This window comes from Coturnix japonica, chromosome 1, assembly GCF_001577835.2.
Source record: "Coturnix japonica isolate 7356 chromosome 1, Coturnix japonica 2.1, whole genome shotgun sequence".
NCBI classification, from domain to species: Eukaryota; Metazoa; Chordata; class Aves; order Galliformes; family Phasianidae; genus Coturnix; species Coturnix japonica.
The window spans coordinates 108,329,792-108,473,970 of NC_029516.1; the positions used below are offsets into that span (position 1 = coordinate 108,329,792).

Sequence of the window (144,179 nt, forward strand, 5' to 3'; positions counted from 1 at the left end):
GGCTGTCCTGGTGATCAGTAGGTCGTGGCCATTGAGCCAGCATGTGTCTCTTCAATGGCAAGGAGCGCCAATGGTTATCCTGGGGTGCATGAAAAAAAACATGGCCAGCAGGTCGAAGGAGTGATCTCCCCTCTGCTCTGTTCCGGTGAGATCACATTGGCAGTGCTGTGTCCAGTTCTGGGCTCTTCGGTTCAAGAAACACAGAACTTCTGTAGAGAGCCCAGCAGTGGGACACAGAGATGATGAGGGGCCTGGAGCATCTCCTGTATGAGGGAAGGCTGAGACCTGGGGCTGTCAGCAGCCTGGAGAAGAGAAAGGCTGAGAGGGGCAGATCTTATCTACTACTTACAGGATGGGGTGTCTAGTGGATTGGGCCAGGTTCTTTTTGCTGGCGCCATGAAAGCTGGGTCATGGAATCACGATCAGTGGAGATTTTAAAGAAAATAGGAGGAACTGAAGGATGCATTGTTCCTCAAGCACAGTTGATCTATCCGTGGTCAAGATCATTTCAATGATAAGTGGAAAGATAAAGCATTAGGGGAAGGGTGCGATACACCGAGCTGAGGGAAGAACAAGCTGCAACGGTGGTTTTGCTGCATCAGGAATAGCCGGTGATCTGGGCTTTGTATGAACACAGAATCAGAGAATGATCCGGGTTGAAGGGACCTCAAGGATCAGTGTAAGTTCCAACCCCTGCCTGCAGGGCCACCAAACATACACATTTACTGATCAGGTTGCCAGGCCCCGTCCAACCTGGTCTTGAACTACTCTGCCAAGGAACGGGGCATCCACAGCCTCCCGGTGGAGCCTGTTCAGGGCCTACACTCTCCTAAGTGAAGAACTTCCCCAAAAAAAAAAAAAAAAAACATCCAACCCTTAAAATCTTCCCTCTTTTAACTTAAACCATTTCCCCGTGTCCCTGCATTTCAGCCCTTTCGAAGAGTTAACTCCCCTCCTGGGAGTCAGTTCCCTTCAGGTGTTGAAACACAGGGCACCGCTCAACCCCTCCGAACACAGCCGAGCCGGGCCGCCACTTCAAGTACCAGCAGTAACCCCGTGCAGCGGGCGGTGCGGGGAGGCGGATTGTCCCGCGAGGGGCGGGGAAGGAAAGTGAGGCGTGAGGAGCGGTCCCCCGACGGTGCCGCCTCCCCTCAGTCCCGCTGTGGTGGCGGCGGGACGCGGTGTACAAGGGGCTGTGCCTTGCCCCGGCCGGGAGGGCGGCGCGGAGCTCGGCCATCGTTTCGGCGCCCAAAGGTGCCGCCCGGCCGGGCGCGGCCGGAGTTCGCCCTCGGGCTGGCGATGGGGCGCGGCCCCGCCTGAGCACCTGCCGGCAGCCGCCATGGAGAGCCCCGCGGGCGGCGCGGCGGCGGAGCCCGCGCACCCCGGCCCGGAGCAGGAGTTGCCGACCCCCGGCCCGGCCGAGTGCGGCGGGGAGGTGGTGGAGAGCAGCGCGGCCCCACGGTCACGCTGCCTAAGGGCCGTGTACGTGCTGAACGACCCGCCTAAGGCGGGGGCTGGGGCGCGCAGCCCCGAAGCTGGAGCGAGGCAGTGCCTGCTGCGGGCGTGCGAGGCGGAGGGAGCGCAGCTCGGCACGGTCAACTTCGGGGAGTTGGACTTCGGGGAGACGGCGGTGCTGGATGCATTCTACGATGCGGGTGAGTAGGCGAGGCGGGGGGCTGCGAGGCGGGTGCTGAGGCTCGTATACAGCCTTGGGACGGCGGCACTCTTGCTAGTGTAACTTGATGAGAAGCCTTGTCGGGCTCCGTGGCTGAGAGCAGAGTTGGAGGCAGTCCCTCATGGTTAGTGGGCATGCTGTAATGGGTATGTGGTTGGACAAGGTGATCCTAGTGTTTTGTTTTAACCTTAATCATTCTGTGATTCTAAGGAAGTGTAGAAGCACACCCTGAAGAAGTTGACTGTTGGTGTTGCTTGCTGTCCAGGTTCCAGCTGATTACAGAGATTACATCTCTGTTGATTCTAAAGGATCCCTCTCTCTCTTCTCCAGTCAAACCACTTGAATGATTGGGCAGCATGAGAAAGAGTCATATCCTTCCAAGCAAGCAGAGAGAGGAAGCCCCAAAGTCAATAGATATTATTCAAAGTAATTAAAATTGGCACGTGCACAGCTTCCAGACTGATTTTTCTCATATCCTTATGGGCAGACTTCAGTAAACTGGGCGATCCAATGCCTCTGAAGAGGAAAGTACTACAAAGTCCACATTTATGCTCATCTTGCTCAAGAATATGCTTTGTTTTGCTCTTGGGGATGTGTTAAGGGAGACTTTTTAAGACTTTGTTCTTACTTAAAATGCTTGTATGATGAGTCCATTTCATCCTTCGAGTCATCCACTTATTGAGAAACAACGCATCTTTTGGTTGTTTAATAACTTCTCAGATGGGATTCTGTTACAACTCTTGGCAGGGTTGGAAGGTGCTCTCTATGCATAACAGATGCACTCGCAGTGTCTCTTAGGACAGAAATGGTGCGCTCCTATTGCTCTGTTATGATAGTAGGGCTTCTCTAATAGTTGCTTGCTTGCTTTTTGGTTTGCTGGCTGGAATCCTGACAAGCATGTATCTACTGACACTTAATGACTGAGCAGTGATGTCTTCACATTCTGAATGGTATCAGTGGGATCTTTGATTGAAGCACTATCTGCTACCCAACTTTTCCCACTCTGCCTGAAGTTGTGGCCATTTACTTTAGTCAGAAACATCCTCCTGAAGCAAGTTGATGTATTTTATTTAGAATCTATGATACAGTGATTATTGGAGCTGGAGCCTTTTCGAGGACAAAACCAGAAATCATTAAGGATGGAGTGCAAAGAGAAAGAACAGGAAGCTCTTTTTCCTGTCTGCAGGCAGAATTTCTGGTAGATGATTTCTCAGTAGAACACTGAGAGGAGTGCTCAAAAACACTTCTATTCTGTAATGGGAGTATGGCATCCTTCTTTTCTCCTTGAGTCTACTCATTACCAGCTTCCCAACATCTGAAATCTTATTGTGTGTGTTATGTGTATCTTGTCATGTTATTGCAGACCAGCAGGTAATGCAGAATGACTCTCATCTTCAGAAATCACCGAACTTTCTATGGTGCTTTGATAAAAGAGAGCTTGTAAATTCTACAGCTCCTGTGAGATCAAACTTACAATAGATGGTGAAATTAGGGCTTGTTAACAGGAGGATGAGCTCTCTTTGCTCGGGTTATGTGACACAGAAGTGAGTGGTGGTGTCTACACAACAAAGAAGCCATCAGGTGGAGGCTTGGAGGTTTGGGATATTTCTTGGATCATTCAACCACAGTGTTTTGAAATGATGGCAGCAATTGAAGTCAGCAGCATGAAAGTCTACTGAAAGGAAGACACGGAATCACAGAATGACCTGGGTTGGAAGGGACCTCAAGGATCATGTAGTTCCAACCCCCCTGCCTGGCGGGCACCAAACATACACATTTACTAGATCAGGTTGCCCAGGGCCCCGTCCAACCTGGTCTTGAACACCTCCAAGGACGGGGCATCCACAGCCTCCCTGGGCAGCCTGTTCCAGGGCCTAACCACTCTCCTGGTCAAGACAGACCCGATACTAAGGGTCTGAACTACTAAGGGATAAAGCTAGAATTTGCCCGAGAAAAAGGTTACTCCTGTGACAATCCAGGAAATAGTATGTCAGATCATTTATCAGTGTAATGGGATATTTTGAAGCCCATTTCTGTTGTTTTGCTACATATGAACTTAGCAGCACCCTGCATGGTAAGACAGCCCCAAATGCGCTGTTGGATATCCTGACGCCTGCCCTGTCTTCACTCAGAGCCAGTGTTAGAATGGAGAGGGCTTCCAGACAGGGCCTGAAAGGTGGGTCCTCCTTACTCTCTAACACAGTCAAACCACTCTTAACATAACCCTGATTTCTTGTCCCTGAAACTATTTTTCTTCCCGCCATGAAAGGGAAAGGCAGCCTGTGTGTTCTGGGTCCTGATTTTCACACTGGCAATGACTGAAGCCACATTGTTTCCCATAGCCAGCTACCGCCCTGAAGCCCTCTTCCCTCTGAAGGCTGCCATTCTCACTGCAGAATTGGCAGGAGTGCTTCAGCACCTTCAGCCAGAGCTGAGGATGTCAGGGTAAAGTAAACATTTATCTTCAGGCTAATATACAGCATGGTAACTGCTATTGCTGAGCTGGAGGCACACGTTTGCCTCACTGACTCTGCTGCAAGAATTGCGATGGCTGACAGGAAGCTGAGGATGACTGCTGAGGGCAATCATCTTAAATAAATGTCAACAAACCTTGCCACTGCAGTTTATCTTTGCTCTTGGGTGTGACAGTGAGTGGTGGGAAGGGGTTAAAGGTTGGCTGTCTGATGCTTGCTTCAGGAGGCAGAGGTAGGAGTTTTACTGAGGAATACATAGTATTTCTCTTTTCATTTCAAGGGTGTATTTTCTTTTTAAATCTGAGGAGATGCATGCACAGTGTGATATGGAAATGCGAAGAGAAGCAGTAAAACCATCTTCAGAGCAGGAAGGTGGTAGCTAAGAGGCTGGGGCTGACTAGATTGGATGTTGTGCTGCTTTAATACAACAGCAAAGCTGTCAGGACCTGATCTTTTATCTCTGTGTGATGCAGAACATACAGAACAACTCTGGGAGGCTCCAGCCAAGCACTTCATTGTGCTGTCAAAGTAAAATATTCTGCTAACGCTACAGTAATGTAGTAGCATTACAGCCCTTTTATATCCAAGGACATGAGGTAAATTTTAAATGACAGTGGCAAGCTTGATGCAGTCCATCAAGTCTTTATGTTACTGTGTTCTGATGCATCCTAGGTGCTGTGATGCACCCATTACATTCAAAATGTGTGTTTTGTTTTAATGATATTGGGTTCAATTTCCAGTAGGAAGTCATTTTACAGGAATGCTTACTTGCATTCAGGGATTTGCATGCTTCACTCAGCATTATTTTCACTGTCAACATGAAACATAGCTGTATATCAGCCTTATTGCTCTTTCAACGTGTAGCTTGAAAGGACTTATTTTGGTTCAGCTTGCCTATAGGATTATGAAATAGCTCGCTTCATGTCAGCTGGACAATATTAGAAACGTGTAAGCAAGTAACCATAAATAGGTTATGTTGAGTTCATTCACGTTCCTGTGGTGTAAATATCTATAGGATGGATGTCAGGTGGATAGGGGCCAGGCTCTGTTTAGCAATGCCCAGTGATGGAACAAGGGACTGTGGGTATGAACTGGAACATAGCAAGTTCCATATGAACACAAGGCATGTGAGGGCAACAGAGCCCTGGTGCAGGCTGCCCAGAGAAGTGATGGAGTCTCCTTCTCTGGAGTTATTCAGAACCTGCCTGGATGCTTTCATGTGTAACCTGCTGTAGGGAACCTGCTTCAGCAGGGTTTGGACTAGATGATCTTCAGCAGCTTGTTCCAACCTCACCTATGCTGTGTGTTCTGTCGTGTCCTGCTTTTATTTAAAAAATCTTTTGTTTTATCACAGAATTATACATGGTTATTAAGCAAATCACAGGTGTTCATGTATCCCTAATTAAAAAGTAACTGATGTTCCTGTTTTGCAGATGTAGAAGTTTGAGGTAAGACTCTTCTAATAAGGAGTTGATGCAGAACTGGGTCAAGAACTCCAGATTTTGGGGCTCCTTCTGTACTCTGCTCAAGCAGTGGCTCCAAGTTCTAACTCACTGGCTATCTGTGCTGGCTGCAAATCCATATCCAGCTGACCTGTGGCCTGTGCTGCTGCTCTGGCACAGGCAAAGCAATGCCTGCTTGGGCTGCTGCCTCCTTTCATGCTCCAGTGATATTATTTGCATGGAATTAGGCAGTCAGTGGTGTAAGGTCACTTTTTTAGGAGGACTTCAAGTTGGTTTATAGCTTGCCAATGAAACTCGTGTACGTGGTAGGCTCTTTCCCTCATGCTTCAGTGTGGATGTGAGTTGCTTTAGCCTCGTGTTACCTTTGAACTGCGGTGTGTGTGCTTGAAACTGAGCCAAGAGGGAGCACAGCTGTTGTTTTATCCTGCTCCCAGGCACAGGCTTGCTGTAAACAGCATAACTCCAGTCTCTGCTGAGGTCATTGTGGTTCAGATGGCAGCTGCTGGTGGGCCAAGAATGCACAATTCCTCCAAGCTTGTTGGCTTTCTCTCAGCGGTGCTGCAACTACCTTCGCCTTGGAGGTTGGGGTGGCTATGGAGCTGTGCCAGGAGCAAAAGCTGCATTGCTGTGGTCTATGAGGAGACTCTTAAAATTATTCTGACTCTTAAAATTATTGGATCGCTGTGCCATCATAAACTACACTTGCTTTTCTACCTTTCAGAATAGTTAGCCTCACAGAAGCAAGTAGTTCTGCTGTAGTGTTAATGCTGAAACTTTTCACTGCTACTAAACCCAGTGCTCTCCTTGCTCCATTGCTTAAGCCAAAGGCCTGCAGATCCTTGCAGTCACTTGCTGTTGACTTTTCTCTGCCAGGCTGAAGTTGTAAACTAATTTTCAGAGTAAGTAATACAAATATTAGTGGGGTTTTTTGGTTGGTTGGTTTTGGCTTTTTTTTCTGCCAAGTTTTGGTCTGTGATCTCTACTTTCCTACACTGTGATAACTGTGAATGTGTCCCCACATCTGTAGAAACTAAGGTCCTTTCATAGCATACAAAGGCAAGCATGCTTCTGCAACAAGTGCCACATACTTCACAAAGTCTACTTGGTTGATTTGAAGTGAAAACTTTGATAGAAGATTCGGATGTGTGACAAATAGAACAGCCCAACAAATCATCCTCAAAATGCAGTTCACAATGGTTGAACAATTGGAAAAAAAACATTATGTCTTGGGATTTATTAAATCCTTGGTGCTTTTTTTCTTCTTCTTTTAAGCAGAGTTATTGTCAGCATACACGCTGGGCTTCATCTTCTGACAGTTTATGTGTATATATATTTTGAGGTGAACCATCCTGAAGTCTAATAAAAGATGGAGGCTACGTTTAGAGGCTTGTTATAAAATCACAGTTTCATGTAACTGTGTCTGAATTGCAACATGGAAGTAACTAGTATTCCTCATTCTGTGGAGATCCTGTGATAAGCAGCTTAGAGTTACATTATTTATTTGCTTTTAGTTATGCTCTGTGTTAAAATAGGGAAATTTTGTACGGATGCAGTGTGTTAATTAACAGGCTGTGTTCATGCTTAATGTTCCCCATTTGCAAGCTGGAAGTAATAACTCGTATTGTATTTATAGAATAGTTAAAGTAGATAATGTTGGTAATTTGCTTTGGAAATAGGGCCTTCTACTGAAATCCTAGATTTTATTGATGACTACTCGGTACTTGGAAGTAGAGCTTTCTCATTTATTAATGGATGTTGCACATTCTTGAGATTACAATATTTAGTGGCAGATAAGGATTTTTACAGTAATACATGCAGCATTTAGGCAGGCATATAACCCTTGTGTTGTTTACAGGCAAAGTAAAAATAGCAGATTGGATCCACATCTGCCCAACATCCAGAATACTGAATCAACAACTGCCTGTACGTGAGTGGAAGCTCTTTTGGCTCACAGACAATGCTGTGGTTTTATGTAAACTTCATTTGCATTTCCACTTTAACAATGCCGCCTGTTTTCAATTAACTATTTATCTACACATACTGTACTTCTGTGTGGGCCTTAGATGGAAGTCTGAGGTTATATAAGGAGAAAATCTGTGATATAGTTATAAGACCGATGCCATGGTTTGGTATGGACAAGTACAGATTTCTATTGATGGAGGTGTTTCTTGACCTTTGTTTTTAAACGACTTGGAAGAAAATAGGAGATTTAGATTAGTCTTACCTCAAACATTTCTTTGGCTCGAAGATAAAATGCAGCATAGTTTTGTTTTGTCAGATGTTTTTGATATATGCCTTTGGCCAACATGCAGTATGCTCAGGATGTGCAGATTGGGCAGGATTGTGCTGCTTCCCAGCCAAGGTAATCAACCTTAAATGATGAGTGACTGAAGTCATTTAGGTTGGATAAGTGTTCAAAGGTTTGGAGTTTATCTGAACCTCCATGGCCTAGAAATTGATTAGCTTGCTGTTGGGAAGGAAGGGACAGCCTTTCGTGTTGTATTTTCTTAATTACACTCAGGCCACTTCAAACCCTTTCATTGCCTCTCATGACCCCGTTGCTTTTCATGACTCAGTGTAGGGAGTACCAAGGTGTATGAGGAGTTACATAAAGTTCAACTTTCTTATTTTGCCCTCAAACTACAGGTGAGGTTCAAATTAGGTTCAGGGCTGGGTGCCTTTTGCTGTATGCTCTCCTCAGTGGCAAGCTCTGCTGTAGTAAACACTGCAGTGGAAACAATCTCATGTGACGCTTGGCACACAGCTAGTGTTAGTGTGAAGTGCCTGTTTTTAATCTACTCCACTGTTTGTTAAACAAGCTGGCAAAATGGCTGACTCTGCAGAAGTAGCGGGTTCCTTGCCTTGCTGGGGAAATATGGGAAACAATGTTATCCTCACCTCAGGCACTGTGCAGTTTAGGGCACCACAATGCAAGGAGGACATAAAACTATTAGAGAGCATCCAAAGGAGGGCTATAAAGATGGTGAAGGGTCTGGAGGGCAGGATGTATGAGGAGTGGCTGAAGCCCCTGTGTTTGCTCAGTGCAGAGCAGAGGAGCTGATGGAGGCCTGATGGCGGCTGCAGCTCCTCACAGGGAGCGGAGGGGCAGCGCTGAGCTCTGCTCTGTGTGACAGCGACAGGGCCCGAGGGAACCCATCAAAATAACTGTACGGTTGCTGGGTCCATCTCTGAGACCTGTCTGTTTAGGCTAGTGTCACATAGCAGTTGTGGTATACAGAGAAGCAGGGACGGGATTTGGTTGTGCAGGGAAGCATTTAATTGCTCAAGCCGTAATACTGCCCTGTCTCTTCCTGCAACCCTATCAGCCTTCATCATGGTATGTCTGCTAATCTTCTGCAGCTACTGAGGCAGGAGTGGACTGCTTTTCTTCACCACGTACCTCACAGCTGCATGCCTGCTATGGTTGTATCACATCTGAAGACTGTGCAGTTAGATGCTGGTTATTTTGCTTCTCAGGAAGCTTGGGATCTCTCTCTGCTTGGACTAAGTGATGAGTTCTGCTTCAGATGAATGTTTTGTCCAGCTTTCACTTTCTTAAGAGGGGTTGAGAGGGAGGGAGGAAAAAAAACAAGATAAAAAGTATCCAAAATCTAGGGGGATGATGGGATGGAAAGGGAGGAAAGTAGAGACCATGTGTCACGTGAAAGAGATAGGAGTGACAGGCAGGCGTAAGCATTCATCTGCCTGGGATGTGAAACTGCTCAAATGCTAAGATCCAAGAGATGAGGTCTCTCCCTCAATTTTCAACCCAGAAACCTGAAGGAAATTGTGTAAATAGCGATCTCTTGTGGATGTCACAACTTTCAGAAACCATTTATTAGCAGCATGAATACCTTGTCTGTACTCACCTGATTTGATTGTGGTTGGTAACTAAAGGTCTATGGCTTGGAGTGGGCAAACTTTTCAGCACTTCCTCAAAGAAGGATGAGTGTGCAAAGGGCTGAGTACTGTAAAAGTTTCCAGTGAATGTGTGTGCAGGCTTTTTAACTATGATTTCTCACAACATTGAGTTACCTGATTCAAACTTGAAACCATACTGTTCTTAGGACATTGCAAACTGCAGTATGAAATCATAGAATATTAGAATGACTTGGATTGGACGGGACATCAAGGATCTTCACGTTCCAACCCCATTGCCATAGGCAGGGCCACCCACCTCTAGATCTAGTACTTGACCAGGTTGGCCAGGGCCTCATCCAACCTGGTCTTTAAACACCTACAGAACATCCCCAGCCTCTCTGGGTAAAACATAGTATGGTAAAACTAGCCTTAGTATGAATGCCATTAGCTTTCAAGGAAATGTAACACTTAAATTTGTCTTGAAAGTCTCTCTATAGAGCAACCTCATAGCACAAAACACCTTGCATGCTATTATCTTTGACTTCCTTCACAGGTGGAGAGAAATGGGCACTTCTGCGCTGCTGTTCTTCTCACAGAATCATGGAATCCTTAGAGTTGGAATGGACATCTAAAGGCCATCTAGTCCAGCTCCCCTGCAATGAACAGGGATTACACAGTTAGGACAGGTTGCCCAGGGCCTGATCCAGCCTCGCCTTGAAAATCTCCAGGGATGTGGCATCCACTACAACTCTGGGCAACCTCTGCCAGTGCCTCACCATTCTTGTTCTGTCACCACAGATCCTGAGAAAGAGTCTGTCCCCTTCTTTCTTGTAGCTCCCCTTTAGGTACAGAAAGGCTGCTATCACGTCAGCTAAAGAGGGGCTACAGGAAAGAAGGGGACAGACTAAGGCAGACTTCTGACAGATCAAACAGTATTCCTAAAGTGCTTTATCTCTCTGCATTGACAGTGAGGGGTGTGAAGATGACCTTGTGTGAGATCAAACACCTGTACTGTGACAGACCAAATCACTTCTGAATCTTAGTTGTGGAATGAATAACATTAATTGAGTATTTCCGGTCAGTCTGACTATTCAGACTCTGTTTTGGTACATGAGAGTACTAAGCCTTCTTAATTTGGCATGGGGTGATGTTTAGTACTGCCAAAAGAATAAGTTCCCCAACACAGTCTCATAAATGATTGGATTGTTTTTAATTAAATCTTTTATAAGAAAAAAACAGAAACACACACGAACACACAACCTCAGGCAAATACTGGCAAAGTTGTGGGGGAAAAAAAAGACTGAGAACAAAGCTTTGTGTTGTGGAAAACACTGGGCAGTTTCTGAGCTTAGGCATATACTGTGTCGAGTAAATTACGTATTTTCTGACTGCTGCAGTTCAATAATGCTAGGAAAGTTCATTGAGGATTAGTTCTTTTCATGCAGTTAACATTTTAGGAGAAGGAGAAAAAGAAATTTTTCTACCCCTTCTGAGTGATGGGTTTTTTTGTGTTTCACTGTTCCAATGTTTTCTAGTCAGGCTATGTTTTCATATTGGTGCTTGTGGAGAGCATTAAAAGTGCATTCTTCAGTTGGATTTGCCATGTGTTTTATTAATTATATTAATTTTCTTCATGTACCAGTTCTTGAAGTTGCACAGTTGTATTCTGTCTGGCAGAGTCTGAGAAACACTCTTAGAAGATCAGTTAAATATAAGCACAGACGTTCTTTGGGCACAAGTTTTGCTTTTCTGGATCAGTAGAACTGCTTTCCTATTTTAGAATAGTGCTTTGCCTTTGAAATGTACAGTTTTACTGTGCATTTAGTTCTATCTAGGAAACATCTAATAATGTTTCATAAAACTTTTGCTTTTCATTTCCAAGGACTTCAGAAGAACCTTTCCTTCCATTTAACAACAAAATCCTTAATATGCAATTGAGGGGGGAGTATGGCAAGATTGGGGTGATGTATTTGATAGATAGGAAAGCCCCAGGACATAGAAGTAAATGAGCATTTAGGTTCTATGTCAGTCCCTAGAAGTGACAGTATTGCTTACCTGCTGTCATTTGTTCTGCTGCTTTTAACTGAATTGTAGTTTGTTGTGTGATTTAATTGTTGGAACAGGTGGGTTCTTTCAATAATAATGAGTATGTATCAGTTATAAATGTCATGAATACTCCATCATGGTTTAAAAAAATCAGTAGTTTTAAATACTCTTTTCTCCTGAATTGCAGTAAACACCACTGAAACACTAAAAATATCTCCTATTTCTATTTTTAATGTGTGTCCTCTGTACCAGCGGACAGATGAAAGAGGCTGTGTCTGAGTACAGCTGTAAAGTAACACCACAGAGCTGACATGATTAGTGGCTGTAATGTTTGGGTCTGAATGTAACCCTGTTTTAGATCACTCTGGATGAAAAGGGTGCTCATGCAGAAAGCTCAAGGTGAACTTTGGCCCCTCAATCTGTCCATGACACATTTTGGCTGGTTGTCTGGTGTTCAACCCTTGTATCTCAAGGGACAGTTTTTGCTGGATGAGAGTTAGTGGTGCTGAAGCTGCTATTTGAATTCCAAAGCATAAAAGGTTGCAGGTGAGACCTGAACTCAAGAACAAGAAATTTCTGCTTGTGACTAAACAAGATATTTAAAATAAACACAGCTTTTGTGTTCTCTGCTTCTGTTAAAATGCTTTCAGGCTTTTTGAGTGTGTCACAGAATCACAGAATTATCAAGGTTGGAAAAGACCTAGAAGATCATCTAGTCCAACCATTACCAATACTTCCCAGTTAAATCATATCCCTCAACACAACATCCAAATGTTTCTTGAACACTCCCACTCCACCACCTCCCTTGGGCAGTGCATTCCAATGCCTGACTACCCTTTCCGAGAAGTAAAATTTCCTAATGTCCAGCCTGAATCTCCCCTGCTGCAGCTTAGAACCATTCCCTCTAGTTCTATCACTGTCTACATGAGAGAAGAGGCCAACCCCCAGCTCACTACAACCCCCCTTCAGGAAGTTATAGAGAGCAATAAGGTCTCCCTTGAGCCTCCTTTTCTCCAGGCTGAACAATCCCAGCTCCCTCAGCTGATTCTCATAAGGCCTGTGCTCCAGACCCCTCACCAGCTTTGTAGCGCTCCTCTGAACACGTTCCAGGGCCTCAATGTCTTTCTTGCAGTGAGGGGCCCAAAACTGAACACATTACTCGAGGTGCGGCCTGGTTGATTTCATTACCAGTTTCCCTCCGACTACATGCTGACTTCTACTCTAAACTTCAGCTATTACCACCTACAATCTGGCTATCCAAAAAGTTGGCATTAATTTTTGATTGATACTTGTCTGTGAGGAAGGAAGCTGAACCTAAATGTGGAAGGAGGAGCCTGGAAAGCATTATGTTGAATTGGCTCTCCTGCTGTGGAGACGGGAGTAGAGGATGAAGTGTGACTGACTTGTTTCTGTTCATTAATCATGCTTTGCTAAGCAGGTGCTTGTGCTGTAGTGTTAATTTTATGTATCTCACAGACCTTATAAATACAGAAATTCTTCTTTGTAACCATTCTAAATATGTCCTTGTGCTTCAGGGCCCTTAATTTGTGTTTCAAGAATTGGAGATGAAAGATTTTGGCATCAATTGCAAGCAATGCATAAGACAACTGAAACTGAAGTATTTGTGAATCATTGAGTGTCCAGTGCACTGAGTATGTCCAAGGGTGTTACTTCTTTAATTAGCATTTATTATTCATCATTTGTTCACTTGTATTCATTTCCTGACCTCACCAGACTTAAGATGCTTTATGCACCTGCATAGAGCCGCTATGTAGACAGATCCATACTCTCTCCTTCCTGCTCCCAGCGTACTACTGTTCCTGCTGGAGCAGTTGTGGAGGCCTCCCTGGGAACACAGGGTCTTATCACTGCTCCACTCTGAGGGCACTGGCACTTCTGATGCTCTGCTTCAGACACAGACTTCTGTGGTTATGCCCATTTAATGTGGTTCTGATGTGACTTATGTAGTTACCAAGTAGCAGTCAAAAGAAGGCCAATTTCAGATGTGGGCCACATGTAGCCTTATTGCAATAAACTGTTACGGATCATTGCTCACATGGTATTAGAAAATGCAATATCTGTGTGCTATGTTAACACATTGTCTAAGTTCTCTCACCAGGAAGGAGATTTTGATTCCACAAAATTAGTTTTTACAGGTTTTAAAAGCAGTCCACCCTCTTTGACTTTGTCTTTTTACTTGAGCTAATGTGATTCTAGGTGTGCTTGTTATTTTGTCTAAATGTTTATTTTATAGATCGCTTCTGTTTTCTCAATTGATTTTGTAATGCTGGAGGTGGGGATAATCTGGATTCGGATGTGTGGATGAAGCTGGGGTTTACTGCTTCAAGCCTGCTCAGTTTGTATGACCACTCTGCTGTAGAAAGCTCACTAAGCAGGAACTGGAAAGGCAATCAGTAGGTGGTGCAGGATTTGAGGTTGCTCAGGGATAGGAGAATTCTCTCACTTTACCATGATTTTATTTTATATTAATTATTTTTAAGCTTATTATGTTTTAAATAGCGATACCTTGGTGTTTAGGCAGGTCATTTCTGTGGACTCAACAACCCGTCTTTGTGCTTTAACAGGATAATGAAAAGGTTTGGCTAACCCCAGGGTGTGGTGCTTTAGCACCGCCTTTAAAATACCCAGGTGGAATCATACAGAAATGTACATTCACTTATGGATTTACTAAGAACTTGCATACTGAGTATGGGGCATTGATTCTTCTGGTAGGTAACCTCAGTGAAACCCAGGTGAACTGACAGCTTTGTTTGGATTTCACACACCAGGCCTGGCCTGCTCATGGGTTTCTTGTTTATTAGTAGCTTCATTCTTCTCCATCATTCTCTGTAGATACAGAAGCTGCCTGTTAGCAGCTTCAGAGGTGCGGGATTTACTGCCCTGCTGAATTGGACTCTGGAATCTGTTTTGTACCTCAGACTGCCCTGTGGTTTGAATGCCCAATACTTTGGACGTACATTTAGCCATCTATCCTGCAGCAGTGAAAGCAGACAGTCATGCAGATAAAGACCTTCAAAAAGCTTTAGACCACAGCAAAGTAAACATGGCCTTATGGTTTTCCTTCATTTTCAGCTGCTCAATTCTCCTCAGAGGTTTCATCCGGAGACTCCCCATCTCCCACCTTAGTGGGCATTCAGACCGTCAGGCCTGGCTCGGGGAGAAAATGTAGAACTCCTTCACCTGCAGTATGCCTGATGAAGTGATTTCAAAACTGTGAATTCATAGACCATGCCTCACAGTTATGGTAATACCGTGATCATTTTCTGGATGTAGTGTCTTTCAAGTGCATGGTAATATTTACCTCTACCATGAGAAAATGATCCGTACTTGAGTATGTTGATTTTGCCCTTACAAATGTATGTGCAATTTCAGAATTTATTTAAAATTCTTTGTAATAATAAAATAAGTTTTAAGACTTCTTTTTTTTTAGCACTTTCCCCCCTTCCTCTTTCATTTCAGATGTTGCAGTTGTGGATATGAGTGATATTTCCAAGCAACCATCACTGTTCTACCACCTTGGTGTGCGTGAAAGCTTTGACATGGCAAATAATGTTATACTCTACCACGGCACTGATGCTGATACTGCTCAATCTCTCAAAGTAAGGTTCTCACTTCAAAATCTTGCTTCATTTCAAAAATTCCTTTAGCTACCTGACCCTGCAAACATGTATATATATATATATTTTTTTTCTTGAGTGTGATTTCCTAATGGCTATTCAGCAAAATCTTGTTGAGAATAACAGCTACTACCAAGAATAGCAGTGGTCAGAGTAATGTAAAAGCTCGTTTCTATGAAAAGATACATACTGTAGTACTGGATTTGCTTCAGACGGTTAGACTTGGAAGTGAAAGTGCAGATTTTCTACAATAATGGCGCTCAAAGAAGTAATGTATTGCAACCTACTCTGAACATTCAAGTACTTCTCTCAGCTGAGGTTAGTATCTCCTAGTTTCTGAGAAGCTAAGATTACAGGAATCTTTGTTTCTCTTTGATGAAGATGAGATCCTCATCAAATCATTGTACAGGCCTGCTGTTCACTACTGCAGCAGGGTAACGTGCTGTACACTGAAGTCTTTTAATGCTGTTCTGGCTGCAAATCCTATCGTGAGATAGTGTAGCTTCTCTTTGGTTTGGCTCATGTTTAGAATGCTGTTTTAAACTATCATTTACTGTTTTATACAGTATCATCCTTTTTCTTGCTACCGTCACTGAGAACAGTGTTGTTTATGCTTTGTGAGGTTGTGTTTTTTTTCTTCTTTTTCTTTATTACCCCTTATAGTTTTAATATTTTTTGATGCCACTGATGTCCAAAAATTTGTCTTGGAATTCTCCAACCTCTCCCAGTGTAATAAGAATATTTAGTTGAGTGTTATTTTTGTGTGAGATGCCTTGTCTGTTCCCAGGAGAGCTGGGTCCTGTCACAGCTTCTTTTTCTTTCATTGTCTTCAGTGTTACTCTGAGTGTAGAATCCCATACTCCTTTCTGCAATTGTGGTTTACATATACATTCACATTTTGTGTAATCTGGAGTCACAAGAACTCCCAGATGGAGCCACTCACACCCTTTGCTCAAAGAGATACAACAAATATATGTGTCAAGGCATACTTGCATCCCCTTCATTGCTCTAATAATGTTAGTGGGCAGACATACAACTTTTCATCTTGCCTTCAGGCCTTCAGACAGTTCATTGCCAGAGCTTGCAGATCTTTGCAGTGTCAGTTCTGGGTCTTTTTGTTAAAGAGTGTGAGGTTCGAGTACAAGTCTGGGGGCCTGGCAACACTAGAGTAGGACTGGATCACATAGGGCTAGAAAAACTGTTCTCTCTCTTAATTTTAATTCTTATGAGAGCTCTGACACTAGTGACACTGAGCCCTACTGTATCTCTTATTTCAGAGTTGTTTGTTTAGTCTTTTTGGTCAACAGCTCCCTGGCATATCTTACAATGTGATCAAAATTACTTGATTAATTGATTTGAGTTGTTAGAAACAAGTTGAAGAGATCACCCGGGTTGAACACTAGGGTAGTTTTAGCAGGATATTGGAATATGGTTCTGTCCTACCATGATGTTCTTGATACTTCTTTTGCAATCGAGCACCAGTTCACTGTTTGATACCATTCAAATATACAAATACACTTTTTGTTTTAAGAATACTTCATAAGGTAGATAGGGATTATTCTTGGGATCCTTCAGGGAAGAACATTTCATGATCTCTTGACACATTTCATGTGTTAGATGCTAGATAGTTTTCAGAAGAGTTCATTCTTTTCCTTAGAGAGAAAAGTCTTTATCAACAGAGGATAAAGCTTTATTGGAGATATTTGTTTAGCTAAATGGACATGTTTACTTTTAGCTTTTATTTCAGATGTTTATTTCAGATGACTAAGCCTTCAATCATTTCTTTTTTTTCTGGAGTATTTTATTGCCCTAAAGATTTTGCATTAATCAGTAATTCTATTAGGTATAGATACCTTGATATGATTAGCTGACTATCTATTGGTTGTTTGTTATTTCTGACTAATTTAGCCAGTTTTTTTTTCCCTTTGCTTTTAGGAATATATTACTTCACTTGGATTTGGGTTGCTTTACATACCCATTTAGAGTTGCCAGCCTAGCTGTTATGAAGGCAGTATTCTTACTGTTACTCCTGCTGGAGGAGCTGTGATGTTCAGGCAGCCAGGCTTTATTTAGTTTGTTTCATACAACACATCCTTGAAATTCTCCCAAGAGCCGTATCTTCAGTTTCATTAATGTTCTTTCCAAAATGACCTATTTCCAAGCACATAATAAACAGGTAGGATTTAAAGAAACTCACAGTTGTGGAACTAAACTTCTTAGATTGTTCCTAATATTCATTCTGATGTTGTATATGTGGGCACCATCATTTCTGTGCGAGTTGCTGGGTAAGAATGATCTTAGATTGTCAGAGCACATACTGTTAAATTACTTCAGTAACCTTGCTTAGAAACAAGTCTGTTTCTAACATTTGTAGAGTAGCTTATCTGGAGATCTGTTTACTTCACCAAGCAGTGTTCACTGGACATGCATGCCATCACAAGAAGGAGGAGAAAGTTACTTACCAACAGCTGGAGATCTTTGAGGTTTGGTTTATATTAAGTTATCATCCTCCTCATGGTTTTAGTCTCTCTCTTTGGATTTCAGATTCAGAAGAACTAGGGTGTTTTGGGCTGTGCCCATCCATGTAGGAAAAGAGCCTAGGTGTCTTAAGGATATTCTTTGAGAGTAAAAGTCTCCAGCTTTGAATGCTTTTAATTCACAAGTGTCCAGTAGGCTTATGGAGTGCCCAGCTTGAGAAACTCCATTTACTGGGAAGTATGAGTTTTCTTCTGAACACAAAGAATAAACCTATTTAGAGTCATTACTTCTTTCTGAAACTGAACTATGAAGTTTTTTGTTTGTTTGTTTTTTGACATTGTTCCTTGCTTGGAATTTAGTATGGCAGGAAAAGCAGCTTATGCATTGAAGAACATATTTTTATGTATGCCATTTAGTTTTATTTGATGTAATAATAATTCTCACATTGACCATCTTGATTCTCTTTTTCTTCCAGGATATGGTATCTCAGAAGAATACAGTAAGTATTAAATCTACATTCATTTTAAAACACAGAATGAATACTACAGTCGAAGCAACTCTAACAACAAAGTTACTAAGTGTATATTCTCTTTATGGTATTAGGGAGTCTGTTTTCCCTACATACAATACCGACTAGTGAAATCTTACTGGCTGCCTTTCAAAAGAAAAGATAGATGGAAAAAAATTACTTTTCTTTAGGATTTCCTCTTTAATTTCTAGAGAAGTACCTTTAGGTATGTTATATATGTACGTTCATCGGTAAAAAATGTAGACTTGGAATTTCAAAGTCTGTTCCTACCTCTACCACTTTCACTCACTTGTATAAATATGTATGTGTGTGTGATACCTTATTAAGGCTGTACATCAAGCAGATTTGGCTACTGTGTACCCACACTGTTCAAAAATTCACAGGTTTTGCTGAGGAATGCAAAGCTTGCTTCCCAAATTAAAAACATTTTTAACTTGAATGCAAGGAAAACCAAGGTAGTAAGTAAACCTCAACAAAGATACAATTCAGTGGTTATTATAGGTTTACTTAGTATACCACAATATCTTGCACGGTTATATATTTTTTTATACTTTACATCAGTGGCTATTTTCGTTAAACGCTGTTATACTGAGGGCTATTGAATTCATATAAACCCTGAACTTACACCTTTATACATTTCCCATATATTTTTGTTCTTTTCTGAAGAGTATCAAGCAGGATTAAAACAATACAATGACTTTTGATTTTGCTAAATTGATCATTTAGAAGAGAACTAAAAGAGAGAATGTATTAGTTACAGCTGTTTATTTGGAGTTACAGTCTATACTTGGCTGCAGCACTGTATATAGGCTAAAGATAGATCGTGTTGAGTAAGTCCAAGTCCTTTTCTTGTCTATTGTGGTGATCTCTGATATCTTTGATCTGGTTTTACTGTGCAGTGGGGACTGCATTTCTTAGTCTGCAGCTCTGTGAAAGAGGCCTCAGAACAGCTTGAGCTTTGCTTGTGAATAATGCTATTTCCATCTTCAGGCCACAACTGATGGATGTCACCAAGTGTATGTTTTCCCCTCCAGAGCTAGAGGGAGAACTGTGACAAGAGCAGTTTAGTGGTTACTCCTCAGGTGGTACAAAAGTAGATTTCAACCTTGTGCTATGAGATTAGCAGCCTGCAGTCTTTTCTTTTGGCTGATTCTCTCTCCCTGCAGAGGAAGTTCATGTGCTTCATGTGGAAGAGAAGAAAAAGTGGATTTTGGTAACGTTTCCTGCATCAGACCTGGAAACACCAGGTTAGCAAAAAGGGCAGGGATGGATCTTGAAACTGGCATCCTGATTGCTCCTCTTAAAACGTGGGGGGCGGTTTGTGTAGCCTACTTTCTTCCAAGTGCTTAGATTACAAAGACCATTATTGTGAGTAAAATACAGAAGAAAAAATAATTGACTTAAAATATCAAGTATGGATTCCTGACCTTGCATGTTACTCGAACTTATTTGTATTCTCTTAGATAGTAAATTTACTGTAACGTGCTCCCATGTTGCGTTTTTTATCAGTTCTTTAATCTGAAATAGCAGTAAACTGATTAGCAAGCTAAGTAATTAATAAGTTAAAACTTTATCCTTTTCTAAGTTGGAATTGACTTCAAATAGACAATTCCCCTCCTTACACGCCACATGATGTGTATGGAGAGGCATGTAGTTTGCTGCAGTCCACTGTTGTGCCACTGCTTCAATGCTTTGTAAAATATATCATGTAAAACTGTAGAACTGGGAAGGTAGTTTCCTTCCACTGTCCAGGAATGAGGATTTCCAGAGTAGGAAAACAGGGGGAATGTCATTCAGATCGACTCCTGCAAACAAATGAAAGTTCTGTATCAGTTTTTTTTGGAGGGCTATTGCTGATTAGGGTTGCTGTACTAGATATGTAGTTACAGAATTGACATGAATTTACTACATCCAGTGAGGTAAATAGTCACATAACTGCAGTTTGAGTTCTAACTATTGTATATAGCACTTAATATACTCTGCTATGGGTCTGTATTTTTCTTTCACATTTCCTAGTTGAACTGATCTTTCTATTGGTATGTTTCTGTCATAGCTGTGATGTAGCAGTAGAAGCTTAGGTGCACTCTTCACTGGTGTGTGGAGATACGCTGGAAGAAGGATAGACACTTCATTTGCTATGCCTTCCTTGAGCCCAGAGTAGTCACAGGAATATCATTACTGATTTTGTGAAGAGAAGTCCTCTCTGCTGCTTTGGTACTCTGTGTCTGTGCTCATGTAAGGGAAGAAGGTAACTGAGATTGCTGCCAAACATGTTGCACTATTTTTCCAGCATTAAGAGCGAAACCTTCTGCATTCAGTTCTGCAGTTAGGACCTTTCAGGTTCTCTTGTCCTCACCTTTGCTGCTTATCCTACAAATCTCAAATCACGTACAAAAGTGCAAAAGATAACAGCATAGAATGGATGTGGAACCATGCCAAAGATGCTGAAAAGATGAATGTGTTGTTTGTCCTTATGGTGATTTTTCTTTGAGCATGAAAAAATGTTGATATTTTCTTTGTAAGGAAGACATGCTTACTCTGCATCAGGGAGGAGGCAAAAGCAAGGAAACTGGACATGAAGATGAAAACAATGCATAGAAGAAGTTACATCATTCATTTGAAAGTTGACTTGAGCTGATCTAAAAGTGAAAATTATATAGTGGCATGCTTTGGTGGTGTGTGCTTGAGGTATTTAATAGCTTAGTGTCTGAAAAAAGAGCATAGGAGTAGAAGTGGGATTATACCTTCCTTCCACTGTCCAGGAACAAAGATTTCCAGGATAAAAAAAGGTGAGGGATGTGATACTTAACTCCCACAGACAATTAATGGAAGTTTTGAATGAACAATGTATTGTGTACTTAGATTTTAGATTTATGAAAGAATTATTGACTATGGGAGTTCAGTTCCCAGAACAGGACTGCACTTGTGTGACATTCCAGGTCAATACTGTTAGTGCCCCATCAGTTAGTTTTCCTTCCGTAGAGCTCCCTGGAGGCCTGAGGACAACCTTCTGCTAATTTTACTTGTAGTTTAGGCACAGCTCCCTTTCTTCTGTCAAAATTAGCAGTGATAAAACAAATTGCAGATATCTGTTTGGACAGAACAATGTGTTTCCTGTACTGTTATGGATAAATTAAGGTCTGAGACTGCTACCTGATTGTAGGGTGCAAGAAAATGCATTTCTCTCTGGAAAACTGGCTTGTGCATTGGAGTTTCTTTAGATGTTAAGTTACTATTGATTTACTGGAAGAAATAAAATTCCAAGGATTTTCAAAAACCTGAATTGTTTAAAAAATCTTCCCCCAGTTTAGCATTACACAGAATCCATGGGAAAATTATTATATTTTGGTACAATATGTTGTTGATATCTTTGATTTTTTGTTTTTGTTTTTGATCTCTGTAGAGGGAAACAAAATTTCCCTACTGAATTTTGAGGAATAGTGTGTAAAGTTGTTCAAAATGAAGAGAAGAAAAGATTGCACAAGAAGCGTTTCAAAAACTGCTGGAGTCAGGAGGCAAAATGTTCAGTCCTTCTTACAATACTTATAGCACTGATTGCTTTGATCCATTTAGTTTATTTGAGTATGATACTGAGAATATAAGCCAGAACTGTCCTTGTGGAAAAATTATTAGGTCAAGTTCAGAATATAAAGAGAATTTTACTTTAGTTGATAGTAGACCTGAAGTCGTTTGAATAACTGTTAATCTGAAGGGTGTCAGGGAGGGGGAAGGTATTTAAAGGGAAGTAGGATTGCTATTAAACCAAGAAGGTTATTATTAATTAGATCTGTGTACCTGACTAAATATTTTAAGAGATTTTTTAATTCATTTTTGTTTAGTGAAATTATAGAGGATAGTAATGCCTTGGCTATGGAGGAGCTGTTAGCAAAAGTTCTCGAACTAAAGGAAACAGGAATGAAATTCATCCTTGCCAAAGGAATTTTTGTGTTGAAAAATCACATTCTATTGTGATAGGCTCCAAGTCTCTTCAGAGCTTTGGTAGCTGTGTAAATTACTTTATCTAATTCTTCAAGTCAATGAACATATAAGACTAAATAAAAAGATTTTGACACCTGGACTCATCCTTCACTTTACTAGACCCAAGGATTGAATAAAGTATGATTACCCTATATGAATGTGATAATATGAAGATGTAGTATTATAGAATAGCTTTATATATATATATATTGCTACTTTTATAGTTTATAAAAGATTGTATAGTGGTTGTCTAATAATTTATTACTAAAACGTTGGAGGCAGCAGAAGTAGTAAGTTTCAAAAGGGCGCAGAATGAGAGCAGAGTAGCTTAGAGTCAATTGTCCCTTTTTGAGAAGAAATATTAAAAATATTTTTAATATTTCTGATCACTACATATAACACTGTTAGTATTTGCATTATAAAAACTATGGCTTTTGAAATTAATTTATGACAGTCATTATGGAAATGTTCCTGTCTCAAGGGAGGCACATTTGTAGCAACTGGCTTATAGCTAACTGATCAGGTAATGTATCTGCCACTGTCAAGAAGTTGGCCTTTTAAAACAAGTTAATGGTGACACAAGGAGATGTGTAAAAAATAAAGAAACCTTACATTCTACTTTCTTGCTGACAATGTGTTGTGCTATTTTTCTTGGTTTTGTTAATATGGATTTACTATAGATATCAATATTCCTTCTCCGTTGTTCCTTTCTTTAATCATTTCTCTATTCATGTGTCATGTCTGTTGTTTTGATTCTCATGCTGTTTCGTGGTGGTGTTTTCCTCTTTGTTGTTTTATTTCAATTTGGAGTAGGTTGCCAACTGCAAAACTTTTCTTCGGGTTCAAGTACCTCCTGAATACCACAATGGTAACCTGATAGGCAAAGTATGTATCATTTTAAATCTGTTTTCTCTTAATAAATATCCCATCATGTTACTGTGTTCCTAGCATATTTATGTAAGGGTGCTTTAAAAATTATTATTTCTTTCATACCAGTAGTAATCTCAGAGTACATGTTACGTGCAACATAGATCTTGTGTGTGGATTGTTTGTTTTATGATTATCTTTCTCACATTATTTACATAAGGTCACCACATATGTTAAAATTGTGAACAGGAAGCTTTTTAAAAAGTTGATAATATTTTAGAGTCACTTTTATTGTTAGATAGATAACAATAAAATGTGATGGCGTAGAAATCTACTACTGTGGAAACTTCAATTCTTAAGATATGAGTGGATTCTTATGATGAATTCTTAAGATAAAAGTCAATTAATCTTCCTGAATTCTCAAAGGATGTGACTTCTTTGAGTCATTTTCTGTCATCTGGCATGTTGTTTTTCCAGCTGCTTGGTAAGTGAGGGTGAGCACTCTTAATGCTCATTGAGTGACTGGCAAAAAGGACTACATGGCTGGAGTGGAATAGTCGAGTTGTTAGCTGTGAAGGCAAAATTCCCTCTCTGAAGATGAAGAGATTTTACTGAACATTCAAAATAATAGGCCTTAAATTCTAGTATGGTGTCTCTGTCACAAAGTGGTAGTTTGACCAGAATAACTGTGGCAGGATGATTTAAAAAACAACAACCCACAACTGCTTCCATTATTAAGGTCAAATGTTCACTTTTAACAGCCTTAACAAAATACTTAGAGGAATATTTTAAGAAAAAAGCACTACATTTGGCCCATCATGCCAAGATCTTAAAATGGCTTCTGCAGGCCTAACTACTTCAGCAAAGACCTGACTCTGTCCTTAATTCCTTCCACCCTTTTCCTCTAAGAAGCACATCCCTTTCTCAACTTACTTGCAGGTATTTTCTGTAATTTTTTATATGTTCCTACTTTGGGCTTTTTTCTGGTGGATGAGAGTTGTGATTAAACACAAAAGTGTCACTGCTAGCACATATGTTATATGCTGAGAGTTTTTCCTTTTTCCTTTTTTATTTCTTTATTCAGTCTGTCTTTCTTTTATTTTTAAACTTATACATTTCTTAAACCTAAAAATTTCTCTTAGTAAGATGTTTAAGATAGCTAATAATCCTGAAATCAACCAACCCAATGGGCGGCATGTATAAACCACAAAGATATAAACTTGTCACAGTTGGATTATACATAGGTGGAATGGCCACAAATTGGAAAGTGTGTCTATAGGGGCATACAGTGTTTTGATTCCTTATTTAAAGTTCTAAGTCCTTCCAAATCCAGATCAGCAACAGGCTTTTGCTGTCTGTATTTTCAGTAGCTGAATACTGTGATCTGTTATTTTCTGTGAACAGTTTATTTTTGTCTTGTAGATTCTTAATGCATATTAAAAACATGCCATCCTCATATTCCTTCTTTCAGTCCTCTCACCATTCTCCCAGTGTCCACTGTGGTTTTAAATGGCTGCGGCTTCACTGCAGCTTTAGATTATCTGAAGTAAAATAAAAGTTATGTTTTTTTACACATTTGATGTCTTGGTATCCTCAAGGTGACAATAGATAGTCAGTGGTAGTTGACTGCATTATCCGTGTTATACTGTCCCATGCTTTGGGGCTCATATCTAATGACTCTGAATGCATCGTTTGGCTGAGTTTTTACTTTTCTTTAAACAGTGGACAATGGTTGCAGTTTGAAAGAGGATACCAGTCTTTCTAGTCTTAGTTATCTGCCTTTAGGGTCTTGCTCAGGACCTGAAGAGTTGAATCTGAACTTAACTGTATTTTCTGAAAGGCATTTCCTGTTTCCTCACCCCCTTCAGCATCTTGATCACATTTACACTGTCTATTGCCTAGTAAGGATTTTTTTTTGTGTTAAAAGTCTTAGATATTTCAAGGTGTGGGGTTTTTTAATTAATTAATTAATTATATATGCTTAATGGCAGCATGCAGTAGTGGCTCTTCTGATGATCAGAGGCTTGGAGCACCTGTCCTGCAAAGAAAGGCTGAGACAGTTGGGCTTGTTCAGCATGGAGAAGAGAAAGCTCTGGGGAGACCTCATTGCGGCCTTATGTATGGAGTTTATAAACAGGAAAGGGAGTGAATTTTTACCCAGTTTTATAGTGATAGGGCCAAGGAGAATGTCTTTAAACTATGAGAGTGGAGCTTTAGGAGAGATGTTTGTTAGGAGAAAATTCTTTACTCAGAGGGGAGTGAGGTGCTGGCTTGGATGTCCAGAGAAGCTGTGGTGCCCCATCCTTGGGGTGAACGGTTTTATTGTACTGTTTCTGAATGGATCCAGACTCTTTTTCATTACTTGCTAGTATCTGTAACTCTTCCATACAAAATCCATTGATTCTAATGCTTGCAAATCCTGTGTTAAACACTGAACTAAAACTTCCTTTTGTGCCAACCCAAATCCAGCTTTTTTTTTTCTGACTGTAAATAGTTCCTGTAGTGACACAAATGTATTTCCACTTAAAATTGTTTTCTAAACTGCATTTGTTTTTCTTTTAGGCTTCCAGTGGAAATTATTATTTCATTCCATACGTTGTCACCCCTTGTGCTGACTACTTCTGCTGTGAAAGTGATGCCCAAAGAAGAGCTTCTGAGTATATGCAGCCCAGCTGGGACAATATCCTGGGGCCACTTTGCGTCCCTCTGGTGGACAGGTTTATCAGCCTTCTCAAGGATGTCCATGTTACATCATGGTAACAATGAATTACAATTAATTCACCTCCAGAACCTCTGATATTCCTCAGTCCCCATCACTGTGTTTAAGATGTGTGGCTCCAAGGGGCATGGTTTAGTGATAGGACTTAGTAGGTCAGGTTGGTGGTTGGACTTGGGGATCTTGAAGGTCTTTTTTAACCTAAATGGTTCTGCTTCATAAAAAATATCTAAAAGTCTTTCTGTGTCTGTCTTTTGCTTCTTCAGTGCCTATTATAAGGAAACCCTGCTAAATGATATTAGAAAGGCTAGAGAGAAGTACCAAGGAGATGAACTGGCTAAGGAGCTGGCTAGAATTAAGCTTCGTATGGATAATACTGAAGTGCTGACTTCTGACATTGTCATAAACTTGCTTCTTTCTTACCGAGATATACAGGTATGTTTCTAAAGACTTAAGAAGATGATTTTACTATGGGATTTTGGAACTTGTTTGTTCTCAAGTCTTTGTTTGTTATAGAGTGATTCAAAGCTGACCCTCAATTTCTGCACTAACAGTTTGACTTGTCTACTAAGCTATAAGGGACTGTAGACTCTTATTTCTTTTACTTATGAACAAGAGACACCGATTAGGAGACTTTCTTGTTTATTTTCTGTTATTTTTAACCTCCTTTAAAGTATATGAATAATAAAAGCTCATCCAAGTGGGATGTTTGCTTTTTTCTTCCCTGTCCCTTTTTTCTCTCTCTCCCCAAAGTCAACTGTGGAAACTAATAAAATTGATTTGTTTTGACCACTGTATTGACCAGAAGTGTCCAAGTTGTTAACTATAACTGAGTGAAACACTGATTTCTTTTTAAAAAGTAGGTACACTGTTTTTTCTTGATTTTGTTTAAGCACAGTTTACACACTGGATTTCTGAACTGCAGAGTTCAGAGGGGCAGAATCACTTCCTTTGACCTGCTGGCCCCACTTCTTTGTATGCAGCCAAGGATATAGTTGGCTTTCTGGGATGTGAGGGCAAATTGATGGCTAATACAGCTTTCCATGCAAGGGTGTACTCCATCCTTTTATGCCCCAGCTTGTACTGATAGCAAAGGTTTCCATGACCCCGGTGCAACACCCTGTTCTTGGCTTTATGCAACCTCATAAGGATCTTGTGGGCCTAGGTCTCTCTGAATAGCATCCTGTACCTCAGGTGCACCAACTGCACCACACAGCTTGTTTTCATCTGCAAACTTGCTGAAGGAACACTCAATCCCGCTATCAGTGTCTTTGATGAAGATGTTAAAGAGTACCGGTCCCAGTACCAACCCTTATGGGACACCGTTTGTTACTGTTCTCTAACTGGACATTGAGCCATTGACCACCACTGACTGGACACAAGCTCGCAACCAGTTTCTTGTGGATTGAACAGTCCACCCATCAAATCCGTGTCTTTCCAATTTGGAGAAAAGGATGTAGTAAGGTACCATGTCAAAGGCCTTACTGATGTCCAGATAGATGACATCAGTGGCTTTTCTCTCAACCACTGATGCAGTTACACCATCATAAACAGTGGCAACATTGATCAAGCAACAGATTCCCTTGGTGAAGCCATTTTGGTTCTCCCATTCTCCTCTCTGTCTTTCATGTGCTTTATTGTAGCTTTCATGAAACTCCGTGATCTTCCCCAGCATGAAGGTGAGGCTGACAGGTTGGTACTTCCCTGGCTCATCATTTCCACCTTTCTTAAAACTAAGTGTAACATAGTCTTTTTTACAGTCGGTAGGGACTTCAAATGACTGCCATGACTTCTAAAATATCCTTGACAGTGGCTTGGCAACTGCATCAGCTAATTCCCTCAGGACTCTGGGATGCTTTTCTTTGGGATCCTTAGACTTACAGCTGTTCAGGTTCCTCTGGAGATCATTAATCTGATGTTAGTTTACACCAGGAGGAGTGATGCTCCCCTAGTTTCCACCTTCCAAACCATCCACTCAAGGGCTGTGTGCAAGGGATTTGCTAGTAATGACTTAGGCAGAAATGTTGATGAATATCTAAGCCTTCTCCTTGTTCGTTGTTATGAACCTTCTTGTATCGCACAATGGGGAGGATACACCCTACTTGATTTTCTGGTTGTTTTACCTAGAGAAGCCTTTCTTATCCCTCTTTGTGCCCCTTGCCAAGCCCGGTTCCAGTTAGGCCTTAGTTTTCTGGATCCTGATGTCACCAATCATTTTTCTCAAGTTGGTGAGCAGAAGGTCCAGCATTGCACCTGATGCTAGCAGTCATTATAAGTTTTAGGTTAGTGATACTTTCCTCTGCTGGAGGTGATCTCAAGCTTCTGTCTTTCTGTCTGTCTTCCTTTTTTTTTCCTTTTTTTTTTTTTTTTTCTTTTTCTTTTTTTCATTTTTTATTTTGTTTTATTCCTCCCAGGACTACGATGCTATGGTGAAGCTGGTAGAAACATTAGAAATGCTTCCTACCTGTGACCTGGCTGATCAACACAACATTAAGTTTCATTATGCTTTTGCTTTAAACAGGTAAGGATTGTTTTTTGAGGATGTTTCATTATACTGTTGTTTCAAACAAGGTTATATTTAAATCTGTAGTGCAGATGATAAGGATCCGCTCCAAAGGCCACTGGAGTAACTGTGAAAGATTTCATTGATGCCAGTGTATTTTGATCAGGCTGAGACTGTTCTGAGTCACTGATTCTGAACATCTCACAAAGTTCAGCATAGTAGAGTTGCAAGTGATTACTTGGTTTATGTGTATGTATTCATGAAGTAGCTTCCTTGAAAGGAACAAAGTAGTTCCTGCCTGGAACAAAGTACATTACAGAATCATAGGGTCTGGAAGGGACCTCTGGAGATCATCTAGTCTAACCCCCTGCTTAATCAGTATCTGTACAGCAGATTATGCAGGAAAGTGTCAAATGTGGATTTTGAATATCTCCAGAGAAGGAGATGCCACAACCTCTCTGGGCAGCCTGTTCCAGCGATCTGTCACTCTCACAGTAAAGAAGTTCTTCCTCATGTTCAGATGGAACTTCCTGTGTTCCAGTTTGTGCCTGTTGCCTCTTGTTCTGTTACAGGGCACCATGGTAGAGAGTCTGGCCCTATGTGCTTGACTCCTCATTAAGTACTGATAAGACCCCTTCTCAGTTTGGTCCAAGCTGAACAACCCCAGCTCTCTCAGCCTCTCCTCATGAAAGAGGTGCTCCAGGCCCCTCATTATCTCTGTCAAAGGTTATGCCAATGTTTTTCAAAACGGGGTAGGTTCTGGCTAGTGTAAGGTGAAATTCAGACCAGGCATAAAGTCATTGATGTGAAGATGTCAGTTTCTTTCCCAGGCATTTCATCATAGTATCATAGTATCACAGTCTGGTGCGGGTTGGAAGGGACCTTAGAGATCATCGAGTCCAACCCCCGGGATTCGAGCCTCTGTGTAGCAGAGCGGCACTTCTACCACTTGCGCCACAGGGGATTCGAACCCAGGGCCTCCGGTGTTGCAAAGTGGCGTCCTTAACCACTGCGCCACCGGGGCACACACACCAGGGCATTTATATCTTTAATTGTTAGAGATGAGGACGTTGCAGTCACTGTTATTAAACTCAGCATGCATATTTTAACAAGCAGCGTATGTAATACACACATAAAAAGCAATTAGCAAGTGAAGGGAGTAACAGAGTGCAAATAGAAAATTGTTACTGATTGTGAATAATGGTAGCCAAAGTAAATTATTCCCCTTGAAAAGCACTGAGTTATTTGAAATGTTCTGTTTTCTGATTACCTGTATATAGAAAAACCACAACATGAGGTTCCTCATTTTGTATAAGCAGTTTGCACAAGACATCCAGAGCATAAGTAAGGAAAAAAAGAAGCTAGTTTTTTTCCATTGTCACGACTAACTAGAGGCCTACAAGTGTAGTTCTAGTCTCAGCTCCCAGTTTGGGGCTGTTTCCTCATCCACTATTGTGAATTTTGATGGTTCTTCAGTTGAATTGCATTCTCAATGAAACGGGTCTTTTCTCTCTAATTAATTAGTGTTTTGTTTTTTTTCTTCTTCTTCTTCTTTTTTTTTTTTTTCTCTCTTTTTTAATTCTCTTAATTCCTCTTAATTCCTATCTTTTATTTATGTGTGTCTGGTGGTATTAGTATTTCATTGAATACTGGGATGCTTTCATAGTTATCGTAGTATTTTGAAGTAATTCCAAGTTATTTCCCAACTGGCAGTGGCTCTTGCAGTTATCATGTTTTGAGGAGTTAAAATCAATGACCCCTGTGGGTCCTTTCCAACTTGGAATACTCTGTGTTTCTATAACTTAGCCTGATTATGCTTTATTTATTTTCTGTGCTAGGTTTAGCAAGGCAAAGTTTGTACTGAGAAAACCAAGATGTGCTAATAAAGAAAAAAAAAATAATATTGTTAACAGCTCTCCCATGTTATGTGTTCTGTTTTAAAGTAGTGTCTGAATAAATGGTAGTATTAATCCATTTTCTAACTCATTTATCACTGAACTATGCTTTGGAAGGGCAAACTTTGTTTTGAAAGAATTCTCAGGAAAAGTTATTGTAGGAATTGCTGAACCATCCAAAGCAATCAAGAAGACCAACAGTGTTTTCACTGTATGTACATGAAGAGTTTTTAAAGCTGCATCATATCCCAGCCATGAAAAGGCTAACAAATCTTACATTGAAGACTGCCAATGAAAAGTACCTATTTCAATGACAATGAAAAGTACTTATTTCAAATTAGTATTTATTCTCTAAACTGATTAGAGTGTGTTGTACCATGAAGAATGTACATATTTCAGTGCAAGCTGGCCTGTAACCCAGGAACAGTAAAATGCTGTGAGTCCTGTCTGCAATTCATATTCAGGAGATTTGCTTTATTGAGTGTGACTCATTTGATGAACCAATTTACTGCAATAAAGATAACATTTTCTGCTTTCCTTCCATGACTGCCCATCATAACACACAGTGCTTCAGCTTTCCCTGCTCGAAGAGGCATCCCATCCTTGCAGGTTTTCAGACAAAATTCATTGTTGGGCAGTGGTTCTGCTCATGTCATGAGATTCCAGTGGCTGACCTTCACAGGTCCCTTCCAACTCACCTTTGTGTGATTCGCTCTGCTATGGCTCTAAGTGGGGGCTGGGAACCACGGGGAAGCTCATGTCATTGATAGTGGGTGAGAAAAACAGAAGTCAGTGCCTTGAGGATATATGGTAATCCCTTCTACGGCATTGTACTGCAAGGCCAAATAGGCCTTGATAGTGTCACAGATCTGTTTTTAGGACATGTTAAAACAAATTCTAAACCATCAGACATGCAGATCCTGAAGCGTGGGTGAAAGTGAAGTGAAAATACATCATGGTCCAGTGCACTGGACCATGTACTGTACTGTTCGTTTAGCAAACAGTGTATTTTCATGTTGACAAGTTACTTGCAGCCTGAAGTATGTGTTTTTCCAGTTGCTTGTTTCTTCTCACAGTTAGTCTTCTCTTTTTGGGATTGCTTTAGAAGGTGATAACTTTTCCTAAATTTGCAGATTATTGTAATTGATTTGCTGCTTTATGTTGCAGAATCATCAAGTTATGCTACTGTGAGAAATAGCATTTATACAAATGGATATAATCTGATTTTGTTTAATAATAACTTGTGTTGAGTTACTGTATAGTTGTTTAAGAAAATTTTAGCACTGAACAATATATTTTTAATGGAGAATCGATTCTTACCTTCTATGAACTGAATAAATCACATGTTTCCTGCTAGGAGACAGAAACATTTAATTTTGTTTTGAGTACTTTAATGTGCTGTTTGTTTAGTTCGTGTTTTTTTGAAATGCTCCTACGATTTTCTTCCATGAGTTTAGGTTCATGCTTTGAAATCCAGAAGATTTAACCTTTGCACTTTTCTATTTAGGCAGTCTTGCTTTACACATTGCATTTTTTTCTTTAAAGTAAGTCTGTTTCAATCAATATATAACACATGTTAATGTTATTATGTCATTAATATTTAACCTGTTTTCGCACAAGACATAGGTGAGTCTGTTTGTCTTGGAAGCGGTCTTTTTTTTCTTGCTATTTCAGCATAAGATTGAGCACATGCTGAATTCTATGGCTATGTTAGACATTTGCTTACTGGGAGCTGTTGGACTTATAGTGTAAGGCCTGGTTTAGTTCTGTTTACCCAACTTTCTTCTTTCACTGCTGTTTTTTGTCTTCTTTTTTGTCATTCTTTTTTAATACGCACAAGGTGTTGTCTCTTTCTTTGTCCTCTGTCTGTGTTACTTCTAAAATAGCCAAGTTTAAGATCCCTACAAAATATAGCTTGATAGAAATATTATTAACTAAATGAGTACAGTCACTTTACGTAGCCTCCACTTAAGGAGTTGGTTTTGGTATATCTGAGGAAACAAGACTCATACCATCACTGGATATGGTCTTTTGGTACCTGTTCTCCAGAAACTTTTGAATGTAATTTAAAACCTCTACAACTCTTCAGAGGAGGTTGTGGCAAGGTGGAGTTCTGCCTCTTCTCCCAGGTAACAGTGATAGAATGAGAGGGAATGGCATCAAGTTGCACCAGGGTAGGTTCAAATTGGATATTAGGGAAATTTTCTTCTCCAGTAGAATGGTGGGTCATTGGCACAGGCTGCCCAGGAGTCACCATCTTTGGAGGTGTTCGAGAACTGTGTGGATGCAGCACTGAGAGACGTGGTTAGTGGACATGGTTGTGATGATGGGTTGGTGGTTGGACTAGATGGTCTTAGAGGTCTTTTCCAACCTTAACGATTCTGTGATTCTCTTTGTTCATATTAACAATAGTGAAACTTGTCTCAGAGACTCTGGTAGGTTCAGAACAGGTTTGGTTAAAGCATGTTGACCAGTACTATAGATATACCCCCACACTTTTAATTTCTTCTTATTTCCTGTGAAACTGTATAAAGATATAAATTTTCTCCTTGAATGCTCATTAGAGATGACCAGTGTTACTTTCAGAGCAACTCTCAATCTGAAGAAAAAAATGTGTTAAAAATATACAAGCACTTGATTTGAAAGTTTACTGTATGCCACTGGCATTAGAGTTAGCATAACTCCTGCAAAGACAGCTACAAATTTGTTATTAAATATTCTCCATCACCTAAGGTCCCTTCCAACCCACATGAGACTATGATACTATGATGATATGATACCTAATGTGCATAGAGTCCTGAGGGATTTTTTATTTGGTTGTTGTTTTTGCTGCAGTGTGTTTTTATTGGTTTTAATGCATTAGCAAGCTACCTAAGGAGCCACTTTACGATAAAAATTAATCCTTCTAGGACATGCAAATACTAAATTTACCAGAAATTGTTATCTGTGATATTTTGACAAAGTATGTCACAGTACCTGTAAACCTGTTCTTAGATATCTGGGTAAGGATCAGGAAGTTGGAAACAGTTCTGAAAAGAGACGGGTAAATTTTTTAAGACTCTTGAATGATTAAACAACTTCTTGAAGAGGCTATTAAATTTGGAAGCTGTATGCTTTGTTCTTGCAGATAAATATTTTTGGTTTATGACAACTGTTGTTTTCCAGATTTTTCTCCAATATGAAGAATATAAAGAGAGAAATACAGGTCATTTTTAAACTTCTATTTTTCTTGTAGTTCAAAGTCACCATATTGAGCTCTATCACTCTTTTGGCTGAAGTAGAATTGACCTGATTTCTCCTGTACTCAGTATTGTCAAGTACTGGCTCTGGAGCCTCTGGATTCAAGAATAAAAATGACAACAGCTGAATGAGATGGTCAACTTATATGAGTATTTTCAGGAATGATCACCAAACATGCATTTGTTTGTCACTGGAGTATCTGCAGAATCTGTCTGCTTACATGAGGAGGAATTGTGTGGAATTACAGATTTTCTTCCATTGAGGAATTATGGGCTTAAATCAGTACTTAGATGAGCTAGAAGTAGGGGTCCAATTATATGAGAATACTTTAGTTTTTTTTTTATCAACCAACCAACATGCAAGCACAATTGTAAATGAAGTCTGTATGTAGTAATGATGGGTGAGTTACAGGATAGGGAGAGGAAAGCACTATTCCACCATCTTGCAGTTACTGTTTGAGATTTGAAGTTGTTAATTTTATTCTTTGTCTTTGATTTCAGAAGAAATAATGCAGGTGACAGGGAGAAGGCACTACAAGTTATGCTTCAGGTCCTGCAGACGTGTGATCACCCTGCTCCAGATATGTTTTGCTTGTGTGGAAGGATCTACAAGGATATGTTTCTTGACTCTGACTGTAAAGATATCAACAGTCGAGATCGTGCCATTGAATGGTAACCAAAGAAAGCCCAAAATCTTTCTTTAAAAATGTCTCCAGGCTTTTACAGTTATGAAAAACAGAGCTGTTCAATATAGAAATTCAAAAGTTCTTCATTTCCACTTTTTTAATGGTTTGATTTGAGTAAGTGATTTACTGAGTGCTAGGTATTTGGAGACATTTCCTTGCTTCTGTATAGAGTGAATACAATGAATATAGGATGATTCACCTAACTCTATTCAAAGAAAATCTGCTTCAGGGCCAAAACAAAAAGCAAGTGAGTTTGTGGGGAATATGTTGGTGCTTTGTGCAAGGATGGTGCCTACCTTGCAGCTCTAGGACATAGAAAAGTCCACTGTATTTAAGGAACAATAATATAACTGCACTCTCTCAGTATCTCAGTGACCTCTAATGAGTGTGAAGCATTAAAAAAAAGCACTTGGAGCCTATTTGTAAAACTTGCACTGAAGACTAATACTTCCATTGCTTTTCTCATATGAATAATACCATACATGTTCTATTGCATGTAAGATTATAGCAGAAACCAGTTTAAGTTTTATTTTCACAAAATTACAGAAAGTAGCAGGACATATAACTGAACAAGTTTTTCTTTCTCATTATAAGACATAGAATTTCTTTGTTCCAAGTGTTCTTTGCAGTGCATCAGAGGCATGAACTAGCCCTATAGTCCTTCCAGTAAATTAATAGCTTAAAATGGCTACCCAAACTTTGCAGTATTTATTATTCAGTGAGATGTGAGCTTTTAACTCTTCTCTGCAGGTACCGCAAAGGATTTGAACTTCAGTCAACACTGTATTCAGGAATTAACCTTGCAGTTTTACTACTTGTTGAAGGACAGCAGTTCGAAAGCTCAATGGAACTGAGAAAAATAGGTAAGCATCCACTCATAGAGCCTTGGATGTGTTTTTTGCCCCTGTCCCTGTGAAGAAAACAGAATGTTTATTGAGGTGGGCTGTGTGGATAGAAACATGGTTCAAGCTTTTTAGTGACAGGTCCCCACTGGCAGCCTAAAACACAGGGATCTTGAAGGACCACTTAATATCTTGCTGACTTGGTGCAACTTGCTAGTAATGAGGTGCACCTAAAGGGCTCCAGCTGTAGGAGGAGAACAAGAACTGTCTTCAGCACTATCCATAAACTGCCTCTCCTGCACCACAGAGATTATCCCTTTGTATAGCTGGCTAAGTAACATAGTATGTTTCATCTTTCCTTGGGGATATCGTGGAAGAATCTGCAGGATTTTGTTGTCTGAGAGATCACGTGGAAAGATCTATCAGGACAGTAACTACTTCTACACATATCTTTCATGTAGACAATAGCTAAAACCCACCAATATAAGTTTATTTAAAAAACTGTATGATAGAAACAGATACACATTTCTTAGAAGCATAATAGCATAATTTCAAAGCTATATTTGAAATCAGATCCTGTTTGAAATCCATACTCTAACCACAAAGGTGAGGAATGCAGAAGTGGTTTTTAACCATTCCCATTTCTTTCCTTTGGGGTGGATTTGCATAAACCTGTAGCCAGTGATCTCTTTCAGTCAGTGAACAGCTCGAGAGAACAGGTACACAGCTTACACTAAGAATCAGGTGGCAAATAGCATGAGATTTTTTTCAGCATCATATGTGATAGGAGTTCTGTCTGTTTCAGTTACGCTGGGGATGTTATTTGCAGACCCAGCCTCTGTGTTAAACAGTATTTATATTTTTTCTGGAGAACATTTGCTTTTCTTTATTTTTATCACTCATGCTGAATCAAATCTTGTTAGACTTTTATTGATAGACTTATTAGTATATTAGTGTTTTATTGCTAGAAAAATGTTTCAATTGAAATTTTTCAGGTGTACGGTTAAACAGTTTATTGGGAAGAAAAGGGAGCCTAGAAAAAATGAACAATTACTGGGACGTGGGACAGTTCTTCAGTGTGAGCATGTTGGCTAATGATGTCAGTAAAGCAGTTCAAGCAGCAGAGAAACTATTTACGCTGAAACCTCCAGTATGGTATGTAGTAGAAGGCTGTAGTTCTGGGAAATAAATGAAGTAAAACAATCCTGTTGACTCTTCGTTAATTTAACTGGATTTTTCCATTGTAGATTGTTTGTAACACTAATGTTATACTCTGTTCTTTCACTCTGGAAAAGAAAGGGAAATGGTAAGAAAGTAACTTATCCATTATTGTTGGCTGTACGCCCCATTGCAGCAAGGTTTGTAGGAAGGAACTTAGCAATCAGTGACAATTCCTTGTGAAACAATGATTTTCAGATTTTAAATTTCCGCTGATCTTGCCCCTGCCATCTTCTGCCTCATAATATCATGTACAACTGTTACATAACTATTCATGTGACTGCACCCTTTTGTAGTAAGATGTTTATGAATGTCTAAGTGAGTCTGTGACTTAAGGTTTATGCTAAGTTAGCTGTTCTTTCAGAAATGTGTAAAAATCAGCCTTTCCTTCATGGTAGTTTTTAAGGTACATTTGATTTTGCTTCACGTTATACTTGGAGTTACTTTTTTTGATGTCTAAGTGAAGTGCTTTTAGAATCTGGTTAAATTCTGTTATCTCTCTGTTAACTCACTAATTCAATACATTCTAGGTACTTGAAATCATTAGTTCAGAATCTGATGTTAATTCAGCGTTTCAAGAAATTCACCATAGAACATTCTCCTAAACAAGAAAGATTGAATTTCTGGCTAGATATAATTTTTGAGGCAACGAAAGAAACAACTAATGGACTGAGATTTCCAGTAAGATGTTATGTCCAAACAAGTTTTGTTTGTCTTATGTTTCCGGATATCACCAGAATTAGATAACTCTAAGTACAATACTTAAATGTTTAACTGCCTGTTATTTCATTGCATGAACCAAACCCCTGTATTCTGTAAACCTGTACTTTTAAAAAAACATTCTACCCATTGAACTAAAATGATTGTAAAGAAATATTTCTAAGTCTTCTAGTAGAAACTATTATCATACCATTTGGTTGGCCACGGGAACGCAACATCTTCCTACCTTGTTTTGCCCTCCTCTCTTCCCTGGAAACTTTTTAGGCCTTACTTTGTGGTTACTTACTGCCTGTTCCAGAGCATTAGCATTTACTGAAGATGTTGTCATGTGCTACCTGCTGTTTTATTAAGGAAAAATATTCTCTCTCTTAGGTTTTGGTGATAGAACCAACTAAAATCTACCAGCCTGCATATGTTTCAATCAACAATGAAGAAGATGAGAGATCTCTTTCTTTGTGGCATGTCTCTCCAACTGAAATGGTAAAACTGTCAGCAGATGCATCTCACGTATTCTGATTCATAACGCTTAGGTTCACTTTTTTATGTGTAGATTTGGATGTGAAGATGTGAAAATGGACTTTATACAAGGAAAACTACTAGATAAGATACTGGAGATTAGGAAAGAAATATGGATGGATAAAGTTCAAGAGATTAATGAAGGAATATAGACAGTATAATCTTTTGAGAAAGAAATAACTTTGATTTCACACTGGGATGTGTTTGACCAGCACTTCCTGTCAGGATGGTGTAGGTGGAGACTAAAACTGTGGAGAGGTGAAGTGCAGAAAAGATGCATGTTAGAGTGAGACTACATAGTTACCTGGATCTGTGAACCTTTTTTTTTCAGTATGCTGTGCTCCTTCACTACTTGGAGTGAATGTGCCTGGTGCACCTCTCCTTTAAGGAACAAATTCTTGGTGTATATTTAGTGATGCTAAATACAATTCAGCTACTAAAGGGAGATCTCTGGGGGGGCTACATTCCAAGGCGCAGATTGTCCTTCTTTTGTTTTGCTTCCAGTGTGCTCTCCCTGTTCTATCTTTATTGGCTCAATACTTCTCTAAGAAGAAACATGAAGTATTCTTTCCCTTCTAGCTTTGCTAAAACTAGGGCATAGTTTGCTTTAATTTTTTATATGAAAAATTGATTAAGTCAAAACATAGTGTAAATTGTAATTGAAGTGGTTTGGGTTTTTTTTGGTTGTTGTTGTTTTTGTTGTTGTTCTTCCTTGTTTTAATTTTATTTGAGAAAATATTTCCTTTTTTTCCATCCTGTAATGTTTACATTTGTTTTTCCTCAAGTGAGTAAAACAGCAACAATTCTTATGAGAAAGTTGGAGGATAAGAAAAAAATAAAAATAAAAAAGGAAGGAGGAAATAATTGAAGATAGATGTTAGAAAAACTTTTTGTTTACTATGCTGTAACTTTGTTTCTGATAGTAAAGTTAAATAGTGTCTGTATTAATCTGATATAGTTCTGTTTTTCACAGAAACAGATTCATGAATGGAACTTTACAGCTCCTTCCATAAGGGGAATAAGGTTGGTGATTCTGAAAAAGTGTTTTTTTTTAATGAGTGCTTCGTGTTTCTTTTGAGTGGGAAGTCTGGATTCTGTTTCAAGTCTCTTCAGTGCATTGTCTGTCATAAAAGCTGCTTCTGTCCAGCTTGGCTTGAAATGTCAAATGGGAAGAATTTTCCTTTCCACCCATGGGCAGAGCTGTATATTTCACATAGAAATACACCTTTAGAACTTGTTTATGTATTCTCTTGTAGATTTCCCTGTTTTCAATTGTATGGCTGCTTTTCTAAACTTGGGCTAAACTTCTATGTATTTTCCAAGTTGGGATATTTTGCTGCTAGAAATGCAAGAGATGAGGAACCAGGAGAGAAAGCAAAATGAAGTCTATGTGTCATAAAGCCTTCATCTGTGTTTATATCCTGACGTGTCTATGGCATTCTTGCTCTCTGCTTGTGTTTTGCAGACTGTAGTTTAGGACTGGAGCAACCATAAGCACAGAGTAAAGATGTGAGATGAGTCTTTATTTATCCGAGCTTGTGAGTTACTACATTGGTAGATTGGGCCTTTTTAGAGACATAAGTGGCTCTTTGCTGGAGCCACTTTTACAAAGGCATAAGCTTAAGAGCTTGACAAACTTTACTTACCTAAGGTGTTCTGTAGTTCTCAGTGCAGGGGCTTTCAGGGCCACAGTTATCACTATAAGCATTTGAATTTTAAGTCCCAGGTTTGTCATCTGTGAACTTGAATAATTTTTAAGCTAATAAGCTCAGTGAAATAGAAATAAAATTCTGAGTAAGGTGAATGGTAGTTGCTATGAAAGCCTGTAATTTTGAGTGTGGACTTAGATCCTCCCATGTCTTTTGTATTTGCTTCCAAGAGCAGTTTGTAGTTTTAATGAATCCGATGTGTTTTTTTCTGTTACTCCAATGCAGTGTAAGTGGATGTGAAGTTATCGTTACAGAAGCAAGCCTGAGGAGCTGACTGAGCATAACTAAGCAAACCATTTCTAAAACACATTAATCACCTCTGGTCAACACATCGCACAAATCAGTCATGACTGAGAAAGTTAACTTCTGATTAAAGGGAGGCAAGCTATTCATTTGCCATGATTCTTAATCACTCTGGGGATTACAAAGCTCAAGGAAGGAATCCATTTATATTTAGAGGAATTGCATGTTTGCTAGTTAAATGACAGCTTGAAATTGTAATACTTTTGAAATTACTTTTATGTCACAGGTATAACACTATTTATAATACCGTGTTTAGTTACTCTGTTGTCTGTCTTACATTTGCTTGTGGAAGGATCATCTTGCTTTGTCATTTTGTTCTTGAGCCGGGTATATGTTTGCCTTCTTTGCGAGAGTTGCTATATCAGAACCAAGTTACAGAATGACAAAGCATATTTTCAAATATTTCTGAAAAAAAATCTTCTGGCACAATTTTAATCTTTTGGAGCATCTGTCAGTACAGCCCTAAATGATGCTACAGAAAGTTGGTCTTATAATGTCCTGCTCCATTACTATAATATACTGTCATGTATTTTAACTAACAGCCTCAGCAGTGACCAAGTATGATCTGGAAGAGTTTGATTAAGGCAACCAGACAAGAATAAAAATGCTTTTATTCATTTAATGCATAAAAATAATGTCTGTTCCTTAACCATCATAGCTTGGCACTTATGTGGAATGATACTGAAGTGTTTGAAATGATAAGAGATTCATTCCTGGGTTTACTTTTGTATTTCAGTTGTGTTTTATGGCCTCTGCTTTTAGCTTCAATGCATTTAGATGAGCTATTTGTAACACTGGAAAGGCACAATATGCAATAAATAATCACTTTTTTAGAATTACTACTGCAGTTTAGAGTAAATATTGGTCATCCTAGAACTTGTTTATTAGTATTAAAGCCATAAAAATATATACTGTGAAGGATCTCCCTGCTCAGTTTTATTGTGAGTGTAATGGACGTATAAAAATATGAAATATTGGTCAAGTTTAAATAAAAAAATTTCATATCTAGATTGTTGTCAAAACAATTCACTTTCTATAGAGGTATCAACAGATACCCTGAAATCTGATAGAAATATGTGAAGATGGAAGGGAAGAAGAGCAACAGACCTTAAAGCACTTGATATAAGTCAGCATTTTACCTAAATAAACAGTAGCTTAGACATTCATCAAACTGGGGTAGGGTTTTAGTCCCTAGGATATAAATAAATGCAAAGCTTCTAGGTATAGTGAAGATTAATATAATTGCATATAGCTTTTTAAAAAAAATGTATTTGTTAGAGATTTCAATTAAATTAAAAATTACCACCGCTTTTTTTCTGCTTCTTCTAATAGTTATGTCCAAAACAGTCTTTTCTTGGTGTTTCTTTTTACAGTATTTCCAAGTTTGATGAACGATGTTGTTTTCTTTACGTGCATGATAACTCGGATGATTTTCAAATCTACTTTTCTACAGAAAACCAGTGCAGTAGGTGAGTTCATTTTCTGTGGATATTACAAGAAAAATCTGTCCCAAATGTAATTAATTTAGTAAACATTGAAAGCTGACAATTTTGCCTGACTATTTTTTATCTTACTTTCTTCATTTCTTTTTACTTGATTGAGAAGCATCGAGCTAAATCCTGTAGTTTTTAAGGTGATAAGAGCAAAGTCTCATCAGACATGTTGACTTATTCTGGTCAGTTAAAGTAGCTTCTTTTCATGTATTCAGATATTTTGTGATAACAATTATGTTGTCTCTTAGCAGAAGTCTGAAACTTACTAAGTTTCAGACCTAAATATAGACCATATTCTTTCTGTGGACAGATACTGACATGTAGGTCTTCTGAATGAAGTAGGAGTAATTTGTTAATATACAGTATTTGGGGACAAACTGTATATTTTCTTGCAGTAATTATTAATTTATGTGTTATGTAGAGTAAGCTCATGCTAAAGAGAATTATTAGCTCTATGGAGTGCAAAGCTTAGAAGAAAGGAAGCATCAAAATTGTTACCTTTTTTAATAAATGTTTTTTTTTTTAATGCACAACTGGAGTCTGTTCCAGAAGAGAGTCCCTGGTAGTCAATGAAAGAGATGTTGTAAATATTTTATAATCATTTTTAATAATTTGTAACCATTTATTATGGAATTTTGAGGAGGAAAAAGAAAATGTGGCTCACACAGGAGCCTACAGGAAAACTTGGTGTTCTGCTCAATGTTCTCCATTCCAGAGGACTAAATGAAATCAGTTAAAATCCTTTTTTTTCTAAAATGTGTTACCTAATCTATTTTGTTGTCTTTCTGGATGCCCAACCAGAAATGACAAAATTGGATTTTCAGAAATAGTGGGGAATGACATTTGCAGCCAAAGTCTGTGGGAACATTTAGCTTAAACTGAAAATAATAGAGTTCTTGTCACTGCACACCAAATATGAGGTTACAAATCTTTTGCCACAGGACTGAACCTTTGAAAATCAACACATAATTTTTGAATATCTCAATTTCTTCTGTAATTACATTTGTAAATATTAGGACATAGTGAGCACCTCACATCAAACTGTGCAGCAAAAATATTTGTGTTGGATCTACCAATACTTTAATGTGCAATTACGGACAAGTATTTAGTTTAGTTTTGCAGGAGCAAATAAAATAATTTTATAAATTGTTAGGTTTTCGAAGTGTGTTTATGTTCTTTCTCCTTCAGAGTAGGATTAGTATGGCAGAAGTAAATAATGAAGGAAACCTGTGTCTGAATGTGCTATTCCATTTGTTTGCTTGCAAGCAAAGCCCATCCTGGGAAGAATTTATTTAATCTCTTTCTGAAGGGCTGTTTTTCTTTGATCTTCTGCTATTTGTTGCTCTCTTAGATTCTGTGGGTTGGTGAAAGAAATTTTGTCTGATGCAGTTGGCACTTTGGAACTAGAAGGAGAAATAGATGGAGAAACATTGGAGGTATGTCAGTGATAAAAGATCAAAGAACTGTGAATCATTTTCTCCATTTTCCTTGCACTTTCCTATCGGTACACTGGAAAGACAATCAATAAAATTTTTAATTTCTTAATTATATATGAAGCTTCAACTCTTACACAGTTCTGTGACCAGAACTACATTCATTTGAAAGAAGAAAAAAAACAACTATTTTAAAATGAAATGATCCTGCTAGTGCCGTAAACTGTATAAATCTCTAAAGAAGTGTTACTGATTTTATATTTACACTGCAAACAATCTATAGATAAGAGTCATCTGATACCACCTGGCTCAAGAGGGTAAGAAAAAGATCCTGTTGATGTAACTGATGAGTGTGAAAACCCAGATGTGGTCTGTTTGATTTGGATGTCTTTCTTCTTCTTTCCCATTCTACCAATTCCATTATACAATTAAAAGCCGTTACTACAGTGAGCCTTTGTAGTAATTGAGGCATCAGAAGAGGACGAAGAGAATAGATGACTCTTTACTGTGCTGTTGCAAGAAATTTCATACTGTGTGGAGGAAGAATTTTTTGCACTAAAATTTGCATGTGTTGATTACAGGATTTTTTCCTCAAGTGAAATGGACAAGATAAGAACGCCTGTTAGGCCCACCTTAATACATGCATATGTAGTCTTGGCATTTATTATAGGATTGGGGTCTGCTTTGGCAAAGAAAGTGTATAATCTATAGCTGCAGATTTTACATTGCATATTTATGAACTTAGCTCATGGCAGGAAAATCTCAAAACATCACAGTCTATTCAGATGTGTAATAATCTCCCACAGGAAGTGATTTCACCACAGCTTAAGTCTTTTAAAAACAGAATTGGTAAAAGCCCTTGAGAATGCACAGTGGGAAACAATCCTGCATCAGTCAACAAAGTATAGAAAAATGACCACATAAATTACTGTTAGATCTTTAAGCTACATCATTCTCTGAGTGTATATCCCAATGTTTCAGAATTATCACCTTGTACTTACTATTTTAGGTAAGAAAATTAAATAAGAATTCGAGATACTAAGGGGAGGATAAATTTGCTTAGCTAAAGTAAAAGGCTTAATGCCTTCCTGCAGTCTGAGATCTTTTTAAATGAGACCACGTGGAAAAAGCACCTTTGTATCTCCTTGATGGACTTGACAAGCATAGAGAAATCAGAAATTCTAACTATTAATAAAACAAATATTAACACATGGGGAAGGGGAAAAATAACTTTGAGCATATTTTGGGGAAAAAATGATCATTTCATAAGAGAATGATAATGTTATTCTGAGATGATGTATATTTTGAATTGCAGTGTTGCTTGAGAGCAGCTACAGTTTAGGTCTCTGCAACAGACTTAAAAGGTGTGTTTGGCAGTTCTCTCTGCCTTAGAATATTTGTTTCTGCGTATTGATATTGAAGAAGTTCCTATCATTTTTTTAAGTTCCTACTGTGCTTCACCTAGGATATATTGGAGATCAGACATCTCCAACCCACATTAGTACATAAGGTCTGCTGTAAGCGCTTGTTTACTCCTACCTCCTGGCTGAATTGCACATGCAGGGGGTCACATATTCAGACCTTTGGCAATGATCAGTGATGGATGCAATCTTTCTTTGTGCCTGTTGGAAAGCAGCATTAAACATGTCTGGTCTCTTAAAATGTCTACCAACTAGCAGTGAACTATAAATCTCGTCAGTTTTCATGTTTCATGGGACACAGACTGGAGAAGAGTGATTATAGAGCTGCCTTCAGAGTAGACTGTTGCAGATGGGATTGCTGTCAATCTTAAATTCTGTAATGTGACTGCTGAATTCTTTCTGCAGTTTGATGTCATATGATAGCTGTGAAAGTTGGATGTGTTACTAGCAAAGAACTTGACAAATTTTACATATGGCATTTTAGGTCAGTTGTGCCTATCATATAACAAGATTATGTTATAATTGTAAAGTGCTGAAACATGGAAAATGAAACTATGCTAAAGCTAGGCTAGCTCAAGTTTAGCTCCACTGAACAGAATATGCTGTTAAGATAAACGAGACAGTTTTTCTTTAGCACTTTTCATATAGTGACAGAAAACATGTCATCTTTTCTGAGAGGAGGAAGGGAGTTTCAGCAACACATGGACAGTGTGATACCAGAACTGCAAAGAAAAGTCAGAAGACACTTCACAGGATGGCTGATGCTGGCAGGAACCTCTGTGTCCATCAGGCCCAGCCCCTGTCCCAGCAGCACACCCAGAGTAGGGTGCCAGGCCCATGGCCAGGTGGCTCTTGGAGATCTCCAAGGAGGAGACTGCACAGTCTCTGGGTGGCCTGTGCCAGTGCCCCATCACCTACACAATAAAAGGGTTCTTCCTTCATTTCAAGGTAATAGATCTCAAGTCTATATTCTGCATGAGATAGTAGATGAAACAGAGGTAGTAATTATGGATAGAAACATCAATAGTTGTGGCTATTTGAAAAAAAACAACAAAAGCAAAAACACAAAAATTGAGTAGAAAACTCATGAAGCTGCAGAGGATATTATGCTGTTTTCCTATATGGGAAATCTGTGTAGATTTGGAAAGATGCAGAGGGAGGTCTATGCAAATCCTGATTATATCTGAGGCTATCAAATTTCCCTGTTCCTTTCTTACGTATTTGCAAAAGTGCTTTTTTAATACCCTTTATCAACCTTTTTTTTTTTTTTTTGTAAAAATTGGAATTGGAATCAAATATTCTCTGTTTAACCCAGTCCCCATAAGAAACTTGGGTTAATTTAGTACCTGGGGTGTTTTTTGATTAGGAGTCACTCATCAATACACTTTCCACTCACCTTTTTGTAGGAGATCTCTGATACCACAAGGGATAAGGCAAAAAGGCAGTGTAAATTAGTGTAGTTTTGCTGAAGTTTGCACCAGCAGTGACTTACACAGGTGGAAGAATGGCCCACCATCTTTCAATAGCAGCAAATACAACCATTTTTTAGGTATTTAATAATCCTTGCAGAACAGTCTTTTGATAGCACCGTTTCACTGAGCTTAATTTACCATTGTGTTCCTTTTTTGGGTGAATGCGTTTGGAAGTTGGTTAGGGAAGATGTTTTGTAAAGCAAATAATGTGGACATTTTGAAAGTTGTATAATGCATGAGGCTGGTGGGTAGGTACCATCTGCTCTGCAGTAGCTACTCTGCACTGACTAATTCAGTGTAGTGCAAAACTTCTGCTAAACCTCTCTGTAATCTCAAATGCTATTGATCACAATTAATGTACTGCTTTGTTTGTCTTATCTGCTTGCAGTATGAATATGATTATGATGAGAAAGGTGACAGAGTAGTTCTAGGAAAAGGTACTTATGGGGTAGTATATGCTGGAAGAGACCTTAGCAACCAGGTCCGAATAGCCATCAAAGAAATACCCGAGAGAGACAGCAGGTAAGAGTGAGCTTATTGTTGTATGTACACATTGCTACCAGAACTGTAGTTGTTTGCTGAAAACTTGGCTGTTCTTAACAAGTATTTCTATGTGGTTGGTTTATAATGTTGCAGTATACTCACATTCAATTATCGTGTCCTCCTAGTATTCCTCAGCAGCCTTTGGAGAACAAGGACTTCTAATTGTTTGGGAAAGAGTTCATATACATATGTATAGTTATGTGTACAAATATATATATGTGTGTGTGTGTGTATGTATATGTGCGTGTTTATATGCATAGATATGTGTGTATGTGTACATTTCATGAAAATGATACCATTTGACAATATATGTATATCTTAAATCCTAGAAAAATTAATTTGTTTTTAAAGTTGCAGTTGTATCTCATCTGTATTCCTTTCAAGGAGGAAAGAAAGGATAAAAAGAGTTTCTAAATTGAAGGTACCATGCAGAACAAAGCAGATTGTAAATATGTTAGCTGAGGGCATGTTTCTCCTCCTCAGTTGCTCTGTGTTCTACCTCTTCTTTTTTTCAGGAGGCAGCAAGTCACTCTGCATTTTGAAGGTTGTGGGCAAGATATTTACTGAGAGTTGGATCAATATCACTATAATCCGTTCTGTTTGCAAAATATCATTTAAACATAGCCTAAAGGCCTTTCCCCCATCATGAGATACTCCTTGTTGGGTTTTTTTTCTGTTTGTTTTTAATAGATATTCTCAACCTCTTCATGAAGAGATAGCACTGCATAAATATTTAAAACATCGGAATGTTGTCCAATATCTTGGATCCGTTTCAGAGGATGGATACATTAAGATTTTTATGGAGCAGGTGCCAGGAGGTTTGTATTATTCTGAGCTTAATCTCTCAAAGAAACCAAAAGCAGTTGGGACCCTGAACTTAGTGAAAGCCAATGGATGTGCACTTAATGTGTTTGTGCACAGTATTTGGCTTTTATGTTGAGCCATTCATTACCAGTGGCATTCTTTGCATGTGAAGAATGATTTGAAATATACAACTCCCAGTCTTTTCTCCCCCCGTTCCTGTAATAATGATGGAGAAAATTTACTAGGAAAAAACTATGTAATGTTTGGTGTCAAATCCTCACACGTTATAGATCCATAGAAATAGAACTCTGATTTCCTTTTAGCCTGATCAGCTAAATAACTGGAGCTTTTAAGATAGCTTCTGTCGAGTTTGGAGAGAGGTTGAGCAAACCGAATATGAATTGGTACCTGCTACATTCAAACATCCTTGGCAGATCAAAGACGGAAGGGGTCTGCTTCTGTTGCTCATAAATCACACTTTTGTTCTTTCAACCTTCTCTATATCTAAGTCCCTCTTCACCTACTCTAGGTTTCACTCCCACCTCCCTTTTGTATATGTCAATATAAGTCAGGATGAATGTAGTCAGTTTTGTAATTTGCAAAACTAAAAGAGAAAGAGGAAAAAGCAGTTTTTCCATAGATGACCCACACACAGACATTCACAGAATAAATAAATGTATCTGGGGCATTCAAGATTGGATAGATTTTTATTTTCAATTCTTGAGACCTCCTGACCTAAAAACCTTCATTTTCATTTTGACTTTTTTTTTTTGTTGTTCTGTTTTAAGCTGAGGCACTGACGTGTGTGATATGCTGATATAATTAACTTAAATCAACACGTCTACTTGTTCTCCTACACTTGTTAAAAGTGTCAGCTGCTGCTGTTTACCTGCCTTTTTTCCTCTATTCATATTTACACAGTGGAGTGTGCTGTGATTAGTTGTTAATGCCGGGGTGTTATTGAACCTGTTAATTCTGTTAATTTTAACTCTGCAGCCAGCGTTTAAGAGAAATCAGCTATTTAGATTATGCAAGATTCTTTGACCAAACTTCGTTTTAGAAAGCTGTTGGCAAAGGCTACGATTCCCTTTAACTGAATTTGTCTGGCATTAAATAGAATGACTGCATGCTGTTTATTATGAACAGAAAAAGAAAGATTGTCTTTATTTTGGCTTGTGATTAGAGTATTTGTGTAATTAAAAAAAGAATTAGATCTACTGAAGGCAGGTGACTTATAGATGACTTACCTCTTTCTCTGTACATCCATTAGTTTGTTTCTTTAAGATCATTCCTTTGTCTTTTCCTCTTTACCTTTGGAATTTCTAGGACATAATCTCATATTTGCAAGGAAATTGGTTTTTGTTTCCCCCTCCCCCCTCTTCCCCCCCCTTTTTTTCTTTTTCTTTTCTTTTTTTCTCTGAAGTAAACCAGCTTGTTTGCTCATGCATCTGGTTCACAAAGTGTAGTATATTACGTTATACAGTGTCATCTGTTATGGTCTTTATTTCATTGAGAGCTGAATGGTTGCTCATCCTTATCTTAACAGCTGTTAGACTGAAGTGAGTGAGATGCATATAGCCCTGTTGTAACATTTCTTCTTGTCATGGAGATGAAAAAAGAGCTGGTAAAAAAGAAACAGCCAGTCAGGAGCAGTGGGAAATGATCTCCTTTCACTGAACTAGGAATAATTTGGCTTGATTATAAGTGCTGTATTTCTCCCATGTTAGGATATTGTGCAAAAGGTTGATCTGGCCTTAAATGTTTAATATTAAACTTGGGATTTTGTAATCTTGATATTCTTTCTTCTTAAATTACCTAGGCAGCCTCTCGGCTCTCCTGAGGTCTAAGTGGGGGCCAATGAAAGAACCCACAATTAAATTTTACACCAAGCAGATTCTGGAAGGCCTTAAGTATCTCCATGAGAACCAGATTGTACACAGAGATATAAAGGTAAATTTTTCCTCTGGTGTGTCTTGTGTCATTTGCTTTTCATTTTATTTACTTCAGTTAGTTTTACTCTAACCTGATGTAGAATTTTTGATAGAATTTCATGGAAGCTTAAAAGGAAGGAATACAACAATCCCTTGATGCTTCTGGAAAATTCCTTTCTAGAAAGGTATATTAAAAAGATAACCACAAATCTGTAAGAGTATCAAGGCTGGGATTTAGAATCTGCACTTACCTGTTTTCCCCCCTCCATCCCACACCTTCTCTCTTTCATCAAAACTGCAGGGCGATAATGTGTTGGTGAACACCTACAGTGGTGTGGTAAAGATATCTGATTTTGGTACTTCCAAACGGCTGGCTGGAATCAATCCATGCACTGAAACATTTACAGGTAAGACCGGTTGAACAGAGATTTTGTGAGTATTGTTAATATGGGTTCTTCTTCATTGCCATCTAGGGCTAGGCCTATGATAGGTTTAGATGTAGAGCCAAGAAGCTCTTTGGATTGGTGTTGAAAGCAGAATAAGATCTCTTTTATTCTATGCTATACAGTGCTTTAAGTTCCCTTGTAGAACAAAGTAGTGAAAAATAGCAGCTTTCAGGGAAAACGAGGCTTAATGAATAACAGCTGAAAGTTCAGACTGTAAAATGACAATATGGTCACATAATTACTCAATTATTTTATCAATGGAAAAAAAAGGCATGTTTTCACTTGTAGTATGACCACATGCATAGGCTGACAGCACAAATCACTAGTCTTGCATTGGCCTGCAATTTAAGTATGGAAAAGGGTCCATAGTCATCAGTCATGTGGAACGTGGAAGACACAACCTATGTTTAAAGGCTTCCCATGACCTGGTGATGACTGCATTTCCTCCTTTCTTAGAAAGGAAGCCGTGAACATAAGATCATGAAGATTCTGAAGTGTTAAGTAAAAAATACTGTTCAGAAAAGTAAGTTATAAGGAAAGCTTGTGAATTAGAAACTTGACCTCAAATTACCATCCAGATCTGAACAGAGTGCATGTTGTTTGCCTCTTGAGATCAACATCCCAGCAGGTGCAGGCATTTGAAATGAATGTTTTCTGCAAATCTTTAACGATTTTAATTAGAATCCAGTTATTTCAGGAGTCTTTTAAAGAGAACAAAATAAGTGCTATTAGTGCAACTTGGAATCATAAATGCAACATTTGAATGCTTAGAATGATGCACTGCAAGAAACAATCTCTTTGGTTGCAGCAGATAAGCATGTACATGAAGGTATGTCTGAACAGTTGGTTGCATGCTGCCTTCTGAAGCATTCCTTTAATGAGTTTCACTGTGTTTTCCAAGGTATTCAACAAATAAATTATAATGAGTTGTCTTCCTTAAGTAGCTGGATGAATGATCCTCAAATACATACAGATATCCAGAAAAGAATATTTTCAGTTTTTGCCATCAACATCTGTCCTTGTCATTGTTGTTAGATGAGTTGTTATTAGAGATGGTTTATGGAGAAATAGTATCTGAAGAAATGTCCCCGTACAGTAATAAAAAGGTAAATTTTTCCTTGTGCTCTTCTTCTTTGTTCTCTTGTATATTTGCTGTCCCACTCGTGCCTTAGAGGTATAATTTACCGCGACTAGAAATGTTTTACTTAAATTCTCAGTTTGGATTTAAAATCAGTAGGCAGGGAGCTATTGCCTGGGAGGGCTTTAACAATTCTCCTGCTATTTGTTTTGCTTCTTAACTCGGTACATAAACTGCAGATTTTAAGCATTATGCAATACAATCAGGTGATTCAAGGGTCAGGCTTCTAGTGGTTTAAACATTACATCCATCCATTCAAGACACTCCGCCTGAGGGCAAAGCTATGGCTTGAACTGTAGTTCCACAGTAGTTTAATGAACATACAAATATCCAATGCCTTTATCTTTGCCAGATGTCCTCTATTTTATTCTTCATAGTTTTACCACGCTGTAATTTCATTGTGTTCTTAAGAAGAAAAATGATTTAAAGATACTGTAAAAGACCTAGTAGAAATTTGTGTGGAAAAAAAGTACTGTAGTGGTTGAAACACAGAGAATGTTTATAGATTTTCTTTGCTGATGTGGACTGACTTCTTGTAAAGCCCTCTTGTCTGTTTTCTGAATATACTATTAAAGACCAGAGATTCCAGGTTGACTATTCTTATTTCATTTTTGTACTGCTTTTTTTCTTTCTCAGTTTTATAGCTAGTTGTTGCACTCAGACTGTCTGCAAACGAACTTCAGGGGCATCCAGTTTTATCTGTTAACAGCCAGCTGCTGGATCTTATTTTGTCTAACTTCAGAAGTTTCAGCAGGTTTTTCTTTTCATCTTTTTAGTAACTTTGGTTGTCAGCAATTCCAAACACATCAAGAAAACTTCACTGAATTGCAACTTATGAAGAGTTCCTTGATTTTTGTAATCATAATGTAATTAGTTTATCTTGATTATTGCCTCAATTGTCTGTGTAAAACTTCAGATTAAAAAGAAACAGAAAATTCTTTATCAACTTATTTTTACCAAACCACCTGTATAAACTAACTTTTTGAAATTCCCAGTCACTGTATTGTGCAGAATCAATGCCTTTTTGATGCTGTTTTTTGGTGGTACTGTCACAATTCCATTATTTTTACAAGACTTTATTCTTTGCTTAAAACAAAACAAGAACAACAAAACACGACCTTCACCCGCTTGCTGGGTTATTCTGTTTAAAAATAAATTAAAAAACAACAACAAAAATACCTGAGGAGAATAATTGCTTTGACACATTGTTCATAGGGTTTTTTAATTGGGATATTACCTTATTTACGTTGTGATAGTTTACCTTCTCATCGCCATTAGAGGTATTTCTTGCAGATGTTGGATTTTTTTAAGTTTCTGTGAAGCCCTAGTTGGCTGATTCTTAATGGTTTAATCTTATTAAATCTTGCTTAATATTATAGAGAAGTGTTCCTAGGAACAAACAATCTGAAAGGAAAAACAGATTATATCTGCATTAAAATAGGGATCTAAGAAATGCCAGTGTGAAAAGAACTATCAAAGAACATTTTTCTAATAGTTATTATCCTAAAAATACCAATCATTTAGTTTGTGTACTACAATAAATCTTAGTCTGCTAATAGTGAAAGACTTACAAAAATATGTTGTGAAAAAAGTATGCTTGCCCTTCTTGCTTGGTTCTCTCATTTCCCTACTTGTAACAGCTACACTCAACGAACCATTTTGTTTTGCACTCTCAACACTCTGCTTCTACTTTGCAGTCTAAAACTGTATTTTTTTCCCCATGAACTACTTCCTTAGAGTTTTCTCCTCATTACCAGTAGGCATCTTATCATTTAGAATCCTATCTTCAGATCTTCTGTCTTTATCAGCAGAGACATTTTGGCCTCTCCTTGAACTGTTCACTTTTTTGTTAAAGCTGCTCTCTTACACCAGTGTTCTCATTATTCAAGTAAACATAGGAAAAATTGCTCTCGTGAACAATATCTGTTACTGCTGCTATTCCTCACCTCCTACCTGCATAATCTTTACAATTTAGTGCCTGCAAAAAAATATTTCATGTTCTAAGGAAGTGTTTTGATTGTTGAGTATATTTTTAGCAGTTTAAAACCTTATATTAGAAGGGGGAAAAAGTTTATAGAAAAGATCCTGAAATGTAACTTTTTCTACTTTTCACTGCCAATCTGGGAAGTCAAATCTTTTGGCTGCATGGGCTGCATTCGTCAATTTTTGGATTGCTTAGTGGTGTGTTCATTCTCTTTAATAAAACTGAAGAATATGCATGAAACTTGGCAATCCTTTTTGTCTTGACCAGGCACGCTGCAGTACATGGCTCCAGAAATCATTGACAAGGGACCACGAGGATATGGTGCACCAGCTGATATCTGGTCACTAGGCTGTACCATGATTGAAATGGCAACGGGCAAGCCTCCATTTCATGAGCTAGGAGAGCCTCAAGCAGCAATGTTTAAAGTAAGTGCATGGATTTTCTACTATCTGGTTGATGAATTTTCAAATTCCAATTTAATTTTGAAAAGATTAATTCAGTTGGTGGTAACCTTTTGTTTATGGATTGTTTTGCACAAAGCCACAGTCCCAGCTGCATTCTTAATTCTGACTGAATTCTCTGACAGAACTCTGACTCTTCTGCTCAAATCTGTACCGCTCTAGTGAGCTGTAATTTATTTTTGTGCTGGTAATAGGTCATGATTCAGAGCAGCAACCTCAGAAATGAGTTAAGATACATGAAAACTAATATTCTCTGCCTTCTATCTTCTCCTGCTCTTGATTTCCCTGTTGGCAACCAGAGTCTCCAGTGATGACAGTGAAGTTCTTAGTGCTCCTTTAAGATTTTTTGTTTTGTTTTGTTTTTTAAGCATTCCTCCAAGAGGATGTGATTGCCTTCTCTTTCTAAGGCTCAGTCTTTTGCAAGATAGTAGGATGGACTCCATCAGGAGAGGGGTGGCCAGCAGGGACAGAGAGGTGATTGTTCCTCTCTACTCTGCTCTTGTGAGGCCCCATCTGGGGTACTGTGTCCAGGTATGGAGCCCACAGTACAAGAAAGACAGAGAGCTGTTGGAGAGAGTCCAGAGGAGGGCCACGAAGATGATCAGGGGGATGGCGCACCTCCCTTACGAAGACAGGCTGAGGGAGCTGGGCTTATTCAGCCTGGAGAAAAGAAAGCTGCGGGGTGACCTCAAGGGAGAATGGTCACATAAGATGGTCACACTGAGAGGAGTAGTCACAGCCCAGTGACCTGTTGGCTGTCTACTTTGCCCAAAGCAAAAGTGATTGGTAATAGGATATTGCCCATTTATGAAGTACTGTCGAGTTACAAATCAGATAAAAATTCTTCAACAGAAAAGGCAGGTGTTCTGATATTCTATTTTACAAACGGAAGACAACATAAATAAATACATTTATGCTTTGATTTATTTATTAAATACATTAATGTCATTGCAGAGGTTAGTAAGTTGCAAATACTAAAATAAAGTTGCCTTCAATTTTTGTTCGATGCTGAGGTTTGAACGTGCTTAGCTTTCTGATTTGGAAGGCATAATGCATTATTAGCATTTTATCTTCTGCACCGTCATTCAATTGCAGGCACCACTGCTCAGCAATTCCAGCTTCAGCTTTTCTTGAAGCCTTACTGTTAAGTGCATAATGGTGCCAAAGTATGTTAATGCGGCTCTATAATGAGATTGTTTAAATAAACTATTCATTTTATCAAGCTGCTGGCACCTGCTTAGCTGCTGGGCTGCCATCATCCCTTGTGGTCACTGTCTTTCTGCATGGTCACCAGAGCATGTTGTGTATAAAGGTGCTGAGTCTACAAGTCAGACACGCATTACACAGCTCTGACATCAAACCATTTAATGCCAGATCAGCACGAAAGAGTAAAAGGGCAGTGAATTCGCTGGAGAAATCACGAAGGAGCAACTTGGAATAGTACGTTTGTCGTTACTTAAATTATGGGGGTGTCATCTCTTTGGCTATCACATGATTTTCAGTTCCCTTACACTGAAAGGCTATGGAAGGTATCTGGCCTAAGTGCTGGGGGCAGTGACAAGGTCAAGGTCATTGTGAGCATTGGTGCAAGGAAATTTGGCAGCAGTGGGAGAACAGGTGGAGGCCCCAGGCAGTAAGACAGTCATGTTAGAGGAGGAAGTCATTCCTGATCCTGAGCACGGATGTGCTGCAGGAGGTCAGCAGCTGAGAGAGATGGGGTGCTCCTCTCCAGGAGGGATTTGTGGCTGTGTGAGAAACAGCATTTGAAGCCCTTGGGATGGACAATGTCCAGATCTCAAGACTGTCTGAAGGTAGGTGTTTGGGCACATCTGTACCTTGTCATTTATGTAGCACAGTGGGTATTCAAGCCACATTTGTAGTGCAGTGAAACAGGATCAGAGCCTCACTGTCACTTCACTGCTTTGTGTTGACACCTACCTTGCTGCTTTTCCACTTTGATACATCAGTAAGAATGTGCTGGATCAAGCTAAGAAAACTTTGGCTCATGATCTCCTTGCCACTTTAACAAATAACTGCTGTTTGTGTTTTACTTGCAGGTCGGGATGTTTAAGATTCATCCTGAAATTCCAGAATCACTGTCTGCTGAAGCAAAAGCCTTTATTTTGCTGTGTTTTGAGCCTGATCCCTGTAAGCGTGCTACAGCATCTGATTTGCTCAGAGATTCTTTCCTGAAACAAGTCAACAAGGGCAAGAAAAGCAGAATCGCATTCAAGCCTTCAGGTAGCAGCCAAATGCAGGTCAACATCATTAGTAAGGGTTATATAAAAGAGTGGAGCCATTAAGCACTTTCTTTTACTTGTGCCAAGAAATCAGCAGGAGCTCAAAAGCCGAAAGTGACTGCAATTTGTAATTAGACATATTATATGTAACAATTTCCTCAAAATATGAAGTCTTGCTTATTTTGTGTACTGTGTAATTGCCTCCCAACCAAATTCTACCTTCTCCCACAAGTAAATTACCCATTTATAGGAAGTTTAAATTAGAAAAAATGATGTTCTGTAAGGACTCCAAAGCCATTCTGCATTTTAGATTCATGGTTCTGTACAGCTCAGAGATCTGGGCTTCACGGAGATGGTCCTTGACACCTGGAAATGGGTCTGTCAGGTGTTTCTGTCGACATTTGGTCAGCGTTGTCCAGCTTGAATACAGAACTTGGAAATTTGACTCTGTTTGCTGAGGGAACTGTGCTGGGGGTTGCTTAGTTTTATTCATCTAGCGTGTTTCCCCCTGCTTCCCCACAGCCACATTCTCAGTGATAAGCAACCGTCTGTATAGACTTACCAAATAAATCCGAGTCTGAAGGAGCTGTCCATTTAAAAAATAGGCAAATCCATTGATCTTACCTCTTGTGTCTGCGCTCACATCCCCGGTACAAACTGAAATGCTTCTCCTTTTGATCATTTTTCCCCGTGGCAGAGAACTTTTGAAAGAAAAGGAATGGAAATCTAATTGGGGGGGTGGGGTGTGGGGGGTAACTAGCAAATAATTTATAACATCTAGCTGAGCTGTTTTCAGAAACGAAGTGGGCATCTCTGTCCTGAGAGGCAGTGGGCAAAGAGAATTGCAGTCTCTGAAGCCGGACTAGGTTAGTGGGATAGCTGGACTCTGATAATGGGGCTCTTTGGGGATAACCCAAGGAGCTTCTCTGCAGGGGAGCAGTGGGAGCAGCAGGAATCAAGCTCAGTGTTGGCCATGACCATAAGCAGAGCAGACAAATGATTCAAATATTGCATCCTGCTTGAGTAAAGGCAGCAGCTGCAACTGAATGTGTGCATGGCTGCCCCAGAGCAAGAGAGAGCTGTGTTGGCTGCAATAGCCATCTCTGTGGAGAGCTGGGGGCATGAAGCAGGCCATGGCCCTGCAGCTGCAACAGTTCATTTCATCTTCTCACCATTTCCCTCAATACCCATTTCCTGTCTTTTCCCACATTTTTTACCCATCCTATTTCTGTCTTTTTTTTTTTTTTTTTTTGGTTGTTGTTTCTTTTCTTTTCTCTCTGATAATAAAAGCAGCTCACATCAGATCTCAGCCTGTACCCCGGGGACAACAACTTTCAATTTTCTGTGCTGCTGAGAAGCCTTTGAGCTCATTCTCACAATGTGACATACCTTGTTTCATCGCTGTGACTGTTTAACCTCAGCCATTTGAACATCTGTCTTGCGCTATGGAGGATATCAGAGCTGTCTGAATAACTTTACCTTCTAGCTCCCTTCCTCCCCCCTGCCTCATTGCTTCCCTTCACCATTTGTAGTGACAAACATCAAACTTCTGTGATGTTTTAGCTTCACGCATGTGAGGACTCTGAGAAGGCAAAACTTCTCCCTTGGCTTTCCTATCACACAGCTGTACAATGGCAATCAGGATTACAGCAAACTTTATGTAGGTTACCTTTTTTCTTCTTCCAAGATGAATTGAAATGGGATAAGAGCTTTCCTTCAGACCTTAGAGAGGGAATATTTACTGAGGGCAGAGGGAAATGCAGATGAGGCTGATGCCATGGGTATTAGAGTGGGAGCAGAGAAATGGAGTCACGGAATAATTAAGGTTGGAAAAAACCTCTCAGATCATGTAATCCAATCGCTAACCCATCCCTACCGTGTCCCTCAGTGACACAGGGATGTCCCAGTGAGGCAGGAGGGGCTGGGCAGCAGGGTGCTCTCTGCTGAGATCTGGCTATGCTGGTTGTTACCACCAGCACATTGCTCCTTCCTGCCTCTGTGTGCTCCATGTTCTGTGATGTCTGCTCGCAGATTACAATCGGAACTCATCCCTCCCGCTGCCCATCCATGGAGAACAGGCTGGCAGCAGCAGCAGTGAGCACGGCTCTGTTTCACCAGACTTTGATGTACAGCATGACGTGTTTTTCGAAAGGCCGAAGAGATCCATTTCAGAGATTCAGACTAGGCATCCCATTGCTCATTTATTGAGGTAAAACAGTTGCTTTTCACTTGACTCTTGTGAGGGCTCTGTGGATTAATTCATATTATATTCTGTCTGGGGGCATTTATTTACCGTGATGACTATCTAAGCAGGTGTGTTAGGCGAGTGAAATACCAGTTAATTTAAGTATTATTTATTTAACTAACAAACAATGGTTCTTTCTCCTTAAAGTTTCTGTGTATTTATGTACTTTTTTTTTCCCAGTAAATAAATGTTGGTCTCCCATTGGGTGATTCAGGAGTGGATGAGCTGCCTCCTTCCAAGTACTCTCAAGAGAACATGGGGAAGGGGCAGCAGACAGCTTTGCTGATCAGAGAGCACAAACCAATACATTCAAATGAGTATGCTGAAGTATGGGACCAGAAAATATAACCAGCAATCTCAGCCCAAAATTCTCAGCTTTTCTCCCCAAAACTGAGGCAGTGCTGGCTGATGATGGTGCCGTTTCTCAGCAGGGTGACATCAGTATTGTGCCACCACTCAGGTTTTCATCAGCTGAGGGTATGAACCCTCTTCTCTCTCAAAATCAGTGTTTAGCAGTGTGATCAAAGCCCTGCTGTAGTTTAACTCACTTTTACACCTACTAATTACCCCAGCTCACAGCACTGCCACATGGGCATTTCTGAGGTCTCTTATTTGTGGCCCTGTTGCTGATGCAGTGTGCCTGATGAGGGCCTGGCCCTGGAGGACAGAAGTTTCTCTCCTTCCAGTGAGGATAAGGATTCTGGTCTGTTCCTGCTACGGAAGGACAGCGAACGCCGGGCAATTCTATATAAAATTCTCAAGGAAGAACAGAATAAAGTTGCTTCAAATTTACAGGACTGTATTGCACAGGTAATTTCATTTCAGCTCTCCTTTTCCTGCTTCAAAAGGAAAATGACAAGCCAAGTAGCCAGCATCACTCCTTTCCTGAAAACCAATAAATGAAGATGCCAACAGTGGTAAATCAATAGGACTTTACATTTCTGTAGTCCGGGTTCACAGTGGTATTCACATTTGATGGCTTGTGAGCTTCAGGTGGTTGAGCTGTTCCTTCTGAATACCTTTAACTGTGCTTAAGCCTTTTGCTGTAGTCTGAATCCAGACATCACCGCATGGGTGCTGCTGGGCTCCTGTTCTGTGGGCAGTTGGTGGCTGTTAGAGGTCTGAGGTTGGTGAAATGTGGTTTTGGTGACTTTTCTTTTCTTTTTTGGTGTTTTATTAAGGACAAAATTGTGCAGTAGTTCATGGCCTTAACAGAGTCTAAAATCTGTGCATGACATCTCAATCAGAAGTAACCATGGTTTTAAATATTTTCCAGGATAAAGAAGGATTATTTAGTAAAGCACGTCCTACCTCAGTCCCCAGCTGTTCTGTAGCATTGCTTTAATCATCTTTCCATTATTTCTGTAATACTTGCCCTTTTCCTTTTAATTACACAGGTGGCTGTTCTTACATGTACCAAAATGGTCTTAACTGCAGGGGTTCGGACTGCAAATCAGAGAATGAAAGTTTGAGTGCTGTCGCTGTGTAATCACAGAGCTTTTTCTGACTTACAATAGATGGGTGCATAAACATAATGGTTATATAATGTCTGCACAATTACTTGGAAGTCCAGAGTCTTATTGTAGGAACACCATCTACAAGCATTTGGGTCTCTTACCAACTTGCTCTGCTGCTTTTATGGAGGAAAGCTGCCCTCTACAGTACATTGGGCAAATGTGTAAATATTAATCTTGAACCTCCCCCTTTGTGATAGCTGCAATAGCAGTAGGTAGACTTGGCTGATTCAAAGGTTCTGTGGTTCTCTTTGCTTAGGTGTGAAACATACATGTGCAAAGCTATAAATTATAACCTAGATACTTATACTACTGATTAGATACTTAATGACATTGACTTTTACTTGATAGGTGTTCATTATTTTTTCTCCAGAGCTCTGAAGAACTGCAGCTTTCAATGGCCCACATCAAGCAAATTATTGGGATTTTAAGGGACTTCATACACTCTCCTGAGCATAGAGTGATGGCGTCTACCATATCCAAGTTGAAAATGGATTTGGACTTTGACAGCACGTCCATCAATCAGATTCATCTGGTGCTGTTTGGATTTCAGGATGCGGTGAGTTCCTTGCCTGGGCACAGAAGGAAAGGAAGCCTTCCTGGACAGACCTCTCAGTGCAAGGGTTTATAGCTTCCTCACTCCTCCTCACCTCTCCCCATGTTCCTGCTCTTGCTGAGCAGCCATCAGAAAAGCTGCAGAGGGAAATGTGGAACTGAAGCCCTGACAGATTGTAACCTCAGCCTCAGTGAGACGGGTGCTCCCAACCTGGCCATGAAACTGAGTGGGGCTGAAGGACAGCCCATGGGCCTACCAGCAAGTTCTAAAGCTCATTCTGCATCCTGCATTTGTTCTCTGTTTATATCCCGTTGTACGGTACAGGGGTGTGAATGTCACAGTCTGATTTGAGAGCTCTAGTCTCAAACTATCAGATTGGCTGCTTAGCCTTTCAAAAGTGGGAGGGTTTTGATGATTCTTGCGCTTAAAACTTCACCTTAATACTGAAAAACAAGTTTTATTTCCTAATTTGCAAGAAAATATTGTTTGTTGCAATTTAACTTTTACTTGCTCATATATCTGCAGGTGAACAAAGTGTTAAGAAATCATTTAATAAGGCCCCACTGGATGTTTGCAATGGACAATATAATTCGCCGTGCAGTCCAAGCAGCAGTCACCATTCTTATTCCAGGTAAAATAATTCGGTTGTAAACAAACTAAAAGGAAAAGCTGATTGTGCATTTGTGTGGCAAATGGAACAGGTAGATGTTTCAGCACACTCCATCAGCACGTCATGACCCGCATCCCCTGTGTTACTTCATCAAGGGCACGGGCTTTTCCTACTCCTCTGCACATCATGAAACAAGTCCTCAGCCTCAGCTGAGACTCCTCCACCTGCAGTAACAAAGAGCAAACTGTGCTACCCTATGGAGATATAAACCTACTGAAATAAAATCTTATATTATTTCATTTTATCAGAACTTCGAGCTCACTTTGAGCCAGCATCAGAAACTGAAGGTGGTGACAAAGATTGTGATGAAGTGGAAGAGAGTTTCCGTCCCTCTGAACAAAACGGGACGGAGGATGCTGCCGTCACATCAGGAGTCAGCACCCTCAGCTCCGTGGTGTCACACGAGACTCAGCAGCATCTTAGCCTTGAGCTGGGCAGACTCAAGCAAGAGACCATAAGGTAACCCAGTGGCAGGCTCACTAATGAGCATACGCAGAGCTCTTCAAAGCACTTTTCCTATTCTTCATGGGTTATACTTACATGTTGCTGCCGATGCATCTTCTGTATGGGTGCAAAGTAAATCACCGCAGCGTTACACTGCCTTGTAGTAAATTATAAAGAAAGAGAAACTCTGCCCAGGGAAACTGCTGAACACCAGGAAAAGAATTTACAAAGTATTTACTAAATTCTGCTGCAAAGATGAGAGACTTAAACTGCTACCGCCAAGCTGAGACTCAGACAACAGAATCTAGCATGTTACTGAAGAGTGTCAAGTATCCCTTGTATCAAGTCCTGGGGCAGCTGTTAAAAAATGATCAATACATGTGTTTTTTCAGTTAGATTTATTCTCAGCATGGTGGCTGTTTGTCTCTCTTGTATGACAACAGGCTTTTGGAGAAACTCGTCCAGAAGGAGAAGGAGTATCAGACCCTACTACAACGATCTCTGGAGCAAAAAACACAGGAATTGCACTTGCTTCAATTAAAACTTAAACCCAGAGGTATGAGAAGATAGTGAGTACTTTGACAGTATGTATGTGCATGTTCATGGGATTGGTTAAGGGGTGATTTGGATCTTGTATTTTAAGTTTAAATAGTCTCAAAACCACCACTTTTGTCGTTGTTTTGAGGTGTAATGACCTATTATTATTTTTTCTGTTAAAGACTGGCAGTGGCCTGCATCAACTTTAAAAGAGAATGCAGACCCAGAGCTCACAAACTGGCTGAAAGAACAAGGGGCAGACCTGGATACCATTAGAAGGGTAAAAATAAACATATATGTTTATATGTGTATATGTATATAAATATATATACACCTTAAAAAAATTGGCAGCCCTTGTTAACAGTTTGGTTTGAAAGGAGGAATACTTAGTTATTTAGGAACCAATTTCCCTTTCAGTTTGCTGAAGAGGATTACACACTGAGTACTGTCCTTAATGACATCACTAAGGATGATTTGCGATGCCTTCAACTGCGGTAAGGTCACAGCTGAGAGCGTAATTAATAAAAAAGGGGAGAGGGGAAGATGTTATGATGTTGTTATAGGCCTATTATTTTACTCTGATCTTCTGTTAATATATGAACAACACTGACTGCCACACTTTAACAACATAACATAAGCTATACAGTAAGTTATAACATGCCCTCTAACTTTTTGTATATATCATGACAGAGCTATTTCTCTGCCATTCAGCACCTTTCTGTCAGGCAGCTTTCCAGCCACTCTAGAGTTTACATCTTGATCTCTTTCAAGTAATGGATATGATGGTTTTTCGCTAACCAGTTACTACTGTCTGTAATTGCTCTCTGTTCTTCTCGAGACAGTGGCGGTGTTCTCTGCAGAATTTGGAATGCGATATTAATCCACCGACAAACGCCTGATAAGCCCATGGAGGCAGAAGGTTAGCCCTTCGGAAACAGAATGTGTAATGGGAGTAAGCAAATGAAAGATAAGATAGATACATTCCTAAGTTATTGGATGTATATATGTATATAGTCTCCCTGCCTTGCAGGTTTTGTACAATTACATAGCTCATTTGACCATCAGCTTACTACACAGTAAGTAGTATAGAATCATAGAATCACAAGGTTGGGAAGGACCTACAAGGTCATGTAATCCAACCATCCTTCCATTACCGTTGCTACCACAGGCCACTCATAGCTCCTCATCCAGACGCCTCTTGAACACTACCAGGGACAGCGACTCCACCACTTCCCTGGGCAGCCATTCCAGAGCTTTGCTGGGTGAAAAAGTTTTTCCTTATATCTAATCTAAGCCTCGTCTGCCACAACTTTTCCTTGGGTGGCCATTTCCTCGGGTCCTGTTTGTTGTATGGGAGAAGAGGCCAATCCCCTCCTCATCACAACCTCCCCTCAGGAACTTGTAGAGTGCCATGAGGTTTCCCCTGAGCCTCCTCTTCTCCAGACTAAACAATCCCAGCTCCCTCAGTGGTTCCTCATAAGGCTTGTGCTCCAGACTCCTCACCAGTTTCATTGCCCTTCTCTGTACACGTTCCAGTAACAGCTTATGGAAGAGTAGCACAGAAGACAAATGCCCTAGCACTGTAAATATAAAGCCTTAGCTAAGAGAAACTTGTCTGCAAAACAGGTGCTTGTCCTGGTTTCAGCTGAGACAGAGTTGATTTTCTTCATAGTGTCTGATATGATGTTATAGTTTGGCTTTAGGAGAAAAACAATGTTGATAACAGACCAACATGTTTGTTAGTTGTTTCTGAGCAGTGCTGTATAGATATGAGGACATTCTGGCTTGTTTTTTTGCTTCTTGTGCTGTGCTGACAGGGAAGGGGCTGAGGGGAACGCAGGAAGCTGGGAGGGCAGAATAAAGACTGTACCACACACCTCAACTGGCTTCAGCATTGTGCACACTGAGCTTTGGGTGTGTGACAGGTGTGTGGGCTGATGGCTTAAGCAGGAAGGGGTACATCAGCATACATCACCTCTTCCTCTACAACTGTACACAGCCTTGTGTATGAAAGCTACTCTCAGCGAGCAACTAAGCAAAGGCTGCTGTGATCACACAGAATCACAGCGATAGTTTTGATCTTGTAATTTGGCTGCAGCAAAAACCAGACTCAGAGGTCTTTGTTTCTTTATCAGCCGCTTCAAAAAACAAACAGCAACAAAAAGCAATCAGAAAACCAGATTCAATGTTGTTAAAGTTTAATGGATTTTTTGGTTTCTGTTTGTGTTTTTTTTTTTAAACACTGTACATGACAAATGCAGCAATCCAAAGAACATCTGTGAAGCAAATATATAGCAATTTAAATAAACTGCTGCTTTCTCATAATTCAGCTCCTTCTGAAACAACATTCAGGTGCACTTAAGACAATCTGTACAGTGATGGGACTGCCTTGCTCAGCACCTCTTCTTTTGAAAGAGGAGGTGTTAAATAAAGGCTAACGTTTGTTTCCAAGTCATTACAGTTCTTGTAGATGCGTTCACTTATCCTTACGAATGGCTGACAGACTTGTACTTGATCCACTGGTTTGGGCCACGCACTTCAAAGGGCGGCTCGTTGAAGTAAATGTGGTTTCCTAGTTCTTCCAGTGGGGGCTCTGGGTCAGTGGTAGCAAACTGAGCAGCTTCCTCTATTTCTTTTCTCACTGCCACATCAATTTCCTAAAGAAAGAAGAAATGCTAATTAGAAAAGGCAGCTCGGAAAAGGCATCAATATTTTGAATTGAAAGGTGATAATGAAATACTGAGGTGTTAAAGATGCTAATAAAAAATTAGAAAACAGCGAGTTTCCTCCCTACTAAAGCAAAGCATAGTACAATTAATTATCCCAGAGGAACAAGACTGCACTGAGCACTTTCCCTTTCTGCAAAACAATGCAAGTATACAGAGAAACATGACTGCAACCCCTTCGACTGGGCATAAACCCCACCTTTACAAGGTCTAAGGAGATCTTAGTAGTGTAAATATCCTGATTATTCTATTTGCTTGGAGAGCTTCTGGCTCTGTCCCTAGGATTCTTCACTACCAGTGACCATTGTCAGTGTAAGACTCAAAGCTCAGAGCCTTATCTGCTTGATTTGATTGATTTCTTAGATGCTGACACGACAAGAGATGTAGTTGAAACACACATACAGAGCCTTACACTGAGTTATAACTCAGCGCCCAAAAGCAAAAAGCAGTGCCTGCAGAGCACAGCTGCATTAGGTGGTGTGCAACAAATCTTTACTATCAGTCCCCCAAAAAATTACATTCCAGTAGAAAAGTTCACAGAACAAGTGAATAAATATAAGTAGTATGTGAATGCACAAGAGCTTGTTCAAACACCTACTAAAAGCCATACCTTTAGTTCTTCAACGCTAGCAAGATTATTGTTGATCATTCTGTCCTTTAGCAAAGTAATGGGATCACTTTTGCTTCTCACTTCTTGGATTTCTTCTCTAGTGCGATAGCTGGGAGGGACACAAGCAAAGAGATGAACCTTAGTAATTCTCTTGAACAGAGGTGATGTTCTGGACACAGCTTGTTTTTAGAGAAAAGGTGTGACCAAAGAAATATCAGGAATGTGGAGAAAATACAGCAGCATTCACAGAATCACAGAATTGTAGGGGTTGGAAGGGACCTCTAGAGATCATGGTCAACCCCAAAGAGTCCCTACACACGCCAACCATGTAGCTCCAGGGTGTTGAATATCTCAAGAAAGGAGACTCACAATCCTGGGAGCCTGTTCCAGTGCTCCGTCACCTCACGTAAACAATCTTTCTCATTCATGTGGAATTACCTATGCTGTAGTTATCCCATTACGACTAGTGTCCCACGCACTACTGAAAAGAGACCAGCCTCACCACTACGGCCCCCACACCTCAGATATTTATAAACCTGGATCAAGTCCCCTCTCAGCCTTCTTTTCTCAAGGCTAAACAGACCCAGTTCCCTAAGTCTCTCCTCATAGGGGAGATGCTCCAGGCTCTTCACCATCTTAGTGGCCCTCCGCTGGAAATTCATTATCCAAAGTAAGCATGGCTACATACAGAAGAAGGTTTCCTGGATTTGAAAGTGGAAGCGAAGTCACACAGAATGCAGAATTCATTAATAGAAGGTACAGAAATTGAGCTGACATTGCTTGTTCTGAAAACTCCATTTCTTAATGCAGAAAATAAAACAAGGGGTGAGTGGTCAGACTTGTCACAGTGATTTTATGATAACCTCCACGCATTTCACACAGTTTTGGGTTTCTGACCATCAATACTTGTTGTCAGTGAATGCTAACAAAGGGTTTCCATGGTACCTTATGCCAGGATCGCTCATACTGTGGCCATGATAACGGTATGTCTGCAACTCCATCACAATAGGACCCTTAATAAAAAGAACATACAGAGAACATGAGCACCTTAAGCAATCGACTTGTTACAGCATTAAGTATTTGCTACAGATCAATAATACAAGTGACAAATGCTTTTAATTCAACTTTCTCTCTTAGTTTAATCAATTCACACAACCTTATCACAAGCAGTAAAACAAAACTCCTCTTAAATGAAAATGCACGTTGGTAACTACCAGCATTTACTTTCATATTCTTACTGAGTGCTGTTAAGCAAAATGGTCCCTTCCAGTGCCACTCACACACAGTATCACAGTCTCATGCAGGTTGGAAGGGACCTTAGAGATCATCGAGTCCCACCTCCGGGATTCGAGTCTCCTGTGTAGCAGAGCGGCACTTCTACCACTTGCGCCACAAGGGGATTCGAACCCGGGCCTCCAGTGTTGCAAGCGGCACTTCTACCACTGCGCCACCATTACCCAGACTATTTCAAATTGCTTCTCATTTTACTGACTTACTTTTCCAGCTCTGCAGTGTTCAGCTGCAAACTTGGCTGCTTCTCGAACACAGAGAACATCCATGCCATCCACCTGATGCACACAACAAGTTAAGTCAAAAAGAGACCAGAAAAGAAACTTTCAAATCCAGTACTTTCCTATCATAAATGCAACAGGAACTCCATCTCAAATTTTCTATGACTACAAATAGTTATAAACGTATATATAAATAGAAATAGATGGGTATGTACATATTGCACACACGTGCCTCAAAGCATACTGGAGCTGTACTCACTCTAATCCCTGGGATGAAGTCTCCTCTTTTATAGTAGTCAGTACTGGCCGCAGCTCTTTCAACTGAGGTTCCCATTCCATATCGATTGTTCTCGCAGATGAAAATACAAGGCAACTTCCACAAGGCCGCCATATTGTATGTTTCAAAGATCTGGCCCTGAAAGAAAAGGAGCAAGTTCTGCCTGGGCAGGGAGCTCACACTTGAAGCATTAGGCTCTACTGAAAAATCATTCAGTTGCAGCTAGCAAAACTTTCGATACTGGAAGTGATCTGAGATTAGCCCCTTGCTGCAGCTCAGCAGCAATAAAAGACAAGTTATATAACGTAAGGTAACTTTGATCGCCGCTCATAATTCACAGAATTTTTTAACTTTTAAGCCTATTTCAGTCTGTGTTAGAGTAGCACAAAACACAGAATGGTTTGATTTGGAAGGGACCCTTAAAGGCCACGTGTTTTGAAAGTGGGAAGGTAAAATCAACGGTGCACTCTTTTTTCCACCCAGCTTTATTTCTCTGCCAGTACCATGAATATAACTGTCTCAATGTAAGTGGCTCAGCAAGATGCACTGATATCAGAAGACTCATTTATTTAAACCATCATTACAACAGATCCAAAGCCAGATGCTGTCTGGGTTGCAGACACTGGACAGACACGGGAAGGTGCTCCCCTACAACCCAGAAAGGCAGAGCTCACAGTTCACAGAAGGAAAACTGACTGCCCACAGTCACATTTCTCCTCACAGAGCCACCTCACACAGCTTGTTTACCTGGTTGGCTGCACCATCCCCGTATAAAGTCAGGCAGACTTCATTTTTACCAAAGTATTTGCAGGCCAGCGCAATCCCAGCTCCAAGAGGAACCTATCACAGGACAGGACAAACAAGGGTTTTAGAACAGCGGTTAGAGAATGTTGGAGACAGGTTGCTTGTGAAGCGTGAAGACACTCCTGATATCAGGGATGTGCTTAACAGATAAAAGAGTAGTAACAAATGGAAATGGGTTGGTGGCAATCTACCTAGCAGCCAAAGTATAAATAGTAACTATATTCTTGGCTTGACGCATATTGCAAAGCTGTCAGGAAGCCAGAATAACAACAGATTTAACAGCCACAGAGCAACAGTAGCTGCATACAGGTTCACACTGTGAAAAATGAGAAGAAACGCTAGGATGGGAAACCAGCCAAACGGAACTCATGTTTTAAAGTAGAAGTCATGTATATACCTGAGCACCGACAATACCATTACCACCATAAAAGTTTTTGGTATACATATGCATTGATCCTCCTTTGCCCTTCGCACATCCTCCTTTTCGACCTGGAACATGAACAAGTGATTTCTTTTTTTCAGAAGAAAAATACTACACGAATGGTAACACCTAATTCAATTCCCAAAAGTAATAATACTGAGACACGTTACTGTTGTCATGAGATTAATCTCAGGAGAGTTAAGATACTGCTTCTCATACATCAGACATAATAGCCTCTCCCCACAGAACTTATAGTTAAATGTATCACCAAACAAATAAGTGAAGCCGGGGGGAAGAATGCTAATGAAAACATCACTTGAGGAGTACTAAGTAAGATTTATTCATTAATTTTAGTCTCTACTTTACTATAAAGTGCTTTTGTATTTTTCAGGACACTGAAACACCTCAGGTGGTTTCCTATTTGAAATAGCCCGTATGGTCTACATTTCTCATCTATCTAACCCATACTTCTTAACAAGAAATATATACAGTCCTTTTACCTTAGCTTCTGCAAGAAAAACATGAACACTGTTCCAAGTTAACTGCAGTAATCAACATTTGTCCTCCCCGCAACAACAGCCAGAAGTAAAAGTTACAGGTGAGACAAAGAATCAAACTTGAGCAAAACTAATCCTAAGGCTACTGCAGTAGCATGTGAACCCTCATTTTATCCAGCACAAACCTGTAAGTTCAGCGAGAATCTCTCGAACTGGGACGCCTCGGGCATAGGTAAAACCGTGAGCTCTGTATGCTGTTATCACATGGTCTGTAGGCTTTATGGCAGCTTCAATCCCTACGCAGCAAGCCTCCTGTCAGCAATGGAAAGCAAGTTAAGCAATGAAAAGCAAGTTCAGCAATGAAGAGGAAACACACCATTTCCACAGGCTGCAGTGTGGGACAGTCTGTTTGTGGTTCCCCATACAAGAAATAAAGCAAGAAACAGGAAAAGCATGTATTACAGCAGAGTGCCTGAAATCCCAAGGAGGAATAGGCCTGTCTTTGCAGAACCTGGAGCTACAATAGCCTTGGGCTCTATATTCCAACCTGTCCTGTGTGCAACCAAGAAAATTACAGAAGAAGACAATAAGAAGGTGAAAAGACCTGCAGAATTCTTCTAGGTCCTGCTCTTCAGGGCTGCTCTCAAGGGCTACTCCTTCCAGTCTGTATAGATGTCTGGGATTCCTTCAGCCCAAGTGCAAAACCTTGTACTTTGCTGAGCTGAACCTCATCAGGTTTACCTGGGCCCACCTTTCAAGTCTGCTGAGGTCCCTCTGAATGGCATCCTTTACATTGTTTGTAAGGAAATAATGACCCAAATCGCAGGCCTGCTATGACTTCAGACATCATGCACAGACACTCAGTTCCAGATTTACGACCTCATCTATTCAAATCCCTAAATTAAATAGGGCAAGACAGTATGAAAATGTCTTGGGGGAAAATAAGAGTCTCACCTGACCATCATATAAGTGACAGAAGCCACGAATAATCTTCTGCTTGTACAGCTGGTCAGACTTCAGCTCCATGCGCCGTATCATCTGCATTGACTTGTAGTAATGGAGCCCCTCCTCTCGTGTCAGCACAGCTGTGGTAGCAGGGCCTTCTTCCAGGCGATGGAGGTCACACGGCTGTGAAGTTGAACAAGTAGTTACTTCTTGACACTCATCAATCCTGTTTATCAAGACCACTTTTTTTTTTTTATTAAATGACATGCCAGTCTCAAAGTCAGGTCATAATGTCTTTTAAAAAGCAAACCCCAACAACATACAACACAGTTTATTCCCCAAACCATGAGCTAAGCCAAGTTACAAAGAGTACTTTTGTAACTGAAACGGGATGGGGTGAGATCCATCATCTCAGGATCCACAGTGCTGCTTCCACAGGATATGAGCATTAAGAATTCAGCTTCTTTACCTTAATTTCAAATGAAGCTTCATTTGCAAAGTCGGCATAGTTACGTGATGCCACCATCACTCGAGAGGCCTTAAAAAGAAAAACAAAATGTGAGCAAGACTGACATGTAATTACCAAGCACTAACAGATGTAGCCTCAAATAATTTCTAACAGTACGCTGACACTGAGATACTTTGTGACTGAAACTCTCCAGTGGCATATCTTCATAATATCAGAGAACTTGGATTTTGAATGTATGCACTATTAGTTCAAAACCCACTATTTAAATTAAGATTAGAAAATGGGAACAGAATTTTAAATTCTTGATACCCTTGATTAACTAAATAAAAGAAATAAGCCTCGGAAGACTATAAAAAGGATCAACATCACAAAAAACATATACTTTCCCCTTCACCTGACAGGTTCCTTATATGAGCAGTGTCACTGCCAATTAAGATGGCTCTTCACACTGACTGCAATTTCACAATGACAGCAGAAAAAACTTCCCTGGGAGAAAAAACACGCAACCCAACACAGCAAACTTCTGGAATGTGAACTACTCTCTTTCCTTTAGAGGGAGGAGAAGATGGAAGGATGCATGAAATACAGAACTATAGAATGAGGGACACAGCAGGAGAGAGACAAGATATTTGAAGACACATTACTGTTCAGTCTATGTGCACAGTCTATTAGCTAACAACTGGTTTTCTTAGGTAACTTCAGTACATGATAATTGTTCACGCGTGCCTTGTGGCCACAGTGTGAGGAATGCACTCAACCTTCAGCAGCAAAGTTGTACTGCTAATTGTCACACATACATTTGAGAAGTTTATTCAACCACGGAACTTGCATATATTCAGCCCAAAGTTAGCTCTTTTTAAACGTGGAGACTACCCACTGCTGTCTCCAACAAAGCTACGACTGATACACGTAACAACGGGACAAAAGCCAGGAGAGATTTCTCAATGCTTGTTGGTTATCTCCTGTTGGCCATTTAGTCTGTCTGTCATGACCTCACAAGCTCCCTTGTTATCAGATTAAATATTTGGAGTTCTTAATTTAACCTGGGTTTCTACACTCTTTACCACGATGCACCAGTATTACCGGTGATAAAAAGCTATTTTAGTTCTAGAGCTGGAAGTCGGTCACAAGTTTGGGATTCACAGAACCAACAAATGACTGAGGTTGGAAAGGACTTCTGCAGGTCAGCCTGGTCCAAGCTCCAGACCTGAATAGATGCACTGCTGGAGAATCTCTGCAGAAGTTCTTAATACGTGGCCAGAAAACATCGGAAGATACGAACATGAAAATCCTTTGACAAAACTGGTTCAGGCCTTACCTCACTAACAGCTCCCTAGGTTAGCAGCATTTGGAAGGGGGGAAAAAACACAGAAAGAAAGGAAAAAAAAGAGTAAGTAACTGTAACAAACAACTGGGGGAGGAGAATCAGCTAATTACTGGCTAATTGGAACACTGTGAGAAAAGTAGTTTCCCTTTAGGTAAGCTCTGAGTCACAGAAACCCATCTTTACGCTTTACAATTAGTTACAAAATAATGCCCTATGGATTAAAACTGCTTCAATTTATTTGGTAATTTGTAAATTCATTGTAAACACACGGGAATAGTTAATAATTGGAAGCTTCCAGGATCCCAAAAACCATACTAAGATATTGTTTGAACTTCTGGAAAACACTATGCCAGGAGCAGGCCAAGTATGTGGAGGAAGGAACACATTTTGGGCACCCAAACCTGAAAATTTTAATGCAGATATTTTACTTGTAATTTACTTGTAAATTAGGAAATGCTTTTAGATCTGTATTCCACGTAGTCCCAATACACACAGCAAGGTCTCCTGGTGACCCTGCTCTGTGAGGCCACCTGCACGAAGCCAGCCAGCTACAGCTGTTTCACAACAAATGATTGCTAGGTAAGAGAGCTACCCCAGCACTGAAGCAGGGCAATGGGTTACAACTGGCCTTCAGCTGACAAGTGATACTCTTTAACACTGTCAGAAAATAGTGGGTCTGGGTTGGGTATTAGAAAGAATTTCTCCTCAGAAAGAGTGGTGATGCAGTGGTACAGGCTGCACAAGGAGGTGGTGGAGTCACCGTCTCTTGAGGTGTTCAAGAACTGTGTGGATGTGGCACTGAGGGACATGGTTAGTGGGCATGGTGTGGTGGGCTGGGGGTTAGACAAGCTGATTTTAGAAGTCTTTTCCAATCTTTATGATTCTGTGATTCACTTCAAAAGAAGTCAGATGAATGTAGTGGGAAACAAGCTGACCAAGTTTACCCTGATTACAATACGGCACGTGCCGACGGTCAGAATATAACAACATAAAAATAAATTTAAGGCAAAAGGCCTGGAAAAAGGTTTCAGAAATGGAATTATGTGCTTTAAACGTCATAAACATGGGTATCTCTAAAGACTGCTGCAGAGAGCAGGAAGCAGGCCTCAGAGGAGCACCCTTCTCTCCCTCCTGTGGTAGCGCACAGGTTGTCCCCATATATCTAAAGCCACGGAGCAGCAGCAGCCATTTTGTTTGGTTCTTTTTTACGCAGTATTTAATATAGCACAAACAGACAGAACTCCAGGCATGATTTCTGACACCGGCACCGTGTGACGTTCTCTGCCGTGTGACTGACAGACCAACAGGGCGCAGGGACCCCCGACACCCAGCCCGCCATAGCGGCCCCACCACAGCACGGCGCGGCACAACGGCTGCGCTGATAACGGCCACCCCCGCCCTTCCCCAACCCTCTCCCGACCCCGGTAGATACCGGCCGAGCTCACCGTCCTGCCGGCGGCGGCGGCCGGGCCCTGCAGCACACGGGAAAGCGCGGCCAGCAACATCTTGCGCATGGAGCGGGAAGGGACGGCGACTCTGGAGGGGATCCCGTCCTCGAGTCTCCTTCAACCACCCGCCCCGGCTGCCAACAACACGGCCCGCCCCGCGGCCAACCGGAGCGATGGAACCGGCTGACGTACACTTCCAGCGCCGGGCAGAACGACGCTTTGCCCTGCCTTCCGCCTCCGATAGGCGCGTGGGCGGCTTCTTCCTCTGTGGCCCAGTGTGTGTGGGTCCGACAGGGGAGGTGGGCCGGTCTGAGTGTGCTATCCCCGGCAGCGAGAGCCCTGCCTTTCTTCTGGGACCACTAAGATGGTCAGAGGGCTGGAGCGTGTCTCCTGTGAGGAAAGGTTGAGGGAACTGGGCCTGTTTAGCTTGGAAAAGGCTCTGGAGAGACCTTACAGTGGCCTTACAGTGCTTGAAGGGAGCGTATAAACAGGAGGGGGAACGGCTGTTAATGAGGGTGGATAGTGATAGGACAAGGGGGAATGGTTTTCACAGTATCACACAGTATCACAGTCTTGTGCGGGTTGGAAGGGACCTTAGAGATCATCGAGTCCAACCCCCGGGATTCGAGTCTCCTGTGTAGCAGAAACGCATTTATTATGTTCCCTTTGTGACATTGCTACTTTTCATGCTGTTTCATCAACATTTGTGTGTTTTCTTCGTTAAAAACTATTACAGCATCCTGAAGTAATTAAATCCTCCCCTCTCCAAAAAGCAGTGAATAAAACGAATTCATGAATGAGGTAAACAATGAAAAGGAAAACATAATAAAATCATAAGCAGACAATGCCAACAGAAAATTTATTTGGTGATTATGCAATATTTCATAATGGAGCACCTTGCCATGTGTGACTCTACTGTTACCACACCGAGGGTGTGTTGTGTGACAGGAGGCCAAAACTCAGTCCTTTCTATCATTCTGGGTGTGATCCTGAAATGTTATCATTCTTCTGGATTGCAGCTGCTGTTACAAATGTCTGCTGTCATGACAGAGCACTGGAACAGGCTGCCCAGGGATGGTGGAGTCTCCTTCTTCTGGAGATATTCAAGACCGCGCCTGGACGCCTACGCTGTGTGTGACGTGGGTGTAGGGAGCCTGCTTTGGCAGGGGGGTTGACTCGATGATCTCTAGGAGGTCCCTTCAACCCTAGCAATTCTGTGATTGTTTAGATTAGTCTGGAGGATTTTTATCGTGTGGGCCTTTTCGCTCTTACGTGTGGACTAAATCCAGCAGTAATCTCCGCTTCATTTAATGAGCCTGGGGTTTGCTGCTTGGTTTTTATTCTTTGTGTGCCTACCACTCATGGTAGGAAGCAGAACAGGGGATTGACCCATGGCTTCCAGCATGGCTACTGCATTGAGACTACTTCAGGCTACTGTCCTCTGGGCAGACATCTGCTCTTCGATGCTTGCCCAGGTCTCCATTGTGGCACCACAAGGCAGTGCAGCCTCATCCACGCTGCTCATGGGGAGCAGGCAGCAGAGCTGTGCCCTGGCTTCTTCCTAAGGAAAGTGGTCAGGTAGCTCCAGAAGAGGACACCAATGGAAGAACATATTGGAAGGGAAGGTGAGAGACTGAGTACAAGGACCTGTGAGCGAACTGAATAAAGAAGCCATCAAACAGAACAGATGTAGTCTTGGTTCATTTTCTCTCTTCAGAATCTGAACAGGCAGCTTTCACTCCAGTTGCATCCTCTAGTTAATTATAATTGTTCCAAATTGCTCAGCAGGAACCGTCCTTTTTCAGTTTTTATTCCTTCTTCCAAGTTTTCATTTGTTTTTTTTTATCCTTCCCCTTTTCTTCAGACCCTCCTCCATCTCATTTGATGCTCTTGTGCAACATTTCTTTTGTTGCTGATCCTCTCCCTTTTCTCAGGTCCACATTGCTCCAATGCATCCCTTACCAAAAAAGCCTCTCTTTTATTGCTGTTTTGACTTCCTCCCCTTTTGACTAATTCCCATTCTGTTCTATGCTTTCTAGTAAGTCCAGCATTAAACAGCAACACCGCTCCCAACTCTGAATACTGAAACATGTGCGATCTGATGGGGAAATAAGAAAAATTAATTGCATTGTCAAAATCCTTCTGATGATTTGTTTTATTTGGAGTTGCTGGGGTTTGGAAGAGCAGCAGTTTTCGTGGATCTTCCAGATGTTTTGCTTCTGGCGGTGGCAGGAAAAAATGAATTAAGAAACTATGATTTCTGTTTGCCATTCTGATTGCTTCACCATGTTATTATTAGGAAAACATATAATTTCATTTGTCTTCTTTGAGTTATTTATCTTTTCATGCCATTCCTCTCCGTGCTTCCTATTATTTTATGTATTCTTTTTAATCCCCAAATTAATCACTCTTAAAATGTATCGAGAAGCACTGCTATCTTCATTTCCATAGTAAATACCCAGGAGAAAAGAAAAAGATGATATTTTACTCTAATGGGTATGCCCAACTACTATAGGATTATTTGAATGTAACCTTGGTCAATTTGAAAACCCTCAAAATATTATGTCCACAACGCAATTCAATTCTTCTGCATTTTAAAATCATACATGTCTAAGGTAAATATATCACAGAATCATAGAATGGCTCAGGTTGGGAGGGACCTTGAAGCCCACCCATCCCATTCCCTGCTGAAGCATCGTGCCCAGTTTTGAATAGAAACTTTGAATAAAGACATGAGCTGACTGGAAAAAATCCAGATGAGAAGAATGAAAATGATCAGTGGCATGAAAAAGAATGAAAATTATTAGTAGCATGAAAAAGATGGTCCACAAGCATTGTTAAAGAACAGATATTGCATCATCTGAACTAAATTTTGAGAAGAATTGGTTCTTTAATTGTTATACAGAGGGAAAACACTGTGAAGAGGATGGGAATTGATGTCCAAACCTAACAACAAGCTGGCTGGAATATACAACCTAGCAAAAGGGCTATTGAGCTGGGCCTGGATTCTTGCCACTAGGCATTTCTGGGAAATAAGTATGTGTCAGGAATGCTCTACCTACTGTTAATTTTTATTATTAATTCTAATATTAATTAGATAATATTTTTTCCACGTTTGTTGTCTGTGACACAGCATGAGGGGACTTTGTTAATTAAGCTGCAGCCCCCCAAATTCTGGCTACTTTTTGCCTCACTGTAGCTTTCTAATTTGATTAAAACATGATGGATGAGCATAAGGGAAAAAAAAAAGTAGAGATTTGTAGAACAAGTGCCATAAGGTGGCACTGCAGTACAGGGGACAGAACAACCTGGCTCCCTTTCTCCTACATCCAGTAGCTAACAAAAACCTACTGAAAGCCGCGATGTCTCAAACCATTTCAGCACTGGAGGTTGCTTGGTTACTTGAGAAAGTAATATTAGGGAAATATTAAGGGAACAAACTGAAAATAAGCTTGATACATTAGGAAGGGTGTGACAGCTTGGTACTTCTTCTGCAGTTGCATCTGGGCTGTTTGTTTCCTCTCCCAGAGCACAAGAAGTGGTGTTTTAGTACCTCGAGTCTGTTTCCACTGCCTGCAGCTCCTGGTCATCCTCAGGGGAAGGACTCCCTGCTTTAAAATTTTGATGTTTGTTCAGTTTTAATGAAGCTCCTCAACTGGAGTGGAGCCAAATTTATACAACCCTCCCCACGGCAAAGAAACAGCTGTACTGGCTGCAAAGTTTCTGAACACCTGCAAAATCCAAGCTACTTCTGTAGTATCCAGCAACGGTCAACTACCACAGAAATGTTTGTTGTCAGACTGGTGCGATCTGAGGACAGTTTGCACAAAGCCATGTTGGATCTGGCAACACCCAGCTGGTTCTGATTCATCCTTCTCTTAAGCTACAGGAGAAGGAGAAAGAGGGGAATACCTCTTTGGAAAGCACCTGGTGGGATCTAGGGAGGGTTGCATGGGCATCTGCCATCTTGATGAGAACAAAATTTATCATATTGGTTCTCTACTCCAGACTCAACCAAAATCAATGACGAGCCTTCCATTGATCACTGTATGTTTGCAGGCAAACCCACTGCATGTCAGCTTTTGAGTACATCCACGTGTGTATTTGCACACGTATTTCCCCCCACAGAATTTAGCTTCTGAAAGCATCTGAAGCTACTCCAATTGCAACTTATAGTCTGCTTTTCAGATATAGAGCGCAATCAATACTTTGACAGAATCTTGTGATTAATATAAAAAAAAAAATGGTTGGGTGAGCCCATTTCAGCCCACATTAAGACCACAAATCAATTTCCAATACTCAGAATCATCCTGAGAGAGTTCTAACAGAGAAAGTTCATTGATGGCGATCGCGGTTATCTGTCAGAAACAGCCATGAAACCAGAAGACACACAGTTCATGAACATTATTTTTACCTGTTTGATTTTCCTCAGGAACATTGCTGAAATGGAGAAAGAAATGGCTAATGTACAGATTTGGTACATGGTGTCATGATAGTGTGAGCACCAACCATTTGAGAAGCTAATAAGGGAAGATGGACAAGTAGAGGTTGTGACGGAACACTTGCGAGTGGCTGGAGAAGTATCTGACAAGTGATCCAGCTGGCTTACCCCAGTCAATGTAAATGTTGTAGATTTCCAGTGAGGATTTTTTATAGCTCATCTAGGAAAAGTTTAGCCAAACAAACAGATCAGAGAAAACAGAAGCTAAGGAAATCTGAGCCAGTGTGAGTTTTCCTGTTATCTTTCCAAGCTTTTTGTAACACTTAAGTTTGGTCAGCTGAAGATCTCCCTCGTTTGTCCTGCACAGTTATTTCCATACTTTTAGCAGAAGAAAGGCCAGAAGTGGAAATAAAATGTGGCGGTGCTGCAGTGTTCTGCTGAGCTGATTTTCATTCTCTTTTGCTTTAATCTTGTCTTGGCCTACATAGAACTGAAATATTTATGAAGGCTCACAAAGTCTGAAGGTTGTTTATTAGCTGTACATCAAAGGACATTATGTTACTTCAGGAAGGGAACGGAATAAAATACACAACGACTTGCCTCTAAATGAGCTTTCCCTGGACAGTGGATAGGAATAACTTCTTCAGTTCTCCCACCGCCTGTGGTTTTGATTTAGCCATGGCTCCGCTGCAAACTGACCATGGCTGTGAAAGACATAACATTAGGAAGACAAAACATTTTGCAGAGAACAGAATGCTTTGGATCAGCCTGAAGGCTGGGCACCAAAGCTGCAGTCCTGTCCTCCTAAGTGTCACTGATTTTCTTGTTAATTTGTTAGAATTAGTGTGAGCCCCACAGTGACACTGAAAGAACCATTTGAGGCTGTTACTATAACATTTTCTATTAAAGTCTTGATTTTTAGTTTTTAAATATAGTGTAATGAAAGCCAGGGTGAGACATTGTCCTCCCCACCCCTCAGAGATTCATTACTGCTTACATCAGGGGTACTGAAGATTAGTGAAGTTTAGTGCCAGTTTGGGGCACATCTGCTGTCCATTTGTGCTGCTCTCTGAAGTCACTTAGACGAGATTACTGCTCATCAAAGAAAGGGCCCAAGCATGTGCAGTCACAATAGGATGTCTGACCCATTAGAGGCCAAGCAAAGTGATCCCCAAAGCTGCCAGCTGCTTTCTCTGGTCTAGATAATTACTCTCTGCTATAACTTCTTGCCAGATCTCTATTTCCTAAAGACCAGTATCCTCTGTAGCAGAAAAACTACTGTAACTGAGTGGATGAACATTTTTCTTTAAAGGATAGATTTTCATTAACAAGGCTAACACTGGTGGATAGTGATAGGACAAGGGGGAATTTAAACTAAGACAAAGGAGACTTAGGTTAGATATGAGGAGGAAGTTTTTCACACAGAGGGTGGTGACGCACTGGAACAGGTTGCCCAAGGAGGTTGTGGATGCCCCATCCCTGGAGGCATTCAAGGCCAGGCTGGATGTGGCTCTGTGCAGCCTGGTCTGGTGGTTGGCGACCCTGCACATAGCAGGGGGGTTGAAACCAAATGATTATTGTGGTCCTTTTCAACCCAGGCCATTCTATGACTGGCACAAGGCTGTTTGACATGAGCAGACAGGGAGCACGCTGCAGGAAACTGAAGGAAGTTTTCTCTAAGGCAAAAATGTTAACAGCAGTGGTGTGTTTTCTCTTGGGAGTCCTTCTATGACAATTGCCATCTATTGTGGATAATAAAATTAAAGGTTCATACTACAGATAGTGCTTAGATGAGAGTGAAACATAAAAGGAATTCAAAATTGCTGATGGGGAAGAATTTAACATTAGAAAGAAAAATCGTGGAAATTAGCAGAACCAGGAGGTCAAATGAAAGGATTCACAGGATTAGCTGAAAAATGATGGGCTCGCCTGTTGGAGCACGTCCAGAGGAGGGCCACAAAAATGATCCAGGGGATGGAACATCTCTTCTGCAAAGACAGTATGAGGATGAGGGAGCTGGGGCTGTTCAGCCTGGAGAAGAGAAGGCTCAGGGGTGACCTGAAGCAGCCTTTCAGCATCTAGAGGGGAGCTACAGGAAAGAAGGGTCCTTTGCATGTTCTGTGGTGATGGAACAAGGGGAAATGGCTTAATGTGTAAAGAGAGTAGATTCAGGTTGGATATAAGGAAAAAGTCTTTAACAGTGAGGGTGATGAGGCACTGAAACAGGTTACTGAGTGATGTGGTTGATGCCCCATCCCTGGAGATTTTCAAGGTGAGGCTGGATCAGGCCCTGGGCAACCTGATGTAGCTGTGGTGTCCCTGTTCATTGCAGGGGAGTTGGACTAGATGGATTTTAAAGGTCCCTTCCAGCTCTACAGATTCTATGATTCTATGATCTTACATAGTTTCATTTATCTGGAATTGAGGCATATATTGTCTCAGCTTATTTTGTCCTTACAGTCCTTGAAATGAGCTAAACAGTCCTACATAATAACTCACTTTACCCTAAAATAGGGTAGCAAAATAAATAATAACATGGAAGAGAACATCTTAGAATATGTATCTAAGTAGAAACAGATGCATTATGTGGGAGAAACCACGTGTAACTTGGTCATGATTGATAAGAAAGATACGAGTTAAACATCAGTATGTACAAAGGTTTTCTTGGTACATTTGTATTCACTGAAATATGAGATGCTACACATTTTTACTGTCTTTTTTTCTTCTTTTCATATGGGAGAAATAGAACCACAAAAAGAATCTAGGAGTTCTGTGATGCCACCTTATGCCTCCTCCAGCTGTTACTGAGATAGGGCTTTCATTTCCTTATTCACAGCTCCTGTTAAACAAGGAAAACCCACAGCAGTCTTTTAAACACAATCTCAGTGGATTTCAGAGTTGTTTTTTAGTATGTTCTGAACAGTACTGAAATAAATCAGATACCTTGAGTAGATATTTAAAAAGTATACTAAAAGAGAAAGGAAATTTTGCTATCCTGTCACTCTATAACTGCCAAATGCAACATAGGAGGAGTTTACAGAGAAGTTTGGCATAGTTGCTAGACATTCGGAAATCTTGTTCTTTTTTATTATAATATAATTAAAGATGTTATTACAGCTATTCTCCACCTCCAGCCACCAATGTAAAGGAGATCTCTGGAAAGACTTTACTACTCTATCCTTAGTTCCCTGGACTTGTTTATATTGCTTCCCAAACAGATTCTTCTCCAAGCAGTCAAGGGCAAGAGACTACACTTGCCTTCCAGCTGTTACTTTCATTTTGCACACTGCAGTAGAGATTCTTGGAGCACGTTGCCCAACATGCAGATCTCCCTTCTCTAAGTGAGACTGCTGTGATTATAGTAACTTCAGTAGCTTTGCGGGACCTGGAATTGGTTTCTTAGGCTGCTTTGAAAAAGAAAGCCTTTCCAGTCATGGAGGTATAATAAATAAGAGAGATGGATATGCCTTATTAATAACTTCACAATCTGACAGCCTTTTTTTGCCAGAAGATTACACTGTTCCTAAAAGTCTTTGCATTTCCAGCCTGTAATTGAAATCAGAGTGAAGCTCTGTAGCTTGACAGCCACATTAGACCCAGTCCTGCAAATACTTCTACGGAGCCTTATCTTTACAATGAGGAGCAGATCCATTATGATTCTGCTTATTTTAGTAGATTCAAGCATGTGTCTAGTGATTGCATGGGGAAGAGAGGTGACAGGAAATCCTAAATTGGTTAAATTTCCTCCATTGTGTAATTTACAAATTGGATTATAGGTAGCTTTCATGTACCATATGCTCTTATTAAGATACTGGTACAGAATGGACTCATTGTCACCCCAGGCTACATTGAGCAGAACTTTGTGAATATCTCATATTTGGAAATTCTTAACAAGTTTTGAGTTCATATCTTTTAGCCACTTCTTAAAAGCAAATACGTTTGAAAAATAAGGTCAAGAACCAGAAATACTGTTAATGCTATGGTGGTACTACCCTCAAACTTTATCAGAGATTGGCTAAAGCATATACCAAATATGTGCAGACCTTTGTTCATAGTCTAGTTACAAGACTTGGAATAGAACTTTGACACAAGTCTTCCGTCTTCCAGGGCAGTGCTGTAACTGTAACTTAAAGCACAGTTTTACCGTGTAGAAGGTGTCACACATTCACTGTATCTGTAATTATTTATATGGAAAAGAAAGAAGGAATACTCTTCAATTGTGTGGTTTAGATGCAGACAAGGGATATGTGAAAATGGAGACTAATACCTTCGTTCTTTAGAAGTCCCAGCAACTTCTTTTATCTACCCTATTTAGTTTTATGTATGTTATTTGAATGTATCTGCATATGTAAGCGCTAGCAGGAACTACATTGGTCCATAAATGCTAAAATTATCTATTTCAGCAGTCTAAAATTATCTTAATTACAGTTTTAAGCCATTTATTAATTTTATTGTTTGCTGTTTGTAGAGAATTGCTTACTTGGCCCTGAAGGACATAAGGGACTGATGATGGTGATATTAATATCCATAAATTATCTAAGTTCTCCATGACTGCAAGAAGTAAGAAAGATCAAATACATCAGGGGAGCCGGAGCCCAGCTGGAGGTAAGAGTAGCGTGATATATTAAGAGTGACAGGAATAGTAGTTGCAAGAAGAGGTTCAGGAGGAGCATGCATCCTTTAATCCATGGGAGACAGCCTCCTGATGGATAGCGTAAAAAAGGCTCTAAATGATGCATAATCAAAGTGCTTGACCCCTGCAGAGAAATGACTGCCTCTGTGGGATAATGGGGAGTGTCAGTTGTAACATAACTTGACCCCATTATGGCTTTTGACATTACCTCCCTCAGCCCTCCCTTCTGGAAGCAGAGGAAAATGTGCCAGTTGGTGAATGGTACAGAAAACCATGGTGATGAATGACTGAATGATTTGGAAGCACGGACTGAACTATCAGACTCAGAGCGGCACTTCAGTCCTTCGCTGGTGGGGATATTTCACCAGAAAGCAGAGTATTGCAGGAGGTCAGTATGACGGTCTGCGTTCAACATTTCCAGCAGTTACAATTCTCAAGAAATTGCAGCTGACACCAAACTGAGGTAAGTGTCTGATAAAAGTGTCCAGAACATCCAGAAGGACCTTAAGAAAGCTGTGGATTGGGATGGCAGAAACCTCAGTGCAAATATGCACACTTTGGGCAGAATAATCCCATGTACCAAAACAGGAAGCATCTGGCTGGGTAACAGTCCTGCTGCCTGTGCTCAAGCCTTCTGGAAATGTAGGGCATTTGGGTTCTGTTGTTGTTATTGCTTTGTTTTGATGAAAGCAAAATTGTTTCTCCTGCAAATTCTGCTCTTTGGAGCAATAACCTTAAAAGTTTGGAAAAAAGTTTTATTCATTGCTGTGGGCACACAGATGTAGTCAGTGCCAGGAATACTTACTGTAATCCACACTTGTGTAAAATGGGAACTAGTGTGAAGAATCAGGAAAATGATTTCATCTTTGTTCATAGCACCGATACTGGAGAACTGTGTACTGTTCTCAACTCCAATGGAGATAGAGAGGAAAGTGGATAACACGTCACAGTGGTTATAATGCCTTACAGTGATAAAGGGCACCTTATTTATACACACAAAATAAGCATTTGATACTTAAAGCATCATGCTCGATACTTCTATCATGGGCAGTCCAATAGAGAAAAACATATCAAGAACCAATGGTCAGAAAATTTGGGCTACATTCTTACAATGAAGAAAAAGCATGTCTTTAACAGAGTCAATAATTGCAGCCAAATACAAATTATGTCCAAATAATTACACCCAGTGAAGCATGGTTCTCCATCCTCAAACTGGAACTGCCCAGGCTGCTTTCCAGAGACAACCACAAGTTATTAGCAGCAGAATGTGAGTTCCTCTATGACATTCCTTGAATGACATTATGCAGGAAATCGCGTTGACAGTATAACGACGTTGCAAGATCTATTTGGCCAAATTCTGCTGTTGATGAGGACATCCTTGCAGATTTCAATAACATTATTAACATTCATTAAAGTGAGAGAGAAACTGCACATTATTTTCCTCTCATCTTTACTCTGATATATGTTCTCCATATGTTGCAACAGAGAAGACAAAGCCATTTTTTCATTTCCTTTTTGAAGGAAGTGTTTTACTCAAGAGTGTCAATGAATTGCAGTTTGTTAGGGTGGTCCCTTCAAGTCTGCTTGGAAACGCTCATGGGGTGACTGTGGTTGCAATTTGCCCATTAGGGGTTGGATAAAAATAAGCTGCCCAGCTGTCAAGACTTATAAACTCACATGTGAAAACGATTATTTTTTATCAGAAAAATGAGATCAACGAGTTACTTTAAGCTGAGAAAAAATTATTATGTTTATGTACCTACTTCTAACTCTGATATCTTTCATAAGCTTTTCAGTAAGCCTTCCCTAAGTCTGAGTGTTAAGGAAGCAAATGTACTTTGTCACCTGGTTTTATTTTGAGGAAATTGTGGCTCAGTTTTAGGAAATTCATTATAAATGTCTTAGAGGAAATTCAGAGGGAAAGTAACATTAAATTACATTCCGAATAGCAATTCCAAGACAGCGTCTTTATTAAAATTCTGAGTATTATTAATGCAGTGGATTTATTAAGACAAATTAGAAGTGTTACATTTGAGAATTCCAATCTGTGTCTGGAGCTGTAGATTTATTTTTAAAGCAGATGACATAATATCTGCAATGCAAAGCGAGCTCTCATTCTGTTTGCAGCACATTCATCCACAGCAGCTCTGACTGCACGGAGAATTACACCGGTGCAAAAATAATTTGCCCTACAGTTACCTCTGGTTTCTGATTTATTAATTCAGGCAATGCAATGCTGCTTTAAAATATAAACCTAAAATTCATGCAGCTTATCCCACAAACTGGCAGCAGCAAGCATATCTTAATAAAAGCACAGTGTTAATGATTTACTTAATTTAAATCATTGCTGCAAATTGCTGTTTGGAACACAACTTTGTTTGACTTTTCCTCAAATCTGCCTTTATTCTGACTCAAGGCTGTGTCCTAAATCCCCACCACCAGCACCCACGTGATGTAATATATTTGATCCTTTACTCATCAGTTCCTTAAGCTTATCAAACAACACGAGCCAGCTCAGTTTACACAAGGTTTTTGCCTTCTACTTCTGCCCGGGGGATGTTCCCGGTGCAGTCAGTTTCTCCAGGCTGATGCTGGTTTCATGAGGGCAGAATGAGTCTCACTTCACACAGTGTGTATATAAATATACATACTTCGCTCCATTGTGTATATAAATTAATTGCAACTTTTTTTGAGTTGTTGATTGTCAGTTTTCCAAAGGAAATGCAGATTCCTGGATACTACAATTAAATTATAGTGCTTGGTTTTCATCATCCTATTCTGAAGCCTTTCTGGGAGCACTCAGAAAATCTCTGGGGGTCTGTAGGCCACGGTGTGAAAGCCACCGCCCTGAATTCTGCTCTTGGAGGAAGAGCAGGACCACCGATCCACCACCAGCACTGCATGACTGAAGAACTCATAACTACAGATTTTCAGAGGAGGAAAGAATCTGATTCCAGACAGGTCCTTATTTCCAGTCTCTGAGCAGAACACACCATTTCTGAGCCTATTTCCAGAACAGAGTGCTTCCTCCTCAGCAGAGGCATTGACTCACGCTAAGGAATGTATTCCATTACCGCCTTGCTGGCTTGCTGCAGCTGCATGTAGAACCAGTTAGTTGCTCTGGAGACAGTGGCCAACAAACAGAACAAATCACCAACTCCTTCAGGACTGGTCAGAGCAGTTTAACGACTGCATGCACACTTAAAATGTTAAAACCTTCCCGTTCTGTTCTCCTCTAAGAGTGGGCTCAACTGTTCCCTAATAACAAACTGAACTGTGGTTAATCTTGGTGATGTTCCACTGACTGGCTGTTGGAGAAGGGCAGAGCCTAAGCTTCTTGGTGTGGGTAATGCTCGTCTAGTGTTGACATCAGTATAATCCAGAAATCAACTACAACATCCAATGGGACTATTTGGAAAATAAGATATGAGAAATGGAATTACATTGTTTTAAGAGAGAGACAGACTTTGCTCCAAAAGTAGTGCCTCATATTTATTTCCATGGAAACTACAATAGAGTACACAATAACACTATTTGATTGAGTAAATTCTTATCTACAAAACACTATTTTTCAACACAGCCACCACCATGAGCTGTACATTTTCACCAGTAATGAACAAGAGCCTGCATGTCACACTCATAACAATCTGCACCAGCAGAGTTGACCTACTGGTGCTCTCACCACTGCTGAAATGCATCACCCACCCTTCACTGTGCTCACATCCACTGGTTGGTCACCATAAATGTTCAGCATTAAATGCTGAAATGGATGTCAATGGGTGCCATTTTTCTGCATGGAGGAATTCAGTTCCACTTCTCTGCTTCATTTACACTTCCATGTTAGATGCCATCATGTCAGACTGCCCCTCTGCTGCCATCTGCCACATGGCAACAACGTGTAATGGAATATGGGCAGGAAGGTTCAACCTCTTTGCCATACCACCAACATCTGCTGCTGATATCATGATTCAACAGAACTAAATAGGAGGCGTTACTTTCAGAGCAACTCTCAAATATGCAATCTCTAAATGATTTGTAGGTCGATCTAGATATAAATCTACTTGCAAAAAACTAGACTTTCTGTGGTAATGGAGAGCCTAGCTCAAAAGTTACACATATGTACATTTGCATGTAGGTATGGGTATTTGTTGGTATGTGTGGTCGTATTTCATTAATTTAAGCTGTGTTATTATTATTACAGTTATGTAGTTCTCATCCCATTACTTCTATTGCTGTATTAGTTAATTTACTGTGTGCTCTCAAGAGACCTTATTAATGTTGGCAGGAAAAGACTAAAGGCTGTTCTGATGTCTAGACAAAAGGAATTAAAGACACAACAGAAATAATTACTCGATATTTCTCTTCTGTGAGAGGTTTCTATCTCACCCTCACCAGCCTTTTAATGTAGCTTTATTAAGCATTTAATGTAATAACCAACGTGTGCTGTAATGGAATAACTGTTAGCATTTCACATGTTTTTACAGTTGGGCAGACTCTCCCTGCCTAATATCAAAGTGAATTTAATGCTGTGGGTCTGAAATTAAATCATGAATATTAATTCTTTAGGGCTGTCATTCCAAATAGAAAAGAAAACCAACAGTTTGGTGCTATGGAATTCCTGTGCTACTTTGAAAAGAAGAGAAGGTAAGCTCTCCACCTCAACAACAGCAGGCAAAAGGATAACTGAAAAAGAAAAAAACTCTTTGTGGGAAACCTAATCTAAGCAAGATCCAGGGAAATACAGCTTGTAGGGTCCGGAACGGTAAAAATCTTGAGTTTCTACCAAACCTCCAGACAAAACATCCTGCTGTGTCAAAAGAATTAATGGGAGGAGGCTCTGACAGCTCTCTTCTAAAGCTCATGTCTTGATTTCTCTCATGTCTTCCAAGTTATTTATGTTACGGTGCCTTCAAGAAAAGGATTTGAGAGTTATGAATGAAAGCCAGAGAATTTGGAAGATTGCCATGAGATGAAGTCAGGAGAAATGAGGAAAGGAAGATACAAGCCACCTCAGAGGAAAGGGATCTGACAAAGCAAGGAAGTCCCGCAGAATGTGAGATGGAAAAGAGATATGCAGAAGATGTATCAGATTTTGACAAGTTTCCATACTTACTAAGATTGAATGGAGTGAAACCGATCAGAGTCCCCAGTAAATAACTTTGCCAACATATTCATTCTTCATTCAGACTAACCAGACTGTCCTCCCTGAGCGTGTGTAGCAGTTGTTTTAGTAGAACACTTAATTAAAACTAAAGGCAAAAGAGAATAAACAAAATGCTATTGCCACCCCTTCTCTTCTTTTGAGTGAAGCCACCTGCTCCACCTTTTTCCTTTCACTGTCCGTCTCAGCCTGGAAGATCCTACATTGCTCTGTGGGACAGCCTCTTCTGTCACCGCCGGGCTCTGTGCCTAAAAGCTGATAGATTTTACTTGGCAACATGCTGCTGCTTTCACCCCACATCCTTTCTCTGCTTTTGCTACAGCCAGCTGGGTCTAACTTTGTATTGCTACACCTATTGCTACTGTAACTGCTACACCTTCCTCCAGAGATCAATTACGTATCTTAATATCTGAGGATATGGAAGGCAAAATAAATGTCATTTGGAGATGGAGATCCACTTATTTCTGTGTTTTTCCAGCAGATAAAAGAAGGTAGTCAAAACCAGAAAGAGGAGGAAATTAGGAAACTGAAGAACAGAGTTTTATAGTCCAGACCTTTTGATGTAGGAAAACATAGCTAAAAGATTTTATGTATAAGTGATAAGTAGGTTGTTCCAAAAGTAGTGCCTCATAGTTATTTCCATGGAAACTGCAACAGATACAAGGAACACAATGACACTATTTGGTAGAGTAAATTCTTATCTACAAAGCACTACTTCTCAACACAGTCACCACCATGAGCTGTACATTTGCACCAGCAATGAACAAGAGCCTGCATGCCATGCTGGTAATAATCTGCACCAGCAGAGGTGATCTACTGGTGCTCTCACCACAGAATGCATGTAATCCAAAACAAAGCACTTAATGAATTTGCAGTCACAACTGAACACAAGATTGTTCATAATGTCTATGGATACTGGGACAAATTGTGCAAAAAGTCTTTATGAATCCACCGAATTCTCCAATTTTCCATCTAAATTCTTAAAACACATTCATGGATAAATATATATATATATGTCATGCATACTTTTTAAACTCTTAAAACAAGGAAAAGATTGCAAAAGAAAATGAGAGGTCTGAATGTTTTTGTAGCCAATCAATCTAAAGTCATTAATCATGTTTTCTGCCTGATTTATGTAATTATGGAACTGTAGGGGCTGGAAGGGACCTCTGGAGTTCACCCAGCCAAGCTCCAGTTAAAGCAGGTTCCCTACAGCAAGTTGCATTGCAAAGTGTCCAGATGGGTCTTGAATATCCTCAGAGATGGAGACTCCGCCTCTCTGGGCAGCCTGTTCCAGGGCTCTGTCACCTTCACAGTAAAGTTATTCTTCCTCTTATTTGTATGGAACTTCTTGTGTTGCAGTTTGTGTCCATTGCCCCTTGTTCTGCTGCTGTACACCACTAAAAAGAGCCTGGTCACATCCTCTTGTCTTTTGCCCTTCAGATGTTAATAAGCATGGATAATATCACCTCTCAGCCTTCTCTTCTCCAGGCTGAACACCCCCAGGTCTCTCAGCCTTTCTTCATAGAGGAGATGCTCCAGGCCCTTCATCATCTCTGAGCCCACTACTGGGCTCTGTCCAGAAGTTCCCTGTCTTTCTTGAACTGAGGAGCCCAGGACTGGGCATAGCACTCCACATGTCACTTCATGAGGGTACAGTCAAGAGGGATGATCACCTCCCTCAACCTGCTGGCCACGCTCTTTTTAATGCACCCCAATGATGAAAATTGATGTAATGGAAATGATGTAGTAAATGTTGAGGGTCTGAGATAATAACATGATAAAAGCTTCCATTAGCTATTTCCCTTGTGGTCATCTCCGTAATACAGGTACATTTTTCAGAACCTGCAGATGCATGCAGGCAATATATCATCTGGTGGACTTGGACATTATTTTCATGATAGCAACCAATAAACACATCTCTCTTTGTAAACATTTATTTGAATGATTACAAGAGCAACTTAGCTCTGCATGCACTTTGGGGCATCACAGTATAAGGAAATCAAACTATTGCTAATCTTCAGATAAATACTGGCTGGGGGCTCCTGCATATAACTGAGAAGATCAGCCCAGCCTTCCCTCACATCTGAATGCTTCAGGCTTTGCCTACTAACATACTTTTGCTTTACGGATTGTTTTTCTTCTTGGCTTTCTTTGCCAAAGAGAAGTCTGGAATTTTCCTGGACTGCTCTAAGGCTGAAAAGGTTCTATTAAAAGATTTAGTACCGCTGAGGGACAAATAACTTTGTGTTGAATATGTAGTGAAGTCAGCTAAAGTTCTGTTAACATTTCCAGCAGGTCTTAAGCAACGTTTCAAAATCTTTTCTCTCTAGTTTTGATTTTAAGTTCTCAAGGCAACTTCCTGTTATAACACTGAGGATGCCTGCAAGATTATTCTTCTCTACAAGCCAGCTTACTCTGATAGAAACAAGTTCACTATCAGTCTCCAGGGTTGTTTTGGAAGATGGAAACGCTATAAAATTTGAAACAGAGAGTGTTACAAGTGCTGGTTTTTTAATGACTGATGCAGTTTCTTGATAAATACCGGGTGGATGGCATCCTATATCAATTCTCCTACAATGTTATGTGATAAAGAACCTAGCAAAGAACTCAAACCTTATCATCCTTCTCATAAAACATTGTACAGGACTGTCTCTATAACCTGTGACTTTAGGGGTTATTTTATTAATTATGAAGTCTGGACTGTAAACTGAACAATAAATGAATGTAAAATTGGTGTTTAATGGCACGTTTGACATATGTATGTGAAATACACCCTGTCAGAGCCATTTTCCATTTTGATTTTCACGTCTGGTTTTCCATAGATGCCAGTATATGCTTCCTTGGTACCACTTGGTAATGTAGAGCTGAATAAGCATCAGTATCCTGAGCTCCTTTACCCGATTCCACTATGTTTTTGAACAAAACCTAAGTTGTTTACAGTGTCTCTGTTTATATGAAATCAGGTAAATATATTCATGGGTACAAGTATGCATGTATGCAGCTACCACTGCACAGATGCTCCTCATCTGTCCAATAGTGGTCTCTGAAGATACTGTGCTGGCACTTTGTTATACTACGTGATAAATCACTTTATTTTGTGTCTCATCCTCAGCAGAAGTTCTCTGAAATCAGACAAGTTTTTCATTGCTGGCCTTTAAAAACTGATGACAGGTGTCATATAGTCAAACCCCAAATATACTTTGTTCCCTGTTTGTCAGTGCTTTGAAAAGTGGAATGGGAAGTTTGTAGTACATCATTGTGCATTCGCACAGACATTTCTGTTTCTGTCTTTGCCAGTTCCTTAATTCTATAGGGAAGCAAAATGTTCACAGATTTTGTTCTTTTTCTGAAAGCAAGCTGTTATTATAGTAATATCTGTTGTCTACAGATTTAACTACAATAGGGAGAGTAAGATATTTTTCTTTTAGCTGTGCTCTAACATACACATAGCTTAACAGATGAGAATGATATGACCCACAGGAAGGGTTATTTCTCCTATACTTAGGAGAAATATGCTCTATGCTTATATATATATAATATATGTTTATATGCTTATGCTCTAGGACAGCTTCAATGCAAAATAGGATTTTAATGACAATGGTAAATATTTCTCCAAATAGAAAAGCTCATTGAAAAACTTGACTCTTGGGGTAGTACATTTTTTCTTCTTTTCTTTTTACCTATTATATATTAAATATGACTTTTTCAACTGGTAGTTGAAAATGTATTTATATCACCTAATGGATGCCTATGTTTCCTTTTAGAAACAAAGAAATAAAGTTATTGTTAGCTCCTCAGCAGTGTAGAGTCCCTGACCAGTTCAGAAATATATTTTACATAATTCTCATAATGAAACAGTGAAACATATTTCTCTTTTGAGAAGTGTAATTATCAAATGAATCTAATGAGATTTTGCATCATATTCTACTACTTTTTACAAACACTCATCAACCAGTCTCCATTATATGGTAACTCCCAGGGGTTTTCTTCAAATTGGAAACTTAGAATCATAGAATCATAGAATCATAGAATCCTTACAGTTGAAAGGGACCTCCAAAGGTCACCTGGTTCAATTCTTCTGAAATGAACAGCTTGTATTGGTAGCAGATGTTTCCTCAACCCAGGTGCAAGACTTTGCACCTCTCTTTGTTGATCTTCATGAAATTCTCCTGGGCCCACTGCTCAAGGCTGTCTTGGTCCCTCTAGATGGTATCCGACCCTTTGGTGTGTCAGCTGCACCACACAGCTTGGTGTCATCAACGTGTCACACATACCAATATTTTGAAGATATCTAGTGAATGTCTTTATACCTTATAATATGATTTTTTATGTTTATATGCTGTTATTTTTTATACTTCTACTTCTAAAACTATCCTAAGTTGTACAACTGGACATTCAAGAGAGCAGAATGTAATGCAAGTGAACTTAAAGCAGCAGCTAATAGTGAAGGGAAGCAGGTTACAAAACACCTTCTGTGCTCAGACTGACACAGACATACTACTGTGCAAAGGCAATTGGATTCATTCTCAAGGAATCCTTTCTGAAGATGGAGTTCCAATCTGGTACCTGTAGGGTGATGCTCAGATATTACTCCATGGTCACAGTGTGTCCCAAACCTGCACTGGAGGTGGCACTGTGTGTCTCATTGGGATGCCGAGCTGGAGTGAGGGGCCAGGGATGAGCCATGGCAGTGTGGGGAAGAAGCCACAAACAGGCTGGTGTGGAAGGAGCCTTTGCTGCCCTGCCGCATAGAGTCAGGGGGCAGAGATTGGTAGCAATCAGGCCGCCCTAGCTTGTCTGCAGCAGGAACCAGTCCAAGGCAGGGCTACAGACTGGACACCATGCTGCCATTCTGTGTGACATGGCTGTGTTCAGGCCTGGCGCTCCCTGGCAGCCATTCCTACTGGGCTGTCAGTGACCAGGCCCCTCACTGGCCGTGCCACCAGGCTGTCTGCATGCAAGGTGTCTTCTTGCGAGTGGAAGATTAACCACCAACTCTGTGTACTCAGGGTTAGCTTCAAAGCCCTCTGAATCTGATGGGGATTTTTCTGCCTGCTTCAAAGGGCTCTGGATCATGAACATGCAGCATGGGCAGCAGCAGTTAATTTTTAAACTCTCATTATTTGGAAACCTCTTGTGAAGTGTACTGGAGCGTGTGGCTGGGGCCGAGCTTGCCAAAACAATTGACAAGGCACAGCTTAGTGACCAGGAGTAAGGATTTCTTTCTATTTATCCCCTTCTGCCACAAACATGCCTTTTAATCAGCCCTTGTAATCATTTACCTGTGTTTCCAACTGTCCTGCATGTTTAATACGCATTTTTTCCCCCTTGTGATAGCCCATGCAAAGACCTGTGGAGCCCAGTGCTATTCTGAAACACTTAAAGCTTCTTTGAGCTGGCCTAAATTCCTTGGCTGGTCTGAGGTGCTCTCCATCCCCCACTTAACATCCCAGCTCCAAGCATAATTAAAAAGAAAACAGAAAGGATTTGAAAAGTAGTTTCTGAAGTATAAGCAAAGAATATTTTATTTCGAGAGTGAGGAATAAATAAATGTAATTCTGAATTGAACTGTGGAGTAGGCTCCCAAAGGAAACAGTAGTAATCAAATTGCTTGAATAATTTAAAACTAGACTGGACAAAACACTTAATAATATATGGCAGAAATAAAGCCTGTCTTGGCAGGAGATGGAGTGGATGACTTAATAGGTCTTTTCCCTCTCCAGCCTTTATTATTTTATGGTTTATTACTGTAGATGACTCAATGTTAACAATGCTTGGTTTATTTTATTACAACTGCTTACTGCAGGACAGTGTATGCCCATGTCATTATACCATATTAATTATCTTCACAGAAAGTGAAAATTCCCTTGGGCTTCCCACAAGTTTACTCATTAAAAGAAGTGTTAACTTTCCAGAGGATTCTTACCTAATACATTAATATATTACATTCTGTACTTTTCCTAACAAAGATACATGTGAAAACTGAAATAAGTTTTCTTGTAGAGAAGTTGTTTTAAAAGCATTTAGGGAAGCTGTAGATTATGAATAAAAATCATATCATAAGTAGACACCACTATTATAAAAGGCAGTGCAATGAGCCGGGTGGATTTGGCACTTCTAAAGTAAAGTTGCTGACAGTGCCCTACGGGAAGGACCATAAACTGGCACTTTAGCTATGTTTGGATTGCCTCAAAACAAGAGCACCAAAGCCCTGAACACTGAATCTACTGGCTAAGCATCTGCCCGGAGAGCGAGCTGCCTCTGGAGAACAATGATGGACTTGTGAGACATAACCTTATTGCATTGGAAGAATGTTCATTTTGCAGGCACAGCAGCTCGAGGCTAAAGGCAGCATCTATGTGAATGTGACTGTAATGGGTGCCAAGGAGAGGAAGGCTGCTCCCAGCCCCATGGGCAGGAGTGTGTGCTGTATCCCCCATCACCAGAAAGGCACTGGAGGCCACTAGGCAATGTTTATGTCTGAAACACTGTACTGTGTGAGTGTGTTTGGAAGTGTAAATTAGAAGAATGGCAAAGCCACAGGTCAGCTCATCACTCTAAAGAAGTATCATTCTAAAGAAGTATAATACATATGTCACACATATCTGTCTGGGAAACTGGTAATCACAGCCTGAACCTCTGATTAATCAGCTGAGGCAAGTTTCAGTTGTGGGAGCACAGGTGAGGGTAATTCAGCTGTGCTCCTGGAAGGGGTGGAGCCTGACTCCACCTCCTCTAGACCTCATTTAAGGGCTGACCACCACTGAGGCAGCATCTCTTTGAGATTGCTCCTTGGTGGAGGTTGCTTCAGTGTTGTCCAGCAGCCTGAAGGCCTCTATTGGGTGAGTCTTTCCTTTAAAAAACCTTTTGGATACTTATTACCACCTCTCTTGTACCATCTTTGCATTATTGTCACTATACATCACTGTACACATATCTCTTGTGCTTTTTTTTATATTTCTATTGCTTCATGTTATAGCAAAATTCTTTGTGGAGTGTTGTGTTTTCAAAAGCACTGCAGCTTGTTTTGTACCATGAAGCACAAAGCCAACTTTGTCCTAATTACCACAGTGAAAAATCATGGAGGTCTGTGAGGCAGAGGGTGAAGTACATTTTCCACTGTTTTCAGTGTGGAGTCCAGATAAAGTAGTATATGTGTGGGATCTTTAGAGCTGTTTGTAAACAACATTAGCAGTCACCAGCAATTGTTCTGTCTTACTTGTCAGTAAGGGGCTTTCACACTTGCTAGTACTTCTCCATACTGAGAAGCACCTGGGCAGAAATACTCCACTGTAGTTTTAGGAAGTGTTTATTGTACACTGGGTAAGTCAGAGGAGAACCTTCTGGGTGAAGCCTGGACATGAACAAAGAATTACATAACTATTACATTAATCATAAAATCTAAGTTGTTAAGAGTGCAGATGAACTCTGATCAGAGAGGCAGAAGTGGCTTAAATACAGCAAAAAGCCTTCCTTGGGCCAGGGAATGAACTAGATGAACTTTGAGAGCCTTGAAGGAGAGAAAAGATCCTATTTAAAGAGGGGATAAGAGGTGAGACATGGGAGAAAAGAATGATACAGTGTCTTCTACACATTTCTTCCACATAAAAGGAACAGGATGGCAGAAAGAGAATTATAAGCTAGATGTGGAAAAAAAATTCTAATGGTAGAAATTCTGGTGAGCTGAAATATTAGAATATTAGCTGGAATATTCTGCATATTTGAAGCTCTTCAGTGAATGTGAGACAAGTGTACATTTAGAATGATTTAGGTACATATGGTAGTGCCAAAGTATACCTGATAGTTTCCTAACATCCCTTTCAGCCCTGCTACTTGTGGACGTATGAATCACAAGAGAATCATGTGTGGAGAGAAAAGTTCTGAGGTTCCTGACGAAAGTGCACATAAGACAACTGCAGAAAAGACATTCATATGTTGATGTATAATATTGTTAAGCTTGTGCCTACTACTTGTGTCATACTACCTAAAAAAGACAGAAATCATCATTCGGGAACCATTGCAAAATGCTTCAGTTGTCATGTTGGCCTTGTAAGCCAGAGCACCCAGAAGATGGGAGCTCCAGAAATGTTTACTCACAGACACACTGAGAGTTCTGCAGCAGTCCTGGCTGGAAGATCCAGAAGCTCCTGGGATGTGTACTTTGCTTTCCTTGAAGAGGGAGCAGACAAGGACATGCTTAGCAGAGGAATGGAGGTGCCAGCAAAAATGAGCCAGTTCTGTGTCTAAGTGTGTACCTTCCAAATATTTCCTCAGTTCTCTTCTTTGCATCACCAGCACAAGATTTTGTTGGTGTTTTTTTGGCCACGTTGCTGAATACTGGCTTGTGGCAGTGGGTGCATTATGGATACAAATGTTCTAAAACATTCCATCTTAATATCCGGGTTACCAGAAGGAAAGGTCCTCTTAGCTTCTCAGTTATTTCTGCAGCATAAATCCTGAATGCAGCTTTAGATTATCTGAGTTTCACATCTACATGTGAAATGCCTGAAATGGCCAGAAGAGAATCAGTGGCAGATATGCCTTCATTGCTCATCTCATTCAACCGCATTCTCAGAAGATCCAAATGGAAATGTAACACCACTTACAATGGAGATGGAAAATACTGGCTGTATCTTTGGATGATAAAACTGATTTTGCCATTGCTGAAGGCTGTTTGCTGTTTCTTTTTAAAGTTTATATAACATTTTTTTAATACTGAAAGCTGACAATACAGCTGTAACTGTTGTACTGAGAGCAGGCTTTTTTTTTTTTTTGTATCTATTTATTTGGGGCAGGTTGGGGGGAGCTGTTGTTTTGTTTGCTTCCCCCCCTCCCCCCTGCCTTATTTGTTTATTTTCTTACTTTATTGCTCTCCTCTTGGTTCCCTGTGTTCTCTCACTGGAAAGCATACCAGAAGTAGCCGCATACAGCCTATCCCTACTCAGAGCTGTCACTCTTGACCAGATACCAACAAGCATCATTTCCATCGTGATGAACTTCAAAAAACGAGGCACTAACTACCCCCCCAGAATGCTGTCCGATTGCTGCTGTGCCGTGTATGTTGTTGTTCCCTGCAGCTCTGTATTTACTCAGCAGCTGCTTTTACAGCTAAGAGTGAAATATTTGGAGTGCTTCTTAGTGGCACAAACCACTTGGAACAGTTTCACTCTTATTTTCCGTATCTTGTATTTCTTCCTTACACCCACAAATATGATTGCAATACTAAACTCTCCTTAAAGCTTCACTGTCCAAAAACAATTTGGCTGTTCATATTCCAGCTTAGAGCCTACTAATAGCAACTAATTTAACTGGGATTCTCAAGGAATTTCAAGTTCACACTTGTCCTTCTGTTTTGTTTTATTGTGATTCTTCTTCTTCTTTTTTACTTTTACAGTAAGAAATTAGATTGCATCAAATTCAGTAGGAAGATGTGTGAAGTAGACCTCTGGAGATGATCAGAATGCCCCTCTGCTGTTGTGGAGGAGAGCAGGGGATGGAAGAACTGAAACTCATCAGAGGCAACTGACCTCTCTTAGCGATATACCAGAGCTCCTCGCAGGGTCAGGAACTGCAAGCAGACACTCAAGGGAAACTGAATGTGAGTCACAAGCAGAATATGCCCATGGCTCCTGGGAATGGCAGTGAATCAGCGCTGGGGGACAGGTGTCTCCCTCTACTGCCTCAGCAGCCTCTGATGGTTTTCTCTTGGAGATGGGGATCAGATAATCTGGTAACACAGTATGGTGATGCGTGTTTAATCCATGGGCTGCAGTTGAGCTGTTTGCAACAGGTTGATCAGTCTTGATTTATACAGCAACAAGCCTCTGATCTCTGCTCTTCAAGGTGAAGTGTTAAGAAGGGCTTAACACCAAAAGTTGTCTGTGGTAGACTTTTTAATTCAGAAGTCTGAGCAAATTACTTTGGCTGTTGTGGATTTGAATAAGGGACACCCAGCCATAGCATTTAAAACAAAATGCAAAAACAATCCGTGCTTCAACGCTGTGTAAATAAAATCAGAACTGGGCTAAGGCTGAAGTTGTATAATTCCAGAAGTTGGCAGACATATGCATTCATGGAGAAGGGTGTGCATCACTTGGCTACAGGGTGAAAAAAACAACCCTCAATAACATTTAAGTAATAGTAGAAGCCCAAATTATGATAGACTGAGAATTTATCATTTCCAGAATTGCTGTAGGGGCATGTACTAAGATTTCTATGGGAGACTGATGGGATTCCTCTCCATGTTATCACACGTGGTGTGGTCTGGAAGAGATTTGGAGAGACGCTATTGCAAGTTAGGGGTCTTTGGCTGAAGAAATTAGTAGGATGGAGTTCAAAATTGTCTGATTGGCAAGCAACAGCAAAAACAACAAAGGAAACAAAACTCAAGAAACAAAAGTCTGCAGTTCTCGTAATCTGAAGGAAGAAGAGGTGAAATCAGAAAAGATGAAATAAGTATAGAAGATGGACACAGACAGACTTACCAAATGGCTTTATATGGAGGGCCTGGAAATTTAAATAGAAAACTCACATTGACAGTAAATGTTCTGAAGTTCGGCAGAGAAAACAGTGTCTTATGGAAGCGAAAAAACTCAACATGAACCGAGCAGTGCGCTCTGGCAGCCCAGGGAAAGCAAATGGATCCTGGGCTCCATCAGGAGGAGGGGTGAGTCGCAAGGCAGGATTAGGGATGGTGATTTGTCCCTCTTTACTGCTGCTACTTGTGGGCCCCATCTGGGAGTACTGGGTCCAGGTGTTGGTGCCCTCAGTACAAGAAGACATGGAGATTTTGGAAAAGGCGGCGTTCCAGAGGAGGGCCACAAGATGATGCGGAGGGCGTGGAGGAGAGGCGCTCGCGGTATGAGGAACAGGCTGGAGGAGTGGGTTGTGTGTGTCGGCGGCTGGGAAGAGAGAAGTGGTTGTGGTGGACCTCATGTGCAGCGCTCGAGTGAGCGTAAGGAGAAACTTACGTCCGAGGAGGGAGTAAAAAAAAGAGAGGAAGGAACTCTTCGAAAAACTGACCAATAGCAGGACGACGGGGAAATGGTTGTAAATTAAGAGAAAATTTAGGTAATTGTTAGGGGAAGTTCTTGTACGTAGGAAGAGGGTGTAGGTGCCCTGGAAGCAAGGCTGCCCAGGTTGATGGCCCGTCGTGTGGAGGTGTTCGAGGACCGCGAAATGGGACGGGCGGTGTGGTGGGCGAAGCGTGGAAAGGTGGCTGTGAGGGTTAAAATGGGTAATGGCTTTGTGGGCCCTGCCAGGCAGGCGGAGCTTGGAAACTACGTGATCCTTGAGGTCCCTTCCAACCCGGATCATTCTGTGATTCTGTGAAGTTAAGCTGCGTACTCATTTATAATCACAATATTCCTTTTTTTTACTATAATTAATCCTCCTGTATCTTTATATAATTAGATATAAAAATTATCACAGAATGGTTTGGGTTGGGGAGAGCCTTCAAGATTGTCCATTTCCAATCCCCCTGTCGTGGGCAGGGGCACCACTCACTGGACCAGGTTGCCCAAAAAAGCCCTGTCTAGACCTACCCTTTAACACTACCAGAGATGGGGCATCCACAACAACCATGAGCAAAAAGTTCCCATGCCTCACCACCCTCACTGTAAAAAAATTTTTTTGTTCTGTTCCCCCCCCAATTTATACAGTCTTATACCTGTTCACAGGAATCAGAATCATTTAGATCTTGGTAGGGGTTGGAGGGACCTGTCTAGAGATCATCGAGTTCCACCTCTTGCCAAAGCGGTCTCCCTACACCACGTCACCAGGTTAGGCGTCCAGGCGGGTCTTGAATTAGCTCAGAGGAGGAGGAACTCACCCACCTCCCTGGGCAGCCTGTTCAGTGCTCCGTCACCCTCAACTGTAAGGAAGTTCTTCCGCACATTCGTGCGGAACTTCTATGCTGGCATAATTCCTTATATTTAGGAAGTGGGTGTGAAAGAAAGGAGCCAAGGCAAAAATTGTCTTAATATGATGATGACTGACAAAATATTTCTCCAACCGTTATTTAATGATCAAACTTTCCAGTAACATAGGGTGGTTCTGTATTCACTTCACATCATTACCACATTATCTACTGCTTCCAAAGGATGCTAAGTGAACATTGGAAATAGGAATTATTTTCCAACTTATTATTTTCAAAGCAGAAATTATATCCCACAACTAATTTTGAATGTAAGCCCATTTATTGTTAACCAAATGCCTTCTGGTTATTGTTAACCAGATGCCTTCAGCCCTAACATTTAATCAAAATAAGACATCAGTTTAGATAAAATTAGGATAAAATACATATGTTGCATTTTAATCAATTAATTATTAACAAGAAAGACACTGATCTTCCCAAATAAATTGGTACTTGTAGGCCCAACATTGATGCCAATTGTACAGCACCACAAAGAATGCCTTGGATAACTTCCATGCTGTCTGTTGTGTCATTTTAGACTAGATTGTGTGGGAGGTACTATGTTTATTCACAAGCTATAAGAACAGTTACGTACCCTGTAGAAAGAAACTGTTTTTCCAAGCATGTAAAGCATGGTTAGAATCATAGAATCCTTAGGTCAGCTAAAGATTAAAGGTCATCTAGTCCAGCTCCCCTGCAATGAATAGGGGCATCCACAGCTACATCAGGTTGCTCAGAGACTGGTCCAGGCTGGCCTTGAAAGTCTCTGGAGGCAGAGCATCTACCACATCTTTGGCCAGAGAAGTGATGCTCTGGAATTAAAAGCAACAAAATGATTGCACAGGGCAAGTGAAATCAGCAGGATGGGGCCAAAGACATGAATTAGGTCAAACTTTCTGCATGCCTCCACTGTGCAACCTGCTGGCAGCCTGTGCCGTTAATTTATCATCTCTTGCCAGTGGTGGCCCCACAGGGAAGGAAGGGCCTGGTACTTTCCACTACTGTTTTGTTTGTTCTGGAACTCAAAGTCTCTGCTGTAGTTCTGAAGGTACAAATGTTATCAGTGATGCTGTTTAGCTGCCTGCAAGGCTCTATATGATAACAAGCCTTCCAGTTTTCAATGCTTTTTCTCTTGTATTTTCAAGGTTGTGCTGCCACATTTAAAACAGCATGTGAAATACATATTCAGGCCTCAGCCAAGCATTCCAGACACTCCCAGACCAAATGATTCCTCTTCCACTTAATTTCAATCGCCTTCTACATAAATCACAGGATCACAGAATATTCTGAGCTGGAAAGGACTCACAAAGATCATCAACTCCTAATGAAGCTGGCTTGCAGGCCTTATTTCTAATACAAGTCAGAGCAATTCAAGTCAGCCTATGATGCTCGGTGCATTTCACCTGTGAACGGGGATCTTATTCAACTTTCTAGGAAAACTCTTTGAATACTTCTTCTCAGGAAGGGGTATAGCTGTTTACATGGGTGGATAGTGATAGGACAAGAGGGAATTGATTTAAACTGAGACAGGGGAGGTTTAGGTTAGATATGAGGAGGAATTTTTTCACACAGAGGGTGGTGATGCACTGGCACAGATTGCCCAAGGAGGCTGTGGATGCCCCATCCCTGCAGGCATTCAAGGCCAGGCTGGTTGTGGCTCTGGGCAGCCTGGTCTGGTGGTTGGCAACCCTGCACATAGCAGGGGGTTGAAACTACGTGATCATTGTGGTCCTTTTCAACCCAGGCCATTCCATGGTACTATGAATATGTGAAGACCTATTCAAGAAAAAGCCATTGAATAGCAGATTTAACATTCAAATCTACCTTAAATTGTTGGTTAAATAGTCACGTTGCCTAGAAAAAGTATTTCTTAATTCAGATTTGCTACTTTTATGAAGTATTTCAGGTATGGCATATCTGTTTTGAAATCATTGTCCAGAATTTCTCAGTGAATAAACATTAAAAAACTTTAACAAAGTTCTCCCTCTTTAGCAAACATTCACTAACAGATTTCACAATAACAATTCATATTTCCGGGATAAGTTCACATGCAAAATGAATGTTCTATGTTCTGTGTGGGAAAAACCAACAATTTTCTGTCTTCATCAAGAATGGGTTGAACCCACATTTTTTCAGTGTAGTTGTTCAATTCTACTGCATGTTCTATGTATACTACATGTGTTGACAGATCTGGACTTCTCCCAGCATGCTGTAGATATGGATGTCTGTACATCTTCTGATGATGGCTTACTTCTGAACAATGCTGTTTTGTCTGTTTATAGAGACCCAACTCTGTGACTGTTTGTTTTATTTTATGGACAGGATGTATTCATTTTACTAGCTCGTATGTGTAATGTGGCAAGATATCAAAATGACTATCTGGATAACTGAGATAAATGGGAAAACTGAGTTGTCTGACTATTCTAACCTCTGGGAATGGTTTAAAACATATTTCTTCTGGCTTGTCACTCTCTCATTCCATTCACTGCCTTCTTTCCTTTTGTCTGGGCAGTACCGTTTTTCCAGGCAGGAGTTAATACACAGCCCAAGAGGCTTTTTCACCAATCAGTCTCTCTCCAAAATCCATATGCAGCCAAGTGAGGTCTCATGAGCAAATGTGAAGCTGTTTCCAGATAGTCTTTTGAATATACCTCAGTTTAAAATAGTAATCATGTTAAAGGAATCTCTTTTTGTACTTCAATGCAAAAGAATGTCTAGTTAAGCCCATTTCATAACTGTAGGATAAAGTACTGGTGAATCCCATAGTCAAAGCAAAACCCATCACAATGTTGCTCATTGTTAAGTTCTCATTAACTTTAGCACTCTCTTGCTGACTCACTCTCTTTCAAGCATGTGCAAATATTTAGTTTATTTCATTTTCTGGAGCACGTTCTGTGGAGCCCATTGCTGTAGTATCCAAGCAAATTTTCAACATCAACAATAATATAACCAGTACACTGAAGCTTTTGTGACATTCTTCTTTTAAGGGTCTCGGGCTGTCCAAATTCACCACCTCAGAATTCACATGAAGCACGTCTGAGTGCTATTCTATTGCTTTTCCTGAGTGAGAACACTGGGAAATTGTGAAATCTCTTACTGCAGGTCTGTGGCTGCAAGGTAAGTCAGAAGTAGTATAGAAAAGCTGAGAATATTCCAGGCAGAGCTGAGGTCAGCCATCCTTGTGAGGAGAGCTTCATGAGACCTATGTATGGACACATATTTGATGCTGCCAAAAGTAAACCAAGTGCAATAAAACTGGCTGATCTAGTGGAGGTTTTCCAGAAGTTCGGTGATATCCATGAATGCATTTAAAAGAAGCATAATGCTTAGCCTTTGTTAAGAAATTCTTGGTTGTGGCTGGGAATGAGAAGACTGGAACTGGCCAGTTAAGGGGATTGTGAGCCAAGAGAAAGGATAAGCCAGAACCCGTCTGTCTACAGAGTATCGGCCATTGCTCAAAAGTCTGTCCTCTTCGGGCTTAAGCAGTCTTTTCCTTGAAAACCCACATTTAAGGAACAAGGTTTTTCTGGGCTGGCTATACTCTGGAGCTCACCTTCGATGAGGGTGTTGAAAATAGCACGTCATATTCTGGCTTGAGTAATAAAGCAGACATATATAATCTTTCGTTTACTTTATGCTCTTCAATAAACTTTCACTGGCTGCAAGATACTCTTTAGCACAAACCTTCCTTCTAGAAGGAAGGACGAGTCTTTTAATGTCAAATTACATCCTGGGTCCCTGGGTAACCAAACTTGCACACCATGACCATGAAGTCTCTTCCTCCAGTTTTCTGCAGCCCTTTGTTCTTCTTTTCCATTTCTTTTACCTTCCTTGTCTCCAATATTTTTTCTTCCAATTGTCTCAGCAAAGTGTCATTGTATTTAGGCTTCAACAGGATTTCTGATTTTTCCAGGATAGGGCTGAAATTCAGGGAATAAGTTTGCCCCTCCTGCCTGATTCTAAGAATGGGAGGTGATCGTTCCTCTCTGCTCTGCCCTCCTGAGGCCCCATCTGGAGTGCTGTGTCCAGGTCTGGGGCCCCCTGTACAGGAAAGACATGGAGCTGTTGGAGAGGGTCCAGAGGAGAACCATGACGATGATCAGAGGGCTGGAGCACCTCCCCTACAAAGACAGACTGAGGGAGCTGGGCTTGTTCAGCCTGGGAGAGAGAAGGCTGTGGGGGTAACCTCATTACAGCCTTCCAGTATTTTTAAGGGGATTATAAAAGGGAGGGGAATCATCTTTTTACTTGAGTAGACAGTGATAGGACAAGGAGGAATGGTTTTGAGCTCCAGGACTGAAGGTTTAGATTGGATGTCAGGGTTAAGTTTTTCACAGAGAGAGTGGTGAGGTGCTGGCACAGGCTGCCCAGAGAGGTGTTCAGCCTCTCTGAACACCCACTAAACCTTGAACACCCTTGAGGCCAGGTTGGATGGGGTTCTGGGCAACCTGGTCTAGGACCAGATCTGGAGGTTTGTGGCCCTGTCTGTGGCAGGTGGGATTGGAATTTGGTGATCCTTGGGGTCCCTTTCGACCCAAGCCACTTAATGATTCCACGATCCTAATGCTGAATTAATATAATTCTGCATTTCTTGAAGTTTCCCCCTGAAGATTAAGTCACCAGTGTATATACTTAACTTCAAATGCAAACAGAAACAGGCAAAATAACTTTGCTCCAGAGAAAGGCTTATTTTCTACAATCAGAGGCTTCTACACTGATTTTTTTTCTATGGCTTTGTAATTGCAGCCAAGCCACCAAAACTAAACTACTTGAAGTTTAATGCCCCTCATTCCCTAATTTGTGATACTCAAGTAAAAACTAAACTAATCTAAACGAAAAACAAACCAATCACTCAACCAAAGAACCCCACCACTCTCCACACCCCATAAAACAAGACATCTTCCTAACACTGGAACCTTTATTGCGAGTGCCACAGATTAAATCGTTTCAGTTAAATAGAAACAGGAACAAATCCAGTCTCAGGAGAAACCACTTGATTGCTCTCTGGACTCAGTCATGGCTCCCACTATCTTGCCTCCTGGCAGAAAGCCTTCTTTGTTATCTAATGATTACTAGGCATTTCTTCCTGTGCTGGCCTGTATGAGGAACATGGTGTAATTCTTTGATACACAGAAGGTGTATATGATAGCACTGTTTAGGCACTGTGGTTTATATTTTCACTGAATATTTGGGTGGGGAATGCTTTGTTGTTACGCAGTCATCTTGAAATCACTCTTAATTCAAGCCAAGTCAACCAAAGATGCAAACAAAGGAGTTCATTCACAGAATCCAAGCAGGCGATGCGGCTTAAAAAGTTTATGAAAGATGAAGGAAGGAAATAGAGAAAGAATTCATTTCATCTATTTGAAGTAAAAGACGGCTGAACTAGTCTAGCAGCTCACACCTCAGCACCCCTGCTGAGGAGTGTGTTAGGTTGGTGTTTTGTCCACTCTCATCTCTGGCCTGCCAATGGTCTGATTACAGACGTGCAGGCAAGATACTGCACATCTATATTCTAGCTGCCAAAAATCCAGAAGTTTTTCCTTTTGTTCATCATCTTCTCAGTCTGACTTGTAAATTTTTCTAAGTACTCAACCATATAAACTTAAAGTGACTGCAATAGTCCCTATTTACCACAATGGGATGCTTTAAAAAAAGTTCACATCTATGAAGCACTCAAAGTGATAAAAGCAATACAATTTAACCTAATTTTGGAAGTCTGAGAGCATGTAATTTAAACACACCATCACAGTGCCTTCCTGCAGGGAGACTGGGTAAAGGCTGCACAGAGTACCATCGTCTGTTGTGCAATCTTAAAGACTTAATACTTGCTCTTTCAATATTCCTCTGAGTATTTAATTAGCAACAGAGATGATTCCAAGTGACTGAATACTGGTCTGGATCCAATGTAGCTGAAATCTGAGGTAGCTCAGATGCAGTATTTCTTAATAAGAACTGTCAGATGTATTGTGCTCCTTTCCATCACCATGTCCGAAGTAAAAGACAACTTCAAGAATAAAATAAAAGCGCACTGAAGGTATCAGGAGGATGTGTACTAGTGCTGAAACTAAACAGAAGAGCTAGGAGTATAGATCCAATTTTGATTACATCTTTGAATTAAAAGCATTAACTTTTTCACATTTGGCCTCTTCCTTATGACTGATTCGAATTTAGAGTGAAGTGTCCCATGAGCACGAGGCAATTCAGTAATAGCAATAGCATGTCCTTTCCGCTCCTCAATGGTTCTTTTCTCAGAAATCCAGTGGCATTTGGATAGTATCAGCCTATTGACCTACACACTTCATCAAAACACTATGAAACTGAGTTGCTGTTTGGATGTGTTGGTCGTTCCCTCTGATTCAGTCTGACTTGTGGGAGCCCTTGGCAGAAGCTGCTTTTACTCCTGTCCCTACTTACGTGGATGACTTGCACTGCTGCCTGGCTTTGTTTAGTACTGTGCCCTGCCCCAGCTCCTTGTGCGCACCATAGCAGGGGATGTGAGGGGAACACTGTCATGGTGCACCCCTAACATTGCCCCAGATGTGTGTATCTCTTGGCAGCTTCTGAAGGCACTGAACATAGCTTGTTAGTGCTAATCAGTGTAACAACATGATATTTACTGAGAAACAAGCAATAACAGAAGAAACAATAGACATAAATAACGTTAATTTTGCAATCAGGATTCCTTAAAATGTTTTTTTGACATAATTTTGTTTAGGTCTACCACTCACCTTCACTGTCACTCGCAAGAAGTCACTACTTTACAGTTTATTTTCCCACCTGACCAGATAGAGAAAATATTTGTCTACATGTGGGAAGTGTCTTGAGATCTCTGCATGCATACAATATAACATATATAAGGTGTAGAATGATAGAATTTGTTCCGCAGTTCCTTCCATGCCTGCATATTTATTAACTTTTGTGGGTGTCTACCTTTGGTTCTGGTTTGCAGGGTGCTTTGCTAACAGTGCTCAGTGTTTTGCTGGGCAATTACTGTGCCTTTATCAGCAGAGTCATGTATGCAGGGCTGGCTTTTGGGTCAAAGTCATGACCTTCAGAGGCCTTCCCATAGAATATGTGCAACTCTGCCCTAAGCAAATAGCACCTACACTTCCTTCTGATCTGCTCAGCGCTCAGAAATCTGCCAAGTTCACATCCAGATAAGCCTGCACTGAAATAACCCTCTGGACTTCACTGGCACAGATGCAGCCCAGCAGAAGGTCAATAACATGCATCAACTCCAAGTCCTGCTGTATAGGAATCTGATTAACTTCAGTGAGAGGCTCATTCAGAGAAGCTTCCAGGAGCTACTTTCAGCAGGAGAAGTTATAGAAGGATAGACCGATACTGATTTTTAAACATTATATACACTTGCATACATTTATATAAGAGGCTGATGGCAGTTGGTGGAAAGACTTAAATGAAATCAGTGAGGTTTGGATAGAGTCCTACTTATTTTGTAACTTTCAGTACAAGACTTTACTGGTACAAAGTAAATTGTTTCAAGTATTTCCTGTGACTCATTGAAAAGTAAATGAACTATTTAACACGATTGCTATGTTCATTTCAATGGACACAATCTAACACTGGTCTAACTACACAAGCAGGATTATGTAAATTACGATTCAGCAAGAAGAAACCGATAAGATAATTAGTAAATCACCATTAACGGGAAAGCACTCTGTGTGCAAAAGCAGCACTGGATTGATGCTTATTTAACCACTGTGTGCTTTCACTCCCAGATCCTTGCTCCTCATTCTTACCTGTCTCATTTCAGCAATGAGATGCTGTGTGCTTTTATTTGTCATAGAGAATATAATCGCATACTGTTCTCAATACACAGGTAATTGCTCGAGATGCAGATAACTGTGCAGCAACTCAGCCTCTGAAAATATGGACTCTTAAAGATAAACTTATCTTCCACAATTAATAGATCACCCAAAATTTCACCAGTGCATTTGGACATCTACCACATCTACCACAGTTGTACAATAATCCTGAAATTAGAAGAAGTCCCAAATGCACTTTCATATAAGGTTCAAAGCCACACTGGGAACCCAAATTGCCAATGACTTCTCTGGGTAATGGAAATAGACGATGAAAAACTGAAATTCTTTTGTTATCCTGCAGTCATGACATGATTTGATACATAAGTAGTTGCCTCGCCTGTATCTGGCTACTACACAAAATGAGAACAGGAGAGTCCACAGCATTTTAATTTAGACTCTCATATATTTCATATAAGAAACCACAGAATTGCTTTCTGGTGAACTAACAAAGTGCAGCCAATGGTCTTAAAATGTAGGTGAATTTTATATCAACAAAAAGCTTTTTCTGCGTCAGCCAACTTAAGTGAAACCCGAGCCACTAAAACCCTGGAAAAATGTCAAGGTCATTGCCAATAGCTTTGATTAGCAATAAAAGAGAGGACACAAGAGCAGGCTAATGGTATGAGAACATTAAATATTAAAAAGAAGCTCTTGATTTAAGGGTGCTGTCTCTATAAAAGCAAGTAGCAGCAGCTACTGACCAAATGATACACAGTCTATTTCTAAAACTGCATGCATCGATCTATCAGTATTTATCAGGTGTTCCCAGACGTCTTGTAAATATTACTTACTCTGTTTTGGTTGACATTGCATTTTTAATCAAGTTTTTAAATATTTAATAAAACAAAAGGGAAAACATTCTGACCTTTTCACAAGTCAGGACATGCAGTATGTTTCAATGTTTAGAAACGAGTAGAAAAGACGCAAATAATAATGGACACTTTTCTTATATTCCAGTTCCCAAGAAAAGGCGTCAGTGCATAAATATAACCTTGCTGCAAAAGGATGTGCACCTGTGAGCTGCGAATACCCATAGCTTTGTTGAATTCTGTAGAATTCTCCAGGAACACAAGCCACAGGAGAAGGAAGGTTTGCCCAAGAAACGGGATATCCCTTCATGGTTCATAATAGCGGGACTGCAGAAACAAGGGATAAATAGAGAGAGGACTCTGAGCTTACCTCTTTAACTGGTCTTCCTCTGCTCCATCCTCAGACAGCTTTCAGGTTTTCAACAGAAATGCACACCTACAAGTCTTCCCTGGTGGCTTGTACAGACTCATCCCCCTCAGCTCCTCTGCTCTGCACTGAGCAAACTAAGGGGCCTCAGCTGCTCTTCATGTCTTACCTTCCAGACCCTTCACCATCTTTGTAGCCCTCCTTTGGAAGCTCTCTAACAGTTTTGTGTCCTTTATATACTGCAGTACCCCAAACTGCACAAGCTGTAATGTAACCTCCCAACTCAGAACTAGGATTTCTCTGTTGTTTTTATTTGTTTGTTTCTTTGCTTCTTTGCATGCTTAGTTTACATCGTAATCATGACATGCATCTTTGTGGAGTGCTGAAATGCAAAATCAATGTAATGCACTTAAGGAAAACACGTATAAACAAGTATAAATAGAAATTACTAATGTAGGAAAATGTCGTATGAGAAATAACCTCTCACTAGCAGTGCTGTGGAAGCACTGAACTATCTTTTAAGTCAATTAACTCTGTAAAAATCTAAAATTCTGTGTGATGTTTTGTGACTTCCTGCTTTCTTCTTGTAGCCTTTAAAATGATCTGGGTTTATATTTATCTATCGCTTATTATTTTTAACTCTGGGTATTTTGAGAATCCTTTCACTCCTAGGAATGAGATGACAGAATAATATAGAAAACACAGAGGATGCATACACTTGCTTCACCCTCACCTCTGTCACCTCCAAGTTGTTTGCAGTCATAGCCCAGACTGCTGTGATGACAGTAGATGATGACAGTAAATGCAGAGAGAACTCTTTAGGAATTAGCTTAGCGTGACATGTTAAAACGTTTGTGCATCTACAATAATACCTGAAAAGTATTTTATTTTCATAGGTTCATTAGGGTTGGAAAAGACAACTAAGATCAACAAGTCCAACTGCCAACCCACCACCCTGCCCACTAACCATGTGGGCCACATCTTGAACACAGTGACACCACCCCCTCCCTGGGCAATCCATGCCATTACCTCACCAATCTTTCTGACAAGAAATTTTTCCTAATATCCAACCTGAACTGCCCCTGGCACAACTTGAGGCCATTCCCTCTTTACCTCTCACTTTTACCCAAGAGGAGAGGCCAACTCCCCCTTTACCACAACCTCTTTGCAGAGAGCTGGAGAGCACCATAAGGTCCTCCCTGTGTGTCCTCTTCTCCAGTCTGAACCATCCCAGCTCCCTCAGCCACTTAATTGGTTTTCCAAGGAAATATTCTGTGAAGCATGTGATATGGTATAGTAGAGTAAAGGGTTAAACATGTATCAGTGAGTTAAGCATGCACCCATACCAAGAGATGAAGCATATGTAAGTTTTGACTTCCCCACAGACCACTACATTAAAACAATAAATAAAAATAATTTAAAAAAAGGAAATCAGTCAACAGATCATGAAGCACCTGACACAGTGCATGGGTGTCACAGTGACACAGATGCACAGTGACAACTTCAGAGCGTGCACATCCTTAATGACTAATGAACTTCTTAGGAGGATGTGATCAGGGAGGAATTCACCAAGTTCCTTCTCTGTTGCTTCCCATTTCTCTTACCACCAGCGTGCTTCCCATCAGCATAGGGGCAGCTGGGTGCAGATCAATCCTTGAATGCAGAAATATGATCAAGGTGGCCATTGTGAAGCACACAGGAGTCCCTGCCTGCTGGAGGTGAGTCACGGCAGGGAGGCACACCTTTCCCTTTATCAGCTATTCTTACCCTTCTGGGCCTGAAATGTTCACTACAGCTTTTGTTTGACTGGTTTGATTCTTTTTTCTTTTTTTTTTTTTCATAGAAAATAGTGTGAATGAGCAAAGCAACTTGTGGAAAACATATGCCGTCTTTACAATGAAATCAGATAATGTTCAGGATACTGAAAGCCTAAACAATTAATTGTGTTGACTGAAAACAACTGGAATTTGAGACAAAGTGTTTCTACTTTAAAAAAGATTTTTTGTTTATGTTCTGTCACACAGGCTGAGCGTTTATTTATATATATATATATATAAATGCTGTAGAGAAGAAAAAAAATTATGGAAAAAGCATGGAGTCAAAAGGAATTCACCTAAAAAAGAAGACATAATCATTGTGTGTGTGCCCACCTCGATTAAACATCTGCCCTTTTGCAGAAACCTGCACAGGATTGTCCAGGGAATTGATGTAGCCTGTAGTTAATCATTGATCATCTTCCAAAGTAAAACTGCAAGTCACGTGACTTGGTCAGTAGCGTATAGGGGAAGAATGTCCTAAGTCAATATTTGGCCACTAGATTATTGTTTCCAGTTGTATGATGTAGAGCAAACAGTACGGTGTAGAAACTCCCATTCCCTTAATAAGAAAATAAGGTAGTAATGACAATAAAATATTATTTCTTTTACAGAACAGTAACATTGCCATATATTTTTTTGTACTGCAGCTTCACTTATTAAACAAAGATTCTTCCATTACTGTATAGCTCAGGTATTGCCTTTGTTTGTTGTACAGTTTGTGTACCTTCTTTGAAAGGTGTTGGAAATAATCTGTTAAGGAATTGCCTATGAAGAAAGAGGAGAGATACTGTAAAACAACCTTCAAGCATACAAAAATCAGTGCTTTAAAAGTGCTCAGGGTATTTTATGTTGAAGTGTTTCCTGTTAAATGAATTTTCCAATATAAAACCCATGTGCTTTAAAATGTTGCATGCTGCTATCATGAAAAGAGAATTAATGATGATCTCATTGCATGATTTATAATTATAAATGTAACTACAGATGCTCTATTTTCTGAAGATCCTCCTGAGAATCTAAACACCACAAACTTGATCTTAGCACCTGCACCCAGCCTTGGAAAGATGTGTCATTATGTAATCAACATGAGCAAACCATTGAGTCAAAATTGGGAACACCCAAATTGTCTGCACACATTCTGATGGAAAGACAAGAAGCACCAGTATTGGGGCATTATACAACACACAGAATCTATTTTTTTTTAACTTAAAATTAAATGAGAAAAAAAAAAAGTATGATTAATGTAAGTGACTTCAATTGTAACGTCTCTATCAGTGGTATATAACTGTAGTTACATTCTGGTGCACAAGCAGGTTTCTTGCTCTGCAGAGTAAGTGTTCTGATGTAATGCCATTGAAATAATTAACTTCAAGAACACTAATTTTGATTATTCAAATCAAAATTATTTGACAGTCACCAGTCCTTCTTCTACTACAATTGTTCTTCCAGAGTTTTAAAGCTCTCAGACATCTGGCAGCCAGCTAGAAAAGTTGATAGATGTATGTAACTAACTGCATTCCACTAACACTGAACAGCCAATAGTCAAACAGAACACACTGAAAACAGCAAAATACATCTACGCTGATCATTATGAACTTGTGAAGTACTCGTGGGAAGGAAGAAGATCAATTTGCAACAAACCCAGCATCATAAGCATGATAGCCTCGTGGAGCTGCTGACAATAACGGGAGTATTGTTAATGTCCAGCAGTTATCACAAGTCACTTGAATTAGCTTGGTGGGAGTGTGAGAAGCCTGGCAGGGAGAAAGCTGCAGCTTGATCCAACCAGTAGTGCAGGTGATCCACCCAAAACACGCTGAGCTAAGCAACATCCCTACTTCAAGCATCAACTCAAGTATCAGCTGATCAGCACCCACCGTGACTTTAAATAGTGCTTAATGGGAGTTAGTGAGATTATCTGTGAACAAGCAGTGCCCCAGCAGAGCATTTGAGCTATAGCCTCTGATAAGAAAGCAATAATGTAAGCAAATGTGGTGAAGAAAGACTTGGAGAGAGAACAGATATAAGGTAAGTCTGTATGATAATGTCAATGATAGCACAAAGCTATATGTATATATATTTCCAGGTGGCTTACACAAGGTGAAATTATTCCCCTCTTCCATTACCAGAGACAGAGGTGGGTTACTTTCCAGCACTTTTCCTGGAACTCTTTTGAGTTTCCTTGACACTCCTTTAAGCATGGTGAGCTTGGGCCTTAACACTGATTTACTACAACAAAAATCAGATTTTCTGTGAAAAATTATACTGTAATTTATTGCTGGTGTCTACTTAACTGCAGGTTACCTCATTATTTATGTGCTTATGCCAAGCTGCAAATCATTATAGGTCATGTAATTGCTGAGATTCAGCTAGGCACAGTGACTAAGAGCATCTGAAAAACAAAACCTGGCCTCTAGGCTTCTTCAGGCAGACAACCACCACTGGTGCTTTTTTATATGCTTATTTCACTGGACTTTCAAAAACTGATTTTGGACCCAAATCTTGACCAAGCTGCAGAGTGTTTCTTCTCTGAGGCTGTCCGTGTGAGGCTAGGAAAGCTGGGATGAGAAAATCCCAGGCTGAGCCTGCTCACTTACAGGGCTGTTAGGGGTCATGCTGCAGCCGATGGGGTCGTTCCTCCATCTCACTTCACCTCAGCCATGAATTTCTACTTTAATGCTCCTGGCAGAAATTTGGTTGAGCGGGTGCTCTCTGGAGCATCGTCATGGGCTGCCCACAGCAGAAGGCAAGCACAGAGCCAGAGGCAAGCTCACAGCATCATAACTACTGGCCTGCTGGGAGAGCTCATGCTGACATTAAGTAGGTGCTGAAAAGGCCTGCTTTGGCTGGGGGATCGTAGGCAGGCCGGAGTTTGGCGCGCCCAGGACACCCCACCCTTGTGAAGGCTGTGGTGCAGGCCAAGGGAAGCGGGATGGGATGCAGCTGTGGGGCCGCTGCACCACTCCCTAATGCATCCCGTGGGCTGCAGGGCTCCTGGGACTGGCACAAAAAGCCCTTGCCAAGGACTGGTTACTCTAAACAGTGAGTGCATGTAGAACAAATCAGCTCATTTACATTGTCACCACAAGCTAATCCACTGCAAACACACAGAGTCACTTCTTATTAAAAAAGAAATTCACTCTCAGTCTTGTTTAGGCTCTTCCATTTTCTCCAACTCTGAAATATCTCAGCGCACACAAGAGAGATTTATAACATTTTAAAAGTGGGGCCCTTTTTAAGTAGATCCTCTCAAGGCNTGGTTCTGGTTTGCAGGGTGCTTTGCTAACAGTGCTCAGTGTTTTGCTGGGCAATTACTGTGCCTTTATCAGCAGAGTCATGTATGCAGGGCTGGTTTTTGGGTCAAAGTCATGACCTTCAGAGGCCTTCCTATAGAATATGTGCAACTCTGCCCTAAGCAAATAGCACCTACACTTCCTTCTGATCTGCTCAGCGCTCAGAAATCTGCCAAGTTCACATCCAGATAAGCCTGCACTGAAATAACCCTCTGGACTTCACTGGCACAGATGCAGCCCAGCAGAAGGTCAATAACATGCATCAACTCCAAGTCCTGCTGTATAGGAATCTGATTAACTTCAGTGAGAGGCTCATTCAGAGAAGCTTCCAGGAGCTACTTTCAGCAGGAGAAGTTATAGAAGGATAGACCGATACTGATTTTTAAACATTATATACACTTGCATACATTTATATAAGAGGCTGATGGCAGTTGGTGGAAAGACTTAAATGAAATCAGTGAGGTTTGGATAGAGTCCTACTTATTTTGTAACTTTCAGTACAAGACTTTACTGGTACAAAGTAAATTGTTTCAAGTATTTCCTGTGACTCATTGAAAAGTAAATGAACTATTTAACACCATTGCTATGTTCATTTCAATGGACACAATCTAACACTGGTCTAACTACACAAGCAGGATTATGTAAATTACGATTCAGCAAGAAGAAACCGATAAGATAATTAGTAAAACACCATTAACGGGAAAGCACTCTGTGTGCAAAAGCAGCACTGGATTGATGCTTATTTAACCACTGTGTGCTTTCACTCCCAGATCCTTGCTCCTCATTCTTACCTGTCTCATTTCAGCAATGAGATGCTGTGTGCTTTTATTTGTCATAGAGAATATAATCGCATACTGTTCTCAATACACAGGTAATTGCTCGAGATGCAGATAACTGTGCAGCAACTCAGCCTCTGAAAATATGGACTCTTAAAGATAAACTTATCTTCCACAATTAATAGATCACCCAAAATTTCACCAGTGCATTTGGACATCTACCACATCTACCACAGTTGTACAATAATCCTGAAATTAGAAGTCCCAAATGCACTTTCATATAAGGTTCAAAGCCACACTGGGAACCCAAATTGCCAATGACTTCTCCGGGTAATGGAAACAGATGATGAAAAACTGAAATTCTTTTGTTATCCTGCAGTCATGACATGATTTGATACATAAGTAGTTGCCTCGCCTGTATCTGGCTACTACACAAAATGAGAACAGGAGAGTCCACAGCATTTTAATTTAGACTCTCATATATTTCATATAAGAAACCACAGAATTGCTTTCTGGTGAACTAACAAAGTGCAGCCAATGGTCTTAAAATGTAGGTGAATTTTATATCAACAAAAAGCTTTTTCTGCGTCAGCCAACTTAAGTGAAACCCGAGCCACTAAAACCCTGGAAAAATGTCAAGGTCATTGCCAATAGCTTTGATTAGCAATAAAAGAGAGGACACAAGAGCAGGCTAATGGTATGAGAACATTAAATATTAAAAAGAAGCTCTTGATTTAAGGGTGCTGTCTCTATAAAAGCAAGTAGCAACAGCTACTGACCAAATGATACACAGTGTATTTCTAAAACTGCATCCATCGATCTATCAGTATTTATCAGGTGTTCCCAGACGTCTTGTAAATATTACTTACTCTGTTTTGGTTGACATTGCATTTTTAATCAAGTTTTTAAATATTTAATAAAACAAAAGGGAAAACATTCTGACCTTTTCACAAGTCAGGACATGCAGTATGTTTCAATGTTTAGAAACGAGTAGAAAAGACACAAATAATAATGGACACGTTTCTTATATTCCAGTTCCCAAGAAAAGGCGTCAGTGCATAAATATAACCTTGCTGCAAAAGGATGTGCACCTGTGAGCTGCGAATACCCATAGCTTTGTTGAATTCTGTAGAATTCTCCAGGAACACAAGCCACAGGAGAAGGAAGGTTTGCCCAAGAAACGGGATATCCCTTCATTGTTCATAGTAGCAGAACTGCAGGAACAAGGGATAAATGGAGAGAAGACTCTGAGCTTACCTCTTTAACCTGTCTTCCTCTGCTCCATCCTCAGACAGCTTTCAGGTTTTCAACAGAAATGCACACCTACAAGTCTTCCCTGGTGGCTTGTACAGACTCATCCCCCTCAGCTCCTCTGCTCTGCACTGAGCAAACACAGGGGTCTCAGCTGCTCCTCATGTCTTACCTTCCAGACCCTTCACCATCTTTGTAGCCCTCCTTTGGAAGATCTCTAACAGTTTTGTGTCCTTTATATACTGCAGTACCCCAAACTGCACAAGCTGTAATGTAACCTCCCAACTCAGAACTAGGATTTCTCTGTTGTTTTTAATTGTTTGTTTCTTTGTTTCTTTGCATGCTTAGTTTACATCGTAATCATGACAGGCATCTTTGTGGAATGCTGAAATGCAAAATCAATGTAATGCACTTAAGGAAAACACGTATAAACAAGTATAAATAGAAATTACTAATGTAGGAAAATGTCGTATGAGAAATAACCTCTCACTAGCAGTGCTGTGGAAGCACTGAACTATCTTTTAAGTCAATTAACTCTGTAAAAATCTAAAATTCTGTGTGATGTTTTGTGACTTCCTGTTTTCTTCTTGTAGCCTTTAAAATGATCTGGGTTTATATTTATCTATCGCTTATTATTTTTAACTCTGGGTATTTTGAGAATCCTTTCACTCCTAGGAATGAGATGACAGAATAATATAGAAAACACAGAGGATGCATACACTTGCTTCACCCTCACCTCTGTCACCTCCAAGTTGTTTGCAGTCATAGCCCAGACTGCTGTGATGACAGTAGATGATGACAGTAAATGCAGAGAGAACTCTTTAGGAATTAGCTTAGCGTGACATGTTAAAACGTTTGTGCATCTACAATAATACCTGAAAAGTATTTTATTTTCATAGGTTCATTAGGGTTGGAAAAGACAACTAAGATCAACAAGTCCAACTGCCAACCCACCACCCTGCCCACTAACCATGTGGGCCACATCTTGAACACAGTGACACCACCCCCTCCCTGGGCAATCCATGCCATTACCTCACCATTCTTACTGAGAATAAATTTTTCCTAAAATGCAACCTAAACTTCCCCTGACACAACTTGAGGCCATTCCCTCTTTACCTCTCACTTTTACCCAAGAGGAGAGGCCAACTCCCCCTTTACCACAACCTCCTTTCAGGAGCTGTAGAGAACAGTAAGGTCTCCCCTGGGTCTCCTCTTCTCCAGACTGAACAATCCCAGTTCCCTCAGCCACTTAATTGGTTTTCCAAGGAAATATTCTGTGAAGCATGTGATATGGTATAGTAGAGTAAAGGGTTAAACATGTATCAGTGAGTTAAGCATGCACCCATACCAAGAGATGAAGTGTATGTAAGTTTTGACTTCCCCACAGACCACTACATTAAAACAATAAATAAAAATAATTTAAAAAAAGGAAATCAGTCAACAGATCATGAAGCACCTGACACAGTGCATGGGTGTCACAGTGACACAGATGCACAGTGACAACTTCAGAGCGTGCACATCCTTAATGACTAATGAACTTCTTAGGAGGATGTGATCAGGGAGGAATTCACCAAGTTCCTTCTCTGTTGCTTCCCATTTCTCTTACCACCAGCGTGCTTCCCATCAGCATAGGGGCAGCTGGGTGCAGATCAATCCTTGAATGCAGAAATATGATCAAGGTGGCCATTGTGAAGCACACAGGAGTCCCTGCCTGCTGGAGGTGAGTCACGGCAGGGAGGCACACCTTTCCCTTTATCAGCTATTCTTACCCTTCTGGGCCTGAAATGTTCACTACAGCTTTTGTTTGACTGGTTTGATTCTTTTTTCTTTTTTTTTTTTTCATAGAAAATAGTGTGAATGAGCAAAGCAACTTGTGGAAAACATATGCCGTCTTTACAATGAAATCAGATAATGTTCAGGATACTGAAAGCCTAAACAATTAATTGTGTTGACTGAAAACAACTGGAATTTGAGACAAAGTGTTTCTACTTTAAAAAAGATTTTTTGTTTATGTTCTGTCACACAGGCTGAGCGTTTATTTATATATATATATATATAAATGCTGTAGAGAAGAAAAAAAATTATGGAAAAAGCATGGAGTCAAAAGGAATTCACCTAAAAAAGAAGACATAATCATTGTGTGTGTGCCCACCTCGATTAAACATCTGCCCTTTTGCAGAAACCTGCACAGGATTGTCCAGGGAATTGATGTAGCCTGTAGTTAATCATTGATCATCTTCCAAAGTAAAACTGCAAGTCACGTGACTTGGTCAGTAGCGTATAGGGGAAGAATGTCCTAAGTCAATATTTGGCCACTAGATTATTGTTTCCAGTTGTATGATGTAGAGCAAACAGTACGGTGTAGAAACTCCCATTCCCTTAATAAGAAAATAAGGTAGTAATGACAATAAAATATTATTTCTTTTACAGAACAGTAACATTGCCATAGATTTTTTTGTACTGCAGCTTCACTTATTAAAGAAAGATTCTTCCATTACTGCATAGCTCAGGTATTGCCTTTGTTTGTTGTACAGTTTGTGTACCTTCTTTGAAAGGTGTTGGAAATAATCTGTTAAGGAATTGCCTATGAAGAAAGAGGAGAGATACTGTAAAACAACCTTCAAGCATACAAAAATCAGTGCTTTAAAAGTGCTCAGGGTATTTTATGTTGAAGTGTTTCCTGTTAAATGAATTTTCCAATATAAAACCCATGTGCTTTAAAATGTTGCATGCTGCTATCATGAAAAGAGAATTAATGATGATCTCATTGCATGATTTATAATTATAAATGTAACTACAGATGCTCTATTTTCTGAAGATCCTCCTGAGAATCTAAACACCACAAACTTGATCTTAGCACCTGCACCCAGCCTTGGAAAGATGTGTCATTATGTAATCAACATGAGCAAACCATTGAGTCAAAATTGGGAACACCCAAATTGTCTGCACACATTCTGATGGAAAGACAAGAAGCGCCAGTATTGGGGCATTATACAACACACAGAATCTATTTTTTTTTAACTTAAAATTAAATGAGAAAAAAAAAAAGTATGATTAATGTAAGTGACTTCAATTGTAACGTCTCTATCAGTGGTATATAACTGTAGTTACATTCTGGTGCACAAGCAGGTTTCTTGCTCTGTAGAGTAAGTGTTCTGATGTAATGCCATTGAAATAATTAACTTCAAGAACACTAATTTTGATTATTCAAATCAAAATTATTTGACAGTCACCAGTCCTTCTTCTACTACAATTGTTCTTCCAGAGTTTTAAAGCTCTCAGACATCTGGCAGCCAGCTAGAAAAGTTGATAGATGTATGTAACTAACTGCATTCCACTAACACTGAACAGCCAATAGTCAAACAGAACACACTGAAAACAGCAAAATACATCTACGCTGATCATTATGAACTTGTGAAGTACTCGTGGGAAGGAAGAAGATCAATTTGCAACAAACCCAGCATCATAAGCATGATAGCCTCGTGGAGCTGCTGACAATAACGGGAGTATTGTTAATGTCCAGCAGTTATCACAAGTCACTTGAATTAGCTTGGTGGGAGAAGCCTGGCAGGGAGAAAGCTGCAGCTTGATCCAACCAGTAGTGCAGGTGATCCACCCAAAACACGCTGAGCTAAGCAACATCCCTACTTCAAGCATCAACTCAAGTATCAGCTGATCAGCACCCACCGTGACTTTAAATAGTGCTTAATGGGAGTTAGTGAGATTATCTGTGAACAAGCAGTGCCCCAGCAGAGCATTTGAGCTATAGCCTCTGATAAGAAAGCAATAATGTAAGCAAATGTGGTGAAGAAAGACTCGGAGAGAGAACAGATATAAGGTAAGTCTGTATGATAATGTCAATGATAGCACAAAGCTATATGTATATATATTTCCAGGTGGCTTACACAAGGTGAAATTATTCCCCTCTTCCATTACCAGAGACAGAGGTGGGTTACTTTCCAGCACTTTTCCTGGAACTCTTTTGAGTTTCCTTGACACTCCTTTAAGCATGGTGAGCTTGGGCCTTAACACTGATTTACTACAACAAAAATCAGATTTTCTGTGAAAAATTATACTGTAATTTATTGCTGGTGTCTACTTAACTGCAGGTTACCTCATTATTTATGTGCTTATGCCAAGCTGCAAATCATTATAGGTCATGTAATTGCTGAGATTCAGCTAGGCACAGTGACTAAGAGCATCTGAAAAACAAAACCTGGCCTCTAGGCTTCTTCAGGCAGACAACCACCACTGGTGCTTTTTTATATGCTTATTTCACTGGACTTTCAAAAACTGATTTTGGACCCAAATCTTGACCAAGCTGCAGAGTGTTTCTTCTCTGAGGCTGTCCGTGTGAGGCTAGGAAAGCTGGGATGAGAAAATCCCAGGCTGAGCCTGCTCACTTACAGGGCTGTTAGGGGTCATGCTGCAGCCGATGGGGTCGTTCCTCCATCTCACTTCATCTCAGCCATGAATTTCTACTTTAATGCTCCTGGCAGAAATTTGGTTGAGCGGGTGCTCTCTGGAGCATCGTCATGGGCTGCCCACAGCAGAAGGCAAGCACAGAGCCAGAGGCAAGCTCACAGCATCATAACTACTGGCCTGCTGGGAGAGCTCATGCTGACATTAAGTAGGTGCTGAAAAGGCCTGCTTTGGCTGGGGGATCGTAGGCAGGCCAGAGTTTGGCGCGCCCAGGACACCCCACCCTTGTGAAGGCTGTGGTGCAGGCCAAGGGAAGCGGGATGGGATGCAGCTGTGGGGCCGCTGCACCACTCCCTAATGCATCCCGTGGGCTGCAGGGCTCCTGGGACTGGCACAAACAAGGGCCATGGGCCCTTGCCAAGGAATGGTTACTCTAAACAGTGAGTGCATGTAGAACAAATCAGCTCATTTACATTATCACCACAAACTAATTCACTGCAGACACACGGAGTCACTTCTTATTAAAAAAGAAATTCACTCTCAGTCTTGTTTAGGCTCTTCCGTTTTCTCCAACTCTGAAATATCTCAGTGCACACAAGAGAGATTTATAACATTTTAAAAGTGGGGCCCTTTTTAAGTAGATCCTCTCAAGGCAGGTAAGAGACTTCATTTCTTTTCCTGTGTCCTCTAAATCAGAACAGTAGTGCTAGTTCTGTATGTATTTATTTAGAAATAAATACATCTTCCCAGTACTGAAAACTTCTGTACCAAATGTCAGTTTACCAATAAACACCTCAACCCAAGGTGGTAGAATGGAAAGGCTGACACACCAACACTAAAAATGGCAGAGGACAAGCTTTTACACTATTCCTCTCACATGCATCTTCCCTAGAGAAATGGATGTGGCAAGACTATCGAAGTGAAACTTTGCCTATGCATTTCTTTTCCATTTATTTTCTGTAAGACGTGGTTTAGAGAAGAGGCTGAAACCTCCCTCTGCTGACACTGGTGAGGGGCTGGAGTTCTGCAGCTGTGTGAATGACGCAGGAAGTCTGGTAGCTTTAGAGAAACGGGAACTAAAATTGGCACACTCAGCTTGTAAATGTGATTTGGTAATTACAGTGTCCGTGATCTCATGTAATAGTTTTTCCTTCATATTGCCATATTTTTGTTTTGACATTTTGGTATTGGCTCACCGCTTTTATTTACATATCCTGCAGTAACCAGAAAACACCACAGCTTCTGAAAATATTTTCATTGGGTAATTATTGAATGCTTTATTTCTGTAACCTAATTGCAATTCAGAGTTAATGCGTTTAGTTTTAGGAATGGAAACTTCTTTTTTCACAAGAAGCTCTACCTTAAATAAAAAGGATTTTTTAAATTCCAGATCAGACAGTCTCTATAACACTTCACTGATGTGATGACAAAAAGTCATGAACTGATTTTTCCTCCTTGCATTTTCCTGGGGTCTTTGGCAACAATCAGAAAAGAAGCTGTACATGTGATGTTTCTAAAGGAATTATGCAATGCTCTCAGTTGACTAAAATGCGAATTGCAAAAACAGGTTATGCTCATTTCTAGACCAGAAGCATCAAAGATGGTGCTTAAAACTCTGTAAAATCATCCCCTCTTCCTAAATGTTCTGCTCCCCACAGCCCCACTCTACAGCCAGAATTATTGGTGCTAAACAGAAGAACTACTCCCGATTCTTATATGGCTTGTTTCTTCTCCGCTGGTTGGTCAGTCTTTTATTGTTATATTAAGGTGCATTTGAATAAAAAGTGAAATACAATTGACATACTTAAAAAGACTTTTAAATGCTTTGACCATTAGGTAAATTCTTTGAAACAGCAAACCAAGTTAAAAGTAGGATTATGAAGCATGTGCTTCAAATTTTTCTTTACAATGCCCATGTTAATTAGATGCTGTAAAAATATCTAGTGGTTGCACTACTTCTTTAAACAGTGTTCAGTTATTTCACATGCTTTGTTGCCTTTCTTTAAAGAGTATTTGATGAGTTAGCAGAACAGAAAAGTTCTTCTCTGGGCTGGATAGTTTAAACCCTTTAGCTCTAAAATCCTGGTGGTCAATGGCTCAATGTCTGGATGGAGATCAGTGATGAGTGGCATCCCCCAGGGGTCATGCTGGGACTGATACTCTTCAATATCTTCATCAGTGACACTGACAGTGGGGCCAAGTGCACCCTCAGCAAATTTGCAGATGACACCAAGGTGTAGTGTGCGGTCAACACACCAGAGGGACAGGATGCCATCCAGAGGGACCTAGACAGGCTTGAAAAGTAGGCCCAAGTGAATTTCATGCGGTTCAGTGAATTCAAGTGCATGATCTTCCGGAATTAAATGTCTAAGACAAATAGCTACTTTTTTTTTGCATGTGAGAAGGTCAATTATGGGCAGGCATTTGGCATGTCAAAGGCCATCTTTGTTTATATATCTTTGTTTATATGCTCAACAACAGGGGCTTATGGATCTGAAAGCTCAGATTGGTACACAGCAGAGTACAGTAATTGCTTCTATGGAAATTATGATGGAAGTTACCCAACATATTTCGTTTGAGAATCTAGACTGGATTGTTTACCAAGTGAAAATGCCGGAAGAACGTGGCTTGTTTAATCTTGTGGCTCTTAGACTGAAAATCAGTTCTGCTTAATCTTCAGTGTGCACAAGTGGCCATAGAAATACCTGAGTAAGAATACACCTGTAGGAGGAATGAACTCTACTGAGGGAAGAAAACTATCCTGTAGGTAACACAATTTCCCCAGTCTTTAACAATCCAAAACTCATCCGAGAGGGTGAATTTCAACAAAATTATCATTACAATTCCTAACCTGGCAACATATGCTACATCTGGAATTAGGTCATTATTCTGTTGCTTGAAAAATCATGGGCAGTTGTCCAAGAAAAAATCAAATGAGTTTAGATATTATTGTGAAATCTTCCAATTATTTTAAAAATGTTAGAAGTTATCTTGGCAATATTAGGTATCAGTGAGCCAAGAAGATGTCATAATTGGAACACACTGGAAATAATTTTGTATTTTATGTGGATCCCAAGTTAGTTTCACAATATTCCTTGGAATTATCATCCGTTATTGAGAAGAAAGCTTGCATAACTTACTTGTTAAATACTGTAATTTGGGAGACAAGGATGGCCATCAAAACACAAAGATCCCATTATTCAAGAGAAAAATAAGGGCAATTTATACTGACTGTTGATCTTTTGCGTAGGAATTCCATCTATTTGCACACCTTCAAGCTGAAGTTTCACATGACTTTTTTTAGACTTTGATAACTGAGATCTATCCCAGTCCTACAGAAAAGCTTCTCCAACTGGGTACCTGTTGAACTATTATGTTCAGGCTTGCAATACTCATCCATGGTCTTAACATCACACACCTTTTTCGTCTTATTTCAGTAGGACTTAACTGTGTTTGGCATCTGGCATCTATCTACATGGTGACTGCCTCAGCTGGAAGCACAACCCTTACCCAGAGGGTTGGCCTTCCAGTTCTGTGTTTCTGCTGAGACAGCCAGTAGACACCTGTAGGAAACGCAGCAGTACCTTCTCTCCACACACAAGATTCAGTGCACTGTAGATGGTGAGTGTGGGAGTGAAGGGGAAGCTTCCTGTGAAGCTTGCTTATCTCAAGTATCTCCAAGCTTCTGCTCTGCTCTAATCTGTTTTCTTTATCCCGATGTATCCTTGTTTTTAATCCTTTCTGCTTTTAATTTCTTGTGTACATACTATGTGTCTAGGGCCATACATGAGAAAACACATTACTAAGATTGCTTTTTACATTTCCAAGAATATAGGATGATTCAAATAGATAAAAAAATAGGTTTAAAAACATTTCCCCATCAACCACTTTTTTAGTTTAACAATAAAAAGACCCAGGTAGAATTGCAATTTACCCAAACATAGTAGAGCAAAGTTCTTTGGTACAGGTGAGCATTATCAGGACTTGGGTCATACCCACACAAAATGAGCTCTTGACATCTCTGCTAGAGCATCAGAGGGGTTTCAGTTGTTCTGATGCTTAAAGAAGAGAAAACAAGAAAAACAACCCTGAAGCAAATGTCATGCAATTTAGACACAGAGTTTAGATACTGTGAATTAATTTAAAAAAAAAATTTAACAGTTCCCTGTTAAATGTCATTGCCTCAATGCCATTGAGTGTTTCCTTATCTGTGTTCACAAATTGGAAGACAGGAGCAAATTAATGACCGTTTACATGGATTGTTAGTGATAGGACATGAGCAAATGGTCTTAAACTGAGACAGGGGATGTTTAGGTTAGATATGAGGAGGACGTTTTTCACACAGAGGGTGGTGATGCAATGGCACAGGTTGCCCAAGGAGGTTGTGGATGCCCCATCCCTGGAGGCATTCAAGGCCAGGCTGGATGCGGCTCTGGGCAGCCTGGTCTGGTGGTTGGTGACCCTGCACATAGCAGGGGGGTTGAAGCGACATGATCATTGTGGTCCTTTTCAACCCAGGCCATTCTGTGATTCTACGATTCTATGAAATTATCATTAATCTCAATCACAAATCTTCCCATTCTGACTGCAAGGTTTCTCAGCACCCCAGAGTACTTTATGGGGTTTGCACATTAGGCACATTGTTTCTTTGGGATGTACATTCATGGCCATATTGATGAGACTGGGAATTTAGTCATATTCCAGTCACTCACACACATATCAACTGAGCACAGGGTTTTATTTTTCTGTCTTTTTTTAGGTGACATCATGTTCCTCCTAAAGCGAATTGCCAGTACTGAGTACTAAACAGTGGGACAGGAGCACCATGTGCTGAGAAGGATGTAACACGGTCTCATCACCAAAAATGAAATGAAAATAATTGCCTCGGGCTTATCAAGAACATACCTGCTTCTGTAACTGACCCTTCAACACAATTTGAATATTTAGCAACAAGCGACTAAGTAGCTGCACATTTGGTGCTCATTATTTCGAAAAGGAGGAATTTTCTAGCAGTTACCACACAGCAGTATCTGGCATTACCACTTTTAACTAAATTTAGAACAGGAAATGACCACACTGACTGACACAGCAGTCCCAGGAGCGCTTCAAGCCCAGACTGCCACTGGGAGGAGTGGCCCTGCCTCACCCCCCCACCCCTGCTGCTCCCACTCAGGCCCTGAGCTCTCCAAGTGCAAAGCATCCTGTGTAGCTCCTCACCACAGACCTCACTTAGTTCTGTCCTTCTGAGCCACCCTGGTTCATCAGGAGGGCACACAACAAGCATCTTTTCACAAGCAATTATGAAAAACCTCGTAAGGATTTCCTCTTGTTTCATACTTAGCGATTGCTTCTGTGTGAAATAAGGGTTTCTAAGTTGTTTCTGTGGGATAACTACTCTCTCAGATTTTTGAAGCTAAACACTAAACTTACTACTAAGTTAACCTGGATTTGCTTGGATCTCTCCAGCGTATGTTCAGCAAGTAGCTCAGGTAACTTCTCATCTACCCTTTGCTTTCTCGTGTCTCTGTTACAGGATCTTGTCACAACCTGCCAGAACAGAAAGTGATTTTCTCGCCTGCTCTTGGAATTACATCAAGTTACACTCACTTACTCTTAGCTGATCACTAGAAGGAAACAGGGTCATCCTTTATTCATGTCTCAGCTCCACCCTTTTGTTTGCAATTGGATTTTCTTCGGTCTCCCACAAAATTGTGAACTATGTGCAACAAGAAGATATTGATGTTCCTCCAGGAAATGCCTCCTCATCTTCTCTGAGCAGAAGCCAGTCAAAAATCACAGCAAGAAAACAACAACTGAGGTGCATTTTTTTAACTCAAAAGCAAATCAGAATAGCATTTTTCAGACCAAAGGAAGCAGTAAACTACTCGCTGAGAACACTCGCTCAGGGGGATTTCTCACTTCATGATTGGTGAATACTTTGTTGTTACAGTTCAGAAAAAGTCATTATTCTTACTTTTTATGATGCTCTATAATTAAAGCCAAATCAGATCTTCTCATCATGTTGCAGATTATGCCTTATTGCTCAAATACATACATACCTGAAAGATAAGCATAAACTGACACAGATATTAAAAACTGTTTACACCTTTCACAAGGAGTAGGATAGATTTCTTGGTTACCACTCAGGCTAAATTAACAAACTGAAAAGAAAATGATGCATTAAGAACACATACTGCAGGCTGATGGACACACATCATTACATGACCATGTATTAACTATGTATTATGTATTAGATTATATAAAGCACACATCCATGTGGAGAGTGAAGTGCTACGATACCAGAAAACAAGTCAGAAGAGGAATCTGGAAAGCCAGTTCTGTTTCTTTTCCAGTAAATCACATTTCTGTTGCTAGGTTTATTGTACCCTAAGAAGAACGCTTTTAAGATTTTTGGTTTCTATTTATCGACTGTGAAACTAAATCCTAATTACAAAGGAATGCTTAAACTACAAAATCCTTTTTTGTCCCTCTGATCACACAACAACGGCTTGAAGACAGAGCTAAAACATCTGCTTCCAGGATTAGAGGAGGATTAGATGAGTTACCAGGGCCTAAAAAATCTACATTATCCTTTATCTGATAAAATCTTTATATTTCAATAGACAGGTCTATTAGATACATATTTTTAATGTTATACTGGAGAGCCAGATGCAAAAAAGAACCTGATTTGTCCATAAACTTAAATTGAATTGAATTGGAAACAGCAGACTAAATAGAGAGAAACACATTCTTTACCAGCTTTCCAGAAAAACAGACATTTTTTCAGGCTTCACAAAAAAAGAAATGACTTTTTTTTTCCATGCAAAATGCAATTATTGGATTTGGAAATGTTTTCTTGGAAAAAAATCGAGTTAGAATGTGCAAATCATGCTTTCCAACTGAAGTAATTTATGAAAATACCTCATTTGTCTATGGCGGAATGTTCTTGTTGTAACAGCATACAACTGATATGTGAAGCGTGATATATCTGTAGTTTTGGAAACATCCTGTGGCATTAGGTACCCCAGGTACCCGTCTTTCACTAGGAGAAGTTCAGGTGTCAGCCCTCCTCTCATTCAGAGCTGTTTTAAAGCTGAGCTCACTGAACTCCATAGAGCTCACTAGTCAATACCGAACTTGAAGCTGGATTTAGGTGACTATAATCTGTTTTCCACAACTGGCAAATTACTGCAGTTTGCTGAACAGCAAAAAGGATGGGGAGGAAGAGGTAACATAATGGAGACATTAGAAGTGGTTAAGGATAACATAATAAGTAATGTAAGCAATGAACAGGAGTAAATAAGGCTTCAAGAGCAGAAAAGCATTTGTAGAAAAGATATTAGAGTCTAGAATCAAACTGACAAGTTTTTTTAAAGGTTTTATTCCCTTGTGCTCTGTGGAGTTTCACTCTGCTTATACCAATGGAGGCTCTGATCCAAAGGAATACATATAATATATATACTATATATTATAATATACATATAATAATAACTCGGGAAGAAGGAAAGTTAAGCCCAAAAATAGTGGTTAATGGGTTCGATGCAGAAAAGCTCTACAGCCAAAAACTTGCAATTATTTAAATAAGCAATAATAAAGAGAAGTTGTAGCTTCTGTTATAAAAACATGTTATTCAGTTGACTCATCTCAGCTGGAAAAAAACAAATATTATTATTATTTTTAATTAAGTTTCAGGAAATATCTAGAACTTTAAAGAAAACTTCTCCAACTATTTGAGGAGACAGGTGCATAAAGCAAAAACAAAACATTAATTTCCTGTCACTTGAGGCTTTATGTGCATCTTTTTTTAACTCAATCCAACGTTATTATAGGTTTTTTAATATTTAATGTTACAAAGTATTCGACCTAGGTAGAAACAAGAAGTGAATTTTCTGTATAGAGAATTCAGAATGACAGTCAAATTACATCTAATGGTGGTGCTGAGGTTTATTAAACCTCCTGTGGTTCACTTAGCCAAAGAGCTTTCTGGCTCCTCCAGGAATGACATATTGTCATTACTGTTAACATTTTCAAAGCTTAAATAAAAAAGGTATTTAGTATAAAGCAACTGATGTATACAGACAGAGAAAGGTCAAAATATTCCTAGACAGGAACAGTAAAAAAACCTCTGTTCATTGTCATTTTCCATCACACATCAGACATACTGATAGAGACTTCAGTGCATCCCAGTGAAGGATGCCTAGTTATATTTTACCTCCATGTGATGGCTCTTCCCATGGTGTCAGCTTCTACCCAGCTGTAAGCACTGCTGGAATGGAACAGACCTGTTGGTGATCATCTAGCTATGCACAGACTGTCCCAGAGGCTGTGACTTAAATAGCACCTGAAATATTAGTCTTCACCTCAGAAATTATTGTGAAGACTACATGCACTGAAATCTTACAGAGCTAGTCCTTAATCTTCCTGCAGAATATCATATTACCAGCAGGGTTTGTGTCTTGCACATGTAGACACTCTTGCACCACAGAAAGGTCCAGAGGAAAGGCTTTCCATGGACTGAGCTGAATATTTTTTATACTCTGGTTTTCCTTCCTAACATTCTAGTGTGATTAAAAATAAATGTTGTGAAACAGATTGATGCTGGTGTAAAATCAGAGGCAGCATGGATTAGCTGACCTTTTAGGAATGATTGTCCTCACTCCTAATCTACTAAAAGTTAGAAGAGCGAACAAGGTTGAAGTGGAATATGATCACCGGCAATAAACAATAGGAATTGATACTATAGCAGAAATGTCTTCCGAAAGTAGTGCAGCAGATTGCCAAGGTCTCCTCCAAAGTGATGTCTTGCTGTAGAGTACGGACAGAGTCAACAATGCAAACCAAGAGGAATAAATTATAGCACTGAGCTGGGGCTGGTGGATTCCACAGCATTCCTCACAACATGATGGCAGCCACCAGTTGTCTCTTTGATTTTACAGCTAAAACGCACATAATTTGTTTAACGGAAACAGAAAAGCCAAGACTAGAATTCAGACACAACAACTATGAACACAAGTTTTCCTCTCAGAAAAAGAAAGAATTAGTGTCAGGGAGGAATGGACTTGGCATGAAAGCTAAAATCCTGTAAGATATGCATTGCAGACTGTCCACTTGAAGTGTCCCCTGATGAAAAAGATCTTTCTCTGTTGCTTCACAGCTTACACAGACCTGGGAATCAACCGGGATACAGTTACCTCCTTGGCTTTATTTTAACAGCTCACACTATGACGGAAAGTCTTGCTACACAAGAGCAGTTAATTTGGAATCATTAGAGCCAGTGTAAACTTTCAGAGCTTAATACAACTTTTTCTCTTGTACATTAATTAAAAAAAAAAAAAAAAAAAAAAAGAAAGAAAAAATGTGAAATGTTCCCAGAATGAGATCTTGCCTGCCAAGATCTACATAGATCCACTCATTTATTTTTTATTTTTTTTCTGGGCAAGTTACAATTCCTTTTAAATTGTTTGCTTAATGGAAATAAAAACTTTGGCAAAATTTAAAGAGAGTGAATGCTGTGAATGCAGAGAACTGGAAGGTTTTATAGTACTTTCCAGGTGTTCTCTTCAGAATTGCTTTCCTTGGCAACAACGGTTTGCACTTTCCCATAATGTTAATTAGCACCTCGGTCTGGGCTTTTGGGTATGTGAACCTTTCATCGCCTTCATGTTTCTTACAATTTGAGGATCGTTATCCTTTGCTTGGCCAAGAGTATATTTTTATACTGAGGGAAAGCAGTATTACCAGCACTTCTTTTTGCAGGGCCACAGACTGGTGCCCATGCCCAAGACTGTATCCCAATGGATAATGGATGGAGACTTCACAGCCCCTCTGGATAACCTACTCCAGTTTGATCACCCTCACCACCAACTTTTGTTTCTAGTGTGTTAATGGAATTTCTTGCCTTTCAGTTTGTGCTCCATTTACTTCTAACCCTAGCAGGTAATGATGAAGGCTGTCAGCTCACAAAATGGAAAGTGTTGCATGCAAACATATGCAGAGAGTGAAGTTTCACAGAATTTTCACAGAATGACCTGGGTTGGAAGGGACCTCAAGGATCATGTAGTTCCAACCCCCCTGCCTGGCAGGGCCACCAAACATACACATTTACTAGATCAGGTTGCCCAGGGCCCCGTCCAACCTGGTCTTGAACACCTCCAAGGACGGGGCATCCACAACCTCCCTGGGCAGCCTGTTCCAGGGCCTAACCACTCTCCTAGTGAAGAACTTCCCCCTAACATCCAACCTAAATCTTCCCGCTTTTAACTTAAAACCATTTCCCCTAGTCCTGCTATTATCAGCCCTTTCGAAGAGTTTACTTCCCTCCTGGGAGTAAGTTCCCTTCAGGTATTGAAGTATGGAAGGACTAATCCCTCAGCAGAGCAGGATGGTCATATTGCTGCAATGCACATACATCCACTCCCTCTTGGTATGTGTAACAAAAAAACTTGCTAAACAAAGGAGCATTCAAGTTTTCTCTTTTATTTTGACCCGAATATCTAATGAACCGCCACCCATCTTTTGTCCCATTTCAAATCTGAATGTAACAGGGACAATGAGCTGGAATGCAGTCAGATAAAAACAAGAAAGCCGTGTGACTGTAAGCCAAAGGATCTGAAACATGGAATTCAATCAGATAAAATATCATAATGAATATATCCTAATTCTTCTAAGTAACTTTACAAGGTACAGCTCTCTAAAGGTATTTTCTTCTACAAACTAGTGAAAAGCATACTTCTTTGTTGACTTACGTTTAGACTTTAACTACAGAGCAATAATTGTTCTTGCTTTCTTCCCTTTACCTTCAGAGGAAAAGATATTACGTATTGATGTTTTTTTTAATTAAGAAACTGCAGCAGTCAACAGAAAACCTGACTGTGGGTGTTGTACTTCATATTTGACAACACGTGTAAAATCACACAGCTGGATACACTAAACCTTATTTAATGATTACATATCTTAGAGATTTCTTTTACATATTGGTTTAGTTAACATTCAGCAAACACTGCACTCATGGTTCCCACGCCTACCTGCTACTTTCTGACAAAAGAATATTAATAAGTAGTTATTCTATTAGAACATTAGATAGGTTTATCTAGTCTAAAGACTCTTTTGTAAGATAGGCATTTGTTGTCGAGGCACAAACTTTGAACAGAGGTAGCCTCTTTTTCACAAACCAACTTCTCAACTTTGTGCTAAATACGTGTAGTTTAAAGATTAGACTTAAGATCCTCCTCCCTTGATATGTTCAGTTCCTTTTAGCATCAGAGTTAGTCCATATCACTTCCTTACCCTAAAGCTTGTTTCTGTCTTTGCAATGCAGCAAGTAGAAAATGGACTGAAAGACAGGTAGATGATTGTATTTAATCTTCAGGGTTACCATTACTTTGAAAAATACTTTTTTTAAAAAATTGAGTAGGTTTGACATCAACTGTGTTACCACAGTGTGATCATTTGAAGCAGTCATTCCCCCAGTTTTACACTAAGTTCTTTTATCTACCTAAATTACCTGGAGTTGACTATATCATAGGGCAAAACAACCTCCAATTCCAAACACAAAGGACAGGGGAGAAGCAGGGACAACTCTGTTCCTTCAGGCACCTACATTCAAGCACTTAACTCTTCAAGAATCCCATGTTCACAGGAAAATTGAAAAGGGAAACAGAGATCGCCTCTCCCACCATCTCTCCCCTCTCTTTCAAACTGACAACTATTTGCTTTTTTTTTTTTCCTACTGTCTGAGACATGAATTACATCACTAGAACAAGTCCCATTAGGTTACACAAATCATGACCATGAAGCAAATGCTGCGATATGATGTGTAACAGTAATGGCTGATGTTACTAGGAAACATATATACGCACACATAAATAGAGACAGAGAGGGTTTTTTAAAACAAAGCAAAACAAAGCATCCCAAACCAACTCAAAGGCATGAAATGAGACTCTGGTCATGCTGAATATAATGGGAATTTAGCCACTTACTTTGTTGGAGTCACTGTTGAGGTTTCTACATTTAATCCTCTTAACTAGAAGAAATAAGATAAATAAAATAAATAAAATGCTTGAACTGTCAGAAGCTTGAAATCCAGCATCTCGTTACATGTCCAAACAAGGATATGTAGACAAACTCCTATTATTACTGTGTCCTCATCTCCATTTTCAAGTTAGTTACCTTTAGATGAGCAAACTTCTGGAGAGTCTCTCAGCTCCAGGAGTTTTATTCAGCCCCATCCAAGACATAATTAATGTGATCGTTTTGCTTGGAGACAGAAGATTTGCTTGCTTCCCTTCATGGGAGTATCACTCTCTCAAACCTGTACACGTCCCTTGCTGTTCCTACTAAGCCAATGTACACTGTTGCACTAGCCTATAATAAAGGAGGCGTTGAGCAATTTGAACGAAGAGAGGGTTGTTGTTTGGTTTGGTGGGTTTTTTTGTTTGTTTTTTTTGGGGGCTTAGTCATGACAAACTAATGGGAACAAAACGCTCTTCCTCATTCAGTTACCTGTACCTGTGTCTCAGACCTGCCACAGACTACAGTTTCTTAGGAAGAGCACAGAAGTTTGCCTTTGGCTTGTGGGAATTAACTTCATTACTTGTTCTTGGTTCCTAGGTCATTACCAACTAATTCTGTTTGGTTTCTCTTCAAGCACGTTACTGGACACTACCCACTTTTATGTAATATATAGTTTAAATAAGATATTTCAGGTGTAAATCAAGTAGGGCTTTTGCCTTTTATAAGTCACACAGTATTTTCTCATGCTAAACGAACAGTATCAGAGAGAAGAATATATTTTGAGGAAATTCCTCTGCCTGCAGTTACATTTCAGTGCTTAAAAAATCATCATCTGGTTGATTTTTATTTAAAAGAATGTGTCATTTGTCATGGGACTAGGACAGAGGCAGGCTTCCATTTATCTGTACATGGGTAATTATTCACAGAACAGGCAATACAGTGAGCTTACTAAACCTGCCCTGCCAACACGTAATGTGCCTTAAGGGTGAGTTGGGCTTCAGTTTCTGTGCTCATTCAACCATCCAGACTTTCTGTTCAAACACTGCTAACCTGTGTAGAGCAGACTGTGGATGTGTCAAAAGAGCACTGACTTAGTACCACTATATCTATCTATCTATCTATCTATCTATCTATCTATCTATCTATCTATCTATCTATCCATCTATCTATCTATCTATCTATCTATCTATGCCTAGCAATACATTCAGGACAATTTTATCCTCTTTTTTATTGATTTTGTAAGTCCACCTCAGAAATGAGGGACACATAATCCTCCGTCACTTCATCAAGAGGTATAAGCTAAGGGAATCATACAATCACAGAATCACAAAGGATGGAGAAGACCACTAAGATTAACAAGTAAAATTGTCAACCTACCACCACCACGTCCACACTGAAGGGTAAGGGGAGCACAATGTTCATTCAATGTTCAAGGAAGATATCTCTGAGCATCCTGATGTGGCTGTAGGCGTTCCTGCTCATTGCAGAGAAATGGCCTTGAAGGCTCCATTCCAACTCAAACTATTCTATGATTCTATGAAAACTGAGTTTTACAGTGAGAGTAGTCAAACACTGGAAGAGGGTGCCCAGAGGTGGTGTGGAGTTGGCTTTCTTAGGCACAGAACTGTGAGGGCACAGTTTGGGGCAACATGCTGGAGTTGCCCTGCTCCAACAGGGAGGCAGAGGAGTCAGTCTTGTGAGACCCCTTCCAACCTCAGAAGCAGTTCCTAAAAACTTCGTTGTGTTAAGCAACTGAAAAGAAATCGTTGGAAACGCTGCCTTTTCTCAGCGTGCCTCATTCACCTCAAACAAGTTAACGAGAGGAAAGTCACACCTTTCTCTCTTCCCCCGTCCCGCCTTGAATTCCCCCTCCTGTGGTGCAAGTGGTAGAAGTGCCGCTCTGCTACACAGAGGCTCGAATCCCGGGGGTTGGACTCGATGATCTCTGAGGTCCCTTCCAACCTGCATGAGACTGTGATACTGTGTGATACTGTGTGAATTCGCTGTGTGGAACTGCGGAGCGCCCCGGGATCCCCCTGGAGCCGCGCTGTTCCTCACGCAGCCCGCCGCCCTCACACACCGCGACCGGCGCTCCCCACAGCCGCACGCAGGACTCTGCCGGAGCCAACGCCCGCACCCGCGGGGCCACCGCGGCCGGTCCCGCCTTGCCGAGGGGCTCCGGCTCCCTCCCTCCCTGTGGCAGCACCTCCCTATCCTGCCTCCGCCCCCCGCTCGCGGCCCGGGGCTGCTCCAGCTGCCGGGGGCGGTGGCCGCGCCTCCAGCACCGAGTGCCGAGCGGGCGGCGGCGTCGCGCGGGACGGGACGGGCGGTCGGTCCCCCGGGGCCAGGTGAGCGGAGCTGGGTTCGGGGCGGGGGGCTGCGCGGGGCGAGGAGGGAGCGGCAGAGCGGCAGCTGCGAAGGTGGCAGCCGGGCTCAGGCTGAGGTGCTCGGCTACGACCTCTCCACCGCCTTCCCCTGAGGACTGAGGGCAGAGAGTGCTGCCCGCCCTGTTGGAAGGGGTGAGCGACGGGGTGCGAGTCGCGACCGCCGCCCCCTCCGCCCTCTAATGCAGCCCAGCCCGGCCGAGGACAGAGCCCGTCTGGCAGCGAGGGGCCGTTAGGGAGAGGGGGACGGCGCCCACCCGTTGTCCCGAGGGTGGTGGTCACCCCGAGGGTGACCCTTCCAGCCGGCAGGTGCCCGATCCGCGGTGCCGGCGGGTGCGGCTGCGGTCCGGGCTGGTCAGCGGGGATAGAGGTCAGTAACACATTGCAGTCGGAGAAAAATGAGTAATTCTGTTTGACGCGTCAGCAGGGTTTGAATGCGGTGTGTGGTAGAGCCGAGGGTGGCCGGCTGGGACGGCGAGGGTTCAGAAGCACAAGAAGGTCTGTGGGGCACAGCCGGTGTTGTGAGCTGGGTGGGGATTTTTGGTCGTTTGCACTGAGTGAGGAGCGATCCAGGTGCGGGAAGGGACCTTGAGTGCTGTCTGCATTGATTTTTGCTTTGGTTTTGTTACTCACTGTTGGTATTTGTGCCAGTGCCGACTTTTGTTGCTATTACCGATCGTCTTGCATTGATTTATGTGAAAATGCCGAAAACGTGTTTGTAAACTCAGTCCCAGCTGCCATCCAGTAAGTTAACAGTGTGGCTATGCGAGCCTGCGCTGCCTTTGGCTTCAGCGGGATGAGTGGGAGTCACACCGCAGGCATGGTGGAACCAGCTTCAGTAAAGGCCAGACCGAAGTTTACAACCCTTGGCACGCAGATTTAAGTGCTAGGCTGTCCCACAGCAAACTGCTTGGCTCCTGAGCTCTGTCACTTGTGCCGCTTGCCTTTGCTCAGAATGCATTTCATCCTTTTGCTTGCATAGGCTAACGATGTGCACCGTCATCAGGAGGCACTTGTTCAACCTTTCCTGTTCTTAAGCTTTCATCTTATTCCTTTATGCGTTCCTTCCTAAAAATGGAAAGTGTCCTGGAAATGATGGGCTACGAAGCTGGTGAAGGGTCTGGAGCACAGGTCTTATGAGGAGCGGCTGAGGGAGCTGGGATTGTTCAGCCTGGAGAAGAGGAGGCTCAGGGGAGACCTTATTGCTCTCTATAACTTCCTGAAGGGAGGTTGTAGTGAGCTGGGGGTTGGCCTTTTCTCTCATGTAGACAGTGATAGAACTAGAGGGAATGATTTTAAGCTGCGCCAGGGGAGATTCAGGCTGGACATTAGGAAGTATTACTTCTCGGAAAGGGTAGTCAGGCATTGCAATGCACTGCCCAGGGAGGTGGTGGAGTCACCGACCATGGGAGTGTTCAAGAAACGTTTGGATGCTGTGTTGAGGAATATGATTTAGCTGAGAAGTATTGGTGGTGGTTGGACTGGATGATCTTCTAGGTCTTTTCCAACCTTGATAATTCTGTGATTCTGATTATGTGATCTTCATGTGGGTGGAATAAGCAGGGTTTTGTCCCCTAATATTACTTTAGGTAATTGTGTAGATCAGATAGCATTCGTGAGCATGTTGGTTTGTTTGTTTTCCCTTTACGTCGTTCAAAATTTCACATTAAACTTGTGTTTCTAAACTCATCAGCAGAAATTGGCTGCAATTGCAGCCAGCTGGAGAGAAATCAAGGACTGAATTCCCATTCTCAAGCTAATCTCCCAAATTGTAGTGAGTGCAGTGAGTGCTTTAAGACAGGTAATCCACTAATAATGGTAAAATATTGGCAGGTTCAAGAAAGGTTTGGACTTGATAAGGGAATAACAGCTGTTAAACTTTGACAGCTTTTAGTTCTTAATATATAGCAGGATCAGTGGCCTTCGTAAATAGTGTGGTGTTACACTGCACAAATTAGGGATTATTGTATTTTCAGTGGAATACTAGATTAGGCCACAATCAAGATGGCTCACACAGTTATTCTCATTGACTTCAAGAGCAGAATTGGCATGGATAAGGTGTGCTGTGTTTGTCCTGAGATGTGAGCTTGCTGATGAATGGTAAGTTTAGTAGTTTCATTGTATGCAGGTGCAGTTAAAAGCTTTGCTGTTCTCTCAGGTATGTGAAATTTTTAGACTATTATTATTTTTTAGGACAGTTCAGCTGGAAGGAACCTTCAGAGACTACAAGGTCCAACTCCTGACCATGTCAGGGCTAACCAGAAGTTAGAGCGTGTTACTGAGGGCTTTGTATAAATACCCCATGAACACTGCCAGGCACAGGGCATCAACTGCCTGTTTAGGAAGCCTCTTCCAGTGTCTGACCACCCTCATGGTAAAGAAAACTTTCCTAATGTCCAGTCTGACTCTTTCCTGGCAGCTCTGTGCTGTTCCCCTTCTGCTTTGAGTTCCTGGGAGCAGAGCCCCGCACCTCCCTCTGCCTCCCTTCATCAGGGCGCTGCAGGGAATGGTGAGATACCTCTTGGCCTCCTCTCCCCAGTACCTTCAGCTTCTCCTCACAGAACATGCCTTCAGCCCTGTTACCAGCTTTGGTGCCTCCTTTGGATGTCTCCATGGACTTTAACATCCTTTTTGTGTTTTGGAACCTAGAGCTGCTCACAATACTTGATGCAAGGCCACACCAACAGTATCATCACCTCTTTGGACTGGCTGGCTGTGCTGTGTGTGCCCCTTGAGTGCCAGGACACACTGCTGGCTCTGGTTGATTAATAAAAGAGCAGTTTTAGGTGCTTTCCATCTTGTGAGAAAGAAGAGCCAGGGGGTTCGAATCCCCCCTGTGGCGCAAGTGGTAGAAGTGCCGCTCTGCTACACAGGAGGCTCGAATCCCGGGGGTTGGACTCGATGATCTCTAAGGTCCCTTCCAACCCGCATGAGACTGTGATACTGTGATACTGTGTGAATCATGTCATGTCTATCAGATAACTGCTCATGTTTATGGGAGTATAATTCTTTCCAGTGCTACCTTCCTGGTGGAACTGTAGTTTGGAAAGTATCTATACTTGCTGTGTGAAAAGATAGGGTTATGTAAATTAAACAGTAATTAGCAGGACTCAGTTGACTGCGAGTCTTTGATTTTTTTTGTGCCAAAATATTGTTTGAAATTTATTGTTGTCCTGGGTAGATAAAGGATCCTTTGTAATTGCCATCAAGTCAGTGGCAAAGAGAAAAAGAAAAAAAAAAAAGCATCTTAACTTTTTCCCTGCGTGAGTCATGTGGATTTGTTTCCAGCTGTGAGTTGAACACCTCCTGTACCACAGGTGGACATTCTGTGAGCGTTGCTTACATCACCTTCAGGGCAGTTTCATTGCAGGAACTTTGTTGTGGAACTAACACAAGATCTTAGAAGTGTATATTAAGAAGTGTATATTAACTCACAGAATCACAGACATGATCACAGAATCACAGAATTGACCGGGTCTGGAAGGACCTCAAGGACCATGTAGTTCCAACCCCCTGCCTGGCAGGGCCACCAAACATACACCTTTACTAGATCAGGTTGCCCAGAGGCCCCGTCCAAACCTGGTCTTGAACACCTCCAAGGACGGGGCATCCACAACCTCCCTGGGCAGCCTGTTCCAGGGCCTAACCACTCTCCTAGTGAAGAAACTCCACTCAATTTAGAGAAAATAGTTAGAATTTATCACATTATTCTTGTTTCCTCAAACTTACACGAGTACCTCACTTGATGCCTTAGATGCCAAAAAAAGAGCAGGCACTCACAATTTAAGCGTTACGTTTGTTCTCATTTGTGATGTTATTTAAAGGAGTCATTCAAAACTTGAGGCCTAAAAGATACATCAGTGTGTTTGCCAGAAGCTATCGCATCTGACAAGTTCTGAGACATTTAGAAACAGTACAAGCTGGCAGGAAAATGAGTGACGAGAGTGTGCTGCTGATGGAAACGTTACAGTGCATGCGTTACCAAAACCAACCTCATTTTCCTGACACTTTAGAGTTTTAAAAGTTCTCTTGGAGATCTCTGATATTCTTTGGAGAATAAATTACTATGCCTCTTTTCCTGGATTTATTAGACTTCTGGGAATGCCTGGTAGTGATTGTTGCCAAATTCCACATTTATTTTCTGACTTTGCGACCAGGCTTTGAGTATCCTTGTTTCTTTTGCACCAAATTAATTATGGTTGTAAGTTGACTGAATGGTTTTCTGTTAATACACCATAATACATCAGGTTTTGGAGTCTAGGGGGCTTTGTTCCTTCATGATTTATGCACAGCACAGTCCAAGTACTCATTATAACTTGAATTTAAAAGCCATTTCTTTCTTACCTTTCTTTCATCAAGTTAGCATTGTGGTTGGGTGGTTTATTTGTAAGGAAGGCTTTGTTGCGGAAATGGCAACAGCAAAATAGGCCACGTGGAGTGTATTTGTGCAGAGCAGATTTTCTGATTTGATACGTGAGGGCTGAAAACAGAAATAGTGCTGGTGGAAGTTCAGGGAGCTTGTCCTTGCAATGGTGTCTTCTCCTTTCTACCATGCTCCATAGACACCATAGGCATTGTACCCTCTGGAGGTGCAGTGCTATAATAGGACTAAAACATTGCTCTGGCATAACCTCATTTACTAGAATCACAGAATCACAGAATGACCCGGGTTGGAAGGGACCTCAAGGATCATGTAGTTCCAACCCCCCTGCCTGGCAAGGCCACCCAAACATACACATTACTAGATCAGGTTGCCCAGGGCCCCGTCCAACCTGGTCCTGAACACCTCCAAGGACGGGGCATCCACAACCTCCCTGGGCAGCCTGTTCAGGGCCAACCCCTCTCCTAGTGAAGAACTTCCCCCTAACATCCAACCTAAATCTTCCCTCTTTTACTTTAAAACCATTTCCCCGTGTCCTGCTATTGTCAGCCCTTTCCAGGAGTTTACTTCCCTCCTGGGTGTAAGTTCCCTTCAGGGAATGGCTTAACAGAGGAGCAGAAAGTATTTACCCCATATAAAGAAGAGTCAAAGTTACTGTAGTTCCTTGTGCTGCACAGAGTACTGATGCCATATTCATTACCAGACCTGTAGGTAGGGTTGGGTTCTGGAAGATGGGTTGCTTCAGCGTATCTGTCTGTCAAAAATGATAAGCTTTATTTCTTTGATTCAAGTGGCATGTTTGGCCATTGAGCTGTTGATTAAAACAGTCTGTGCTTGTTTAAAACAAACAAACAAAAATAAATCAAAACCAAACCACTTTCACCAAATGTTGTACTCTGTAGCTTCCAAGGGATTTTTAACAGCTCCAGTGGAAAGATCCAAGAGACCTGCTATGTCCATAAAGTAAAGCTTAGGATGTAATCAGTGTCATTTCTTTGTTAGACTGTCTTGGAGGTGATGCTGTTGTGCAAGCCAATAGAGTATGGGGTGGAGAGTGGGGAAGGTGGGCCTGTGAACTGAGCAGAAAGGACTGTTTCATTTCTTTCCCCCACTTATAATAAGGTATAGGAAACTTTCAAGTTCCATTTTCCAAAAGTAGGAAAATTAAAAGCATGAGCTGAGCGATCACTTCTCTGTCATTCTAGGCCTTTTTTTTTTCTTCTTCTTCCCTATTAAACTGTATCTCAGCACACAGTTTTTACCCATTTCTGGTTTTCTCCCTCATCCCTTTGAGGAGTGGAGGGAGCAAATGGCTGTTTGATGCTGAGCTGTCTCATGGGTTAAACCATAGCAGTCCTTTTGGTGCTCCAAGGACAAACTGGGAGAGCTGAGTTTGTTCAGCATAGCGAATAGAAGGCTCTGAGGAGACGTGGTACAACCTTTCAGTATCTAAAGGGGTAGCTTTAAGAAAGAAGGGGGCAGACTCTTTGTGATATGATGTGATATGATATGATATGATATGATATGATATGATATGATATGATATGATATGATAAAATTGCCAGTCATCAGACAAATCTGGTACTGGTACTCAGCATTGCCATCACCTTCATACTTTAGGAACCATGTCTAGGAAACTGTAATTAGAATCTTTACTTTTTCTTCTCAGGGTGGCAGTGTGTTGAGGGAGAAAGGAGGACCCTTTTCCTTACTTCTTCACCCTCTCCTCTTCCAGGACAGTAAAAATACCCCTTGAGGATTTTGAACATCCTTCCTTGGGATGTTAAAACAATCATGTTCCTATTGCTGCACCTCCTGAACATGTTTCAGGTTTTGTTTAAGGTTAAGCAGCTATTTAAGAATACCACCCAGAGATCTGCCTGGAGCCTGGATAGCTGTGAGTGGCAGGGAGTGTGGGAGGATATTGGTGTGCACCTAGAACAGTGGGCACATTCAGTACTTAGAGACTTTGCCCCTGGGCAAGTGCAGGATCCCAAACAACTGGTAGACTGTAATAATTCCTAAGAGGTCCAAACCACTGCAAAGCACGGGGGCTTGGTCTGTTGAGCCACACTGTACGCTGCTCCAGTCAGGCCCTGCATCTGAACCTGAGAACCAACCCACGCCAGTATCTGCCTCTGCTATATGCAAGAGGAAGTGATATGAATGTCCGCTTGTTTATTAAGGGAGGAAACTCCTACTAAGAAGGGGAAGGAGGAAGAAGAGGACAAGTCAAGCAGACTATGAACCTGTATGGGAAGACCCCATTGGATTTCAAACCCTTAAACACTCAGCCACTGTGTTAGCAAATCAGCTTACGCTTCTATACAAATCTAAGGGTGAGATCTGTAAGTGTAACTGAGGGCAGCCTTATAAATCTATTTATTGTAAAACGAAATTTAAACATCTCAATTTAAAAGTTCCAGTGTTGTGCAAACTGAATTTAGTCTTAGGCAAAGACTAAGTAAAAGAATGAATTCCTCCAAGAATTTTTCTTCCCATTTCTTTCTGTTGAGAGTTGTAAGTTTTCCAGAGGACTAGTGTCTAGCCAGGTGGCTTGCTGTGCTCTGTAAGCCAATAAGAAAAAGATTAAATACCTTTGAAAGCGGTAAAGATTTATGTCAGGAGGACTTACTTGATGGATCCTTTAGTTGATGTTACCATTACAGCTTTTAGAAAAAGCGATGTTCTACTTGAAGTGATTGGATTTCATGGAACTCTGTGAGTCTGATTCTACAGCCTTTGATAAGTAAGGAAAGGAATTAATGAAAGCCAAGCTATTATCAGACAATAATAATCCTATTACTGTCTTCTGGAAAAATACATTAAAGAAAACAAGCACATAGAAGACCGTTTTTAATTCAGTGGTGTGTTTCTTGTCTTAAGTCTAGAACTTAAGTTGGTAGATGCTATATGTGCCAAAATTCACAGTGACATAAGACTTTCCAACATAGCGTCCTCCCTATTACATCTCACTTGCTTCAGCCAAAATTTAAAAATAACATAGAAACTTTACTACAGTTTCGTTCCAGTCTGGGATGGGGTTGATGGAAGAAGTCAGTAGTTTTCTGTTTCTGAAAGAAATCCAAAGCACTAAGAAACTCTCGTACCTGAGCAATTTGGCTCTTTACTGTCGTTTTTCACTTGGTAAAGATTTGAATAATGAAGACTGTCAGAATCAACAGCCAGAATCTTACCATTCATCACTACTGTCCTCCTCAACAGTAAATTCCATAAATCTGGTAATATATATTTTAAAATCCAAGATCTGACTCTGAAAGCCTCAGATGGAATAAATGGGACGTGAACAAAACAGTGTGAAGCACAGCAGTAGACAGCACGGTCAGAAGTTAATGACTGATTGCTTACAGTTGGGATTTCCAACAAACTTTCTGTTACCAACAGCTCATGCACTGGCTGTGAGAATCAGCTCTGGCTGAAATTAAGGATGAGGAAAATGATTGCCAGTAAACAGACATGTTCAACAAGCACTGTGAAACTTGAATGTAATTTTCAAAGGGGGATGTAACAAAGTATAGTACAGTGCAGGCAGCTGTATTTAAGGTTTGATTTTATTATTTTTGTGGCTTTCAGGATAGTAAAAATGTGTCTTCTGTAATAAAAGGCAAGAAGTGGCTTAGGATGTGCAAGGTACCTTGATGTGAGTTTACGCTTGGAACACAGTCCAGACTTCTCCCACAGCATGTTGAGTGGGGCTGCAACAAGCAGACACCCTTGGGGCGGGTTGCAGAGGCACAGATCACGTCTCTTATGCATTATGGCCTCAAGTTGCTCCAGGGAAAATTTAGGTTGGATATTAGGAAGAACTTCTTCGCAGAAAGGGTAGTTAGGTACTGGAATAGGCTCCCCAGGGAGGGGGTTGAACCACCATCCCTGGATGTGTTTAAGAGCTGTTTGGATGTGGTACTTAGGGATATGATTTAGTGTAGGGTTGTTAGAGTTAGGGTTCTGGTTAGGCTGCGGTTGGACTTGATGATCTTCAAGGTCTTTTCCAACCTGGGTAATTCTGTGATTCTATTCTATGATTCTATGATTCTATGATTCCAAGCGCATTTGCAACACGAGCCCAATTTCCTGTGGTTCTTCTAAGTCCACTGAAGTGCTTGGAAAACATTAACTACAAGTAATGCTATTTATCTTTTAGAGGTGAAAAGCTGGGTACGGTGGAGTAAACAAGGTGAAAGCCTTATGGACCTTGGTTTTTAACTATTTTCTTTGGGTAACCCTTAAGATTCTTTCACCTGCCCTTCTGCAGTAGATTACCCCGTCACAGTGTTTGTTTGGATCAAGCTGTTTCATCTCCTGTGGAAACTCTGTGCTACTTAGGCAGGTGAAAGTCCCATTGTGTGGAAGGGCAATTCCATCAGAGAACTAGTGAAAAATAGCATGAAATAATCTAGTTAATATTAGTGATAAGAATGTGGACTTGTCAGTGTCTAAAAAATAATGATAGTATAGACAGGCGGATCTTCTTCCTTAATAGAGTGTAAGCAGAATTGTTGTGAAATGAAAGAAACGATAATATTGTATACCTAATATTTTGTTTTTATTGTAATTTTCACTAGATGCTGGAACAAATGCTGAGCTAGCATCCATCTTGAAGGTCTTGCTAAAGGTCAACTGAGTTGTGATCATGTTGGGAATTCCCTTTGTATGTTCATTCACTTTCCTGCTCTCTGTTTTTTATTGTGTCCCATGAGACCATTAATCCACATTTGTAACTGAATAGCTTTGGACTTCTTGATATGACTGTATTCTCTCAACAAGAAACCTTGCCTCTATCCTGAAACTGAATGCAGAGAATTTGGAAGCATTTCAGATCAGATTTTTATGTGACACAAAGCAAGCAATTTGCTTCAACACTTACCAGCAACAATTGCTAAGCTTTTGGGTTCTGCTGAGCTTTTTGGGGCTCAATCCCATTCATATTTCAGCTCTTCATTTGTAGGCAGTAGAGGCAAGGACTGCTGAAATTTCGTTTGTTGTCTAGCAGCATTACTGTGAGTGTATGGTTTCCAGTACCAAAAAGAGATTTCCCCATAGATTGAAGGAATAGATGTGCAGCTTGGCTTTGCTTGGGAGTGACCTAATTTGAGATGGGAATGGGAAGTGTGAGTAATCAGAGAAAGGAAACACAGCGTTTGGATGTGCATTTCTTTTAACACCATGAAGTTATATTGTAGGTGGACCATCCTTGCAAGTTGTCAGTCACAAACCTACCAGTGTTATGCATGGCAATTTTTGTTATCAAGTTCTTAGAATAATTAGTGTAATTACTTAATGTACTGTCTGAAAAGCTTTATTATTAGTTGCAGCTGTCACTCATGATCTTGCCATAGCTTGATAGTTATTTCCTCAGAGTATTCTGGTTTCAAGCATGCATCCAGCATCTGCAAAGTGGAAACTGCATATGTCATCATCTAGGTCAGTCTTCTTTAATCCAATCAGTACGATCATATTTTTGCCAGAAATACCATATACTGTGTAACTGTTGGAAACGATGGCTGGCAGTAACATGGCGCTGTTCTAATCTTCAGAAAACCTTTCCTTTGTTTTCTATATTACAGTCATATGTGTATAATTTATTTGCATGCATGTTTAATCAATTTCCAAAGTGCTGTTTACTTAGCAACTTCACTGATTTACATGTCTGCCAGTATATTCCCTTAGTGCTTACTTGGAGGCTTCACCCCATAGTAACCATTTTATTCTAATAAATATTTATGTTAATGTGAGTGCTGGAAAAAAATTTATGTTAGCCCTCACCTTTAGCAAGAATTTATAACCCTCAGGAGTGAACATTTAACAGTTCATGTAAAGAAAAAAACCTACTGCAGCTTGATGCAACATGTACAAAAATACAGGTAGCTTGATTCTCAGTGCTAACCAGGTATGAATACACCAGGTTTGTGATGGCCATGTTAAACTTCTGTGTCTGTGCAGGATGCTGTAGCCTTCCATAAGGCAGACACATAAAAGATACATACAATAAATACATAAAGTTAACTGCTTTGTGTTTATTTCAAATCAGTTACAGAATTGCTAACAAATACGTCTCTGTAAAACTCTAAAAAGACCTAATGCATGGAAAAAGCACATGAATGTTTTATTTAACGGCTCTTTAAGCATGCAAAATATCCAGAAGATATACACTCTTTTTTTTCCCTTTTTTTTCTCCCAAGGATCTCATTATAAAAGAGTAATTCTTGGGGGTGCTAAATCTTATGGGATTATATAATTATAGGAAGCATGTTTGTTTTCCATCACAATTTCCTACTGCCCACCTGAGGCAACCATCACTAAGAAGAGACATAGAGAAATCAGTTTTCTGTTATATTCTCTAGGAACTTTCTGTGCACAGTGGCTTGTTGCATTTTATTTGTTGTTGAAATTTGCAGTAACTGTTTTGTCATGAGAATGTGATGAGGAGTGGGAATCAAAGTCTTGTATACTTCAGAGGTTCTCAGTGATGCTATTAAATGTCAGCTAATAGAACCTGCGGGTTGGGGACCAAACAAGTGCTTCCCAGTTACGTCCTGTGATTAATAAAGCTTTTCAAAAAGCTCACCAGGGTGTCACTCTTGTGTGTTTTGTTTGTGAGGCTTATGATGTTTGTTTGCCTTATGAACTTCTAAACTTTACTTGTGTAAGGACTTGCAGTCATGATCTGATATATTTGTGAGTCTTTGGAGAATTAGAGCGTGAATGTTTGTTTGCTTTTTTCCTCCAACAGCTATTTATTTATTGGTGACATGGCAATACTCCACAGTGCATTTGTGCATAGTACATGACCAGTAGTATAACAGGGCTGAAAAATTAACACATCTGCATTGGAAGCATCATTTGTCACAGTATTCACACACTTGTGTTTCTTCTAGTTGCAATGACTTATTTATGTATTTATTTATTTTCTTCTAGAATGGTTGCCTGGGGAAGACAGCACTG

At 40.6% G+C, this 144,179-nt stretch overlaps 3 protein-coding genes across 10 annotated transcripts in view; 2 read left to right on the forward strand and 1 right to left on the reverse strand.

Moving 5' to 3' along the window:
- Positions 1-1,133: 1,133 nt before the first annotated feature.
- Positions 1,134-62,969, forward strand: MAP3K15 (mitogen-activated protein kinase kinase kinase 15). 4 transcript variants are annotated; one of them, XM_015886264.2, is made up of 30 exons: positions 1,134-1,655; positions 15,000-15,139; positions 18,111-18,134; positions 22,956-23,027; positions 25,572-25,765; positions 25,992-26,160; positions 28,140-28,246; positions 33,864-34,034; positions 34,799-34,911; positions 35,886-36,045; positions 36,639-36,789; positions 37,201-37,308; positions 38,318-38,367; positions 40,730-40,825; positions 42,201-42,285; positions 45,564-45,697; positions 46,409-46,536; positions 48,342-48,472; positions 48,755-48,860; positions 52,289-52,446; positions 54,540-54,723; positions 56,754-56,931; positions 57,603-57,777; positions 58,855-59,040; positions 59,563-59,668; positions 59,956-60,166; positions 60,595-60,707; positions 60,871-60,968; positions 61,106-61,182; positions 61,531-62,969. In XM_015886264.2, the coding sequence occupies exons 1-30, from the start codon at positions 1,340-1,342 to the stop codon at positions 61,610-61,612; spliced, it is 4,023 nt and encodes a 1,340-aa protein (XP_015741750.1). In that variant the 5' UTR covers positions 1,134-1,339; the 3' UTR covers positions 61,613-62,969. The 4 variants fall into 4 exon arrangements, with proteins under 4 accessions (XP_015741750.1, XP_015741761.1, XP_015741770.1 ...); XM_015886275.2 differs by having other exon boundaries at positions 1,156-1,655; positions 57,654-57,777; XM_015886284.2 differs by lacking the exon at positions 22,956-23,027 and having other exon boundaries at positions 1,157-1,655.
- PDHA1 (pyruvate dehydrogenase E1 subunit alpha 1) lies at positions 62,870-71,926 on the reverse strand. Of its 2 annotated transcripts, XM_015886305.2 has the most exons (12): positions 71,721-71,907; positions 70,267-70,281; positions 68,949-69,017; positions 68,489-68,662; positions 67,720-67,846; positions 67,014-67,105; positions 66,560-66,652; positions 65,795-65,950; positions 65,521-65,592; positions 64,970-65,037; positions 64,025-64,133; positions 62,870-63,345 (listed from the first exon to the last, which is right to left on the reverse strand). In XM_015886305.2, the coding sequence occupies exons 1-12, from the start codon at positions 71,787-71,789 to the stop codon at positions 63,175-63,177; spliced, it is 1,215 nt and encodes a 404-aa protein (XP_015741791.1). In that variant the 5' UTR covers positions 71,790-71,907; the 3' UTR covers positions 62,870-63,174. The 2 variants fall into 2 exon arrangements, with proteins under 2 accessions (XP_015741791.1, XP_015741801.1); XM_015886315.1 differs by lacking the exon at positions 70,267-70,281 and having other exon boundaries at positions 62,875-63,345; positions 71,721-71,926.
- Positions 71,927-132,447: 60,521 nt separating this feature from the next.
- The window catches only part of ADGRG2 (adhesion G protein-coupled receptor G2), a 52,374-nt gene continuing 40,642 nt past the window's right edge, over positions 132,448-144,179 (forward strand). For 2 of the 4 annotated variants that reach the window (XM_015886254.2, XM_032441059.1), the window contains exons 1-2: positions 132,449-132,796; positions 144,153-144,179. The exon at positions 144,153-144,179 is cut by the window's right edge and continues 92 nt beyond it. In XM_015886254.2, the coding sequence (XP_015741740.1) occupies positions 144,154-144,179 (26 nt within the window). In that variant the 5' untranslated portion in view covers positions 132,449-132,796; position 144,153. Of the gene's footprint in view, positions 132,797-132,864; positions 133,203-144,152 lie in introns of those variants that run through there. The other 2 variants (XM_032441054.1, XM_015886244.2) reach the window with 2 other exon arrangements.

Excerpts from the sequence above, each read along its gene's own strand:
- MAP3K15 (XM_015886264.2), top strand. The coding sequence starts at position 1,340 with ATGGAGAGCCCCGCGGGCGGCGCGGCGGCGGAGCCCGCGCACCCCGGC. Across the intron at positions 18,135-22,955 it reads TGGTATCTCAGAAGAATACA|GTTGCCAACTGCAAAACTTT; the intron begins GTAAGTATTAAA and ends AATTTGGAGTAG. Across the intron at positions 59,669-59,955 it reads AGTCACCATTCTTATTCCAG|AACTTCGAGCTCACTTTGAG; the intron begins GTAAAATAATTC and ends TCATTTTATCAG.
- PDHA1 (XM_015886305.2), bottom strand. The coding sequence starts at position 71,789 with ATGCGCAAGATGTTGCTGGCCGCGCTTTCCCGTGTGCTGCAGGGCCCG. Across the intron at positions 68,663-68,948 it reads AAGCTTCATTTGAAATTAAG|CCGTGTGACCTCCATCGCCT; the intron begins GTAAAGAAGCTG and ends TCAACTTCACAG. Across the intron at positions 65,593-65,794 it reads ACTTCATCCCAGGGATTAGA|GTGGATGGCATGGATGTTCT; the intron begins GTGAGTACAGCT and ends TGTGTGCATCAG.